Raw genomic sequence first — 131,563 nt, 5'->3', positions numbered from 1 at the left:
GAAAATATTTCTGTGACCACATATAGAGACGAGAACCTGTACTCAACTAAGTGATCGCTCAGTTCACATATGTATACCAATGGTGGAAACAGGCGAATACATGGCGTAACTGGGAGGCTCACCGAGTACACCTGCACTAAATGCGGGAAACTGGCAGTTCCACTATCACTGCGTTTTCGGAGGGCGGTATTGATTCCACCAATAGAGAAGGTATACTCTGGCCGTTGAATAACATAGACGCAGAGTAAAGACACAGACAATGGCAAGACAAGCGGCTATTTCGCGGCTAAAGTATCTCATCAAGCAAATATCAAGTAGGCCAACAAACAGTCTTGATACAATAGAGAAGACATTTTTAATCATGGTCGACTGGTTGGAGTGCGACTGCCTACCAGATGGCAGGTAAAGATGTGAAATGTTATTTGTTACATGGCGCCTCAATCACCACTCATCCGCCAGGAGGTCCATAGTCCATAATTGATTCTGCGGCTAAAGCAGGTTTCTTGCTTGACCCACGTTGGTTCACACACACACACACACACAAAAAGAAGACACACATTAACCAGCAGCACACGGGTGGCTCAGAGCACGCGGTGTCGAAAGCCTTCCTCGATGTCGACGCGAAGCCTTACTCGGGCGCATTCCAAAGGAAAGATGAGGGCGGAGCGGCGGCACTCAGCCTTAAATTGCTGTACGGCCTTGTGCAGGTGCGTCGGCATCGACTGTTGTTGCCAATAAAAACACCGACCGTGTGTATCGGGAGGAGATAACTTTCCTGCTTTGGGTGAGCGGAGCGGCACGTGCGGGTGTTCATAAACGACATTACGCGCACAATCGGTTACTGACAGGCTTACTTCCACATTCCATGGTTAAAGTTTCAAAGTCTGATTCGTAGCGTTCGGTAGCATTAGTGTTGCCATTATGGAGAAGCCCGTTTGAAGAGATGCGCTAATACAAACTGGCCAGCATGCGGACAACGCTAGGTGTTCGTTGCAGCTTCGTTAAGAAGCGGAAGCTCACACAAAGCGTTATGAGTTGAATATTCGTTAGTTGTTGACTGTACCATAGTTCTTGTGTTCTAAAACAAACTTGTTGATTAGATCTTGAAAACAAAAGCATGTTTAATCCCTCCATCATTGGAATCGCTACAACACAAAAATATAAATTCTCGTTACAGAAGTAGTTTACTGTTTAGTGTAGATTGGTATAAGAGAACTTTACATTGTCTGCTCGTGTTTTATAGCTGCAGCACCACTGAACGTAAGTGCATTCACGTTGATGCTAAGTGATGCATCTCCATCCCAATGGCCAACGTCCATTAGTTAATTATTGATTAATCATTAAACATGCCCTTGTGGTCATCGATGCCTTGAGTTATTAACGGTGAGAGCAGAACCAAAGAAAAGCGGTGTGACAGGCATAAGAGCATGACTGTGGGTAGAAAAAACTTCGGCTAAAGTCGCCTACTCGCTGCATGTCGGAATTATTGAAGGCCACTGCCCGGAAACGCGACGCACGTTGTGTCTTCCTTGTTGGCCGTGTATGATGTTTGCCTCATTGGAAATGATGGGTACTACACGATTTTGCCTCGTTTTTGTTCTTGCAGGCTTCAAACGCACTTGTGCCTTTGTTTATTGCTGCGTTTCGGCAGCGTATATAAATAAAAAAACAAACTGTTTAAAAATTTCTGGCTCGACTTGAAATGGTCAGCCTGAATGTTTAAGGCGCTGAAGTGCAATGCCGCACATTGGCTGATGGTCGTGTCGTGACAAAGCCCCTCTCTGCCACGCGAAGCCAAATGGAGCCAAAAGAACGAAGATTAGACAAATGTGTGTACTACCAATCTTTACCATGCTCGCTGAAGCGTCGTGTGCTGCAGATTCCGTAGACACTAGGGCCAAAGCTTTCTCTCAGGTACTTATAGGAAAATCTAAGTGTTGCAGAGCTAAATTTGGCATATTTTGATTCTATGAGCTAAGGCTAGCCTTTATCTAAGGTTGCCATAAGGCGGTGTGTTAAAGTGTTTGCTAAATCCCCTTCAGCTATTCGAAACGCGCAAAATAAGACGGGCGCGTAGAACGGCAAAATAATATAATCGTAGACACCACGGTGATGATGCACTAAAACACTTAATCAGGAGCACTGTGGCAGTGGCTAATATAAAAGGCGAGTTTTAGTTGGCTGTAAGCTGCGTTAAAGTGGTGCAGGAGATAGCGTGGCCAGAATCTGTTGTCGCCTACCAAGAGGTTGAGAGGGTCAACTGCTGTTGACGGAGTTTTCGTCTTTTTAATGTGTGTACTTTTCTTAGATCATTTCCGTGACGTAAATACGTCAATGAAGTCTTGGCTAACCCCGGCACAAAACACTTTCATGCTAAAGAAACAATAAATCATCTCCTCCTTAAGCGAACCCTGAGTAGCATGCGAATTAGCGCATGTATTCCGTTCATGACGGGCACCTTGTCCGATGTTGACGCGTCCTTGCAAGTGGAGCACAAAATGATTCCACTGTAGTTTTTTTTTTTTTTTTTTGCTGTTCCGCATCCCGAACTTTCGTAGGAGCACACCTCGCGAGGTAATTGCCACACTACGCGGTAGCACGTGGCCCCAGGTGGTCAAAATTTCAGGTGGTCTTCACTACGGCGTCACTCATAACCATATGCTGGTTTCGGGGCGTTAAACCCCAAATATCAATCAATCCATCAAGTGGTAGCACGTGGGATCATCGCACTTGCGTGGAATCTGGTTCCCCGACGCCATCGTGTGATTGCTGAGAGAGTGTAAGGGTGTGAGACCACAGCGTCTTACCGAGCCTTTTACATATGCCGAAACGCGCTAGCTCGTGAGCGTGTTCTGGCAGTGCTTAGGCCAGCTGTGGCCAGCTGTGGCACATGCGCACTGTGGGTGATTACGGGCATCTCATTGAACTCTGCTATCAACTGCTTCGCATCTAAAAAGGGGGTGAGAAGGTGCGCGTTATTTCAGCTCATATCTGCGCGAGCAGTTCACCCGTGTACACTATGCAATCGGATTGCAGCCACACTGTTGTAGCCAGGAGGAATATGGCGGAGGGTTAAACTAATTCCAGCCCCTCGTCTAACCAGAACGTTTTTTTTTGTTTTCATGTGCGTATAGGCACTGGCATATAAAGTTTACTCATTAAAATATTATATAAGGTATTGCAGAGCTCCCCCCCCCCCCCCCGAGTAAGATATCTGGCTATTACCACGTACAGCCATGTGTCCTTAGGACCTATAATTTGAAGCACTCTTCTCGTGGGCGCCTAGTAATCGAAATTTAGTACCAGCATATGCGGTTCCTGCAAGACAGCATATTTATTTCGAGAAACCGAGTACGCATCATAGTTGCGCTACGGACTGTGTTTCAAAGAAGTGGATAACCCGTGGGCAAATATGCTGCTATGACGCACGACGATAAACCAATAGAACATCTGTAGTACGTTGCTTATTCCACATCAGCGTCAAATGAGGCAAACTCGAGTTCACTCGTAGTGCCAGCGTCACCAGCTGGGCCTTGGTTTCACTAAGAGAAAAAGACTGATTGATATGTGGGGTTTAACACCCCAAAACCACCATGGCTTATGACAGACGTTGTATTGATTGATTGATTGATTGATGATTTGTGGGGTTTAACGTCCCAAAACAACCATATGATTATGAGAGACGCCGTAGTGGAGGGCTCCGGAAATTTCGACCACCTGGGGTTCTTTAACGTGCACCCAAATCTGAGCACACGGGCCTACAACATTTCCGCCTCCATAGACGTTGTATTGAAGGGCTCCATAAGTTTCGATCACCTGGGTTTTTTTAGCCTGAAACCAAACACGACCACATGGGCCTACAGCGTTTTCGCCTTCATGAAAAATGCAACCACCGCAGGAGGGATTAAATCCGGCGACGTGCGGGTCAGCAGTCGAGTACCCTATAGCCGCTCGACCACCACGGCGGGGCCAGAGGAAAAGACCACGCTGCTGAATTTCAAAGTAGAACTGTGCAATAAATATGTATGTTTATACAGCTATTTATCGATACGAATCTATTTCAAAGCTCACTTACGCTACCGCATCATTGAGAAATCAGAAAGCTACTCGCTACGCGAAAACATCGCTGTCTGCAAACAAATATATTGCGTTGCAAAAGAAGTACGAGGCTTTACGGCGACCTCTGCTCGAAAATTCCAGTCAGTAACTGAAATCTCGTATCATGCGCCCCTCAACGCCATCCTCTTGGGAACGGCTTACGGCTTTGGAACTCAACATGTTTCCTGGACGGCTCTGTACTTTCACATAGTTGACTACGAAGTACTCCAAATTGTTTCATACTTATTCTAAACACAAGCTTTCTAGCGGTTCATTTCCCAAACAGTGCTTTGACAACTGAATACTATAATTGCTCGTCTGAAATTGAGTGGTAATAAACCATAATGCGGGACGTATTAAGCAACCACTACTTACGAGCCCCGGCTGGTGGAGCCTTGGCACCGTTCTCCGCTGAAGTGCGTCATAACCACGCTGTGTATATGACTGGTAATCCCAAAACTTTGTGGAGTAATGCCGTTAGTCCATGTCAACCTATTTTGTCTTGTGACGCACGTACTGGTTTAATGCTACCCAGACATGAAAATTGGGCTATCTGTTGAATCCGTAAGCTGAACGAGGTACAATGCTATTTGACTATCATTCGTAGCTTCAAGATGGCACGTGCAATGAAAGCAATCGTCAGCTATCACATCGCTTCAATAACGGAGTGTGCAGCAGCGCATTTGCATCTCATCATTTTAATCAGTATGGCGAACATGTCTCGCACTTCCTCCTGCTCTGACGAAACTATCTCTTGAGGTAGTTTGACGTTCGCGCATGTTCAATACGTTGCATTCAGACATGCCTCAGATAAGAAATTCGTCGGTGAAACAAACCTAAAGACATTCAACTAAGCTTTCTTTTTTAGGCTCGGCTTATTCAGCGTTCATCAGAATCATTCACTGGCATACCCATGCCAGGAGTGACTACTTTCTTGCATATGTATCTTACGGAGAGTTTCACCGCAGGAACTGTCGTATGAGGAGAGGCTATGCAATTGAGGGCAAAAAACTTGAATTTGGAGCTGTACACACTAAGGTAGATTGAAAAACCAAAATGGGCAATATCCAGGCACTGACGCTTAAGCTCTATAGAAAAAAAAACCTGCAAGGTCTGCCTAAAAATATATGCGAGAAGGCACTAGCCTTTTCCCAACAAAGCATTGCATAAATCGCGGGAAAATTTTAAACAGTAAAGCAAATAACACACATTCAGCAGTGAAGCACTCCACAAGTGGCTTCACATTGATGATTGTGCATCAAGGCACTTGATTTGGCGTCCATTGTCACTCCTATATATTTTTTAGAATTAAAGGCCTTTTTCATTCTTGCAGGCATTTCAAGACTAACATTTCTCTGGAACTTTGTGACACTCGAGAGACCTTTTCTACGTGTCCTAGTGAGTGCACCAGCACCATGGGACAGATATGAAAAGCCTAAACTTATTCAATCCCTATTTGTGTTCAAATTATAGCGTAGGTAGACTACTGAGATCATTCGAATGATAAAGCAAGCATTGAAAGCAACGCATTGATTGAAGTTCACCTGCAGGATTGAGAGTGCGAATGCGAATGATTGTGTGGATGTCACCATTCACAAAGCATTTTTCTTTAGTAGTCTGAGTAAAAATCTTTCACTTTGAACCATTCCTCGCATCAGCTCTTTGAGTAAAGCATTCGTTTGAGCACGGAAAAAATATGTCATCAGCATTGAAGCATTCTCGCTCTTGGGGTCAGACGACTGGATAGATGTTGAGGACCTTCGGCTTGCATTATTAGCTGTGTGAACGGTTTCTATTTCTGTCCATCGTCACTTTTTTCTGTTATGTTTTCCCTCTTCTCTCCTCTTTTCTTTCCTTTTTACCAACTCATTTACCCATCTCACGCTCATTTTGCTTTCAAGCCACCGCGATATCCACATCAGGCAAGAGTTAAGGTGTGTCGGCAAACGCGTCAACTTCGCACAGCGTAATTTCAACACGTTGTCTGACACTCCCTCGATTAAAAAGCCCGTATGTAGCCCATAAAATCGATGGAAGATGACCCCTGCTGTATCTCAGTTGGTAATCAGGCGCGTTATTTGAAGGTCACTGGTTCGGCCCCTGTGGGCGGCAAATTATATTTCCTTTCACTTATCTTTCTTTCAAATTTACCCTACAATAATAGCATCCCGTGTACTTTCATCGGCATCATTGTATGTTAGTTCTCAATAATATTGTAGATTTAGTATTTTGTCAAGATGAACTCAACAAAATTTCTTTACAGTTGATAGACTTATTCGGTGGTCTCTTAAGCAGACAATATTCGTCATTTTCACCAGTTAGACGTCACGTGAAAGCTATAGCAGATGTCATGAAAATTTAATTCATCACCCACCTTTTCTTCTTGTGTGTCTTTCGTGCTTACCAAGTTTCCCCACTGAAGTAAGGTACTCAGCTTCCGACACGCAGGTCGCGGTATCGAATCCCGGCTGCGGCGGATGCATTTTCAATGGTGTCGAAAATGCCTAAACCTATGCGCTCTGATTTGGGTGCACGTCAAAAACCCCAGGAGGTCGAACTTTCTGGAGCCCTTCCCTACGGCGTCTCTCATAATCATATGGTAGTTTTGGAACGTTAAACACCACATATCAATGAATCAATATATCAAACAAAAAATCAATTATACAATCAATTGATCAATCAATCAATCGATCAATCAGTCTCATTCAGCAAGCGTCTTCTGTTGGTATGAGCAGTGTTTCCGCGTTGAGAAATTGTAATTTTCTACAACTCGAAAAATAGTTTTTATTTTTGGCGTAACTTTAATATATGTGGGATAGAAGACGTTTTAGATGATGGTTTTCAATGTGTCTTGTTCGGCCAAGTGCCACCAGGAATCCTGTCTGTCACATCTATATTTCCACATCACTCGGTGCCCCATTCTGCACTCTTTGTTTTTTGGTTTATTTTATTGTTGACAAACTCTCTTGCAAAACACATGGCTACAACTTGCACGGAAGGATTAACAGAAATTTATGTCAACTAGAATCATTTCATTCCATAAACTTTCTCCCAAACTAGTGCGACACACAAAGTATAAAGTACCACAACCCCCCCCCCCCCCTTCCCCCGAAAAGATTCCGCATACACAAATGAAAGAAGCTACTGATTTCGATTACAGCGTTAGATGCCCGAGGCTTTAAACGTTAGCAATCAACAAAAAAAAATGGCAGCATATCCACGGAGTGAGGGATGGAGAGTGGGGCGAAGCATCCGTCCGTCCATTCATTCTTGCTTCCGTCCGTCCATGCGTCCGTATGTGTGACCGTCCGCGCGGGCGTCTGTCCGTGCGTCCGCACGTCCATCTGTGCGTCCGTCCATGCATCCGCCCCTGCGTCCGTCCATGCGTCCATCCGTCGGTGCAGCCATCCGGGAGTCCGCCCATGCATCTGTCTGTGTGCCCGTCCGTCCATCTATTCAACACTCCAAGTACCACAATCTCGCATGTTTTCATCATATATTCCGCATATGCACCGGCATCCACCGGATATTCCAAGGACTAAACGAGAGGTGGCACACGCACACTTTCTTAACGCTTGCGCTTCGTGTCTACCTCCCACCTTTAACCACCTCGAGCTCATGGTATATACTAGTTCACTGTATTCATGGCATTGCGGCTCAACACTCGCTAGGAGGAGGAAGCAACAAAAGGTAAACCTTTCTAAAACCAAGGAGGTTATGCCCAGCGAGTATAACGTAGCAACCCTTTCTCGTAAGATAGTGCGCAGTGTACATGCCAATGGGTGCTAAGGGGCAATGAGAGACAGAAGAATTCGGCTTTTAGTTAACGTGCACGCTGCAAATTTTTGATTGTTCAACAAAGCACCGAAGAAATCTCTCACCGGCACCACCTTGGAGGTCAAAACGTAGGACTGGTTAGACACTACTACTACTACTACGACTACGAGGGACGAACGGGTGCCGCTTTAAGGAGCTTCGCCCCTAAATATAGCGATACGCCTATCGCTGAACTAGGGGCAAACGAAGCTTGGCCGTGGCCGGCGCACAGCTTTTCTTTCCATCTTGTTCTTCGTTCTTTCTTTTTCGCATTCCTTCTTTATTTTTTACTTTGTCTCTTTTTTCTTATAATAATTCTGTTTTCGTAATTTTTTCGTTAGTGTTCTGAGATACTCGCTCCAAACGTTACCGTTCCGTTTTATTCTATAGCTACCGGCCTTCGCTGGAATGCTGCTTTCGGGCTAAATCTGCACATTGTCTTTCATTTTCTTTCCACCTTTCGTCAGCCTCTAGAGCAGCCCTGAGAGGCACCATCACAAGATCGTGGAAATAAATGCGGGTTCGAAATTCACCTCTCTCAAAGGTAGAACTGTCTGAAATGCGAAATTTGTGATATCCATCTCACGCATACGTGTTGTCTTGCTGACCACTTTTAGTCCGCCAACGTAAAATCTTGCAGTGGGGCGCCTGTAGCAAGTGTACTTCTTACAAGTTGACTTCATTTTGTCTTCTTCTTATTGTCCACAGGGCGCATTTATGTGCACCATTTCGGTTCAAAATATGCAAGCAAGGGTGCTTTCTTATAGTGCTCTAAGTACTCGCTTTCATACCGAAAAGATCTGGGTCTGAGAAAAAGTGTTTCTTTCGTTTTGTTTATATTTTCTTTCGGATCACGTCAGCTAGGGCTGAAAAAAAGGTTTTATGAAACACAACCATCACCAGTTTCACAGCTCGCTCAACACAAACATCCCTTAAATGTATCTATGTTACGCTGCTGCTTGAAACGTCTGATGGAGTGCACAGATTTGTGATATTTGAGTTATGCTCTGCAAAGTGTTTGATTTTCGCCGATGTTTCCGGATGGCCTTTCAATTCGCCAAGCTTTTAGATTGAAAACTAAAGAGATGTAACAGGCAAACTCTATTCAAATACGTGTCCGGCAAATATATTGAAGGTCGGCCCTATTGAGCCCCCCCTCCCCCCCCCCCCCCCCCCCCCAATGACCCACGTACTCTGGGATTGCACCCAAAGCCAGCAAGCTGCTAACTCCGGAACCTCTCCGCGGCGGTGGGCTACTGTCTAATGCAGCCGCAGCCGCAGCTTTAAGCTTTGATCCATCCAGCAGACCCGCAAGGCGGTGGTGAGACAAGGCCTCAAAGTCCCTGCGTGGAAGACCTGAGGCTCAGTCGGTAAACACTCAGTCGCACTACCAAAAAAATTGTTCCCAACCAACCATTAAACGACAAAGCCAACCAATGCATAGAAGGTGTTATTTGTAGTAGTTGCGATGTCAGTAAAAAAATAAATAATGTTGTGTAAAGAATAGAAAAATCAAGCCTTTAAAATACCTCAGTAATGCACTAACGCTCCAAGCCGCAGGTGCAATAGCAAGCAAGTGTTCACTACAATGTGTCTTCGTATTTGCTTTTACTTGCTTGTGTTCCACTCTATTTCAAAGGTAACTCCTGTAGTCAGTTACTGTGGGCGAACTGATCTTAAAAACGCATGTTAAATATATAACTTCTAACTTATGATCGGTATAGGTGTGTTGTTCGAGGAATTTCAGATCAGTGTTTACTCCTAAATACCATAAACGCGCTTATTTTGTATATCTTTGTGATGACGGTCAGTTCATTAGAGTAATATTATTATACAAAGCGGAATCACTCAGGTGGAGGCGAATTCAAACCAGCCCGTTTACAAATTTGCACACCCTGAGTAAAATACATCCTTCGGCAGACACTTGTGACTGCCCATGGTGCTCGGCTAATGTTATTCTAGACCATGTCACGGGGAAATGTCAGGTCCTTACAGCCTAAGCGCCAATACAAAATCCATTAGCGGAGCAAAGGGAAAACCTGCTGGGCAGCAAGAACTTGGAAGATCAGTTGAGTCTGATCGACCGGGCTCACACAGCGGCTACTGCAAACGAGACCCTAAACTCAGCTCCCCTCTTCTCTTCATCGCGAGCCAAGAACATCCAACAACACGAAGCTTCCCAATAGAAAATGTACAGGGACTATATAAGTATTCGCCATCATCACCCATGCATACCTACTGTAAATCATGGAGCATCAAATGCAAATGTGAAAAATTCGATTGACCACCACCTCAGGAGTTAAGCCTCCTGAGGTGGTGGTCAAACACTATATCACTAGAAGATTCATCTGGAAATAATATCGCCGATAACATGTGCGCATCAGCTATTAATGATTCATTTTCAAGCCAGTACTCCGAATCCGCCAACATCATACTTCCTTATGCGCACCGCTATAATTACATGCCCATGGATCCAGTAATTATTGAGGTACCTGGAATATTGAAACTAATAGATAAGTTACCGTTCCACTCCGCTCCTGGCTATGATGGCATTAATAGCAAATTTCTTAAAAGCACTAACGTAGTTAGTTCAATGATACTAAGTCAAATATTTCAACAATCATCGAGTACTTGTCAACTTCCAAAGGAATGGAAAATAGGGAAGGTGGTTCCAATCTATAAATCTGGCCCCAGAAACTCGCCTCTTAATTACCGACCCATATCACTAACAAGTAATTGCTGCAAATTATTAGAACATGTAATCTTCTCGAACCTTGCTAACTTTCTAGAGTCTAACTCATACTTTGCTAAAGCGCAACATGGTTTTAGAAAACAGTATTCCTGCGAGACACAGCTTGCTTCGTTTACTCATAATCTGCATCAAATTCTGGATCGATCATCTTGCGCTGACAGTATTTTTTTGAATTTTAGCAAAGCATTTGACAAGGTTTGCCATAAATTACTGCTCTTAAAACTAAGCTTGCTAAATATTGACACTAACCTTCTTAAATGGATAGAACATTTTCTCTCTAATCGTTTCCGATTCGTAACTGCTAACGACCATCATTCACCACTCACTGAAGTACAATCCGGTGTGCCTCAAGGTTCAGTGTTGGGACCTTTATTATTTCTTGTATATATTAATGATCTAACTTCTTCAATAACTTCTAACATACATCTGTTCACAGATGACTCTGTTATTTACCGCAAAATCAGCAATGTTGATGATACTAAAACACTTCAAACTGACCTAAATAATATAGCTAATTGGTGTAATATCTGGTTAATGGAACTTAATATTAAGAAATGTAAGATAATGCACGTATCAAGAACTAACTCGAATCATAACACCTACCACCTAAATAACGTTCCTTTAGATTCCGTCCTGTCTTATAAATATCTTGGCGTGCACATCACAAATAACTTAAGTTGGACAACTCATGTAGAGTACGTGATTAACAATGCTAATCGCATGCTCGGCTACTTACGACGTAACTTCTCCAAAGCACCCTCTTCCTTGAAACTAGTACTCTATAAGTCTCTCATACGCCCCAAACTCGAATATGCATCCGCCATATGGGATCCCAGTCATGCTAATCTCATCACATCTCTTGAACTAGTACAAAATAACTCTGCTAGGTTCATCCTCTCTAACTACAACCACACTGCAAGTATGACTTCAATGAAAAATAATTTATCACTTATTCCATTGGCTCACCGACGAAAAATCGCCCGTCTTTCACTGTTTCATAAAATTTTCTATCACCCTACACTTCATAATGACCTGATACTCCAGCCTCTGTACATCTCAAACCGTGTTGATCATCGCAATAAGGTAGGAATCGCATCATGTCACACTAGGTCTTTCTTTCAGTCATTTATTCCCCGCACATCTCATGATTGGAACCGCCTTCCCCCGAATGTCGCAACCATTACTGACTTCAAACTTTTCCACGAAACATTAGCTAACATTGTGTAACCAAGAAAATCTGTTACCTATGCTTATTGCTTCTGTTCTTGTATATTTAGTAATAACTATTTTTTATACATTCTGCAGAAATGTTAATAATATCTGTCTTTTATTGTTTATTGTCTTTTATTGTATTGTTTTATTTGTAATTATTGTATTGTTTATTTGTATTTATTGCACTGTTTTATTTGTATTTTTCATGTATTTACCCACTCCCCTCTTTAATGCCTTGTTGGCCCTGAGGGTATTATAAATAATAATAAATAATAATAATAAGCACAAGTCGCTACAAACTTGCAGTTTACCCGATAACATCTAAGCCTTCTGTGTGCGTGCGAAAAGCCGGTTGCTACAGTGGCATATGTAGCAACCGGCGCTACCAGCATGCTCTTTATAAGCAACTCAACCAAACATTAAGAATATGGGCTTGAAGGGGTTGCTCAGGTAATGCTTTACTTTTTTACTTTTAACAAGATATAGGCGAATCGGGGCAAAGATCACACTGTGTTTATACTTCGTAAAAGTGAATTAACCTGAATGTTATCACGGAAACGACAATCAAGTGGTGTTTCTAACACAAACGACTCTCTTGAAGATAAAAAAAAACATCCAGAATAGGTGTGGGAAGACTTGAAGCGTGCTTACAACAGGCTTTATAACACCGACGCTCTTGCAAGTAACACAGTTCTAGTAAGGAAAGGCTGCATGGCCCACGCACAATGCTCGTACGTCAGTTAATTATGCCAGACGGCCGCAGCAAAAGGGCATAAAACCGACCCCTACACACCAGCAAGTACGCTGTAGATAGCAGCAATCAGCGACATGTCGCCAGCGGTCTGTGATAGGCCGGCTTCAATCCGTCCTACTATGGCAACGTCGTTTCTCATGCGCAGCGGAAGCATCAAGCACAGAGCACGCACACTTATTTGCAAAAAGTTTATTCCAGAAGATGTAATGCCCTAGTGGATAAAAATTCACTTTGCGCAGCAAACACAGACACATAAAAGCATACGCCTTAATATACAGCCAGAAATATACAAAGATGACACAGTTTCTATAACACGTAAATATGCTGTACACTTTGGCGTTATTTCCTAGCTTTCCAACACCACGACTTTCAACGTTAGTAGCGGTGTTTTCTAATACGTGCGACCCAGAAAAAGATAGACACTTCAATACCTAGTTACCATCGACACAGAATTCCTGTGAACTTGCTCAATATCTTTCGTCGGCCCATTCCCATTTGTCGCAGTAGAAAACACGTACACAATTTCACATTTTGTTTTCTTCCAGCACCTTAATGAGATTCTATCGTCCACAATCATTGCGGCTGTTCGAGCGGCATATCGGTAACACAATAATGCTTTCAGGCGTACTTCTATGCCAGTCCTTCTGCTAAGGGCATCCCTTGTTTGTAGAGCTATCGCCACAACAGAACGGTTGTAGTGAAGATGGGAACAAAATGTGCCATAACGAATGTCGAGGAGGGAAGCGAGAGGTCAGTTCTTTCGCCCGTAGGTAGCGGCTACTTCCATGACAAGCTCAATGTACGTGCCCAACCGCTGGTCACCTTTCCCTAGTTGCGGCAAAGGTGGCAGTTCCTTGCAGGCATCCGTGGTCTTGATGTACCTGCCACACACGAGGTGGACTACCTCACCAAAGATGTCGTCCAGGATCCCTAGCGCGAACTCTTTGCCTTGAACTCTTTCGCAGGGAGCAAGGGTCGTTGACCAGCAGCCAACTAAATCATTATAGATGCTAAAAAAAAAGAATAAAGTACACATAGTTACCACGGCGAACGCTAGAACCGCATAAACTGGCGCATATAGCTGCTTCCATGCTGATATTTATTAGCATGCAACAAAAAATATTCCGATAAACAAAATACCAGGTGATTGCAAAATAAATAAATAAAAAAATAAAACAGACAAGTACAGACCCATAGCACTTGAACTGGCTAGCACACAAGTAATATTATCGGTGTAAAAAGCATTCATAGCGCGTTGTCCGCGCAGGGAAGCGCCCTATATCGGGCAATTCATTAATGCTAGCGAATTCCTTTTTATCGGTTACCGAGTGCGTTTATTGACTCCGAAACTTTGATGCAGATGCCTAATTGACGAAACTGCTGGAATGGTTGTGTAAACGGAGGGAAGATCTTTAGGGCAGTTCATCATAGTTACTCGTCATGAGAACACGTATAAAGACAATATTTCCTTCCAGTGACACATTTCCCTTTCTTGGCGTTCAGAATATTCCACTCAGAGTTGTTTCACGACTAGTGTGAAGCTATTGGGGGCGTCTCATGAAGGCCCGCAGTGGTGGTACAGTGACTACGGCACTTGGCTGCGGACTCGACAAACGCGAATGCAATCCGAGCTGCGGTGGTCTGATTTTATGGAAGCAGAATATCAGATCTGTGTACTGTGCCTTGTTATTGCACGGTGAATAACCACGGGAGGTCGAAGTTGCCATGACCTTCCAATACAAGGTGCCTCGTACGCATACAGTGGTTTCGTAAAGTAAAAGCCTAGCACATATTATTGGAGGGTTTTCATTACCAAATAGGTGTAGGTTGAACTGTTGGCGATGGGCCTTGCACCAAATAGGTGAACTGTTGGCGATGGGCCTCGCAAGTCACACGACCCTATTCCTTTAATCCACAAAGCATCAGACCGTTCACTCCCATACTTCCTGGACGAATCTAGTTTTTTCGTATGCTTTTGACACTCTTCTCTAAGGTGCTTAAGTGCAAGCTCTCGAAATAAATGCAAGGTCTCCTAGCCACTATATATATGCATGATTGCATGTAGGAGAGCGCGCTGATAAGCCTACTGCAAAACCCGAGCAATACTTCTACGTGTCTTCTGATTTCGAGTACGAAACTATCACACAACTTACACAAGAATCTTCATAGCTTCGTGTTTCTAATTATAATAACAAGAAAGTTACGTTGACACGATGAGAATGTATACGGGGCATGCATCTGAGACTTAGGCAGCAATCTCAGTTGCGCTATGTATCAGACAGAGAACTTGCCAGCAGCCATGGGGAATGACGTCTCTCACGGGAGCCTTCATCACAGCTCGTTCTATGAGGTCGTGGAAGCGCTGCATGCACCTATGCATTCTTTGGCCTACTAATTCCATACACTTGACGCTTTTCTGGAACTCTGCATAGATCAGGAAATATTGAACAGAAGCATTAGCACCAAAATCTGGCAGTCAGTTCGCAATATTCGGTATGACCTAATGACGTTTCTCACTTAAATCATCATCATCATAATAATATTATTCATCATCATCATCAACATCATCATTATTATTATTATCATCATCAGCAGTCTGATTATGCCCTCTGCAGGGCAAATGCCTCTTCCGTGATCCGCCAATAGACCCAGCTTTGTGCTTCCCGATACCACGTTACACCAACGAACTTTTTAATCTCATCAGCCCACCAACTTTCTGTTTCCTCTTCGTACGTTTGCTTTCTCTGGGAACCTAATCGGTTACCTTTAAAGAGCAGCGGTTACCCTGCCTACGTGGTACGTGCTCGGCCATGTCCATTTCTTTTTTTTTTATTTCGACCTTGATATTCTTAACCCTGGTTTATTCTCTGACCCACTCAGCTCTCTTCTTGTCTGTTAAGGTCACATCTATCATTTCTTGTTTTCATGGCTCGCTGTGTCGCCCTCAAGTTAATCTGAACCCACTTTGTAAGCCTCCAGGTGTCTGCTCCGTATAGCTAGGTACCGGCAAGTTGCAGCAGTTATATACCTCCCTCTAGAAAGTTATTGGACGATTCCCATTCATTATTTCAGAATGCTCGCCGAATGTGATTCACCCCATTCCTATTCTACTAGTTCTTTTCCTCTCCCAGTTCGGCTCCACGCATAATAAATGTCTTAAGTGCGCATAACCTTTTACAACTTTCAGTGTCTTTCCAACTATCGCAAAGTGCTGTTGTCTACCGAGATAGTTGCAGATTACTCTAGTTTTGTGCATTATATTATTCAGGCCTACTCTTCTGTTTTCCATGTCCTGTTGTAGTAATCATGAGCAGTACTTCGTCCCTTGAGTTACTCATCAGGCACTGCCATCGTCAAATCGCAGGTTACTAGATACACTCCATCAAATCTTATTCCTAGCTCTTCCAAATCTAGCGCCCTGAAAACCTCCTGTAAACACGCGGTGAATAGCATTGGAGATATTGTGTGTCTCTGCCTTACACCCTTCTTTACTTGTAATCTGTAGCTTTTTTTATAGAGAACTGTGGTCGCTGTGGATCCAGTGCACACATTTCTTCCAGTATGGTTATGTAGGGTTCGTCGATGTCCTGATTCCATAGTGCCTGCAATATTGCTGATGTTTCGACTGAGTAAAGTGCCTTTTCGCAATCTATGAAAGCTATCTATGGTGGTTGTTTGTATTCCGCGCATTTCTCTATTACCAGATTTATGGTATAGTTATGGTCTATTGGGGAGTAGCCTGTAGAAAATCCTCCTTGGTCCTTTCGTCGATTAAACTCTGTCTCCCTAATTCTATTAGCTTTTGAGACGTTAAACCCGACATATCAATCCATTCATTCTATTAGCTATTAACTTTGTAAATATTTTGTGGAGAACATACAGTAACCTCATCGGCCTGCAATTTCGACTTCCCCTTTGTTGTGTATTGAGGTGCTGTTCGCATTCATTTAATATTCCGGTACCCTCCCCGTCAAGAGATACTTCGAATACAGGGTGGCTAGTTTTTTCTGACACAATCTTTCCAACGTCTTTTGGCAGATCCACTGTTAGATCGTCCTCACCAGTGGTTTTGCATCTTTGCATTTCCGCTATATAGGGCTTTCCTTACTTCCCCTGTCGTATCTCGTGGGATGTCGAATTTCGCTGGGCTATTAATGCTTCTTACGATATCATCCTGGTTGTTCCGGCATCTGTAAAGCTCTTTGTAGAACTTCTCCGCTACCTCAACTATCCTATCCTTATTGGTTATGATATTGCCGTCTTTTTCGCCGCACTCTAGAATTAGAAATAATTCACTCCTTATCGTTTCGTGCACTATTCCATGTTATTAGGCTAGCCGTAAATGTAGTTACTAATACGTATATCTGACTACCAACTGAGGACCATCACTATATTTACTAACCAGTGTTTTAATTACTACTTCGAAACGCCAACAAAATAGCATACAGCCTTCAAGTCAGCACCAGTCTATTCTTTGGCAGCTACAAACTTTTCGCGTTTACTTTTCATGCACTCCAATCAGCCGCGACGTGCACGCTCAACGTAAGAATCACATAGAAGTCGCCGATTAGTTCGCATAACAGGAGTGCGCAACTCGCAAGGTCACACCAAGCGCCTAAGTAGCAGTGCGACCTCTCGAAATCAGCAAATCTACGGCATTACGGACACTTTGAACCTAACAATGACAAAATTGAGCGAGGCAGAAAAAATTACGAGAGAATAAACGCGTGAGAAGAAGGGTCACCCAGGGCACTAAGCCGGCCTATGCTCGCAAGGTCGGAAGTTCGAAACCGTGCCGTTTTTTGTTTGTATATAATAGAAATATGAACCTTCGTACAGTTAAGAAAATGCTAGGATAGATACGAGTAATGTGAAATTGACAGCTGCTAGGCTGTCAGGTGGTATTTTACATGTCAATATGGTTGATTGGGTAAGTTGGGGATACATCATTGTTCGAAATGAAAGTGCACTATGGTATACGTAGACGTGGACAGAATAAACAGGGTGCTTCTACTTGCCTATTCTGTCCACGTCTACGTAGTGCGCTCTCATTTCAAACAATCAGGTATTTTACAGTGCTATAGGAAAATGCAACAGAACCCTCTACTTGGAGATAACGCCGCAGCATAGCATACAATGACAAAATTCACTTATAATGCAGATGCCGGACCATTGCCAATAGTATATTTACTTTGAACGCGTTATAAAAGAATCGTTAAAAGAACGTGGCTAATTCGCCTATATAGGAATTGGTACAACATGGAAGTGAAACTTGTTTTGACAGAAATAGTTAAGCGATTATTGTGCATTCTTTCAGCAACAGCAACAAATCGCACAATGATGTTATAATGGCACAGACTCACACAGAAAAGCGTCCCGCATTGCCTTGTTCCATAAAAGGTATCATCACACTGCTGCACTACGCGATCACCTCATCCCTGAGCCATCTTATGCATCCATCGCACAGATCATTGTCATGAAGGAGGAGTCGCTTCGTGTAAAACTGCGCATTTTTATCATGAATTTCTACCATGGACCTCTCGTGATTGGAATGGCTTCCCCACGAACGTTCTTAACATTATTCATCATGAAGAGTTCCGTAATTCAGTAGCTAACATTGTGTACTGAGGCTTTTTACTAAACTCACTGTAAGTTCACAATTTATTCCTTTGTTTTGTATACATTTTGTTTATTTTTTGTTTCGTTGTGTTTTTGTTTTTTTTTATGTTTTTCCTTGTGTCAAAGTGTTGTTATCACTCGCGCTCTCTACAGCCTCTAGGGCTGATGGGAATAATAAAACAAAATGAACATAATAGGAAATAATCCTGGGTAATCACAAAATTCTGAGATCACAATTCAATGTTGAAGATATGAACAGATAGCCTTGTACTTTTATTGAAATTTAAAGAACGCCAGAGTGTATACCAGTAGCCGTTATGTGGTATTCCCCAGCAAACATTCAACATCAATAATAAATAAATAAATATTTCTAAAAAGTGTTTGTGCGAGCACTTCCATTTATCTGAAATATTGGTTTTGGTAATCTTCGCAGGCTGCTCAACCAAACCATGAATATACATAGAGGATTTTACTTCGGTAGTTGTTAGGTACGCACTTTTGTACGCCTTAGAACCCACGGCGCAGACGTCCTCGATGTTTTCTTTCAGCGCCTGCAGCACGACCAACGCGGCCGCTTGAGGTGCTTGTTGCGTGCAGCTCTTCATGAAGTCTAAGCTGCAATTGATCTGCTCCACGATCAACCTGAAAGTGAGTAGCATTGCTGTCAATGAGAATTTAATTAGATAACCTGCAAATGCCGAATAGCGAAATTTCAATGAGTGAAAAGCCAAAAGAAAAGAGACACTCATATTATTGTTAAACTAATTACATGAACTATGGTTGTTGAATAAATAACAGTCATGCATAAACTCTCCAGCTGTTGTTTCGCCGTCATGTCCCGTATAAAGTTCAGATAAAAAACAGTGTCTATGCTGCGTTTTGTAGCGCGTTTGTGGTGTTGTCGCACATCCACTCCTGAAGCTTTTCACTGCTAGACTTACTTGGTAAACTTTCGTACGTCCCAATGACTACGCCGCTTTCGCAGCGAGACTTACTTTGTGAGCTTTCGTACATCGCAATCACTGCACCGATTTCGCGGAGAGTCAAAGTAGGCCCCAAAAAGTGGCAATTTCGGTTTCAAAAAACGTGCCCGATCCGGAGCGGCCGGGCATGCTAAGACCTCATTGAACGAAGTGGGGTTGATGTATATGCTCGTCTTTATTCTCCTTCGCGAGTTTTTACAAATAAAGAAGTTAGATTCAGCAGTAAAGAACACTTATTTAGCTTGTTCGACTTTCTTTTTTTATTTTGTTAAATATAGGTCGGGCGAATCACGTTAAATGCTCTAGCTTGCCACTCGCTCAGCGTTACCATATGCTGGATAGCGCTCGGTTACCTCATTTCATTTCATTTTATTATAGTGTCAGCCCTATTTGGGCTATAACAGGGGTGGAAAAAAACCAATATACATACAGAAAAATAGGTACTCCCTATACAACTTCTATTATACATGACTATGAATGACAAGAAATAGCCAAAGCACTCTGCTTTTGAGGACATAGAATAAGCAAAATATAAACTGTACGTCTTTATACACGACATCCTTTAGACCCTTCAAGAAAGAAGGTACACATTCTGATAAGACAGTGGAATTCGGCAGCCTGTTACACTCACTGATCGCCCGCGGAAAGAAACTGAACTTAAAACAATCGTCGTGTGATCTGGGAACAATCGTTATCTTGCATGGTTGGCGCGGCTAATGCGGATTTGTGAAAGATAAGACATTAGATGTGACTAGTACCGCCACATAAAATGTTTTACAACGGAAGGCGGAGAATTACATACAAGTTGTAATCGCTGAGGCAGCTTGAAATTCTGTTTTTAAAGCCGAGGCTGTAGGAAAACACGAGTTTCAGGAACAAGCTCTGTTAGAGGCAGTGCACAGAAACGTAGGCCTCTGTAAAGGTTTCTTTAGTGATGAGTTTAATGCACTCCAATAAGAATTGAACAATTATTTTCAAAATGAACTGCATTTCAAACGTTTCACTTGATAGCTGCTAATCGTAATGCAGTTCCATATTCCAGTGAATATTTAATTTAGTGAACTTTCCAATAGGTATTTCCCTGGGTCCCTTGAAGGAAGGAAGGAAGGAAAATAGAGGGAAAAGAAAGGCAAGGAGGTTAACCAGCCTATAGGCAGCCGGTTTGCTACCCTGCGCATGGGAGAGGGATGGGGTAGATTAAAGACCCTTGAAATTTGCTCAAGTGCGAGTGGGCCGTTTTTGACAACACGCCGTCATCTTCTACAAACGCGCGCTCAGTACTTTCCTTAAAAGTAACTGATTTATTATGATTAACACTTCACTAGCATTTTCTAAGAAGTAAAAGCAAATTAAATGCCGCAATGCAACCGGAACCTGGCATCGAATGGCAGCATTTAGCAGCGGCCAGTTCAATAGAACTATCCGCGAAAACTCAGGTGGTATTCTAGTTCACTAATTTCAAAAGAAAAAAAAAACAGATAAAGTTATTATGATCTATTTTGACTGTTTCCAACTTTTTGTTATTTTAGGTTTTTGTGTTTCATTCTGGCACGTCTTTTGTCATGGTGTCTACAAACATTATGCTGTGGCAAGCGATCATTTGTTATGTCGAATATATTGGACAAAAGCGCTCGTTTCGCGTTCAAGGGACAGGAGCAGTACCTAGCATGACCAGAAAACGCTGCCAATCGGTAGTAGTGGCTCCCGAATTACGCGAGCCAACTATTATTGCGCCACACACAGCCTGTAATTCACAACAAACTATAAAGTTCTGCTGAAAATTGCTTTCTCCTTTCTAGGTAAAGTTATTCATTATTAATTTTTCAATACTGCAACCTTCATAAAGGGTTTTAGCAGAGTGGGTATACATTTGTTAAATACCCAAATTGGTAACAGAATGAAAATAAGACAATGCATGTACAAGCTTTCAGAAGATGAAAAAAACCCAACAATCTGCAATAAACAGGCATGAGGGCACCCAATAAAATTAAATAGGCCCTGTATTCAGGACGACCAACAGCGTAAAATAAACACCACAGTGATTGAAATACACAGGACTGCCTCACGTAATAGAGCACATACAGTTATCGCTGAAGCTGCGTAGTAAATACTGCAAGGTGAATGCGAAACAATATCGTTATTATTTTCCATTCGGTAAATGTCCTGGGAAAAAACGAATATTTGAATGTGATATTACGGGTGGCGAACGGAGTCAATAGGAACGCGCGCCTCCGCCTCGTGGCACATCCAGTCGAAAAATGAAGTACGCGTCATAAGTCTAACCTATTGTAACCTTGACCTAACTAAAACAAAAATTTCAATCTCAACACAGTATTTCTCTGTGTTGGAGTGCGGAGGTTGACGTTTGCTAATAAACGTGTTATTGAAGTACGGCCGAAACTGTTATAAATCAATCTAACAGTTATCTTACGAATTTTCTCTATCTCGTTGATATCAGTTTTGTTGTGAGGGTACGAAATTAAATGACGGAAGATGCTAAAAAAGTGTAGAAGGCCATTTATCAGCCATTGGCTGATTTGAACATGGCGCACTCAGTCGTGACATGGATTGCCGCGGCAAAGTGCTGGTTGTGCACGCGCGCGCGCGCGATGATCACACGGAAAAAGCCGCGTATTCAAAGAAAAAAATATAAAGAGAACTCAAGGTCATGAGGAGCACCTGACGTATCTTCTTTGGCCCTGACATCCCTCCCTCTTTAGCCTGCAGCGCTTTCGCCGGGACGAGAAAAACAAGAACGCGATTGCAGCGTGCGACGATTCTTTGTAACTCCGCTCGTGCTGAATGGTTTCTAAAAATTATTGCGGCGTTGAATTCATGAGCCAATAAGCTCTTTTAGTTAATTCATTCCATGGGTACTTGAAAAAGATTTCAGAGACCCTTTCAATGCTTGTGTGCCATGCATACAATAAATTGATAAGTTTCTTGTTTCTCAATGATTTAAAACTTAGTTCATATTTTATCTTTCAATATCCTGATTTCCTATCTGTCTTTTTTCTATACACCAGAAAGGTTTGATCATGAATGCTATATAGTAGTGGTACCCACAGCCTAGAAAGTAGGCTATCACAATTTCCTGTTGCAGTGAACAAATCAGAAACCGTATCTGCGATGACTCCTTCAAGAAGAGTTCGTGTATCAATAATAATGCACAAAGAGTTATATTTCATTTGAAAGACCATCTTCCCATTGCAACAAACGCACAAGAAACATTTTGAAAAGGAAGAGGAGACGGCTGTATGCACATAGCGAAATGAGCAACGCGAGTCTCATTTATATCATACATGACATACCAGCATCAAGTGTCTAATATGTGGAGAATGCCCCACTTCATATATGGGAACTTGTTTGCTGATACCAGGGATACCATATATGTATATTTATAATCAGACCTTTATTATGGGGTTTATACCATCTGACTATGCAAATGTACGTACTTGCACCCTTCTGCAAACTGCAGGTTGGGCATACGCAGAAGCCCGCCCTTGGAGTATGGAATGTAGTCGTCGCCACACTTTTTGAGGTCATCCATCGTGCATCCATCCTTGAGTTCGGTCCGGTGAGCACCTGCAAGTCATACGCAACATCACAAACAAGGATACTTTTTAAGCAGTGCCACCTTTTTCACTTAACGCTCTTTTCCGCTTAACGCCATGACATTCGGTCTTGATTTATGAAATTGCCACACAAGTATACGCGTTGTTTTTACAGACAGATAAACTTTGTTTGCCAGTGTTTTCGGACCCCGCGGTGGTCTAGAGACGACCACGTGGTCCCACACCACGGCTACACGGTCATCCCTCTCATCGGGATGACCTCGGTATCCCGAGTCACCACGGCCAGCTGCAACGCCGGGTCGGCAAGCGAGAGCAGGACCTTCCAGTCGCCCCCGCTTCAGATGGCAGGCGGTTCATGCCGGGGAGAACAGCAGGGCAGTCGAATGGCATATCGCAATGGGTATAGCACAACTGCTTTAAATAGCCTAAAGTGCTGGCTACATATATACAATGTTGATTGATTGATATGTGGGGTTTAACGTCCCAAAACCGCTATATGATTATGAGAGACGCCGTAGTGGAGGGCTCCGGAAATTTAGACCACCTGGGGTTCTTTAACGTGCACTCAAATCTGAGCACACGGGCCTACAACATTTCCGCCTCCATCAGAAATGCAGCCGCCGCAGCCGGGATTTGAGCCCGCTCCCTGCGGGTCAGCAGCCGAGTACCTTAGCCACTAGACCACCGCGGCGGGGCCATATATACAATGTTTCAAATACCATATATATAAAAGAGTTTTTTTGATTGATATGTAGGTTTTACGTCCCAAAACCACCATATGATTATGAGAGATGCTAAAAGGGAGAGTGATGGATTTCTGGAACTGTCCTGGCGCAGATTTGTCTACTCGACACAAAGAAAACACCGAAACTCTTTCAGTTTACTTGACTTGTAAGTATTGTAGGAACGCCCTGATTCCGCAAACTTCCTTGTCCCAATGAACGCCCTCACAATGAGTCAGACACCGAACACGTGTTTCAATTGGGAAGAAATAACCAAATCGTGCAGCAATTAAATTTCACATATCGCGGCTGATATTTACCACAAAAAAATAAAGAGCCAAATAAGTAACATTTTTTACTTTAACAAAACCAGCCTCTCGTGGTGTGTTGATGATCTGCTCTGTATAGCGTTCGCAGGAGTCTGTCACCTTATTTTCTCTATTTGTTGCTGCCTCCTCAATCGTGGTTGAAAGAAATCGCTCAACGGAAACGTATTGCCTTTTAGCTTAGTCCTTGTCAATAAAATTGTTGGACAAAAATTGGTCCCGTATCTGCACGTAATCTGCAAATGTTGAAAGACGTTAGTCTTGCGTGTGGAGAAAGTGGACAAAACATTTATTTGATGTTCTGCGCAAGAAAATCGGTGAATGGTATTCTACAGGCGCTGCGTTAGAGTGCCTCGAGCGTACAGAGGAGGCGAACGAGCGCATCAACTCACGTCACACGTGAGACATAAGCGCCATCTGGCAGTTGTCTTAGAAAACAAAGCGTAGGGCTCTAAGATGGGTGTGCGCGCCCAGCTCAAAGGATCAACATCGCAATTTGCGATGTTTGTCATGTTTGTCATTCCTTCCTTTTTTCTCTTCTCGAACATGCCAATATTGGCAAAGTTATTCTTAAAGGCGTTAAACCATGCTATAATGAATCTTCAACTCGTGTGATAGTTAATGTTTAACTCTCCAAGCCTGTTTCTATTCGCTCTTCTGTAAAACAGGGATGCCCGATGTCACCTCTTCTATTTGCTATTTATCTAGAACCAGTGTGCTTAAGCATAATGCAGTCGTGTTGATTTCGTGGCATCAGTATATTAGTCAGTGAATTTAAAGTATTGACTTATGCAGACAACGTCGCATTCTTTTGCACAGATAAGCCAAGTGTCCAAATTGTGGTGTCTACAATTGAAAAGTTTGGCGTAGTATCAGGAGCTCGTTAAAATGGCTCTAAGAGTTTAGGACTGTGGTTTGGCCTGTGGGTTAGCACAGTGGGGATTAATTGGACAAGAACTCCTCCAACATGCCTCGGTGCACCATTTCATGCATATAGATTCAGTGTGCATTTCTGGAAGTAGTGCGTCCCTAAGCTTGAACGCTAGGCCCGAACATTTGTTCCCTATCAATTTTCAATGTTTGGGAGAGCTGAAGCTTGCAATATTTTCTTAGCAACAAAGCTGTACTATGTATCACAACTTTTTCATTGCGCAAGATTTTATACAAAACGCTTCCATCGGATTTTCGCTACTTTCATATGGTCTTCGACTTTTGAGCCCATGCGTCGTGATAATATATTCAAGCCAGTTAGTGAGAGTGGGTTAGGACTAAACACCTTTATCTATGGCAAATAGTGTCCCGATTCTTCTTTTTTCGAGACAATTCTCATCCTGTAATCCGTTCCTTCTAGCAGGTTACACTTGTTCATTGTTCACCAGACTTAATCGTTTCATCAAAGTTCTCCGAACGCCCACGCTTGTGGGGATTTATGCAGGAAGTTTACCTCGCAGTTCAGTTCTTGAAAGCTCGCTATTCTTTGAAATACCTATACACAGTATCGCGCAAGGCGCTGTATAAGGATCTACTGAATACACTCTTCCCACCTCCGTTGTGCCACTCACTGTACTCCAATCTTCCAGGCCACGATGTGTTGAAACAAGTGCGAAAAAGGTACATTCCACCGAATTCAAGAAACGTTCTTCTATAAACTCCTCTCCTAAACATTGGCGGTAAACACATGGTTGAGAGGAAAGGGTATTTTTATTGCGCCTGTTCATTGCCGTCTATGTTATGTGCCAGAAACGATTTAACATCGCTTTGGTAGCTGCAAAGATGCCATACTGGGATGTGATGTCCCTGAGCGAGCACTAAAAAAAGGTTTCATTATGAATTCTAACACAATACGTTGTCTTCTACTAGCAGCGCTTGATGAAGTACCATATGATATGTTTTTCTCTATGGGTATGCACTGCTCGTGCAAGACACAATGCACATGCATGACCACAATGCAGAGCCCACCACCTCTTCAAGCACACATTTCATTGAAATGGCTATACACCTCAAAAACATTTACGACGAGCTAGACTTTAGTCAGGGCTGGTACTCCATCTTGGAGAGCTGTTTGACCTCGCCCCTTCCTAGTTTGCATAACACGATGTGAAGAACTCTCGATGTGAAGAGCTCGCGCTGTGTTGGCCATTGAGTGTTTATGAGTAATGCTTGAGCGCTTATAGTCACCATTTGATCGTACTTTTGTTTACTTGAGTTTGTCTTCATTACGCAAATACTTTAATATCATGAAAAACTTCGGTGTAGCTTAGTGGTAGAATACTGGGCTGGCACCGAGTGGACCTGGGCTCGAGCCCCACCATGTCAATGGTGCTAGGTCAAGTCTGCCTAAGGCATGTTTGACAACAAGTTAAAAGCGCCGTTGTAATTCAGTGGTAGAATACTTGGCTGGCACCCAACAAACCTGAGTTCGAGCCCCACTGTGTCATTTCTGCTAGGTGTTTTTCTAATTTCGCGCCTTGTGGTTACGGACACCGGTAGAGAAGTGTGCGTGGCCAGAGTTATGATTTCATAACAGCTTTCACTGTAATTGGAAACTGAAAAAAGCAGCGAATAATGTTCTTAGTTATCATAGGAAAAAAGAGGACTTCAAAGTCCTGGTAGGGTTCGTACCTAAGTGACCCATAACTTATTTCCCTAAGAAAACAAGTTTACTGGTTCGGCAGTGTTTATGTTACATTTTGCCACAAAATGACGGGCGCGTGCAAGCACCGCCTTCAACTTCTGAACGCGCCGAGTGGCAAATGAAAGTGCCTCAAATCTGAGATTGACATACCTTTCTCCGGGTCCATACGATGTTGAGTAGGATAGTCTGAGTAAACGGTGAATAGAGGGAGGAGTGAAGTTAAGACTTAAAGCAACAGCGAATAGTAAGATGATCCTTGACCTTCACCTTCAAGAATTGGTCGCGTTAGCGTAATCGGGCTTCACACGCATCGCCTTTTGAACTGCTAACCTACTACGATTCTCGGTGCATGCCTCAACTATGCCGTAAGTAAACGAATGACTGCGTGCTTGTCATTGGCTGTTTAAACTACCATTCAATGTTTACTGCAAGTGAAGTTACTAGGTACCCACTACTCCACAGCTATTCATTTTGCAAATCATCGAAGGGGAATCATTGCCGCCCAGCCAGCGAACGGTTGAGAGTGTGATGCGAGCGGATGGGAAAGTCATGTGCAAGGGTGAGAGAGAGCGAACGGTGAGAGACATCGCGGGATACACCGCACTTTCCCATAGCAACAGCTGTGGGCGCGCGCTCCCCTAGCCACCGAAGCTCCTACCATGCCCCTCGCCGTTTGCGCTCTCTCCTCCCTGCGCCCCACTTACTCGTCCGCTCGCGCCCCACTCTTGGCCGTTTGCTGGTTGAGTGCCTCTCAAGAACATCTGGAAATTTGGGCTCGAGACCCCCGCTGTAAACGCCAACGCCTAGCCAAGAACGCTGTTTGTTTTGTTCACTTCGTAGTATTTTAACCGTGCGCGCTAGCCACTAGAGATGGAACGGAAAAACGCTACATTCGACAAACGATGCTATTGGCTGCGCGGTGTAAGAAAAAAAGCATAGCATAATCATGGAGTGCATGATGATGAGTGGGGTGAAGCGTCCGTCAGTCTGCCCACGATTCCGTCCGCCCGTTCGTTCTTGCTTCTCTCCGTCCATCCTTCCACGCGTCCGTCCATGCGTCCATCCATGCGTTCGCCTGTGCGTCCGTTCATCTGTCCGTTCATCCGTGCACATGCCTGTTTGTTCGCCCGTCCATGCGTCTGTCCATCCGTCCGTCCATCAAGTGAACACTCCAAGGATCACCATCTCGCATCTTTTCATCGTATAGAAGTACCGACATCCAGCGGATATTTCAAGGAATAAACGAGAGGGGGCACAGCTTGACTAGAGGAGCGGCGCGCGCGCACTCTCTTACAGAGTGTGCATCGTGTCTGCTTCCCACCTTTCACCCCCGCTATTTCATGGCACTGCGGCCCAGCCTTCGCTAAACCTTGCTAAAACCAAGGAGGTTGCACCCAGCTAGTTTAACGTGGCAGCATTTTCTGGTCAGATATTGCTCAAAGTGCGTCTTTCTGTTACTATATTTTAAGCATAAATTTCAATGCAAGTTTTATTAGAGATTAAGTCACTGATACTCAACCCTTTAGTTAATTTCATCAGAAACAACTATCTGTATTTGAGATCAACGTGCGCGGGTTTAATCCTGAATTTAAGAGTGCGCACGTGCTGCTCCTCAAGCCCTGCCGTGGAGCTGGCTACCTATTACACGACGTCGAAAAATACTACTACTACTACTAATACTACTGCTATTATTACTACTACTACTACTATACATATCGCAGATGCACAACCCACGGAATAAGGAGCTGCGCCCCTAAAACAGAAAACATTTTTGTTATAACGCTAGGTTCTCACATGCGAAACACCGTTATGGACGCTGCACAATGCATTCGCATTTCCTCAAGATTCCCTTACGGTGAGGTGGGGGCTTTTTTTATATTTGATTACGTTGAGGCCATTGGCAGTGTTCGCGTTGGAACAGTGTCGCATACCTCTCGCCTTTTTAAAATGGTTGTTATAACTAAGAAAACGAGATCACCACAAGATGACCCTAAGATAAGTGATTCTTTATTGCGACAGGTTTAAATCAAGCGTCATGCAAGACTACCACACCTAGTCTGACTGCTAACGTGCCGCGGATGCGAGCACAACTAAGCAGGCCTTCTTTACCATAACATCATTAAGGAAAGACTCTTGACCCATTTCTGTAACAGATCGCGTTAACACTGAAGAGCAGGAAGGCTGTAAAGTACCCTGCACTAAGTGACTCCTGTGTTCTCTATATATCTGCAGGAATGACTGTTGTCAAAGTGGCCTGTTTGTCTACAGTCGTACGCACTGCCCGGGACTGACGAAGGGACAATTGAAAAAAAAAAACCACAGCAAAAGCACGGAGTGCATGATGATGAGTGGGGCGAAGCATGCGTCACTCCGTCTGCGCTGCCGTCCGTCCGTTCATTCTAGCTTCTGTCCGTCCGTGCGTCCAACTGTGCGACCATCCATCCGTACATGCCTCTCTCCATTCGTCCATCCATATATTGAACACCCCAAGCACCACCATCTCGCATTTTTTCATCATACATTCATCATATAGAATTACCACCATCCAGTGGACATTCCAAGGAATAAGCGAAAGATGGCCGGACTAGACGAGCGGCACGTGCGCACTTTTTTACGGCCTGCACTTCGTACCTAGTTCCCAACGTTCGCCGCGCCAAACTGCAGCCCAACACTCGCTAAAGCCTTGCTAAAACCAAGTAGGTTACGCCCAGCTAGTTTGTCTAACAAGAAGGGGTAACGATTTAGAGTACTCGGTTCTCTACTACGGGAGAGCACAAAGCCATCCCAGTGCTTGGCGTGCCCAGCAAGGTTCAACGTGGCAACCAGATTGGGACAACTTTTCAGCTAGCAAAAGTGCACTTCATTGGCTGCGAGATAGTGCTCAAAGTACGCCCTTCTGATTCTAGTATTTTTTAGCAAGCATAAAATTGATGCCACATTTTATTGGATATTAAGTCACCAATACTCCTCTCTGTTTGTTATTTCATCAGAAACAACTATCTTTTTGTTTATGATTAACGTGCGCGGGCTTCCTCCTCGATTCAAATGAGTTTACGCGTGCCGCTCCTCTAGTCCGGCCGTGAAGGTAGCTACCTACTACAACATTGCGTACTACTACTACTACTACTACTACTACTACTACTACTACATCACGGATGCACGACCCACGGCATAGGGAGCCTCACCCCCAAAACGACAACACACACAGTGACTTGCGTATCACCCTGCGGGTGCGTTTGATCGCGTGTACTTTCGTCAATTTCTGAGAGCCCGAGCAGTCACGAAGTTGTACCAACTATTCTCCATGGTAGATTTTCCTAGAATGTTTCACCTTTGTTTTGAATAAATATCGTCAAATATCAACAAACCAGGGCAATATCTCATAATATAACACTGCTAGACCACCGGAATTTTCATCAGATGCTATACCAGATGTCATACGCCGAGTACAAAGAGGGCTTACCTGTCGGTGATGCTACCAGCAAAACAAGGGCGAAGACGCAGCTGGCCAACACCATCATCATGGTGTGTGCGTTCCAGAGCAGCGAGCACCTACAACTGATACCAGAGAGCCTACGGTGGGACGGTTTATTATCTCGCTCTTTCCAGCAAAAGAAAGTTCAACAAGAAGGCACGGCATTAACAAAATCAAGATTCAAAAGTGGAGTCGCGGGGGCCCGTCCGACCAGTTTTGCTGCTATGGTTCGCACGCTCTTCGAACACCAGTGCACTTTCGGCACTGTTGACCTCAGCTACACCTAGCTGAGATCCAGAAACATTGAAAACGAAGAAAAATTAACACCGGTGTTCCTGAGGAGACAATGAGAAGAATTCAACATATTCATGTCTTGTAGCCTGTGACGCAATCAGATGCGACGTGCCACTGTGACAGCGCATTTTAAAGTCATATAACAGCACGCGCCCATAGGAAGGAAGTCCCTGAAATGCGTGAAGGTCGGGGAATGTGGGCAGTGGCTGTAGGGCAGTGCGTTATCTAGAATCTACGCAGAGATTCAACGGAATGTGCGGCACACAGTTCGTGTGACTTTCGTCGGATACGTCTTTCTTTCAATTCTCGCCCCGGCGACCGTGTGCAGGCATGTCACGCATTATCCTGTTGCCAGTATTCGCTGCTGGACGCATGGGAACCACTTTGCCGCCTTCACTCCCAGTTGTGTTCTGAGCATCATTCGTGTCCCGTATATTAGCGGTGCTGAATAGCATGAAAATTAACCCTTTTTCTTGAATTTCTCAGTGGCTACGGCTGCTCGCGTGCGTCATCGCGAGCAACTTATTGTAAGCTCTTCTTCATTTCGAAGCTAACCGCCCCTGTTACGCGCTCATCATAAACAATTGAAACAGAACATTGTAAAAAGTCATAAAAGAGGACTTTCTTCATTCCGAATGTCACCTGGCTCCGCTAGGTGACATTCGGTAGAGCACTCTTGCAAAATCAGTAGTGTACTTGCACTAAAAATGAAAGAAAAAAGAAGAAAACAAACCTTCATCTACTCGCGGAAGCGATTTTCTCAAGGTGACGGTCCACATACGTCAGAAGAAATAGAACAAAATCTGCTATCGATTCTGAGCTTCCTATTACATTAGGCAAGAGTCTGAAGGAACGAAATATCCGACGGCTTGTTTATTAATTCGACACAACCCTAATTAACAAAAACATGGAGATATAAAAGACAAGAAAGGCGTAGAGGAAGTTAATTCTACTGTTTTGAGTGCGTCGAGGTAATTATCATTTAGATATGGAGTGAAGTGATTGAAAAGGCAACATGACACTGCTAGGCACTGCACCATCGAAGCGTACCTAAATAGTCAGCAGGGGCATTGCCCCTCTGATTTGGGGTGTTTCTTCTGACAAGCGCACAAAGTGTGAGAAGTGTGGTACGAAAAAAAATGGCAGATCCCACGTGCAGCGGGAATCAATGATATGCGAAGCACGAATGATAAATGTTGATATGTCACTTTAACATCAGACCAATGTTACGAGGCAGACATAGATTTTGCCCTACATCACTTCCATGTCATTATTATCATGTTTGCGCAGGCATTTGTGTTCGTCGTTCATTAACGTCAAATATACCAAATTTGGTATATCTGAAGCTCGCTAAACAGCCGCGAGCATGCTATGAGCGTAGCACGTACTCATGTTTTACATGACAAGCATGTCCTCATTACCATGCTTGGACACGTCATTTACCTTAGTCGTTCGTTGGTGTCCCGTAATAGCAACTTTGGTACATGTGAAGCCAGCGAAACGGCCGCGAGCGCATCATGAGCGTGGCATGTTCTCATCTTCTTACGGTTGTGAATGTTGGTAAGATGTAGATGCTGGTATGTTGTTGTAAATGTTGGTATGGTTAAATATGCTGGTGTGTTGTAAATGACACGTAGAAACATAATAATCATGACATGCGTGTCACGTGAAACATGACTACGAGCTACTCTCTCTCATAGCGCGCTCATAGCCGTTTCGCTAGCTCCACATATACCAAATTCGGTGTTATGTGACGTGGGTGGATTCCGAAAATATATGACTGCTGCAAACATGATAATCATGACATGCTGTCATGTAAAACATGACTTCATTTACGCTCACAGCGTGCACGTGGCCGTTTAGCTAGCTGCATCATAATGTAGCGCAGAGCAAAAAACAGGCACCAGACGAGTGATAGAACAAGAGCACGCGCTGTGTCCTCGTTATCTTTCTCGCTCGTTTGACGCTAGTTTGGTGTCTGTTTTTTTTTTTTTGCGCTGCACTACAGTATTATTGACTTCTTCCAACGTCTCCAACAAGCAACGTCGCTAGCTCCACATATCACTTCACGTGATACTATATTTCGTATCGCGGGACGTGAATAGATGACGAAGGTAACTGACACGTCCAAACATGATAATCATGGCATAGAAGTCGTGTACGGCATAATTTAAAGTCTGGCTCTTGACGTTGTGTTCACTTTAAAATGACATATCGACTTTCCTAATTCGTGCTTCGCATATCATTGATTCCCACTGTACGTGGGATTTGCCAATTTGTGGGTATTTCGTCAACATTGCAAATGGTGTATTTTGTTAAAAAAAGGATTAGAATTGCTGGTGGGATTGAAGTATTTTACTTAATATGGTTATTCCAGTATGAATATTAACACTTTCTTTCTCCGACATATGACTCTGTACACTTTTTCGACGCCATTAGCGCCATGGAAATACGTCACTGAGGTCATTGTGGACCCCGGCATTAAACACCTCGGTGTTAAAGAGAGAAGCGAAAAAACTAAGAATGTTTGCGTCTATCGAATAATTTAGTGTTCAACTCTTCGTTGTTCAGTGAACTGAAAGGGCTATTGATGTTCATGTGAATATCTCATCCACATCAACTTTTCAGTCATTTTCAAATCAAAATCGCTATAGTTGATTCCACCATCCACACTTTACGAACGTCTGGTAGGAGCACCATATCTAAATGAATGTGGCCATGGAGCTACTTGAAGTGTCGTGGAGCGATGGCCTGCTGAGGGCATTAACTGCCTTGAACATACGTTCTTCGATCCTACAAAAAAGCAGCTTTCAAATGAGAGCGTCGAAAGTAAATCACTATCAAAGCGTAGGACTCAACTCATTGCAGGTGCCAGACGCACACCCCACCTATAGCTTTTCGTTGAAAGCTTTCCTGTCATTTTGTTGCACGGCTGGCCTCAAAAATATGAGAAAAAGAAGAAAAAGGAGAGAAAAGTTGTAGAACACAAGCGTTCATTAGCTACTTTCTTGTACAAAACGTACAAGTGCAGCTGTACCCTGTATTATCAGTGGAATTTCACCCCACTCTCTCAAGACCGACATGAGCTCTGTCATACATTTCAAACATCATCAAGTTTCTTTCTCAGTGTGCGTGCGTGCGTGTGTGTGTGTGTGTGTCAGAGAGAGAGAGAGAGAGAGAGAGTTTCTTTGTGGTGTTGCTACATTTCCAGATATCACCACTGTAATAAGAACGCTTCGCTGGATAAGGCCACAGAACACGTTCTTGACCTCAGTATTTTTTTTTCCGCTTTCACTTTCTCTGCATTTTCATCAGCAATTTCTTACGCCATGTCGACAAGGCATTCGAGAAAGAAGTCAGAGAGTGAAGGTACTCTGAGAAAACTAGTGACATCCGGGGTGTAGCATTATACCACGGCACTGAGAGCATGCCATGTGTCAACTTCATGGGGTGTTTCGAGCTGATGTAAAACCGCCTCACTGGCCCCCCATGTTGCACGCCTCTATCGCAGCAACGAAGTGACGTCACGTCATTCATACTGTGTTGGCCATGTAGTCGCTACTTGCACACTGCGTGGTTAAGAGATCTCCCGCTAGGCCTGCGGTAGGAAGTCTTAAACACCTGCTTCAATTAGCACGTCTTTTCCTGTAAAAGTGAACAGGAGAAAGAAAACAGGTATTTAACGGGGAAGTTCAAACACATTGGTGAAAAAATGATGCACGCAAAGCTATCGTGGCTTCTTTTCATAAATCGGCCACATTTCGACGCGTCGAGCCTTCTTAGGTTGAACCTTGCTTGCTGGCATCGATAATATAAATAGTGCACGGCGACAACTGAAATCTGTGATGGTTATTTCTGTGTTTGTTTGCCCTAAGAAAATTGCTAGGCAGCTCTGGGATGTTTTTAATCACTGCTGTTACACACAAGCTTTGCTGGGTTGTTGGTTCGAGTTATGAATTTTTATATGTCGCCATTGAAGTGTAATATCGAATTATAGTAAGCTGCATTAGCTTGCTATGTCATGATCGCGTCCAATGTCACGTGTCATATGTGGCCCTCTTGCGCTACCAATACGGGGGTTTACGGTTAATTGAAAAAAAAAAGCACACAGATATTACGAGTTTGCCTTAATAGGAGTGACATGACGTGAAAAGAACTTTCTTTATTTGTCCGCAGAAAACAACTTAGAGAGCCCTAGGGCTCCCCATCAAGTCTGTGCATCCAATCAAGACGGAACAGGGAGGCGCTGACTCTGGGCATCTTCCCACGCCCTTTGTACAGTTCGCAGTTGAAGAGTGATGTCCGAACTGCGAACAGTTTTTTTTTTCACTTGATCTGATTGTGATGACTGAAGTCCGCAGTGAATAGGCACACCCAGAACATAAATCCAGAAAGCCAGACGCATTCCCGCATTCAGAGCAGGACTGCGGAAAATCAAGATCAAGACAAGTAAATGTGTCTTGAGCTGGAATACGTTCTCGTCTGCAATAATTTCAACTTGACCGACTGCCCCCTATTCAGCTTGTCACTAGGGAGGGGGGAGGTCAAGGTATTGTACTGTTTAATTTGTAATGCGAGGTAATCTCGTGCAATGTGAATGGCGGATCTTGGGGGGGGGGGGGGGGGTACAGTTGAGGAGAATAATTGAGGCGTATCAACAAGCGTTTTGAGAAATCTCGCGCTAGACAGTGAGCTCGCCTATTGATATTACACCCTGCTTGATTAGCATTCTCCATCAACCTAAGCTGGAAGCCAAAAAAAAATTATGATCTCCCTGCTCATTGGCCGAGGTGTTGTGAAAGGATTCATGAACAATTCTCACTGCTTGTTGCTACATTAGTCGGGCAGGGAAAGGACTGACCGTCATACGTGAGTCAGCGTTCTAGTCGTGGGAACATCGGTAACGCATGTGGCCAAGGCTACAGCTGTTCCACCGCCTGAGCGTTGTTCGTGCAAGAGAGAGAGAGTAAGAAAGGAAAGGCCGGGAGGTTAACCAGATATTGGCATCTGGTTTGCTACCCAGCGCTGGGGGCAGGGAAGTAGGGGCAAGAAAGAGGGGGTAGAAAGAGAAAAAAAAACGCACGCACACTCATAAAAAAAACGAAAACACACACAGGAAGGGCGTTCTAGCTACAACCGTTCAGTAAGGCTGGTCGATGCAAATTGATGCTCCAACCAGTAGCTTCCCACGAGCGTCGACAACAGTTATTGCAAACTTGTTCTCCTCGTCATATTTTGCAGTGTCGAAAAAGAGAACACCGGCTTGTAGGAAGGTTCATCTTTGAAATGCGAATGCATTTCTTAGTTAGGGCATGTCAAGCGTCTGTAGGTGTCCACGCGCCAGTAGATGTTATCTCTTTGCTCTCACTCTCCCTGTCATAAAAACAGCTGCGGGCGCGCGCTTATCTTCCCCTCCAGCAGTCGTGCCATACCATACCAATTTCGCAATATGTCATGTAAAAGAAATTATGGCAAAAGCAGCGAGACCATGAAATGTAAACCATGACATTCATGCCTTGATTTTCATAGCATTACCAGTCACTTATGCTCATTTTACCGTCATGTTATTTTATACCAATTCCGGTTTCGATACCACGAACGAAATGGCCAGGAGAGCTAAAATTCGTAGATAGATAGATAGATAGATAGATAGATAGATAGATAGTTAGATATATAGATAGATAGATAGATAGATAGATAGATAGATAGATAGATAGATAGATAGATAGATAGATAGATAGATAGGTAGATAGATAGATAGATAGATAGATAGATAGATAGATAGATAGATAGATAGATAGATAGATAGATAGATAGATAGATAGATAGATAGATAGATAGATAGATAGATAGATAGATAGGGTCAAAGTCGCTGAAGTTTGCTAAGAAATGTTTCCCATTTAAAAAGTTCCGTAGTCTTTGTGATATTCACACTGTCGTAAGCTTTCTGAGAACGTGAAGCACGGGCGGAGGATGAAAGGCTTGCTTAGTAAAATAGTTACCGCAATCTTCAAAGCCCAAATATTTTAGAACAGACGTAGTTCAACCGAGATGGTCATATTGGTATTAACGATAATGAACTTTCATTGCATGACTGGTGCTCCTACCTGAAGGAACATCCACCGAGGTGATGTAGGGGCTATGGTGCGCGGCTGCTTACCCGAACCTAGGTCGTGAGTTCGATTCCTGTCATTTTGATGCAGGTGGAATGGGAAAAGCTTGGGTACTGTGGGATGGCTGTGCACGTTAAAGAACAGCACGTGGTCGTAATTTCCGGTTCCCTCCACTAAGGCGTCTGTCATAATCATATCTTGATTTTGGTACGTTAAAACCAAGATATTGTTAAAACCGAGTACCCGAAAGGCATAAAATTTATCTGCCTATCGACAGTGCTGACTGGGTGGTCGGTGCCAATGCTCATGCAATCACCTCGCAGCCAAGTAACTACGCGGTAGCAATGATTGTCTGCTACTCCACGTCCGGTGTATCGTGTCTTGCGCCTAAGCGTACACTCGTGAGGCCACACAACAGTAGGCCCTATGGCGTGGAGCAAGACATTACGTGGTACCCCAGCTGTGTCCACAGTGTAAACAAACTGTGCGTGCTTACGAAAGATAGGCTTAGAGGTTTGGAGTCTTTTTTTTTTCATTTCAGTTTTACCGATTCAATTAAAAGTACTAATTACTGGAGACTGCTGAGCTATCAATTATACCACGTTTGTCTGCATAAACTGAGGATGCATATCTAAGTCACAAGCTCGTATATGTGATCAAGTGAGTTTTCAGGTCATGTTACGAACAAGCGAGTCTAAATGAGTTGTACACATTTTTATTTGGTGACAATTTTCTAAGATTGAAATTATATACTTGCAGTAACACCATTCACACTGCATGATGCTTTAGAAACGTTTTCTGTTGATCCAACGCCCAGGAGACATCTTGCTCAAATTCATTGATCTCCCTCCCAACCGTCTGCGTGCACGTTAACATGAACGATTCGATAGCCATAAGTTCAAGTTCCTGTGATGCACCCAGAACGTTAACACAGCCCTTCTGTACATCTGCTCTTTGAACTCAGTAAACTAATTCTATGAATGTCGGGTGAACGCGTTAAATGCAGGCCATTGGAGGATTCTGTCAGGAGACTAGCAAACAGTAAGCGTTCAAAAGAAATCCAAAACCAGTTTGCGTTCATGCCACGTAGCCTATCAATGAGCGCGATTGAAAACGGGAACTGCGTGAAGTGGACCCCATAGACCCACCCGTGTTGTTTCCTTTCTTAATTGCTGGGAGAGGTGATTGTCGAATAGCTCAAGTATAAAAAGATACTCTTTTTTATTGCGCATTACAACGGCGTGACTTGCACTCACGTGAACCTTGTGTAAAAACATGGCCATACTTATACGGTAGCTCAGCTTGAACTTTTTTTTTTCAAATACGAAATCTGATTATGTAGTCGAGTCGAGGCTGTTTCTAAACATGAAATTTTCGGACGTATTTTGGTTTTTACCTCCCCGCAGGTAAGCAGCTCAGCTTTGGCTATAAGCACGCTAAACGAGTGCTCCTCCAGCTGCCATAAAATAGTCTGTCTTACCACTCTACCTATTCCATAGCTAAATATCGAGCTACCGATTTCTACACGTCGGCTGATTTATCAACCTATCATTGAAGAGTTCTCGCCCACTCTCACACACACATGAAACATTAGTTACGGGATCTAATTTCCCGCTCCACAACTTGTAATCTTATAGGTGACAGGAGTGTGGTGTACGTCACCACAAGCTACCAGCGTTCGTCTAAAGAACTTCACATCCGCTTATGGCATGGGGACATGAGCTTTCGAAAAATGGCATGACCCCTTGAAGCCCTTCGGCACTAACAGGAGAGAGTTTTGGGCAGTAGAGCTTCAGGACGTTCCACAGACAGGACCGAGTTATGAGAGAGATGATGTAAGTTGAAAGTGTGGCATGGACCCCAGTGAGGCGTGGGTGTCGAAAGTCCAGGCGCCTAGTTCTTGCCCAGTGAACTAGCCACTCTCACGGCCAACTCGATGACGTTGGTGATCTTTGTCTCGTCGGCAGCGAGTTCGGGCAGCACCGGCAGCTTCTTGCACGCAGCAGAGCCGCGGGAGTACTGGCCGCACACCAGGCTGAGTGTCTCGCCGAAGATGCTTTCCATGCTTCCCGTCATGAACTCCTTGCCGTGTTCTGTTTCGCAGCTGGAAACAGAATCTTCCACGCACTGCAATGCGTCGTGGTACCCACTGCGAACAATCAATGTTCAGGCATTAGTTGAAGAGTTCATTTCTGCAATACGTGATTAAAATAAAGAAAACAAAATTACTCGAACAGAAAATAAAATGAATTTTATACGGTGAAATACCGACTATTGTCTAATACAACTTGAAAAGTCCAGAGAGATCCCGCCCAGATGATCTAAGCGCAATAGCCGTCTATTCAGTACCACCGATGCCCCACTTGCAGTACCCACTCGTCCATGTTCTCCGAGGGTGGAGTTACCTACCGACCTGCTCATGACGTCAGTGTTCAGTGGGCTCCCATCGTTTCATGATTGTGCTCATCCGTCTTTTGAGAACGAAATACCGCAGTCTTCGAATGTTCAATGAGACTATAATAATAATAATAATAATAATAATAATAATAATAATACTTTTTATTTCTTCAAATAAAACAGAACATGTGACTAGGCCTGCCAAAGCCATTTGGTGGCTTGAGTGGCAGAGCCTGGCAGACAGCAAAAAAACCGGACGCGTTAAAAGATTATATCTTATGGCCTAAGAGGTATGACAGGACAAAAAACAACGTGCATATAAGATTAGAAACAACAAAGCATATAAGCAATAGTTACAAGCAATATACAATATTTACAATAATAGCATTATACAATAATATCATCGAATGCGATTGTCATCTCGCGAAAGTTGTGCAGTTGCTTACAGATCTCGGTGAACAAGGATGCGTAATCTACTCTTTCGAGCATCCCACGTTATAAAAATTGGCCGGAATCACCGCATCACCTGTATATATACTGCGTGCCTGGATGACAGTGCTTTGTGTAAGCTTCAGTGTTACGTGAGTGAGCATCGTGCTCACGTTAATTTGTTTTGGCTTAGCTGTTAGATTAATCTGCAATAATGTAAACTTAGAATGTTTCACCTTATTTGCTACGTTTGTGAGGGTCAATATTTTGTATTCTTGCAATTATGAATAGTTGGCAGCGTGCGCCACGTCACCCTGTCTTATATAGGACATACTCGATGTATTTTTTATTCAATCATGCATGCTTGCTCAACAGTAACTTGGCAATCATAAAGTTAAATTTTTATCATAACTCAAGGAAGGTTAGCACTATTTTATATGAAATCACCACTGTCTTTGTAAGAATGAGAAGTAGTGAGCTCAGTATTCAGAAAAGAATTTGGCACGTGTCTGCTTCAACAAAAGTTTCGAAACTACTCAGAACATAATCATGTATTGCAAGGATATCCCAGCAGCAACAATCAGCAAGGCATGTTTAACCATTGGGCGAAAACAACGCAGCCGGAATGTTGTAGAAATAAATTTTAGGGGCGAAGTTCCTTGAAGTCAAGCCTTGTCCGTTGTTGCGTCGTACCCAGCCGCTAGAACTCGAGCGCCTACTTGATGGCTCTGTGGCGCTCACTTCACTCCCACGCGCAGTGACGGGAAAGCTCACTTGCCATCGCTCGAAAACACGCAGTCTACGTCCGATAAAGACGCTTGACGAGAAGTGCATGTACGGACCGAAGGTATAAGTAGCGCGTCATGCGTGTGCTAAGAGCGCTCTACCTATGCTCTTCGGATGCACTCTCGTGTCTCATGAAAAAGTGCATCTACTCGCAAAATGTTGTAAATATGAGACTTTTGTGAGCAAGAAGGCTCGCTTCTTGCTCACAAGTCAACTCATTTATTTCACGTAACCCTGCAAAACACTGGTGTGAGAGAACACGGCCGCTTTAGGCAGACTTTCGCACTACATTTCGTGCTGAGAGCGCAGCCCGTAGAAGCTCCCAGCTGCTGTGGGGGCAGGAGACATGCACTGCTCATTACCGCGATGGCGCGGCAACCATTAGCGCCCCCCCCCCCACCCTTGTTCGCTGCCCAGATAAGCGCGCTCGCAAACGAGCCCGGCCGGAAAGGTGGTGGACAGGAGGCTACATGCTAATCATTCAAAAGTTCAGGCCATTGTGAATGCACCAGTTCCTACCAGTGCCAAATTATTGCAGTTATTTCTTGGTCTTGTTGGTTACCATGCAAAGTTTGTGTCACATTATGCAGATGTGGTTGAGTCTTTGGCAGGGACAGCCTTTTATCTTTTATCAATCAGTCCCCTCAAGCAAGTCTTGACTGAATGCTTCGCTTCGTACAGATTTTCACCGCAAGGTACCACAGAAGTGTTCCCTGTTCCACCAGTAGGTACACTTGCTGAAAGGTCCTTCCCCCTTGTGAACACAGTGTCTGAACCCGGAGGGCACATCCAATTATCTAAAGAGTACTGCGAAATGGTGGAAGGACATACTTATACATATACGTGAATTACAGTGGCGGAAAAAACCAGCCGAGACTGTCCATATTATTGCTATCACATTGATAAATGTTATTTCAGCTTACCAGCAGGCGTAGTGGATGACCTCCTTCGGTGGTGCACTTTTTGTGCCACGTTGAAGCAAGTCGCTGAGCGACCCCATGCATTTGTACAGCTGTGGTCCAGCGGAGTTCAGGCACTTCACGGCATTATAGTACACTGCAATAGAGACATAGCAAACAAGGTGAGACACAGCCGTCAATAGTGTGGAACAGCACGGCGTTGCAGGCAGTATTATCAGTATCATGTCAGTACCTCAAGTCGGAACGCAACACCTTTGCATCTAATACATCTCACTTTCAAGCTATCCCGATTGCAGCACATTTGTGTGATGTAGGTCTTCTCATTCTACGATGTGGTAAACCTAATGAATGACACGACGAAGTAGTATTAAAGGATTACCTGAATTAAGAAGCCCAAAGATATTCCAATTTAATGCGCACAATAGTGGTGTTTATCTCATGGTCAGTTGTTTCTTTCCCACATTCCCTGCTGATCCTCTCTCACTGGGACAACCTGCCATCTCAAGCTGGGAGTACTGGGAGATCCTGTTCTCGTCTGGGGACCCGGCGGTGTGCAGGTTGCTGCGGTGACTAGGGCAGCCGATGTAACCGCGGCGAGAGGCATGACAGTGTCATTCGGTCTTTGTCTATGCGCATGCTCCATGTTCTCGCCAGTTCTTTGGCTAACATTTGGAAACTTCCTTAGCACTAACCGCCACAATCAGCATGTAATGGCACGTACTACGTCAGAACTGATATGCCTCCATATTGAAGAAATGACACCACCTAAGCTCATTACATGAATTGCATCTTTAGGCGCAATGCCACCAAAGCAGGCGCTGAAGGGACCGCAGCGAATTTAGCATGTTTCTAAATGCGAAGCATTTCTTAACGAACTTCTGCGACTTTGAGCGTATCTATCCATCTATCTTTCTAGCCGCTAAGTTTGGGTGCTTTCGTAGTTAACCTCTTAACTTGGCGGGAGCCAAAGTTAGCATGGGAGGGTAAGATAGATTGACGAATATGACGCGCTAGTGAACAATTAAATATTGTCACAATTTTGTCGCGTGCCTTCACAAACACTTCCCGCCAGACAGTGGCACTTGCCCATGGGCGGGTATGTGCCACTGGTATGCGGGCATGGGCCATAGGGGATTGACACTTAGTATCTACCCAGGAACGACAAGAGCACCCATGGGCAAGTTAAAATTGCCCATGGCTGTTCTCGTCATTACTCGAAATTACCCGACATCGGTAGCGTTGGCCTGACGAATGCAAAGAATAAATGTCAGCGTCCCAGCTGCAATTGAACCTAAGTATTCTGCGTGGAAATGAAGCATTTTACGACAAAGCAACGCCAGGTCTCGAAACTACTTTTCAAATAGAAGCTAATTTTCGTGAAACGTCAATAGTGGTTGCAGTGCTGCCTACCCAATTTTATAAACACTACATATGTACTTCTCTGATACAGCCGTCACGTCCGGTTAACGTCAATTGTGGCTAGTTGCCATGCGCAGTATTTGATTTATGTAGCAGGGTCCAGGGCCAGCATTCTCGCGAGCATCAGCGCTTTATATCAACTTCTAGTGTTGCAAGTACGCATGTTCCAGTTGACATCGTTGCGCAAGTGCCAACAACTGCTTATATAAACATCTGCAAATCTTCAACATATGTCTGGGCGTGCAACAATTGTACATATATTTAGCGTCATTTCATGACGTGTCGCTCAATTAAAAAAAATGCAACATGGTCATTTTCGCTCCGCGCCCCGCCGTGGTGGTCTAGTGGCTAAGGTACTCGGCTGCTGACCCGCAGGTCGCGGGTTCCAATCCTGGTTGCGGCGGCTGCATTTCTGATGGAGGCGGAAATGTTGTAGGCCCGTGTGCTCAAATTTGGGTGCACGTTAAAGAACCCCAGGTGGTCGAAATTTCCGGAGCCCTCCACTACGGCGTCTCTCATAATCAAATGGTGGTTTTGGGGCGTTGAACCCCACATATCAATCATCTTCGCTCCGCATGCTTCGCATAACGTTGATTCCCAGGTTCGTGGGATCAGCCGAATTTTAAACAGTACGCTATGTCAGGCTAGTTGGCACACCGTTACTTGAAATATGTGGTGCAGTGTGAAAAACGAGAAGAACGAAGACGATTCAGAAATAAGCCCCCAAGTTTATTTTCCCGAAGCAAAATTATTGCGAATGTTTCAGGTTTGGTTGGGAGCTGGCGTTTTTTTTTCTTTCTCATCTTCGTTCTTCTCGCTTTTGCCTTAGCGCAGCTTCATTCAAAATAAAACGTTTTCAAACTTAGCGCATTGTGGTGTCCACTCTCTCCTGTCCCTGTCTCTTAGCGCTCAATATGTCGTCAAGTTTTCAAACTGTACGGAATCTTATGACCAAATGTACCACACGTATGTTGCGGACGATTTGGTAAGCCTGTGGAACAACGTACACTCGCAATCTTCTTCAGAGTGAACGTGGAAGCTCATGACTTTCGGATGTCACAGCGCTATCACAGGCATATGATATGATATCGCTGCCTGTGATATCACAGGCCTGCCATATAACAGGCAGTGAAATGCATCGCTCATGCGCAGTGCGGCCTGGATGCGAGAATTCGGCCATTGTGCGCATTGTGTCAGGTGAGCTGGCGCGTGTCCTCTGCTGCACGAGCATGGCCGTAGGGAGGCTGTGTGCCTAAATATGGCAACAGTATATAATTTTCAATTACGTTCCACGGAATTCCGAAATGAATTTGAAAATATGTTATGTTTAGCTGGCTTTCTCTGGATTTTCATGGATCTGTAACTGTACACTTTTCTGTTGCACTTGCTGTGTTCCAGCATGTCCTGGCGCTGGTGGACATTGTGAAAGTTGTTAACGAGCACATAGAAAATCGCCAGATTGCGGTGTTCCTCTGAAAGGCATTAGTATTTATGAAAATAAGGAGAATATACACTAAATCAGCTATGGTAGGGCACCCTGTTCACGTGGCGACTGCAAGCGGTCAAACTGAAGGTTCGCCAAGAGTGGCAGAATCTTCGAGCGCATCAATACTTTGTGCCAGTGCAGTAGTCATCAGTGCCCTCCAGATTGGCAGCAGTGCTTTCGTTTTTCAAAGCGGAGCTATAGAAAATACTAGTGTAACATTGCGTGAAATTACTCCAGATTACTGATACAGCTTCATCAAACGTATCAGTCTTTGGCAAAATGTGAACCAAATGACACTTTCGCTGTTTGCGTTTCTTTGTGTGTTCGTTGTACGACTACAAAAACGCCAGAAAAAGAAAATAAGTCGAAAACCACGTCACGTGGGATGCATGGAAATGAAGCCGTTTTAACTGAAAGCAGCCAAATTTCAGTTTCTATCATATAATACGGTCCCCAGTGAGGCCGAAAATCAGCTAGCAGACGACACACGAGTGCTGCGGTGGCGTGATGCGCGCGAATAGAAGCGATCGTCCTCGCGCATGCGCGCAGATACTCTGACGTGTTGCCTTACGCCGCTAGTAGTAGCGAAAGCCACGCGCTCCCATGTTCCCTCTAAAAATAATTGCGACTGTACAGCCGTCAGCGCGTTTAACACGAATGCTCCACCACGTGTCCTGCAGCAGTTCGATTGACGCTGGCACCACGTACGTTTGGATTCTCTTGCCAAGATGCTAACCATACGTGCCGGCATACTATACAGGCCTACCGAGGTATTATCCTAGAAAAATCGCCCAGCACTTTGCCGCTGGCATCAATCGAACTAGCCCTAGCCACGCTTCGAAGCGTTCGTGTTAAGCTTGCTGACAACTGTACATCAGAAAAGCACGTTCATACATCTGTGTTCGGCTACCCGAGCAACAGTCTGAAGTACCACTGATGGTGCGCACTTGTCTCGCCACTGCCATGAATTTGAAAAGAATCGACAGCTTAGTAACTTCTACTGTATTGGGAAAAAAACAGTAAAGGCAATCCCGTAGTGTTAAAAAGTTTCTGCAAGAGGCCATATGAAGATAATTCGTTCATTTTTCTGTAAGAACAACTATCTCAACCGACAATAAAACTACACAGGATTAAGGTTGATGTATGGGCTTGTTGGAAATGTACTTACAGAACACAACGACAAGGAAGAAGAAGTAACACTGTGTCGTCGTCTTTCTTGTTCTTGTGTGCTCGCGCTTCAGGTCTGCGGTCACACAGGACAGCTACAAAGATTGTTTTATCTGCTTCGCGGTGAAAAGAGCTATTAGAATGAGTATGCGTTCTGGACGGTTTACTCACGTACCATTTCGTGGAGAAGCACATTATGTTTTCTACTTTTCATCGCTACTTTTAGAGAACTGTTCTAAATAGATGGCTGGCTGCGACCATGGAGGTTTATAAAAATTGCTCGAGTGGAAATTCTCGCCCCCGTGTGAAGCCCTGCCAACCGTAAGATCGCAGCTGCGACAGTCAAATGACTAGGGGCATGATGAGATGTTGGCATGATTGAAAAGGAGCGTTTTTCTCGCACGTCCAACAAGTTTAACGGCGCCGTCTTTTAGATTCAGATAGTACTCAAAGTGCGTCCTCGGGATACTAATTTTCTTTAGTAAGCCTTGAATTGACGCGAAATTTCAGTGGAGATTAAGTCACCGACACTAGTCTTGGTGGATTATTTCTTTGGAAACAAATATATTTTAATTTATAATTACCGCAGTCTTCAGACTAATAAATCAAAGCCACTGTATGTTCAAGTAGGCACCACGAGAAAATAGCATGTTGCTGAGATCTTTGAAGGGCAAAACCTGACTTCACTACTGCTAGCAAACCATTGCGGGAGCTTCCACGCTTGCAATGTTTTTTATGTCTCCTCGGCTGCGACGAAGGACGAAGACCCCACATCATGCACTCATACAGGTGCGAGAAACGTTCAGACATGACCCGGTCTGGAACGTTTGAAATGGCGCTTCGGTGTCCCACTGAACCGGAACCCTTATTCAGAGCCCAACATAAAGCCAAATGATGCAAGTGAACATTATTCGACAACTCGGGAACCATTTATGCGGATTTCATGGCGCAAACATAAGTACGTTGTCGTCCACAAGTTTATCGGTGAAGTACTGGAGGCCTATGTACTGTGTGAGTTCAACGCATGTTCAAAAACATGAAGCGGCTAAAAACTCTGCAGCCCTCCACAGAGGCGTCCCTCGTAATCACGTCATTGGTTTGGGGTCGTCCCAGATAATATTTCTTAAAGAGGTCCTGCAACACTCTTCCAAGTAGCCATGGAATGTATTCAGTAAAGGAGCATATTGACTCATCAATTGAGATCGCAAGCTTTTCAGAATCCACGCAGTGCAAGAATTACAAAGATTTGTCACACGCTGCGGTTGCTTTCTCTCTTCTCTTGTCTCGTACCCCGCCGCGGCGGTCTAGTGGCTAAGCTACTCGGCTGCTGACCCGCAGGTCACGGGATCAAATCCCGCTTGCGGAGGCTGCATTTTCGGTGGAGGCGAGAATGCTGTAAGCCCATGTGCTCAGATTCGGGCGCACGTTAAGGAACGTCAGGTGGTCTAAATTTCCGGAGCCCTCCACTACGGCGTCTCTCGTAATGATGTGGTGGTTAAGAGACGTTAAAGCTGACATACCTATCAATCATCAATCTCTTGTCGCGAGGGAAGTGCTGGACGGTAAGCAAGTAGCAATGGCACGCCTCACAGGGGAAGAAGGTATACGTCAGGCGCACTTCGTGTATTTTAGCAATTTTTCTCTTTCTATTCCTTCGAACGCGCGGCTTTGCGTTCGTGCACGCATCAGCGGACCCGTCGCGGCCTCCCGCGGCGTACCCAATAACTCCTGAGCACGCAAACCTCAACGGATGGCGTGTTACTTGGAATTGTGACACATTGATTTTTCAGTACATAACGTAATTTATCAAGAAAAGTGAACGGGGTTTTCAGCTGAATTTGAGGACTAGTTGTGAATTCTTGGCGGCGTGATGTGTTGTATTATTCAGCTCGCTTGTTCTCGGGAGCCTCAACTACCACTCGGCCGCGTTTTCTGACCATGCTGAAAGTGTGCTGCTTCGTGCGAAAATCTTCCTAAAGTAAAGCCTATCTTTGCACACTTGCACATCTGTGGTTGGGGAAAAAGCAGCTGCCTTGTCACTGCTCATCTCCTGTCACGCAGCAGTCGCAGGGGCTTTGGGTTTGGTTATGTCACAGTCGATAACCTGTTTTTTTTTTCAATGAGAAAGCATCTAAAAACGCAATAAGGTCAGTCACTGTTTAACAACTGTTTATTTCATGGTATACATAAAGAGTGAAATGCTTATGCATAAAGGAAAGTATTTAAATATCGAACCCGACCTTTTGAGGAAAACAAATTCTCAGAGAAACCTAAACATTTTTACCTGCTAAGAAAGCTAACAACCACGCATATTTCGGGAAAAACGCGAGGGGGCTGTCTTGCTCCACCGTTGTAAGTAGCGGACCTCCTCAGTGTAAGATGAGACGGCCTCCCCAAGCGACGAATCTACTGGCTTAAGTTATTCAGCGCTGTTGGAATCTCTTCGTTATTGTTCCGTGAGCTCGTCGCGTTAGAAATCATGTTCAACTTTACTTTTTGCGTTCAACTTGTTTCTACCATTTTCTTGTCGCCAGCCAAGGCTATAATTCGGCGTTCGTAGCTCGATGTGGAATTAACATGTCGTTAAACGCGTGGTTCGGGCTCCGTGTGTTTCGCAACGCATCGCTGACCAGGAGCCCTCACCTTGTTTTCAACGTGCGTGCCAACTGGGCAACGCCCTGTCGAGCGGTAAAAATGAGGAAACTCCGGGAGAGTCCATGATTAGAACTGTTCACGAACGCTCAGTGGCACTGATATTTATCTAATGTAGAAAGCACCCAAAGACCGACGGGTCACGGTGTTATTACGTGGTGTTTCGCCTAACACTTTGACCATCTCCTCATCATTCATCCTATGTTTTTCCGCGATCGTGACCCTTTTTGAGAATATCGCTAATCATAGGAGACGGGAAGCCAAGATATTAGAAGCAGTGACATATATATATATATATATATATATATATATATATATATATATATATATATATATATATATATATATATATATATATATATATATATATATATATATTGTGAGGAACCGGTTTATTCGGCCAGGCTCGAGCTCAATCACGCCGGTGATGATATCCTTAGATGAAGAAGAAGTACAGGTGATGATGATTACAAAGAGAATAAAGAGTCATTCGATTGTCGCGCTCACACTAATTCCCCCGCGCAGTGAAAGCGGCCGCCTGGTCGCTTGACAGTATTATGAAATGCGTCGTGCATAAGGCTTTAAACGAGATACGTGCACTATCTCTGTTCCTCGGCAACGATGATCAGGACTAGCGCTAAGAGGAGAAACGCGGTAATTGACAGGAGATGTCTTTTCGACCACCGTGTATGGCCCAATGAAGCGACTGATGAATTTGTCGCATAGGCCGGGGACGCGTAGTGGAGTCCATAGAAGAACTTCGTCACCAGGGGAAAAACTCACAACACGGCGAGACGAGTCGTAGCTAGATTTTCGAGTGTCTTGAGAGAGGCCGGTGTTAACACGGGCCTGGTGACGGCAGTGTGCGAGACGAGATAGGAATTCCTCAGAGAAAGGAGCCGTCGAGGGTGCAGGGGCCGAAAGGAAAGAGACATCCAGAGCGAAACTCGGCGAGCGACCATGGACAAGAAAAAATGGAGAAAAGCCGGTAGTGCGTTGAGCAGCCGGCTCAACGCACTACCGTCTTATAGGCGAATGTCAACGTATTATAGGCGAATGTCACGAAGGGTAGAATTGCATCCCAGTTCGTGTGGTTGGGGTGAATGTACATGGCGATCATGTCCGATAGGGTCCGATGAAACCGTTCAGTCAATCCGTTGGTCTGCGGGTGGTAGCTAGAAGTGGTCTTGTGAACAGTGTTCGAGGCACGCAAAACTTGCTCGACAATGGAAGATAGTAAGAATTTGCCACGATCACTGAGGAGAATGCGTGGAGCTTCATGACGCAAAAAGATGTGGCGAAGAAAGAAATCGGTGATCTCAGTGGCAGTCCCAGATGGTATAGAAGCTGTTTCTGCGTAGCGGGTAAGGTGGTCGACCGCCGTGACAATCCAGCGATTCCCATTGGATGATATAGGAAGAGGGCCATACAAGTCGATTCCAACGACTTCAAAAGGTGAGGCGGGACAAGGAAGAGGTTGCATTAAGCCAGCCGGAGCAGTTGTCGGTCGTTTTCGCCGTTGGCAATGGACACAGGAGGCGACGTACTTAGCGACGGCTGAAGAGAGGCCAAGCCAAAAACAACAACTTCGTATTTTGTCGTATGTCTTGTGGTAGCCTAGATGAGCAGCGGTTGGATCATCATGAAAGGCTTCCAGAACTTCACGTTGCAGAGAACGTGGGATGACGGGTACCCACTTGTTGCCATCGATGTGGTAAACGTAGCGACATAAAGCATCACCGACAAGCTTAAATTGTTTAAGATGTCGACGAAGTCTGGCGTTTGGAGGAGTAGTAGAGCCGGTCAAGCGGTCAACAATGGTGCGGCAGTATGGGTCGACACGTTGTTGTGAAACAAGGACGGATAGGGTGGCAGGTGATGAACTTAGCGCTGCGATTGGAGAGGTGCTGTTGTTTTGGAGTATCGATGGTGAATTGCTTCCGCTGGGCAAAGGACAGCGCGATAGAGCATCAGCATCTTGATGCTTCTTCCCAGATCTATAGGTGACATCGAAATCATACTCCTGTAAGCGAAGCGCCCAGCGACCAAGGCGACCCGATAAGTTTTTCAGCGATGAAAGCCAGCATAGGGCATTATGGTCGGTCACGACGGTAAAATGACGGCCGTGAAGATATGGTCGGAATCTTTGCACTGCCCAAACAACAGAAACGCACTCCTGCTCTGTGATAGCGTAGTTCTTTTCTGGAGCGGTAAGAGCACGACTTGCGTAAGCAACGACGTGTTCGCGTGAGTTTTTGTCACGCTGCAAGAGTACCGCACCGAGACCATGACTACTTGCGTCGGTGTGAAGGATGGTGGGTGCGGTGGAATCGAAGTGGCACAGTACCGGATCCGACGTGAGGGCTTGCTTCAATGCCGTGAAAGCGCTTTCGCAGTCTTCGGACCAAATGAAGGGGACGTTCTTTGCGAGGAGTTGATGGAGCGGAGACGCAAGTTCCGCGAAACCACGTATGAAGCGCCGGAAGTAAGAAGATAACCCAAGAAAGCTGCGCAGGTCCTTCTGACGTAGTGGACGAGGAAAATCGAGGACAGCGGCAAACTTCTCGGGGTCGGGCCGTATTCCTTCTTTGCTGAGAAGGTGGCCGAGAACCTTGATTGTCTTGCTAGCAAAGGTACATTTCTTGGTGTTAAGCTGTAGACCGGCTTTTACAAGGCATGTGAGGACTTCGTCAAGACGTTGTAGATGCTGCGAGAACGTGGATGAAAACACTACTATGTCATCGAGATAGCACAGACATGTTTTCCATTTCAAACCACGCAATACGCCGTCTATCATGAGTTCGAAGGTGGCGGGCGCATTACAGAGTCCAAAAGGCATCACATTGAACTCGTACAACCCATCTGGCGTTGAAAAGGCGGTCTTCTCTTTATCAGACTCCGACATTGGTATCTGCCAGTAGCCTGACCTAAGGTCGAGGCTGGAAAAATACTCTCCGCCCTGTAATGAATCCAGTGCATCGTCGATCCGAGGGAGGAGATAAACATCCTTGTGCGTTATTTTGTTTAGCGCACGGTAATCGACGCAGAAACGCACTGTCCCATCTTTCTTTTGAACGAGAACAACTGGGGATGACTAGGGACTCGAGGAAGGACGTATGATGTTGCGTCGTAGCATGTCTGAGACGTTTTCCTCGAAGATCTTGCGTTCTGCCTGAGACACGCGATATGGACGCCGATGTACAATACGAGAGCCGTCAGTCTGGATGCTGTGAGTAGCGGTGGTAGTCATGCTGAGGGCGGGCGAGTTCACGTCAAATAGAGAACGGTGTCTATTTAACAGGGCGAGCAAATCTTCAATTTGATCAGGTGTTAAGTCATTGCTTATTGTCGCCGACACAGGTGTGGCAGAGGCATTGAATGGCAATGATTGCAACTTCGGAACATTGTTGTGGTTGTTGTTCGGAAGAGTAACAATCGCAACAGGCTCACTGTCGACCGCGCAAGATACTGTTGAGCCACAGGGGAGCAGTACACACTCGGGCGTTTGATTTGTGGCGGTTAGGTACGTACACCCATCGAAGAAGCGAATAAGCCCCGGTGTGATCACAATGCCCCTACGTAGGGTATGACCGTAAGGGAGAATTAGTACGTCGCCATCCACAATGTCGGTGCAATTAACACTTATAATTTCTTCGATGTATGGCCGAAGTACATAATCTGACTTGGTGACAAGGCGGATGCGTCCATCTTGTTCAAGCGGAGAAGAGTCAGTGGCGTTTAGATGCAGGAGGCGCTGATCACATGATATGAAAGCGGACGCAGAAGACAAGAAATCCCACCCAAGAATAAGAGCGTGGGTGCACTCACGAAATACCGCGAAAACAATGTGATGACGAATGCCTTCTATGCAGACACGAACGGTACACTGTGCAAGTGGACGAATGAGAGCGTTGGTCACCGCACGTAGAGGTGGGCCGCCATAAGGTGTGGTGACTTTTTGAAGGCGGGAACAAAAATCAGCACGAATAATCGAAACGGCAGCGCCAGTGTCTACAAGAGCCTCAACACGTACACCTTCTACAAACACTACTATCAAATTCGATGGCCGCTCTGGAGGAATTGTTAGCTGTCCAAGGGATGCAGTTTCCCCTCCTAAAACTGCATCGGGGAGTTTTCCGCGTGGGCGTTCGTGGAATGGGAGGCGGGCCGTAGAGGCGACACTGAACGGCGACCTGGCGAAGGCGACCTGCGGCGAGACGTACGGGCATTCCCAGGCATATCCGTATGGTAAGTAGGTGACAGTGAACGGTAATAGGACGATCGGGGGGGGGGGGGGGGGTGGCCGTAAGTAGTTCATGGTCGGACGGAAGCTTCGATGTTCTTCGGGAGCGTAGCCGCGTTGCTCGTCTTGTTGGTGCCTTCGACAAAACCGAGCGATATGTCCTCGATAGCCGCAGTAGTAACAGGTTGGCCGAGGTGGGCGCTGAGGTGCGTAGTAAGGTGGTGCACACACTGGCGGTGATAACGAAGCCACAGGCGTATGGTCTGCTGTTGTAGGCACAGAAACGGTGGGTGCGGCAGAGAGCGCGGCAACTTCGGCGTACGTGCGCGTCTGGCGCACGCAGGGACTGTTGGAACACGTCGCACGCGATGCGGATGCGATCTCTTGCTTAATCAGGTCTCGCAAGCTATCTTTTTCAGGAGGTGAAGTAACTTCCGCAGCACAGGAAGAGCAGCGCCCGTGCAGCTCTTCACGAACGATGTCGCGAATAAGCGCACGCAAGGCGAGGGGTGCAGGCAAAGGAACGTCGGTGGCATCGTAGCAATGGCGAAGAGACTGAAGCTCGTCAAGTCGCTGACAGATGGTTATCACGTCCTGGGTGGTGGCAGGATTTTGCGTGGCGAGGGCGTTAAAGGCGACGGTGTTAATGCCTTTAATAATGTGGCGTATTTGGTCGTTTTGAGACATGCCGGTGTTAACGCGCTTGCACAGTGCAAGGACATCCTCAATATAAGAGGTCTAAGATTCACCCGGAAGCTGCGTGCGTTGAGCGAGTTTCTTCTTTGCTGCCTCAGTGCGAACTGCAGGGGCACCAAATACCTGACGAATTTGCTGCTCGAAAGTGTCCCAGTCGGCAAGATCCGGGTGGTGGTTCCAGAACCAAGCTTTAGCAACATCGGACAAGTAAAATGGGACGCTGCGCAACTTGTGTGGATTGTCCCACCTGTTCAAATCGCTGACAAGGTCGTAGTTCTTGATTCAGTCTTCGACATCATCGCCTCGGAGACCGGAAAACACAGGTGGATCACGCAGGCGAGTGTTATTGGGCGGAGCGGGGGGCGGTGGCTGCAGTAGGACGGCGACGTTGGATGGGCCAGGGTTTTCTTGGGCCGCCATGGCAGGGGGTTGTACGTGACGACCCGAGCGGAGCTCCAGCGAGAACGGGCGAGAGGACTTGAGGGAACGAAAAGCACAGTCCACCACTTGTGAAGAACCGGTTTATTCGGCCAGGCTCGAGCTCAATCACGCCGGTGATGATATTCTTAGATGAAGAAGATGTACAGGTGATGATGATTACAAAGAGAATAAAGAGTCATTCGCTTGTCGCGCTCACAATATATATATATATATATATATATATATATATATATATATATATATATATATATATATATATATATATATATATATATATATATATATATGTATATATATATATATATATATGTATATATATATATATATAAAATATATATATACATATATATATATATATATATATATATATATATATATATATATATATATATATATATATATATATATATATATATATATATATATATATATATATATATATATATATATATATTCAGCTTAGAAGACGCCCTTTCATGTAATTGCATATAGGCTTCAGCGCCATTTAGACTAAGACAAATGGAGACACACAGAACACAGGCGAGCACTGACGTAATATGCTCTTCTGTGTATAAGCAATACTGGCAGGTTTTGACGCATAAAAAGGCTTGTTCAAGTCCAAATAAACTCAGTTGTAAGTCAGCGCTCGTTTGTGCCCTGTGCGTCTCCATTTGTCTTTGTCTAAATTGTGCTGATGCCTATCCGATTATGTACGAACTCACCCCAGTCAAAGTGCTCTCATGTAACTTCTATTGTCGTACTTACACACGCAAGGCCCCGCGAATGTAAACGTAGTACAGTGTTTCCTCAGCGTTGCATTTGCTGTGCCAAAATGTTTGCTACACTTCGCGAAAAGACACTCACGTTTGTTCTGGTCGGTTCCTTCGGTGCAGGTGGCCTCGTAGCTCTCCTCCATAGCCTTAATGGCCAGCTGGGCAGAGACCCGGGGCAGTCCCTCGAGGCACTCTTCGATGAACTTGAGCGTGCAAGCAATCTGCTTGGCATCGAGCCTGAGCGACACAGTACGGTAGCGATAACTGAATAATTCAATTCCTCGGTCAGTCATCTTTACGATGTCGTAGTTTGTGCGTTGTAGACTACGGCAAAATATTAGGCAAATCGCCTCAGCTCGTCGATGTGACGCGTACTTTGCTGGTGGTATGCATGCATCCTTAACGTAATAACACATGAATATCAGTGCTGTTGCCTTTAGGGGCGAAGCACCGTATAGGTCGCACAATTTCCGGCCGTTGTCGTTGAGGATCACCTCGCTGAATTATCTAGTCGAAGCGAAGGTGTGAGATATCTGTGCTCAGTGTCGCCCACAGAGCATACGTAGTCCACATATAGGTTTAAAAAATAAAACGCGACAACGCCGTAAAGACACTCATCTTTAACCATCCACAATGAAAGCATATGGCAGAGCAAAAAGCTACCTATAACAAAACAAAATGCTCTCAATGAGAACAAAATAGAAGGCCACAACCTCTTAAAAGAGGCAAAGCAAGAATGCCAATGACACGAGAAGAAACCGAAACATTTGTGAACTACAACAAAGTTGGCTGTAAACTAGAACAAACAAAATAAAAGGCCACGACGACGTAAGAACATCGACATTTAACCACCCGTAAATAAAAGTACAAGACAGCAAAAATGGTCAGCAATAACAAAACAAAATTTGTTAACCAGCACAGAGTACAAGGCCACTATTGGTGATGGAATCCACACTGCTTGGCTCCATCGGCAGCATTATTTCGGGTATCTGCGGCATTATCTTCGGCTAGGCTCATGATTCCAACATGTCAATTGATGTCTTCCTATCACCGCCTTCCGATGACGAAATCAAAGGTGCATTAGACCCAATGAAAAAGGGATCGGCCCCAGGGCCTGACGGACTCCCTGCAGAGTTTTATGTACAGTTCTGGCCTATCATTGGTCACACTATGTCACGCGTCATTCGCAAGTGTTTCCAAGATATTGCACTTCCAACGTATTTCCACAAAGGCCGTATAACACTAGTTCCCAAGAAAGACCCAATGTCCACGCGACCAGAAGATTGGCGCCCCATTACCTTGCTCAATGTAGATTACAAGCTCTTGGCCAGCATTTTGGTGCGCCGAATCAGTCCATTTCTTCCAACATTAATTGCTCCCCACCAGGTCTGTTCTGTTCCGGGCCGAGAAATACACACCCATACGTGGTTAACGCGTTACATCATTCAATACACCACTAGCCGATGTGCGCAAGGACTGTTGCTTTCATTAGATCAAGAGAAAGCTTTTGATTTCATAGAACATGGCTACATACTAAATGTTTTACATGCATACGGATTCCCGGATAAGTTCATTGACCTCATCCACGCGATGTACACTAATTCAGAAAGTACCCTTTACTTAGATTCCCGTGAGAGTCACGCATTTAGAGTCACGCGTGGAGTCCGTCAAAGGTCCCTCTCCCCAGTGTTAATTATCCTTGCATTAGAACCCTTTTTAAGGGCCGTTGAACATCATTCGCAGATTCGTGGCTTACCTCTACCCGGTAACACTCAAGTAAAGGTCACTGCATATGCAGATGATATTACTCTATATGTACATAATGAACAGTCGCTGCAGCATGCTCTTGATACATTCCATGATTTCGGTATTATCTCCGGTGCAAGGTTAAACTTTTCTAAAAGCCAGTATTTTTTCATTGGCAACCACAGCTTTCGTATGAACATCACGTCGCCATACAGTGGTCTCCTGAGATGTCAATACTCGGCGTTACTTTCACTGCATTTGGTATACAGGATAGCATCTGGTCATCCGTTGTACAAACTCTTCTAAATGATATCAAAGCAGCCAGGCACTTCGAATTCCCCCTCTTGGAACGCCGATACTTAACTCAAATGGTGTACCTAGGAAAATTTTGGTACCTTTGCCATTCTATAAAACCACGGCTCCACGTCTGCAGCAAAGTGGAAAGCTGCATCAGTTCATTTTTTTTTTGTCTGGTGGCACAGAATAGTTATCGCGTCCACCGTTAGCTCAACCGCGAGATCAAGGCGGTTTTGTATTCCCCGACGTTTCCGTCACGGCTTCTACATTGTGCCTCCGCACTCTATTGCGAATACTAAGCAATGATGGCATGCCCGCTCAGACACTGGCTCGCTACCATCTGGGGCCATCACTACGTGTCTTCTTGCCGGATAGCCAAATAAACAAAGGTCCCCAATCAACTGAATTACCATCTTTGTATCGAGCCCTTCTGGCATTTCACCGACGTTTGGAAGCTACGTGCCCAGAGATAGAGGTGGCTGATTCTAAAGTGGTGGACACAATGGCCACCCTTCTACGGCCCTTGGTGCCCCAGCATCGTCAATCTGTAATGAACCGCGCTTGGAAACCAATAACTGCCACAGTGTTACCAGGGCATCTCAGAGACTTTGTCTGCCGGTTGGGCTGGGGCTTGCTTCCCACGCGAGATTGGTTGCAGCGATGGCAGGTGGTTCGCACTCCCACTTGCCCTAACTGCGTCATGGTAGAGACCAATCGACATGCGACGTTTGAATGTGTGGTTTCCCGCCTTTTGTGGCGTGCGGGTAATGCTGGTTTTCGGGGACAGGGTGTGCGAACGTTTGTGTCCAACGGCCGATTTCCGCATAGCCACTTCTACGCTCTGTTAATAGTTGCGGGGCTGTTCAGCCTTTGGAGAAACCGATGTGAGGCCGTAGCTGCCAATTGCCGCTGGCGTGCTTTGTGGCCGATACTGGAGAGAATGAGACAAGAGATCCTCGCGTTTCTTTCCGAGGAGCTTTTCTTCCTCGGGGAGCAAGAGTTTTTGCGGCATTGGTCGTGCACTTTCGTCAAGGTGGAACACGAAAGGATACAACTCATTTTTCGACCGACTTGGTGCTAAGCAGTGCCCGTTGAGCTGTTTTATATGATTTCATTTTTTACATATCGTGTTTCATTGCATCTATTGTATCGTTATACCATTGTATCATGATATCGCATTGAGTTCTTGTGCTCATATATGCCAACATTGTCATGTACATTAGAGCAAATGTCTTCACTGTAACGTAGTGATGTTAGTCGTGAAATATAGATGCGCCGAGGTGTATATGCCCTGTTACTGGAATGGAATGAAGCCTTTGTGTTCTGTACATGCTGTACATAAATTTTTTCTAAACTAGGTGTTCTACGCTCGGTTAAGACGAAGACGAAAGCTATCCTTATCTTTTTCGTTGTATCCTTTCCTTTCTGCCAATTGTCGAAAACTTCATCAACTTAACGCAGTTCACATGCAGGATTTGGGGAAATGCAGGTAATGCACCTCATTTTCCTGTGCACTACACCTGTGATAAGCCTTCTTTTGGGCAAGCGACGACGTTACTTGATTGCGTCATCATGAAATGCCATATTTTGTGACGTCGTAACAACGTCGTAACGATTCCAACATGATAACGCAAAACTTGACACTCTGTGACGTCATATTACCACGCTGCCACGTGATTACTTTTTTGGATGACATGTGTGGCGTCCGCCCGCTTCCGCAGGACGCCGTCCCCACCGATGGTCAACTTCGGCGAATAATAATGTATCTAAGGCTTTCGCCTTGATGAAGCAACGGTTGTTTAACAAGAAGGCGACATAGCATTGCCGTAAAGTTGGACCCTACCTTTGGATATGGCAATACTGAACTTTCCCAAGCCTTTTTATACCCAGCAAGCAGACTTGTGGATTTACAAACCCAGAAAAAAAGAGACGTAGAGGTTTTCTTGGTTGTAGTGGTTGCGATCTCTTCTAAGGTGCATTTGCATCACTGAATACGTATACACGCATTCATTTTTTCTTAAAGCTGTTGTGCAGAAAGCTGACTCGGCAATTAAAATATCTATAGAGGTTCTGTGGTTGTGCACGGAGTATCAGAATGGTATAATCTAGTCCTTTCAATGGTACAGTATGATCAAGCCAATGGCCCTTGTGTACAATTGCTGTAATTCTCTGCTCCCAAATATAGGAGTACCAAGCATTCTTAATCGGTAATCACTTTTTCTAAACACACTTGGACAAGCCTATATCTGAGATGGGTTGCTTGTCACCCATAGTGGAGTACCAAGCACTCTAAATCATTTTTACCTGTATTTGTAAGAAAATTGACAAGCCCTTGTCTTAGGCAACCTGGAATTCTGTTGAAATATTCGAGATCAGATCATGAAAAATCACTTGGAAGCATTGGTTTGGGTAGACAGAATTTTTTTTCGTGGAGAGCGTCTTCCTTGAAATGGTCATTTTTAACTCAGTATGCCGAGAAAAAAAAACAAAAAAACTTTGGCTTTGGCAGGGGGGGGGGGGGGGGGCACGTGCTGGTGTACCGCCACCTGGCTGCGGCACTGGCGAAGAATGATCCCTCATTCTGTAATCTATATATCATTCGATAAAGCAGGGGACGGTTGAATGCACCATGGCCGCACGAAACCGCTTTGAAGCGCCGTCGTCAATAAGCATATCTTCACGTCGGATCCACATGGCTAAGCGTGCATAATAAAGAAAGAAAGAAAGAAAGAAAGAACGAAAGAAAGGAAGAAGGAAAGAAAGTTTATTTCACTTCCGAGACGTTTCAAGTGAATTCATAAGGTATATCCTGTCATTTCTTTTTTCTACGGAAGCCATTCGTGAGAATGTAGCCATGCACAGCTACGCGGGACAAGGAGTTCCATAACAAGAAGTTAATAACAAAGACCACAATCCAGAGCCTCCTAGATTAATAAAGGCAGCGGGCTGTTGAGAACAGGTGAGGCATATGGTGAATAGAACACAGTCTATCACTCTTACTTGCAAGCATCATCGAATTTATCCTTCGCCTCATGCAGGTAGCTTCGTGTCACAAAAGGTACGTAGTCCGAGCCGCATTCCCGAAGTTGTTCAATCTTGCACTCAGGTTTCAGCTGGGCATGGCAGGTTCCTGCAGCAATGCAAGAGGTTGATTACTTTCAATTTGCTACGTCAGTTAACACTGCTACTGATTCGAAAGGCAATAACGGAGTTGTTGGCACTTGTAGAGCCACTTTACACATCTACCTGTCGAAATTCCTTGCTAAGCGCTCAACACTATTCTTTTGAGGCTCCTTGGTTACATTGGGCTATTGTACATTGCAATACATTGATTGATTTGTGGGGTTTAACGTCCCAAAACCACCATATGATTATGAGAGACGCCGTAGTGGAGGGCTCCGGAAATTTCGACCACCTGGGGTTCTTTAACGTGCACCCAAATCTGAGTACACGGGCCTACAACATTTCCGCCTCCATCGGAAATGCAGCCGCCGCAGCCGGGAATCGAACCCGCGACCTGCGGGTCAGCAGCCGAGTACCTTAGCCACTAGACCACCACGGCGGGGCTACATTGCAATACAAATTGACGTCACTTTTGTATTTGTTTTATGCGCCTGGAAGGTGATACTTAAAGAATAAAGTTTTTCACCACTTTCGAATGCCCAATTCATAACTGTGAAATAGTACTGCGTAGAATGACAGTGAATGAGTAGATTATTACCATTACTTGCATCATACCGCACGCTATGGAGGAGGCTTTACAACTATATAGTATACCACAATCTTAAAAAAGGTTGTAATGCGCGTTTCTACCCTGCTTCTGAGTGCAGGTGAGAACTGCGAGGGTAGTAACTGTTCAAACCGTCGCGGTTATTAACAGCAGTTAGCAAATGTCACTACCCTAGGCATCACAACCTACGTGTATAGTAAGATAAGTTTAAGGTAAACGTCGCTAGCATCCGCATTAATAAAAACGTTAGTCTTTCTTGGGGACCTTCGACGCAAAAATTTTTGTCTGTCTTTCTGGCTGTCTGTCTGCACATTCGTATGTTTGTCCACTCTTAACGGCATCGGATACTTGAAATGACCGACCCCATCCGCAGCGCCCACCTATGTTGCTCAAGGTTGAGTGTTCATGCTTGTGCAATTGTCAATTAAAAAGCGATATTTGTGTGTTTCTGGGGCACCATAATAACACGTATATATTCTACATGTGCGTCTCTAACTAGAAAAGGCATACATAAGTAATTTTAAGGACCGTAGCGCTTATCACGCTGCGCTGACCATGCAACACTTGCACGGAAAGACGAGTGTTTCCAACGCTTTGCTAAAACGAAACGGGGATGGCACCTACCCGTCGCCTTGCGTTCCACACGTTGTCACCCCTTAGATGAGCGCGCACACCCGTATCAGAGCCACGTGCTTTGTTTTCTAAGACAACTGCCAGATGGCGCTTACGTCCGATGTGTGAAGTGACTTCATGCGCTCGTTCGCCTCCACTGCACGCTCGAGGCACTCTAACGCAACGCCTCCAGAATACCATTCACCGATTTTCTTGCGCAGAACATCAAATTAATGTCTTGTTCAATCTCTCCCCATGCAAGACTATCGTCTTTCGATGACATTCGCAGATTACATGCAGATACGGGGCCAATTTTTTGCCTTGGTGACAGTGGTTAAATTCATAAAGTCACATCACGATACGACTTTTTTTAAATCTTGCATGGAGAATAAAAGGACACATTCGAACAACTTTATTTATTGTTTCTTCTAGTACAAACTATAAACATCCTCCAGGGCCCATGTCCAGGGCTAAAAGCTGCTGTCGGCAGCTTGACTGCGCCCGGGAGGCGTTGTACAGTGTCAATTAAAAAAAAAAAGCACGGGAACGCGTGGCCTTCGCGCTCCGGCGGCCGCTAGCAGCGCGTTGAAGTGGGAACGAGATCAACCACACTCTCATGTCGCGTCATCTCGTGACCAGCGAAACAACTATTCGCTGAGCATATAGAATGGCAAGATTGCAACCCCTCCCACTTTAGGGCGATTACGCGAAAACCGGTAATCGCCTCGAAGGGGAGGGGGTCGCAATATTGCTGCTGCATGGTTTCATATCAGTAACGAATTGTTTTGCTCGCCGTGAAATGACGTGAAAAGAGACTGCGGTTGCTCTCGTTTCCGCTTGAACGCGCTGCCAGCTGCCACCAGAGTGCGCAAGCCACGCGTTCCCGTGTTCCTTTTCACAAAAATTGACACTGTACATGACAGCGCGAGAGCAAACATTTTATTACAAAAGAAATAACACTCAAATGCATGATTAGAGAATGGTGAACATTTGATGGCATACATATTCGCAATAAAAAACATAGCACTCAAACAAAATATGATCAGTTGATATATTGTTATACATGAATATGCCGTATACATTCTTACATGTTAATAAAATACATCTTCAATTCCTTACGAGATAATTTAGCAACGTGAACATAAGTATTTAGAATATTCGGTAAAGTGTGTTCGAGAGATTGTAGCTTAAATTCAGTGCTAAAACGGGTACAAAGCAAGGTTTAGTGTTTCTTAAGTGCACAGGCACATCGTGGTGTTTCAAGGTCTCTAAGAATATAAGAAAATCACTGTATTCCTTCTTTGCAAAACAAAATATCTGTAAAACATGGTATTCGTAGTACCGGTCCACGCGAACAATTTCGTGTTTTTGTGATAACTTTTATGTGGTGGCCCAGGGTTCAATATTTGCAATGTGCTGCAAAATTGCCTTTTGTAATGTAATTATTTCATCAATGTTATTTCGCACTACGGTCGCCCATACGAAACTGCAGTATTTAAACTACGAGGTGAATAATGGATGATAAATTCGTAGTTTGGCTTCTGTCGGTGTGAAATCTCTACATCGAGATAGTACACCGGTTACTGCAGAAAACTTGTTTCCAAGATTATTAAAATGAGCACCCCCGCTCAGTGGCATGAAAACATGACCTCAAGTATTTTATGTATATAACCAATTCTATATTTTTACCTAAGTAACTGACTGAATGCACCAACTGAAAAGGTTTTTTTCTGGCTCTAAAAAGAATCGCTTTTGTTTTTTTGGGGTTAATCTTGATCACATTTGAAAGAGACCAATCTTATAGTTTGTTTATCAATGCCTTATATCTGATAATTAGATAATTCACATCTTTCCTATTGAATAGTACAGTACTATCATCCGCATATATAAAAAATCAACTGCGGGGTCGATATTCACTAAGTCATTAATATATAAGTTAAATAAAAGAGGGCCAAAAACACTTCCTTGTGATACTCCCTCTTTAAGGTTAAAAAAGAAGATACGACGTTATCATTACATACACGATGAGTTTTTTCCGCAAGATATGATTTAATCAAAACAAATCGTTGTCCGTGTTCTCCGAACATTGATAACTTATGTGTAAGAATGTCATGGTTGAGGCAATGTAATGCCTTGCTAAAATCACTAATAAGTCTGAGGGCGAATTTCCCATTGTCTATACTTAAAACAATACTCCATTTCAGAGATAAAAGGGCTGCCGCAGTTGATCTACCTTTCCTGAAGCCGAACTGAGAGTTTGTTACTACGTTATGTTTGTCTATAAACTTGGTCAGGCGTGCGGCAATACCTTTTTGTAGCACTTTAGAAAAAAAGAGGTAAGATACGTATTGGTCTGTGATTGGAAGCGTTATATATAACGTCATGTTGGAATAACACAGATGCTCTTGCTCGTTTCATGCCATCTGAAAAAATCGCTAATGCCATTTCTAAATTAAATATGTGGACCAAAGCTCGAATAAATGGCAAGCGATCTAAAATGTATTTGATTGGCCTAATTTGTGAGTTATCTATATATAATGCCCTGCTATTATTCAAATTTTTCTTTATTGAGGATACCTCGTGTTCGTCTGTTGGCTCCTTAAATATAGTTTCCGAAACAGTTATATTTTAAGTACGTAACTTGCAGGTCACCAGTGTGCGTAATGCCTGCATTTACCAAATGAGCATTAAAGTGGTCTGTCAGTGCTTTGCCGCTGAATCCACAATTTCTATAAGTTATCCATTTGGGTACAATACTTTTATTTTGATTGTCTAACACTCCATTTATTACTTTCCAAACTGCATCCGGCCGCTTCCGGTTAATTGCATAAAGCACGCGATGGTAGTATTGTATCTTCGCTTGTCTTAGTACTTTACTCAGTCTATTTCTTTCAGCTATGAATTCCTTGAGTTTAATTTTCGATCTGGAATGTAGGTACGCATGATGAAGACGGTTATTATTTTTTATCATTTTAATCTGCTGACTCATATTCCATGTTTTTTTATCTTTTTTTTGACTGCCTAACTTGTTTGAAAGGAAAATGTGCATTGTTGATGTACACAACAGCTTCTAGGAACTGGTTATATGGTTTATTTTTGTTTGTTTTTTCAAGTACAGAATCTTATTTGTGCGCACTCCCTGTGAGAAAAAAATAAATCCAGTGCTTCACTAGGAATATGTTGGTAAGAAACTAATTCAGTGTTTGGTTGGATGCTATTCTCCAGTGGGTACATTATAAATACTGGACAGTGGTCACTAATATCATTAGAAATTCTGCCCACGAAATGCACAGACGTTTTTATATTCATAACAAATAGGTCGAGGGCTGACGAAGTTGACTAAGTAACGCTTGTTGCTGTATTGATCAGATTGGCAAACCCAGATGAAAGTAACGGAGTGTTCAAGTCATGCACACGTTTATTATCGTCTAAAATATTTATCTTGAAGTGGCCTCCCCAAACAAGTTGAACATTATCAAAATGAGCAGAATTCTAAAAGTTTACCAAGACAAATAATACAAGCTTCAGTACTTCCTCTTGCAGTGCGATATAATACTGAGAAGACATTTTTCTCGTCCTGGATAGCTACTATCTCACAGTCAAAGTTTATTATTGTAAATTCTGGCATCAATTTGTAATGGCAAATATTGTTGGTATAGAGATTGACGCCACCCCCTCGCCTATGTTGATGGTTTATGTAAAATGAAGTGTAACAATCAAGTCTAACGACGTCATAGCTACTTTGCAACCAAGTTTCAGACATCATGATTACGTCGAACTCGAAAGAAAATTGGTTGAGAAGACACGTGATACTACCACTTTTGGGAACAGCGGAACGAGAGTTAAAATGCAGAACAGAGGTAAGCTTGGCATCTCATAGGTGAACGTTTCACGGTAAAGCAAAATCAAAATACTTCATTAGTAACAGATTGCGAAATCAAACAACCTAGCATATCTTTGAAATGTCTTCTTCATGCTCTATTCTTCCAATATGTGCGTCGTCAGACTTCATCGCAAAAATTTTGACATTGTAGCACCCGACAGACTTCCATTCATGGTCATGCTTTCTACATATAGCAATTCCAAGAAGCCGCTTTAGGGTAGAGCATATAGGTGTTCGTTTACATAAATTTTCTAAGTATTATCTTTCCCAAGTCCTCGTTAGAAAGACGTGCCTTGTTTCCTTTGTTAAGCACAGCATCACTCTTGGTCCGCAAAGGAAACACAAACGTAAGGAATGTGTTACGTGACACTATATCATAATCGTCTGCAGAAGTATATATAGGCATTATATTAATGTGCTTAGGTGTGCAAATGTGCTTCAGGATAAGTAACAGAATAATGTGCCTTTAAGCCACATGCCCTTCGAACTTTTTAGATTTGCTTCGTGACGTTGTGAAAGACATTTACTTATTGTCATAGCAAATAATATCATGTCTATTTTTATTAGGATCGTGACAAGAAAGTCTCATACAGAATAGCAAAACAAAAAAGGTGCTAAACCTACCAGCATTCAGTCAATGCGCATCATGAATATTTGTGCTGGTACAGAGGCCGTAAAAAGTCCATAATTATCATTGCGGGCTTCTACGTGTCAAAGCCCTGATGTGTCTATGAGACAGTCAAGTGACTATAAGAGAGACATGTGACTATAAGTGAGGAACACCGAATTAAGCTTGGCTACGTTGGGTTCTTTGACATCCACTTGTCGTGTTTTTTTTTCTGAAAGAATATGTGTAATGAAACACGTATAACACTTGCTCAAAGCTTTTTAACATCCGCTTCACCGATTTTACAATATCGTATTCATAAGCAGATAATTAAACGGCGTACTTTTAAATTAAAAGTAAAAATATATTTTCTTGATAAACGGACTTTTTTGGTAGTTTTCTAATAAATGTAATATGTCAAGTCAATTACTCTTATATATTATAACAGGGTAAAGTAACCTTTTACGTTAGGTAGGTAACGGCCAGGTAACAAAAAAGATAGTAACGGTCGAGGAAAGATAGTAACCTTTGCATTTATTACACATTCGCTTGCAGTAATCACCTTTGTGCTAACGTACTAATGTAGTAAACATGGGGCGAAAAGTTAGTAACAGTTCACAGTTCGCTGCCGTGGGTAGTAAGCGGCTGCAAAAAGTTCATATAAAGTAATACACCGCTGCAGTGACCACCTACTGACTGGCTCCTTTTATTTTCTCAAGATTTTACTGCCTTGAAAATTCCGAGATTGCAGTATTTGTGCCTTCATTGCAAGCTATAATGAGATGTCGTATAACCACTGCACCTAACCTGGGCCAAGTCAATCGAGTGATTATATTGGTTTGAAGGAAATTTGTAATTATTATTATTATTATTATTATTATTATTATTATTATTATTATTATTATTATTATTATTGTTGTTGTTTTTGTTGTTGTTGTTGTTGTTGTTGTTGTTGTTGTTGTTGTTGTTGTCGTTGTTGTTGTTGTTGTTGTTGTTGTCGACGCACGTGAAGTAGAAGGGCGATGCAGGCGCAAGCATACAAAACACTTTACTTGGAGGGCACTTGTGCTTCCTCGACGAAGAGCAACAAATATAGTTCAAGGCTTTTGCCGCAAGCATGCTGTGGCGGCGAGTGACCGTCTACCAAAAAAAAAAAAGAATGAACTCCAGTCACTGCCCGCACTTCATTCTTGAAACGAGTGGCGTGAGACTGGTCACCGCCCACCTACCGCCTATAGCGAAATCCGATAAGACGTGCACGTCGTGATTTATGGCAAATACCCCGAGCTAACATGAAAAAGGCAAACGAAAGTTATACTCCTTATCACTTGGCAAACCGCTGAATGATACGCATGTGGTACTGCCCCCCTCTGAAAAAAACAGCATGACCTTGGTGCAAACGGTCAAAAAACACACTCATAAACAAAAAATAGAAACGAACAGTGCAAAAAGAAATGCAATAAATAAATAAAAACACACAAGTGCTTGCGAACACGCACATGAAGGTCATCCCATAAATTTTGTACACAATTAAATCAGTCGTCTACCGTTCGTAGAAAGGCTTTAGTGGCTCACTACGCCGCTGCCGCTGAATCGCGCGTTCGGGAGCGATCTCGTCCACCTCACTGAAACGACGTAGGACATTGTATGGGCTGAAGCTACGTAATAAGAACTTTTCGCTCAGTCTGCGACGGCGAACAGGTGACCGCAGCCACACAAGCTCACCGAGAGTGTACTCTTGTAACCTTCGCCCAAGCATGTAGTCATGGGCATTTATTTTTTGCTGCCTCCTTAGCCACAGTCAGGCGAGTTGGAGAGCTTCTTTGCCACGACATGAATATTGAGCTACGTCAGGATTCGCGTCACTGTCGTTTACACGAGGCAGCATGGCATCAATTAATGTTGTTGTTGTAGGTGTTTGTTAATACACAAGCGTAAACGGGCTCAATCTGGTGGTCTCTTTCAACGCTGTGTCGTAGGCAAACGTTACGAAGGGCAGCACTTGGTACCACGTTCTGTCATCAACGCTACGTATATTGACATCATGTCTGCCATTTTCTTGTGGAGCCACTCACTCTGTGAGGCCGTTATATATAGTTTGTGGATGGTATGCGTTAGTTCTGCGATGACTAGTCTGGCTATACTGCAATATCGCTTGCGTAGGATCCCTACAGTAGGTTTTTCCTCTGTCAGTAATTATCACCTTTGATGAAAAACGATGTTACTGACGAATAATATGGCAGATTCTTGAGCGGTGGCTTTTAAAAGTGCTCGTGTTTATGCAAATAGCTCAAGTAATCTGTTGTCACTAGAGTACACTTATTTCCGGTCGACGGCGTTGTGAATGGTCGAAGAAAAATTTGTATCGAACTGTTTAAATGGTCTTCTAGCAGGTGCAATTAGTTTTAGGAGCCCGCTGGTTTAGCGAGGGGTGTTCTTCGAAGTTGGCGTGCTGAGAAACGTCACGTAGTGAAAAACGCGTAGTGAGAAACGTCTGTTGTAAGGCCAGGCCAGTAGTATTTTTCATGAATATGTGACAGCGTCCTCGTGATGCCGAGGTGTCCGGATACAGGCTGTTCATGACAGGCCCGCAGAATTTTAGACCACAAAGAGGATGAGACGGCAAGAAGGCAGGCTGCTCTGGTGGTTTCAAAGCTCTTCTTCACCAGAAGACTATTGTACAAACAGGACGTTGAAGGGCTGTGCTTGAACAGCCGTGAAATGTCTCCTCTGTCTTTTTTTCAAGATACTCACTGATGCCCCGTTGTTTCTGGTCATTACATTGTTCTGTGGTGAAACTTATGGCGAATTCCACTCGTTGAGTGGTAGCAAGTTTTCTTGCTCCGCGGCTGAAAATCCGTGTTCCGCTGGTAGATTCGGAGCAAATTCGCGTTTTCCACTGGTAGATTCGGAGCAACCCACTCCACGACGAAATGTTCCCCGTGCTCCGTCTTGCCGAGACGGATTTCGCCGGAACTCCGAGAATGCGTTGCCGTCATTTCCGGTACAGTCGGGAGGTTGTCTTCAACGCTTTTTGAGGCGGTCTAGTAACCCTGCGCACTTGTTTACATTCCTCAAATCTGAAAGCGGTACCCCTGTGAGTGCGTGGTCGAAATGCGTGTTTTGTGGTGTCGATACAGTTATCATTGAAACGTTGAAAGCGGAAAAGAAAACTGTTTTCCACACCTGTTTAGTGACACATGCGTGAACAACTTCCGGAGTGGCCTCACGCAGGGCACTCACGTGTTCCATTCGCAGATCTGGTTTGCGCAATCTGAGTGCTCGCTCAAGGATTTCTGCGGCCACTCCGGAAGTGGAATTCGCCACTAATCTTCTTACTGCCCCTAGAAAATTCTTAGTCGTCGTCGTTGGATGAAGGCTACTCTGTGGGTGTTCATTACAAACAGTCCGCGTCGGAATGTTTTGTACCATTCTTGTATACAACGGTCACGTCAAACTCTTGTAGGCCTAAGCTCCATCTAGTGAGACGTCCTGCGGGGTCTTTAATGCTTGCTAACCAACAGAGTGAGTGGTGATCCGTGCGACGCTGAATGGTCTGTCGTATATGCACTGTCGAAATCTGAATATGGCGCACACTATTACCAGGAATTTTCTCTTTATTGTGGAATAATTTACTTCGGCGATAGCGCGGTAACGGACATCTCGGTTACCGCGCTATCGGCGAAGTGTGCAAGAACATGTGGTTCTCGCGGTCGACTTTGCAGCTCGTGAAAAAGCTCTCTGCCATGATTCTTGCCACTCGAATGGGACATCATCTTTTTTGAGGTGTATGAGCAGCTCGGCGATTTCAGAGAAGCAATTAACAAAACGCCTACAGTATGCACACAGCCCCAAGAATCTCCCGACACGTTTTGTCGTGGGGCTGCTGAAATGGGCGAATAGCAGCAGTCTTGTCCGCATCTGGCAGAGCTTCTGCATATCTCATAACATGGCTGAAGAACGGGAGCTGTCGGTATGCGAATAAGCACTTTTCGGTCTTTAGTATCAGTCCAGAAGCCCTGATAGCACTGAGTACTGCCTCCAGCCACCGAAGATGTTCCTCAATGTTGGGCGCAAGAACTACGAAATCGTCAACGTACCCCAAACAAGTCTGCCATTTTAGCCAAGCTAGCACTGCATTCATGACAGGCTGCAAAGTGGCGGGTGCGTAACAAAGGCCCAATGGCATAACCTTGAATTGGTACAGACCGTCTGGTGTGATGATTGCAGTCCTCTCCCTGTCTTTTTGTCCATCTCAATCTACCAGTTGCAAGTTATTGAATCTATGTATGAGAAGTCATGGCACTGCCCCGCCGCGGTGGTCTAGTGGCTAAGGTACTCGGCTGCTGACCCGCAGGGCGCGGGTTCGAATCCCGGCTGCGGCGGCTGCATTTTCGATGGAGGCGGAAATGTTGTAGGCCCGTGTGCTCAGATTTGGGTGCACGTTAAAGAACCCCAGGTGGTCTAAATTTCCGGAGCCCTCCACTACGGCGTCTCTCATAATCATATAGTGGTTTTGGGACGTTAAACCCTACATATCAATCAGAAGTCATGGCACATTCGATCCAGTGCGTGGTCTATTCGCAAAAGAGAAAAAACGTACTTCTTTGTTATTTTGTTGAGCCGGCCATAGTTCGCGTAGAATCTTAGCCTACCGTCTTTTTCTTCAACACGAGCACGACGGGAGTCACTTAGATGGCTCGATTATGCCATCTGTGAACATTTCTTTTACGTTTTTGCTGATAGCTTCAAGTTCTTTTAGCAACACGCAATATGGGGCTGCCGCATGGGTCGTGCTGTTTTGTCTGTAATTATGCGGTGTTTAGAAAGTGCTGTTTGACGCACCTTTGAAGATAAAGCAAAAGAATCCTGGCATATGAAGAGTAGTGATCTAAGACGCTCTTATTTACTTTGGGGTAGCGAAGGATTTACGTCGAAGCAGACATTTGCTGTTCGAGGTTCCTGCACTTCGAGCGTGACGACATCAGCGATCCCTGAAATTGTCTGTGATTTCGCTACGATGGGCCTTGATTGAGATGTCGACATTCAAGTGCGAAGTTCGTGATCAGGACGTTGCGTTTCCCGCCGGATAAGTGAGTGGCACCTCTTGCCACAGACATTTTCTGGTTGAGGAGTAAGCCAGGCTGAGTCTCAGCTAGGCCGTCAAAGTTCATAGCATCGGTGCTGCCCATGAGAGCTATAGGACACCTGTAATGGTGGTGGTGTGACTTGGTCGTCGAGGTTTGCAAGTGAGATGCACGGTGGAGCATTCGGATCTTCGTTAATGGCGTTGTCGGCTGTGAGGCTAGCCGTCCCTGCATGTAGGTTGATGACAGCTTTGTTTGCTTGCAGGTAATCTAGCCCGAGAATAAATTCACGAGAGAACCGACCTAATACGACGAAGCCAAGGGGTATACGCCATCTCACACTGTCACTCAAGCCGTGCACCTTCCTTTTGGTACCCCGAGTTGACCACCAGCACTTCTGATTTGCGGACCATCCCTTGTTATGAGATTTCTCGTCAGTCTAGCTGAAAGCTCTGCGCTCAAAACGAAATAATCGGCGCCAGTGTCAACGAGCGCAAATACGTTCTTGTTGCCTAAGAGCACTTGCATATCTGACTACTGTGGCATCACATTGCACGTGCTACGTTGTCTGGAGTCATGGCCTCATCGTAAGCCGGTATTCATGTTCCTCGTCGACGCATTGCCCTCCAAACCGGCGGATACATCTTGTACGGCTGTTGCAGGTGTGCTCAGCAGATTTTCTTGTACTAGAAGAGGCTGTTCAGAAGTCTGACGGGCAGCAACTGAACCTCCATGAGTTGCTGTCTTCAGTCTCCCATACGTATGCTTGGAGATCTAGCCCGTGCCGCTCCTACATAGCCAGGTTGAGATGGGCGCCGAAACAAAGGTGATGGTGATCTGTAGTGAAAATTGGGCCGATATTCACCTCAAGAAATATATTCAACTTCATCCGGCCTCTCACATTGCCGGAGCCGAGGGTCGTCAACGGGAAAACCGCGGAAGCCTAGGTCATGGTAGAAGCTGCGGCGGTACACGTGGCGGGCTTCACCACAGTGAAAACAGAAAGAATGGTTGTTAGATGTATTCCAGTCTTCATATTTTTTCGGGAGATGGCGTTTGTAGATGGCTGTGTGGGCGATTGATTGATTGATTGATTGATTGATTGATTGATTGAAATGTGGGGTATAATGTCCCAAAACCACCATTTGATTATGAGAATCGCCGTAGTGAAGGGTTCCGGAAAGTTTGGCCACCTGGGGTTCTTTAACGTGCACCTAAATCTGGGCACATGGCCCTACAACATTTCCGCCTCCATCGGGAAAGCAGCCACCGCAGCCGGTATTCGATCCCGTGACCTGCGGGTCGGCAGCCGAGTACCTTAGCCAGTAGACCACCACGACGGGGTGGCTGTGTATGGTGGGCGGCTTTCAAAGCATAGTGGCGCTGAAAAGTGCGGCTGATGAGATTGTGTCTCGTTACGCACTACAGTGGCGTCGGATAACTGCAGTGCCATCGAGCTGCGAAGAAGCTCAGTGTTAGAGAATGACGGGGGTGCTTCACGGATGATTTGCTAGACTTGTTGCCTAATCACATTAGCAAAGGCTGCGACCTGGGGCTGCGATGCCAGCAACAATTTTCGAAGCTGCTCTTCTACAACCGCACGGATGGCGTCCCGAAAACAATCCGCATCTGGTGCACCGAATTGAGCGGCAGAAACTGAAGATACCTGTTCAAGAGGTCCACACTCCTTCTTCCAGGTCAAGCGTCTTTTCAACGTTTGCAGCATCGGCGACAAAGCCCTCAATGTTTCTTGGTGGGTCTCGCATCAGGCCAGAAAAAAATTTCTTCCTTTACACGTCGGAGAAGGTATGACAGCTTTTTCTCCTTTGGCTTCACGGGATCCGCTCTGTAAAAAAGGCACTTGATCTGTTGGACAAACATTGCCCCACCTTCAATCGAATGCAGGAGCCTCCACAGAAATAGCTCTTCCGCTCTCTTTTACTGTACAATGCTAGCGAACGTACGCAGGAGGCTGCTCTTGAGTAAGCCTCACGACGTGATTGAGGACTCTTGGTTTTCGAACCAAGCACGCACAGACCCTTCTAGAGAAAAGCATACGAGACGCACCTTGTCCTCTTCAACCCACTGCTTGTTTGTTCCAACACGCTCGAACTTCTTAAGCCAGTCCCAACGCATTGTAAATTAGGAGCGTAACTTCCATAGAAGTTCATAGATCCAGAAGTCGGCTACTCGTTGCCATCGTCGCCATCGACGTTAAGAGGGGACAACTGACAGGTAAGAAAAAACAAATAATAAAATATGACTTCACTACCGGAACTGGTAGAGACGTTGCACATTTGTTATACATGGCGCGAAATTGAATTATTTAATTTCTGACCCTCTGGCGCTGTTCTTGGAACGCGATTCTATTGCGCCTTGTGGCTTGCTAATTGGATGTGAGAAAAAAACAAACAACAAAAGATTGAAGAAGCAAAGTCATTTTCCGAAGCCAACGACGTACTTGCAATATGCCCAAAAACTTCGCCGATGCCGTACTGAGACTACTTTTCATGAGCACAATAGCATAATAGTTCGAAAACTCAAGTTGCCTAATCGTCGAAAACCACTGCAGCGAGACACCAGCTTCGAAAACATACCTTTGTCAGTTGTAGAGTACAGCGTCTCGTTGCTTAGCGTGTCGCCTTTACCGTCACCAAATGTGAGGGCAAACCGGCTGTGCCTCAGCGAAAGCAGTTGGAAGTCACGAGAACGGCTATCTACACACTCTGTGAGCTAGTTCAGCTCTGAAATGCCACATGAGCAACACACGCAAAGAAATAAGTAAACTACTGATGGTACGCACGAAACTACCTCAGAAAAGTGAGCGATGCTTCGTTGACCTGGCAATAACCCCAACCAAAAACAAGCCGAAATAAATGCAAGCTCTGATAGCCAATTGCCTGGATATGCCTTCCCTCTTCACCATTTATGACACTATATGAAAAATTGAGGCAATAAATCATTTAGCCAGGTGTGAGATACACCGTAAAGTAAGTTTATGGTTTGATATATATATATATATATATATAAATATATATATATATATATATATATATATATATATATATATATATATATATATATATATATATATATATATATATATATATATATTTACTACTTTTTGTAGAAAAACCTAAATAGAGTTTTCAGTTTTGATTCTTTGTCCCCTCCTTGCCTAGTCACGCTTCAATTGTCGGTGGGCGTTGATGCCTGTGACAATAGGTTTCCGACACTTTTCGTTCCACGTTTTGCGACCCACGTACTTTGACCATACCAGTCCTTCGGGTCGTCGCATGCCTCTCCATAGGAATTAAGAGGTTCTCGTGGGCTACCACAGTAAAAATGCATCTGAAGGTGAAGGCTCACTCATTTGAGCTGTAACGGTGTTCGTTTTTGCTTGAATTTTCTCTGGCAGCAATCCGTACTCTGGCAGCAGACCCCTGTTTCGGCAACTTCTCTTCATCTCTTCTTCATCGCTCTTTGAATTAAGCTTATGGCTTGAAAAACCAGGCTCTAACATACCCCTGCACCTCTACCAGATGTGTCACGTACGGCACGCACGTGAAGACGACGGGCGATGCAGGCACAAAAATGCAAGACCCTTTATCTGGACTGAACTTGTGCTCCCTCAACGAAAAGCAGCGAGTACAGTTCAACGATTTCGCCGCGAGCGTGCCTGTGGTGGCGACCGACCGTCTACGAGAAAAAGGATTAAGCCCAGTCTCTCTCTGCATCTCATTTTAAAACGAGTTGCGTGAGGCCGGTAACCGCCCATCTACCCTCTATCGCAAAATCCGTTAAGACGTGCATGTCATGGCTTATATGGCAGATACCCCGAGCGAGTGCGAAGGAGGCAAGGGAAAGTGATAGGCGCTATTGATTTATTGCAAAATTCCTTACAGGCCCGAAGACTTTATGTAAGGGGGGTTACAGTGAATGCGGAAATAAACTGGTAAGAAACAACTATACAATACAGGGTAATAATAACAGCATGATGTGGTGTAACAAAAACTCAGCAGCACTTGAAACAAGAATACAACTATTACAACTTGCTGATGAAAATAAAAGCCAACCCTTCACAACATAGAATAGCTCAAACATTAAGCAAGTAAAACACCGCAGGTCGCGGGATCAATCTCGGCTGCGGCGGCTGCATTTCCGATGGAGGCGGAAAAGTCGTAGGCCCGTGTACTCAGATTTGGGAGCATGCGACAGAATCCCACGTGGTCGAAATTTCCGGAGCCCTCCACTACGGCGTCTCTTACAATCATATAATGGATTTGGGACGTTAAACCCCACATATCTGTCAATCAAACTAGTAAAACAACCTCTCGACGGTGCTAAAGAAATGCATCTAAAGTTTTTGCCGAAACGTGTTAGAATGACTATCAGAGGCGTATTGTCGGAAAGATCATTCCACATTCGGATGGCTTGCGGTAGTGCTGATGTGTTGAAGGTGTTTGTGTTACCAAACATGCGCGCGAAGCTGAGATGATTATGCAACCTGCGTGACGTGTAGAGGGAGCGTTTAAGGTGCAATGACGATGTTTTGTTACTGTACACGTACTTATGAAATAGCCATAACAAGGACACGTTACGGCGAACATGCAATGCTTGGAAAGAATGGTCAAGTTTAAGCTGAGTTACACCAGACTGAATGTCGTAGTTTTAGAAATGTAACGGTTGGCTCTGTTCTGAATTGCTTCCAGCATGTTAATTTGATACTGAGCAGAAGGGGACCATACAGGTGAGGCATATTCAAACTGTGGTTGTACGAAAGTAAGGTAAGACAGTTTGTGAACGTTCGATGGACAATGACGGAGGTTTCGGCGCAAATACCTTAAGGTATTGGAGGCATTAGCGCAAACAGAAGTGACGTGTTCTAGCCAGGAAATTCCTGGTGTAAGGCGGACGCCCAGATATTTCTAGAACGATGCCCGCGAAAGTATGTCATCTTGTACGTGGAATGAAAAGTCGGAGATGGAATGTTTTCATCCAAAATAAACAACTTTGAATTCATTAGTATTTATTGTCATAAGCCAAGTGTTACACCAGTTAGAGATAGTGTTCATACCATTTGGAAGGATGCGGTGGTCATTTGGACAGTTTTTGGGTCTGTAGAGCATGCAGTCATCCGCGAAGATTGTGATAATTGACGATATATTAGATAGGAGATCATTGATGTAGATAAGGAAAAGTGATGGGCCTAGGACGCTCCCTTGTGGGACACCAGAAGAAACTTATGAAGAGGGCGAGGTAGAATTATTAACGGTTGTGAACTGATTGCGGAGGGAAAGGAAAGTTTGTAGCCAGGATAAAGTGAGAGAGTCTAATCGGAGGGCAGATAATTTTGAAATAAGGCGGCAATGCCCGACACGATCAAATGCTTTGGCAAAATCAAGAAATACGCAATGTGTCTGTAGGCCACTGCTTATGTTGTGATGAATGTCTGTGGTAAATTCTAATAACTGTGTTTTGCATGCCATGCCTTTTCTGAATCCGTGCTGGTTTGAGAAGAGGAATTTGTTAGTCTCGAGGTGACTGTAGACGTGGGAAGCGATTATGTGTTCGAGTAGTTTGAAACAGATGCAAGTGAGTGATATTGGGCGATAATTTTCACGTAAATTCTTATCTCCAGATTTAAAGATAGGCACTACTTTGGCAATTTCGCAGTCATCTGGCAGTTTTCCAGACGACAGCGACTGTCGAAAGATGTGGTGTAATGCAATGCTAGATGTAGAAACAGTGTTTTTAGTACCTTAGAGTTGACATCATGAATACCAGCTTATGAGGATGCCTTAATCTGTTTCATTCGACACGCGATAAGATCCACCGTGATTTAGATAGGCTTGATAAACCGCTGAATGATACGCACTTGGCCATATTTTCAAATTTTGAACACTTTCAGTGCATACTTAAAGTGTTTGGTTATCCCACAGCTAGCAGCCTCACGTGCAATGGGTAAGATTCACAGAACGCAAGAACAAATGCAAATACTTTGTTTACCACAGTTCATCAGAAGTAAAAGTGATGATGTTATTACGCAGAAAGGAGACTAAATAGAATTTCGAAAGCTCTCGCTTTGCAAGCTTCTTACACAGATCATGTGCCATAGTGCATGTAGAGTCTTTAAATTTTCGTTTAGAAACAAGGACTCGGTTTTCAGTTTTCACTGGATTGCGGGTGACGCTGAGATATGTAGTGCAAAGACCAAGATTAGCCCCATCTCGTTTTACCCCGAACTACCTTGGACCGTTTCACCCGAATAGTCTCTACGGGAATCTATTTTTAGGCAACATTTTTAAGAAATCAGCTTGCCACTTGAGGTGCGGAATACAATTAGTATTTACAATAAGGCATGAGATGACAACAACAGCCGCTTTTTACACTGTATAATTATACGCCACTGACTTCGGTGCCCGTAACCACTGTCACGTGGAAGGCGAAAGAAGTGAAATATAGAATATCCAGGAGTGAGTGGAATTTGAACCCGCCCCCTCTGCGTGATAAGAGAGTATTCTACCACAAAGCGATTACCAGGTTGAAGCTGCTTTGCAAGCAAACACTATCCAGGCTTCGTGTCAGAGAAGGAGCCACGTGAACCTGTTCAATATACTGTAACATAAGGCTACAGTAACAACCAGGTAACGCACAACTGTGATTACGTAACGAGCGGGTCGTTTGAAGCATGCAATCCATTACAAAAAGGCTCAGCCTAAATTGTTCGCCGTCATCAGCCAGCGCATAAGAAATTCGGATGTGACGCCGTACAGATGCATAGCGGCTGCTTCGCGTCTCCATAGAACGAATAGCGTCGTGAGTGCACCACCACTTCACAAAAATTATGGTGGTTTGTGGCGCAGTTGGTGCCACACATGCTAATTTACTTGTGCTTATTTTTTTTAAAAAGAGTTCACAAATGGCTATAGAGAGACCCTTCTTTCAGCATTCACTGTGAAAAAGGTGCGCGTTCCGCGCAGTCCTGGTGTCTTTCTTTTTAGGGGCGAAGCTTTTTATAGCGGCACTTGTTTGTCTCTCGTAGTCGTAGTAGTAGTCGTAGTGTGTAACCAGTCTTACATTTTGACCTCCAAGGTGGTGCCGGTGAGAGATTTCTTCTGTGCGTTGTTGAACAATAAGAAATTCGCAGCGTGCGCGTTAACTAAAAGTCGAATTCTCCTGTCTCTCATTCCCTCTTAGCAGCCATGGGCATGTACATTGAGCACTATCTGACAAGAAAGGGTTGCTACGTTATACTCGCTGGGTGTAACCTCCTTAGCTTTAGAAAGGTTTACGGAGCGTTGGGCCGCAGTGCCGTGAATACAGTGAACTAGTATATACCATGAACTCGAGGTGGTTAAAGGTGGGAAGTAGACACGATGCGCAAGCCCTAAGAAAGTGGGCGTGTGCCACCTCTCGTTCAGTACTTGGAATTTCCGCTGGATGGCGGTGCATATGCGGAATATATGATGAAAAGATGCGAGATGGTGTTACTTGGAGTGTTGAATAGATGGACGAACGCACACACAGACAGATGCATGAACGGACTCACGCATGGCTGCACCGACGGATAGACGCATGGACGGACGCAGGGGTGGATGCATAGATGAACGCAGGGACGAATGCACAGATGGACGTGCGGACGCACGAACAGAAGACACATATGTGGACGCACGAACATAAGACGCACGCACGGACGGGTGAATGGACGCACGGATGGTCACACAGACGGACGGAAGCAAGAACGAATGGACGGACGGATGCTTCGCCCCACTCTCCATAATTCACTCCGTGGATATGCTGCCATTTTTTTCTATTACCACGCTTTATCTCCACTTTTTGTATAAGATTACGGGATGTTTTTTTCACTTTCCTCATATCTTCCACGTGGTAGCTCTTCAGCATGCAAAAATAAGTGCATGACACATGTTCATTTTGAATACACAACTCTTCTAAATATGAGCCACAATGGACATACCAGGAAATGCCACATGCGTCACCGGTACCCACATCTATGCACTACCTTTCGAATTAAATTCACGGCAAGCAGCGCACTGACTCATTAGTTTGCCTGGCAGAAGCGTCTTTATTTCTTTTAGCAGTGGCAAAGTATTCACTAGTATAAACCATTTTACGAATCAGTTCAGGTAAAGCCATTTCAAGTGGTTAACCTTTCCATTCGCTCAATATTCTAAACAACAAAACGAACAGTGATACAGCATGCGCATTAGCATCAAAGCGATTAACTTCTAGCGCTCGACCTTTCCTGACTTTACCAGCAGAGATATACAAAAGTAACAAAATATTCGTTCGAAAGCCGAAAATACCGCAAGTCTTACGCAAGATGGCACGTGCATAGAAAGCAATTTGTGATTCAGCTTCAGCTCGCTACTCACCGACAAAGCAGGCCGCTAAGAGTGCAAGCGCCACCACGCCGTTCGTAGTTGCCGACATTGTTACCTCACGTTTCTGTCACGTCGTCCCCGCTCGTATCCTACTTTTTTCTGAGCGCCGATCCGGAACAGCGATTCATTTTAATGCCTCGCCCCCACACATGAGGAAAAAAGAAAGTGGTGCTCTTTCTTCCTACCGTAATACCACGTAACGAATAAAACTAACAAGCATAAATGGGTATATAGCGTGTGGAAGGGGTCCATAACGTCAGCAGTTGGGCCGAAAGGTGTGACCAGGCTGCGATGTTTGAGAGAAAATAGGAGAGGGTAGGTGTTTGTTCGTATGTTGGGATAACAGCTATAGGTGCTCTGCAGCGACCACCAAACGGAACGACGTGAGAAAGAGTATTAAGATCTGAGAGATGGAGGGTGAGGAGATTTGAGGGGGGGGAGAGAAATTCGGCGTCTCTCGCACGTGTTGCGGGACATTGCAGTTCACCTTGACCATTCGCGTTCACTTATTGCGAGTCGTCGCACACTGGAAGCCTGGTTTCCTCGTCTGTTTCCTTCTCTCGACTTTGCTTCGCCGCCACGAACGACTCGACGAGATAAGAAATATATTAGAATAAAAAATACCTAAGCGAACGGTAATAAAGACGTCAACAAGCCTTTGGCTAATTTGCAGCAAATACAGACTCACGAATGCACCGAGAAAGAAAGAGAGAGCGAGGAGAAGATTGCAGTTGACCCACCGAGCCTTTGCGTGTTGCACGAACGCCATTGATGAGACGTCAAGCTTTTTCGCCGTGCGTTTCGGCCGTAGAGATTCACGAGCCGGGAAGTCACAGCCCCCGTTATCTTCGTAGGATTTTGCGTAACGCACAATTTAATAGACTCGAGAGTGATTGCGGATTCGCCATAGGGGGAGCTCCTGCTGTAAGTCAGAGAGGGACACTGGGAGAATAAAGAGGTCACTTGTGAGTGTCCATATCGCGATCATAGTGGTGAGGGCGAACGCAGTTCGCCCGTATTATTGAAAGTCGCAGTTCTTTTCCAGGGCGAGAAGTGCTCTCTCTCCAGAAGGCGAGAGGCGCGGACTCAAGCGGATTGTTTTCTTACGGTTTTCAAGCAGGTGATTACTCTGGTTCTTATCGCATTGCATTACCCGACGGCTCGGACGAAGGCTAACGCCTTGCGGTCTTGTTTCCGTTGGCGCGTATGTCTGAACATAATACTTCCCTGCCTCATATATCAGCTAGTGCGTGGTCACGTAGAACTTTGTAACCACCGCAACCATAAGCATTTAAGTCTGCTTAGCAATTGGCGTGGGCGCGTTCTCGAAACCGAAGATTGTAGTTGCCACTCCGGAAAAGAGCAGTTTTAAAGAGCGGAAACTGGCGACCAAAGTGGGTCATAATTTGGCCCTGTTTCCGTTTTTGTTTTTAGAGCTTTTTTTTCAGTTTTTGCTTTCTCCACGGAAAAAAAGTTGTCAGGCTCTAAAAGAATACGTAATGCATTGAGCTTTTTTTTCAATCTTTTTTAACTCGACCTTCTTGAATGCAGGATATCGGAGTTTCCTCGAGCAGTATATTTGAATTGTGATTTTAAAAGCTGCCTTAGAATCTAGCTGTCATTAATATATAGCGAGCGGCCGCCGCGATTCTTACGTTAGTATACCGTCTTCTGGTAGTTCTGTGTCGCGTCTATTTCGCTCTAAGCTTTCATTCTATGGTGTATGAGGTCGTGTTCTTTTCTAAGTTATGGTTTTATGCAAGTTTCATTGTGAACGTACCGCTGTGAACAATCGCAATAAAAGGAAACAAATATCTTAGTATACAGCTGACGCAAACGTTTTGTGTTTCTCTATGTGTCGTAAACAACAAATGAGCTCACTGCCATATTAGGTGCATGGACTCGATAAAGTTTCAGCATTCCCATCCGCCCACCCAGATATGACAGTGGGCTTAGTGCTCAAGTTCGTAGAGATTTGAGCAAGAACACAGTTTATCCACGCCCTTTTCTTTCTAAGTGGTGTAGTGTTTACTGAGAAGCCGGCTGCTGTCTCTGTTGTGACAGCACTGTTATAACTGTGTTACTGGGGAGACTGGACTGGCACTCTCTATATAAGTAAACCTGGTGATCTTTCGTCAAAGCTTTCAATTGATTGGTCTGCAGTACATGCTCCGAGCTTTTATTCCTTCTTTTGTTGGCATCTAATTTTCACTCCGCTTCTCTTCCCGTATTTCTTTTCCCGGTTCCTTCTCCACGATGGCACCTGAAAAGCGAGTGTTATCGAAGGCATTTCAAAAACCAGCGTGGCTCGGTGAATACTCGGCGGCCCCGCAGAGGTCCCAAGTGAAAATCCCATACATTACTCGCAATTTTTCCAATTACATCATTTTTTTATTTCTCGGCATAGCGTAGCGAATACACACGGTTTTGTTTGCGGCGGTATATAGCCAATTCGTCTAAATCAGCTCTTGTGACATCAACCAATACAGTTTCTACTGTATTGTAATATGTTGGCAGTTCACCAATCACGTTTCTTGCTGGGAAAAGTTGGGGAATGTCTGTCGAGTCTATGTTACAGCTGTACAAGTTATTATTTACTGGATTCCTCCGGTATAGCCTACCTGTTATATCTAACACGTGCAAAACGAACCTGCGCACAATCCAAAATATTCAAGCCCAAGCGCTTAGGATATGCCTTGGTTTACCCCGCTGCGCATCGACAGCTGAAACAATTGCCATTGCACAGGACTACTCGATCATGACGCACATCATCATTGAAACGATGCGTACGTACCTCAGGCAACATGCAAGGAATCCTTCCCACCACTTGGCAACCCTCGCTACTGAGAGGCCCCGCACGAAATTTAGTGCAATTGTCTGCGCTCATCGTGCGTCGTTTACGTCAAGTTTTACGCCTGCTGAGAAACTGGTGTATCCTCCGTGGTGCCTGACACTTCCACAAGTACGTGTTTCAATTCCAGGAATACAGAAAAAATCAAATTTGCCTTCATCAGCCCTAAAACAATTGAGCTTGAGCCATCTGCACGAAATGTACAACAACCACGTGCACATCTACACCGATGATTAAACCACAGCGTCTGGTTCTGGTGGTGTGGTGGTGATTCCAGCTAGAGGAATCATTCTGAGAATCAAACTGTCCCATGTCACTACGTCCACAGCGGCAGAACTTGCGGCTTTGCGTGGCGCCCTAGAGTACATCAAATCCCAAAGACCGAGTAAAATGACTGTGTTTTCCGACTCAAAACCAGTCCTACCGAGCATGCAGTCAGTCCTTCGACGAGGTTGCCATGAACAATTAACTTACGAAGTTGTCAAGCTTGTTCACCACGTCACAGAAACAGGCCACGAGGTCAAGTTTCAGTGGCTTCCTGGCCATTGTGGGATCAGTGGCAATGATTCCACAAACAACGCGGCTCGCACATCGCACCAAGAAGAACACACCCTTCCGATTCCTTTGTCAAGGACTGACGCTGCAAAGCAACTTCGTCACCTGGCACGTAGTCTGAGTCTGCAGGAGTGGAACACACCAAGCATAAAACATACGAGACTATACCAAATAAACCCTCGACTGGAACTTCGACCTCCATCCGCACTTCGTCGACGTGAAGCTTCACTTCTTTGTCGCCTTTGGTTGGGGGTTGCATCACAAAAGCATATAGAACCCTCATCGGATTGACCGTCAATGCGGAATGCGACGTCTGCTGCACCAAAGAAGAAAGCGACCATCTGATATGCCATTGCCCTCGATTTGCCTCTGAAAGACAGAAGCTTTCGGATGCATTGCGACAATTGGACGATCGGCCACTCTCTGTGCAGATGCTACTGGAACACCGTCATCGCCTTTCGTTGGCTCAAAAAGCAGTCAAAGCTGTCTTGTGCTTTTTGAGGACTACAGGCCTATGTGACCACCTTTAACTTTTGTGTAGTGCCACCGCTGCATACGCGCCAGCCGATTGACTGATAATCCTCTTTTTTTTCTCTCTCTCTTTCTCTTCTCTTTCCTCTCTCTCTCTCATCTTTATGCCCCCTTCCTATTCCCCCAGCGTAGGGTAGCAAAACCGGGCATGTGCCTTGTTAACATCCCTGCCTTCCCTCTTGTTGTTTATCCCCCCTATCCCCCCACCAATGGAGCGGTGGCTCACCAATGGACAAGGGCTCGGTGCTAGCAAAAATTAACAGGCACCACTTTTAGGGACGAGGCTTTTTAAGGCGTGGGTCTGTCCATTTACGTACTACTACGTACTACTACGTATGTATGTACGTAGTAGTACGTAGCCACCGGTGGCACATACCCGCTCTAGAATGGGTATGCGCCACAGTGGAGGCGAGATGGAAGATGGCGGCACTTGACGTGTTCTTTAGAAAGACGCATGGACAGACGTAGAGACAGACTAGCATACGGACAGACGGATGGACAGACGCGCGGACGTACGGACGGATGGACGCACGAACAGACAGACAGGCAGATGATTGAACGGACTCACGGATGGACGCACGGACAGACGGATGGACGCATGGATGGACGTACAGATGGTCGCGTGGACAGACGGAAGCATGGACGGACTGATGGACACTTCGCCCCTCTCATCATCATTTACTCCGTGGATATGCTGTGATTTTTTGCATCTGTCGGCCATTTTGACTCTATTGGTCGATATTGAAAAGCGGGGTTGAGGGTGCAGTACATCATCCACTGTTAGAGGTGCTAATGCTTCATTGACGATGATAGTCAGTAAGTAGTAAACGTTAGAATATTTATTGCGAAGCATTTCTCACCGAACTTCGGCGAGCTTGGCCGTATCTGTATATCTATCTTTCTAGCCGCCTATGACTTTTAGCTCACCAGTTTGGCATGCGACATTTGCCCCTGCGAGAAGACGCTTGGACACATTCTATGCTTCTGTCCAGCATACCAATCTCAACGAACGGTTATGGAAGGCAAGCTCCGTCAGCGTGATTCAAGACCGCTTTCAGAAAAAAAAAAGGTCCTGGGACCTTCGCCGATGGTTTCGAATACGCGCAAAGCCACAAAAGCTCCTTTGTGCTTTGCAAGGACTGCCAGACTGCAAGAACGCTTGTGAAAAAACAGCGTGAAAGCACGCTGAGTAGTATCGAGTTGTCTATTTATCTATTTCTTTATTATTCTCCTTCTTTTTTCTCTCTTTCCTTTCTATTATTTTCTATTTATCCCACCCCAAGTGTAGGGTAGCCAACCGAGCCAAGCTTTGTTGACCTCCCTGCCTTTCCTCTCTTTCGCTCTATCCTGGCCGCTTGGATAATGGGATCTATACCAAACTTTGTATGGCATGGCATGACTTTACGATGAGCATAAGTGACTAAACGTAACATGAAAATCATGATATGAATGTCATGAATGTTATGATATACATGTCAGGGTCTTGTTATTCCTGCGGAGGTTTTGTTCACATGACATCTCAAAACTGCATGGCGAACACAAGTGACAGGCCCTCACGTGGAAATCATGACATGCGTGTCATGTAAAAACATGACTACATGCCACGCTCATGATGCGCTCATGGCCATTTCGCTAGCTTCACATACATCAAATGTGGTATTACGTGACGTGAATGAAGGATGAAGGTATATGACTGGCGCAAACATGATAATCTTGACATGCCTGTCATGTAATAACATGGCTACATGACACGCTCATGATGCGCTCCCAATCGTTTCACTTGCTCCATAAGCACCAAATTTGGTATTACGTGACGGGAATGGACGATGAAGTTATATGACTGGTGCAAACATGATAATCATCCCATGCCTGTCATGTAAGAGCATGACCAAATACCACGCTCATGATGCTTTTGCAATTGTCTCGCTAGCTTCACATAGAGCAAATTTAGTATTACGTGACATGACCAGATGATGAAGGCATATGACTGGTGCAAACATGATAATCATGACATGCGTGTCATGCAAGAACACGAGTACATGCCATGCTCATGATGTGATTGCGGCCGTTTCGCCAGCTGCACATATACCAAATTTGGTATTAAATGACGCGAATGAATTGCGAAGGTAATTGACACGTCCAAACATGATAATCATTACATGCGTGCCATGTGAATCATGAATACATGCTACGTTCATAGTGCGCTCATGGCCATTTCGCTAGCTTCACATATACCAAATTCGGTGTTTTGTGACGTGGGTAGATTGTGAAGGTATATGACTGATGCAAACATGATACTCATGATATGCGTGTCATCTCAGCACACGAGTACATACCACGTTCATAATGCGCTCGCGGCTGTTTTGCTAACTTCACTTATAAAGCTTTGCGTTACGTGGCGTGAATAGACGACGAAGATAAATGGCACGTGCAAACATGATAATTATGAAATGCTTTGTCACGTAAAACATGACTACATGCTACGCTCATAGCGCGCTCGCGGCCGTTTCGCTAGCTTCACCTATACAAAATTTGGAATCACGGAACGTGAATGGATGACTCAGCACAAATTCCAGGTGCAAACATAATCATGGCATGTAAGTCATGTACGCCATAATTTACGTCCGCTTCGCATTGTTGCGTTGATTTTAAAGTGACAATTGAACCGTCCTCATTTGTGCTTCGCATATCATCGATCCTCACTGCACGTGGGATCTATACCAATCGGTTTTTTTTTTCTGGTATCATTTTTTTATACTTTTGTGCCCTAGCGGTTGTGAACATCGGCGGCAGTGGAGGCGGACACCTACTGTCCTTTCCGTTGTGATCTGATAACAGCTTTCGCTGTAAAAATTATTGGCGCAGTATCAATTCTCCATCTGGAAGAGCCATCATAAGCCAGGGCGTTATGCCAATATCAATTTCTAGAAAGTTCTGGCAGCCTTATAAATTTCATCAGTGTTCCTAATAGAAGCACAATGATAAAAATCATTCGTACAGGACACTTACGCTGGTCTCTAAACACTGCCCAGCATTTTCTTTAGCAAAATCGCTGCACTACTCACTCGTTCGATATTCATTCTTTGTGTTCTCTGTCCGTTGTATTATTAGAGCGAAAAAAGTAGTTTTTTTTTTGCAAGCTTGGTATTGCGCTTGAGCTATCTGGCTGTGAAATAGGCGGGAATCATATAGGTATCAATATGAGCTGTTAGTCGACTCCCCATGGGTACATAAGGGGAATGGGCTCCCCCTTGTCACTAAAGGGGGGCATTATGACCTGCCCCGTACTAGCTCAGTCGAACTTGTACCGCCTTGGCCTAAAGTACGCAGTTTAGTCACGCAGGTTTTCGACGATAATAGCAGCCGAGGACCACTAACATTACATTGTAAAAACTACATATAATTCCGATGTTTACCACGAGAAAACCTAATGCTAAAGACAAGCTCTTGTCATAAGCGAGTCGTCATATTCTATTTTTATTTACACATAGTAGAAAAAATCAGTCTTGCTACTCTATTCTTTGCAAAACATGTTTTCTTTCAGACTCGACTAGAAACGTGTGGGAGAAGTGTAGCAAAATCCATTTCACTTCCTCTCCTCCAGCGGACAGTCCTGCTGTAAGTGTGTGAGGTCGCACCTACACCCTACAGCTGGCTGCTGACATTCGTGCATGGTGCGACACGTGCTCGCCGGCCGCTAATAAGGAAAATGCACCTCTCCGTGACGGAAAACGCTAAGTGCGCCGGTGATCAGCGGCGGTGGCAGATTGTCCGTAGCCAAATCAAAGTGCCTCTTGAGAATGAGCGGATGTCAGGTGGTGTATTTAGGTCTCGGAAGAGGACGAGGAAAGATCTGTGAAGAAATAGTTTTTTTTCTTTGATGTCGCTACTATGACTCATGCTGACTCTAATTAAGCTGCAGCCTCTCCTAATTGCGTCATCTTGCACCGTCTAAATGCGTTTGAACGTTGGCCTTGAAGGGACGATTCCGCTTCTGCTATTTGTTACACCACATTCTTGCGTTAGCTGGTGATTGTGTATTAGAAGAACGTGTGTGCTAAGAACACTCTCGCTAAAGTTTTATTCTATCACGTTTCATTCGGATTAGGCCTCTTTTTTTTTCCTTGCCATGCCACTCCTGGATCGGGTGAATACAACTTACCATGTGGCGTGTATGCCTACTAATGACTTTCAAGACTGATACCATGATTATGGTATCAGTTTTGTGAAAAGTTTCCATAGAAGTAGGTGTTATTTCTGCATTCGTTTTAGGAAATGGTTTTTAGGAAAAGTTTCCATGGCAATAGGTGTTATTTTCCGCATTTGTATTTTAATATAATTGATTCAGAACAAAAACACCTAACAGCTACTTCGTTGGCTTAGCTTTTCTTTGCAGACCATCCCACTGCTTTTTGATCAACCTCCGATCAATGCGTCAAGTCGAAATCTATGAATATGACCTCACAATTAGCTTCTGGCTTTCCGCTGCATATATGGGAAGCGTGACATGTAAGTGATGAAAGTACTTTATTTCAAGTCGTAAAGCGCGAAATATGCACGCAATAAGTAGTCATACGAAGCGAACATATTGAAAATTGAAGGACTGTGTTTGTAGCGTGGACCACTATGCCGGGAGATATGTGATGAGCTTAATGCACAGGTAAGGTAGGGAGCTAAACCACGCGTACGCTGCAACACGAACTGAGTCTGAGGCTTCCTGGTCAAGCACTGTGTCTCGAATGTGCAACTCTTCCCAGAACTGAAGTCCTGATGCGCTAGATTGGACTTCCTGGAAGCAGGTGGCGTGCTAACAAAATAATTTCTTCCTTTTAATGCGGAAGGTGCAACTTGTCTTCAAATAAGCACTTTGCGGCACATTGAATGATGATGTTTGGGTGACTCATCGCTATTTTCTTTCTATTTCTTAAGGCGACCGAAGGGTCTTTCGCATGTCCAGACATGCCAGAGACTCTTATTTTTTGTGTAAAAATACAAGCGTGCCTTTCAATGAGATGGGGAGAATGTGACGCGTAACTTTAAAGTGAAATTACTGTAGTTATACGTCTTATCTTATCCTCTCGTGTGGCAGATAAACAACACTGGGGGTAACAGCATCTCTAGGGCAAATCAAACGGCTCGTATCTTCAAAAAATGCGCATGCACAGATGCATAATGTTTTCGTCACAGAGCATGGATAATTTCTGGTCATATAATGGAAAAACGTGCATGCTCCGGAACAAATACTTATTTTTTGAAGGGTGTAAAATAGAGGTCTCCTACGTCGAGAAAGGTTCAGACGCAGCTTAGCGAAAGGTGCTTTATGAGGCAGGTATGGCTACCGGTGTGTGGCATGCGCGAGCTACAACTTTTAGAGAGTTAACTGTATATGCTACCTTTAGGTAGCAGAGTTGCGCCACTGTTTTTCTGACGCCGCTCGCTCCGCCTACAGGGCTTACGCTGGATGGATGGATAGATGGATATGGCTGTACCCTTTAGATCGGGCGGTGGCTAGCGCCACCAAGCCCTAATATATAATGAACCAAAAACTATATTTATTTTTTTTCCTTAAAAAAGAGTTTGAGGATTCGTACTTTGCAGTGAAGAGTTTAATTTTCACTCGCGCCTTGACTTTAGCCACCAATAAGACAACCTCCTTCTAGTGGAGTCTACCCGCTTAAAGTTTATTTTGCCCTCCCAGTCCCTAAACCCCAGTGCTTTGAAAAAATCTGCGCCATCATCCTGAACTATAGGGTGAAGCCCTTTACAGAACATTATCAAGTGTTCGGCAGTTTCTTCTTCCTCTCCACACGCACTGCATACTGTGTCTACCCCTTCGTATTTGGCCCGATATGTCTTGGTTCGCAGTACTCCCGTTCTGACCTCAAACAGTAGAGAACTGCCCCGAGTATTATCATAGATCCTTTCCTTGGCAATTTCCTGCTTAAACGTTTGATAGACCTCTAGTGCGGACTTCTTAATCATGCCCATTCTCCACATGTCGGTCTCCGTTTCCTTCACTTTCTTCTTAACCGATAGTTCTTTTTGGTTTGGCCACCTGCTGTTTTCTAAGTATTTACCAGTCAACTTCCTGGTTCGCTTCCTCCATTTCGTATCGACATTCTTCATGTACAAGTAGCTGAAAACCTTCCTAGCCCAACGCTCTTCCCCCATTTCTCTCAATCGCTTCTCAAATTTTATCTTGTTGCTAGCTTCCCTGCCCTCAAATGATGTCCATCCCATATCATCTTGTACTCCCTGATTTGGTGTATTCCCGTGAGCTCCTAAAGCAAGCCTTCCTATTCCACGTTGCTTAATTTATAATCTTGCTTGAACTTCTGATCTCATGCACAAGACCGCATTGCCGAACGTCAGCCCAGGAACCATGACCCCTTTCCATATTACTCTCACAATATCATACCTATTGTAATTCCACAGTGCCCTATTTTTTATGACTGCTGCATTCCTGTTACCTTTAGTCGTCACGTATATTTCGTGTTCCCTCAGATACTCGGTCCCATTGCTTATCCATACGCCCAGATATTTGTATTTATCTGTTATCTCTAGCGTGACCTCCTGTATTCTAAGCTCACTACCTTCGTTGTCATTGAAAATCATGACTGCTGATTTTTCCTTACTGAAGCTGAAATCTAACCTATCTCCCTCATTACCGCAGATGTCCATCAATCTCTGCAAATCTTCCTTGTTGTTGGCCATTAGCACTATATCATCTGCGTACATTAATGCTGGTAGTGCCTGATCAATAAGTTTTCCTTGTTTGACTAAAGAGAGGTTGAAGCCCAGTCCACTTCCCTCTAATTTTGCCTCTAATCCTTGTAGGTACATCATGAATAATAAGGGTGACAGGGGGCAACCTTGCCTAAGCCCCCGTTTTACCTCTGCAGGCTTCGATACCTGTTTTTCCCACTTTATAACTACCTTGTTACCTTTCTAGATACCCTTTAAAATATTAGTGACTACATGTTCCACGCCTAGTGTGTCCAGTATTCCCCACAATTCCTCTTGAACCACGCTATCGTACGCTCCCTTGATATCCAAAAATGCTAGCCACAGGGGCCTGTGTTCCTTTTCTGCTATTTCGATGCACTGCGTCAGTGAGAACAGATTGTCTTCCAACCTCCTGTGTTTCCGAAATCCACTCTGCAGTTCCCCCAGCACCCCCTCATCCTCTATCCACGCCTGCAGTCTTTCCTTTATAATCTACATCGCAAGCCTGTAGACCACTGATGTCACTGTTATAGGACGGTAGTTGTTTATGTCAGCTTTGTCCCCCTTTCCTTTATAGATCATGCTCATCCTGCTAAGTTTCCATCCATCGGGAACTTCACCATCGAATATTATTGTGCTCACTGCCTCTCTCAAAGCCTGCTTAGACTTCGGACCTAATGTCTTTATCAGCCTAATTGGAATGCCATCTGGGCCTGTTGATGTACTACTAGGAACCCTTTTCTCAGCCCTTACCCACTCTTGTTGTGAAAATGGAGCCATTGCACCACTTGATTCGTCCTTGTCTATTGTGGTGCATAAAGTACTTCTTTGTCGAAATTTTTCTGTCACTTTTGTTCTTATATATTCAATAGCTTCGTCCCCTTCTAGCCTAGCACCTTGGGCTGTAGTTATAAATCTCTGCTCTTGGCTCGTCTCATTTCTTAGGAAGTTTAGATGGTTCCAAAATTTCGCAGCTGCCTTTCTATCTTTTTTATGTACTTCTGCCAGCCACTGAGCTCCCTTCCTTCCAATCTTTTCATTGATCAGAAGGGATGCATCTCTTCTACAGCTGAGAAAAGTTGCCCATTTTCTTTCAACATCATCTGTCGGTTCACCCCGCTGCTTAGCATGTCTGTGTTCCCTAGAGGCTTCCTGACGTTTTGCTATGGCTCTCTTAACTTCCTCATCCCACCAACTTTTGGGTTTGTGTCTTCTTTTCCGGGGTGACTTGTCACGCGTCTTAGCAAGCTCTAGCTCAAAGAGTCTAATTAGATTCGTGTATGTCCATAATGTCTTATTATCCTCCGTGATTACTTTCTCAATTTGTTTAGTGGCTATTTCAATTTGCCTTTCCGGATAAAACTTTTCCTGTAGTTGTTCAACTTGTCTCCTTCCCACTTTCACTGCTCTTCCAAAACTTAGCTCGATACGTTTGTGATCGCTACCCAGACTTCTGGAACCACCTTCATCTATGTGCCTTCCCCTGAGCTTATCATACATCCTATGTGACATCAGTGCATAATCTATCGTCGACTGAAGCCTTCCTACCCCCATGTTATTTGCCCTTCACACTTCTCGGTACTGTTGCAAATGATCAAATCGAGCCTTTCACACATATCCATGATCATTTTGTCTGTCGGGTCGGTATACCCATCTATATCTACTATGTGCGCATTCATGTCTCCTAGTATAATTATCTCGCACTCTCTTCCCAACTCTTGAATGTCCTTTGATATACACTCTACCATTGTCTGGTTTTCCTCTCTGGCCTTTGCTCCCGTCCACAAGTACACGAAACCAAGGAGTGTCATTTGACCTGCCACTTTCCCTTTTAGCCATAAATGTTCCTTGCACTCCTGCTTGACCCTTTGCCAGTCTGTACTTTTATGAATGAATGCCCCAATACCACCCCCCTTTCTGCTGCCTTCTGTTCTATTACAATATTCCCACGCGTAGTCCGGATGGTTCGGAGGTTGTTCCATGTCCCTGAGATGTGTTTCTACAAAACCGTATACCATCGGTCTCTCTTCCCTTAGCTGTTCTTCTATCTCTTCCCACTTCAGCCTGTTCCAACCACCCTGCATGTTAATATACCCTATGTCTGAATTGGCTCGGCGCTCGTGGCTACGTCTATTTATGCCCCGGACTCTACCTATCTTAGATATTGGTGCCACTTTGGAATCGTCTCTGTCCATACCACCTGTCGAAGAGTCTCCCTGGTTGTTTTCCTCGTTACTAGCTATCCTGCACCCCGAAGGGCTCGCTTGCCCCCCAAAAAAGCTACTGCGCGTCCTGCAAGTCGCCAACCCACCTCATGACCTAGCCGCCCATCGAAGTGAATTCCGTTTCGTTGAAAACCCCCCCACCTATGCACCTCTCTGTTTATTTCCACCACCTCAAAGCCTTTCTCTCGACTCATCCGCCATATCTCTTGGTTTGCGTTGACCACCGCTCTTTGCAGGTTGCTATCACGCACCGGTACTTCCGGTATCGCGCATATGACTACCTGTACCTTAGGAGAAGTGGCGCGCATGTCATCGACGCTTTTCGCCAGTGTGGCTGCTAGTCCTGCTGCATCTTTATTTAGGACATCGTTTAAACCGCCTGAAATTATCACTAAGTTTCGTCTATCAGCTGTCGTTTTGAGCTTTGCGCTCGCTTGCCTCATGACTGCTTCCAGCTTGCGTCCGGGGAACGCCCCTACTGCAACCCTCTTGTCACCTCTTACCCTCTCTTTGATGGCTTCTGTGCATCGATTTAAATTCGAGTCCCCGGCGATTATCACATGCTGCGACTTTTCAGCTGGAGCGTTCTGCACCTGGGGGCTGCTTGCACCTGTGACGCCGGCTGCTTTGTTCCCTCCCTGCCCCACCCCTACCTCGCTGAAGCTGGGCCTTGCGACAGTTGAACCGGCTAAACCTGTTTTTTCCAAACTTGCCTGCTTTTCCTTCTCCGCCGTTCTGGTTGCCGGTTCCCTACTGTTCTCTCGGTAGGTCGCTTCTTTGTTCAGCTTCGCTAGCGCTTCCTCGGCGGACTTCAGTCTTTCTCCCATTGCCCTCGTTTTCTCTTGCTCTGTCGCCAACTCAGTCTCGAGCTTGGCGATTCTCACCAGCAGTTCACTCTGGGCAACCATCATTTTCTCCATTTTTTCCTCGACCTCACATTGCCTACACTACGCGTCAGCCTCTTCTCCATCCGCTTCTACGCTTGGGTCCACTTTCAAACTCACTCCACATCCTGAACATTTTACAGTCTTTTTTAGCCATGCCTTTCTGACTCCAATTGTCCCTATACTCGATAATTACTAAACTTGAACCCTGCACTACGAGAAAAAAAAAGCCTAAGCTCTACTACAAAAATGTGTGTGTTCGATGTACGCGCACCTCCCCCACGGGGTGGCAAAAGAAAAAAAAACAACAAAGAAATTCAAACACACACACGCGCACTAACTAATAAATACCTGGTGACTGGCCCCCGAAAAAGCCGTACCATAAAATAAGTGCTACGAAGATTTCAACCGCTGCCTTATAATTACAAAGACAAGCTCAAAACATGCAAGAAGACTTATCTGCGCAGTCGATCCGGAGCGCTCAAAAAACACGTCCATCCACCTTGACAGCCCGAACAAAAGGGCTGTCAAGGTAGACGCGCCCCTATCACCGAGCGCCATCATGTGGTCATAACTGGTTCAAATGCACTACGGAGAAGCCAACGCTACGATTATTCCGGGCAGGTCAAGAGTGGTTGACATCGGCTGTTGTTTTACGTCAGCAGTCGTGAGCCGAAATTGTAATACGAGCGCAATAGAGAGCCGTGCGTAATACGGGCGTCGCACGGGCACTCTCGATCGCTGTTCAGCTCGATTCAGTTGAAGGCGATACAAAAGCACCTGGCTCCCTCACACAGTTAACGAATGAGTCCAACATGACAAAAAATTTCATCCCTAACTATTTAGATTGCCTTCAAAACTACAAAAATAATTTCATATTTGTAAATGGGAATAACAGCGTGAAAGGCGAAGCTAGTGTGACCAACCATAAATATGTACCTCACTGGTTCAACGAGCTACGCACTTCGTTTTATTATTACATACCGAGAACGTAAGCATCATCAAGGCTTCTAGGTGTGACCGGAGCAACCTAGTTTCCCTCATACTTAAAAAAATTTAAGAAAGCGGAAAAATAAATAAAGCAACGCTAGTACCATAATCCCTCAATATCGAGAGACTATGCAGCACTCAGAAACGCGAGCGTTGCTTCTACGCGGGTGGTTAGTGGCTTTTCCGCAAGACATTTGAACCCAAGATGGCGTACCTTGGCGCAACTCTGCTACCAAAAGGTAGCATATATAGTAACTCTAACTACTGCAGCCACCGATCATCATCGTCTTCTTCAGTCACAGCAGGGCGTCCGTTATTCAGATTCATTACAATTACTCCCGGCAAAATAAGGATCCATCCTTGCGACTTATGGACAAGCAAACACGGGAGGGTCGTAGCAGGGCCTAAGTCTGGACACGTAGGTAGTGTGAAGTGAAGTAGTGTGAACCTTGGTAGTGTGAAGTATTGTTAATTGATGCGTCATTGCGGTTCTTTTGGCGTCCTTGGTCTTGGGTTGTGAATGATCTTGCCAGTTGGCAAGATCATTTGGCCAGTTAGCAAGATCAGTTGGTGTTGGGGCGAACGGGAGAAGGCGTCTGCGTCCGAGTGCTTCCGGCCGGAGCGATACACCACGCGAATATCATATTCTTGAAGGCGTAACACCTATCGGACGAGACGAGCACTTAGATCCTTCTGTTACGACAACCAGCAGAGGGCGTGGTGGTCAGTCACGACGTCGAAAGGGCGCCCGTACACGTAAGGTCAAAATTTCTCTATCGCCCAAATAATGGCGAGGCATTCCTTTTCAGTGAAGGAACAGTTGATTTCGGCTTTGCTAAGAGGTCGGCTTGCGTAGGCGACCACGTACTCTTGGAAGCCGTCTTTCTGCTGCGCAAGAATAGCGCCTAGCCCGACACTACCAGCGTTGGTGTGAATCTCTGTGAGTGCCGATGGGTCGTAGTTTCGCAGAATAGGCAGCAACGTTAGGAGGCGGCGCAGTTTATTGAAAGTAACGTCACAGGTGGCATACCAGGCCGAAAGGTCTCTAGAGCCGGCAAGGAGCTTGGTCAAAGGAGCGATGATTGTCGCGAAATTGCGGACGAAGCGTCGGAAGTAGGAGCGAAGGCCTATGAAGCTTCGAAGCTGTTTCATGGTGGTCGGTTTGGGAAACGCTGAAACGGCTGTAAGTTTGGCAGAGTCAGGAAGAATGCCATCTTTCGAAACCACGTGGCCAAGGATCGTTAGCTTTCGAGCGGCGAAACGGCCCTTCTTCAGATTCAGTTGCAGCCCCGCGGCGGAGATACAAGCGAGGACTTTCTCGAGGTGGCTTAAATGGGTTGCGAAATCGGTTGAAAAGACGACAATGTCATCTAAATAACAAAGGCAAACGTTCCATTTGAGACCTCGAGGGATGGAGTCCATCATTCGATGGAATGTAGCTGGCACGCTGCAGATGCCGAAGAGCATGACTGTGAATTCATGAAGCCCGTAGGGCGTGATGAGAGCTGTTTTTTTTGCGATCGGCCTCCGCCATGGGTACCTGCCAGTATCCAGAGCGCAGATCTAAAGAATAGAAAAATTCCGCTCTCTGTACGCAGTCCAAGACATCGTCAATGCGTGGCAGCGGATAGATATCCTTGCGCGTGATTCGGTTGAGACGTCGGTAGTCCACGCAGAATCTGATGGACCCGTCCTTCTTCTTCACCAGCACAACTGAAGAAGCCCAGGGACTGCTTGACGGTTCGATTATGCCATGTTTCAGCATGTCGTCGCCCTGTTTATTGGTGACACGGCGTTTGGCAGTTGACACACGATATGAACGTTGTCGTAATGGTGTCTCTTGACCGGTGAACAACAGATGACGCTAGATCTATGGAAGGCTGATTGTGGTCAAACGAAGCTCGAATACGCTGGAGGAGCTTGATCAGCTGTTCCTGCTGCCCAGGCGTGGGGTGGCAACCAATGGACTTGTGGAATATATCTATAGAGTCATTGGCGTCAGTTGCGGGTGTAGTGGCACAAGTCGGTAGAAGTGGCTTGTCTGGATACATCGGGTCTTCGAAAATACAATATAAGGTCTCGAGGCTCCCCAGACATTCGCCGCGTAGCAGTATATATGAACAAGCAGAGACGTTGCAAGCATAAAGTACCGCCAAATCATTGGAAAAGTTGATGACGGCAAACGGGAGGACGATGGATCGGTGGTGCGCACTAGCTATAGTTGGTTGGAAGAGGAGCATCAAGTTAGTGGCAGCAGGGAAAAACACTGGCACTAGGACGGCAAAAAAAAAGGCGCGTTGGGGACATCAGCTGCGGCCAACACTTTAGAGGGACTGTGGTGCTCGATATCAAGGCACGGAGTCAACGTGAGTTTAGCACGAGCGCAGTCGACGAGGGCCTGATGGGTAGAAAGAAAATCTCATCCTAGTATGACGCCGTAAGAGGAACGTGGAAGAACAACAAAGTTTATGGCGTACCAGACATCTTGAATAAGAACACGTGCTGTGCACTGAGCCATCGGCGCGATCAAATGGGAGGTGGCTGTACGCAGAGCAAGATTCGCAAGTGGCGTTGTAACTTTTCTCAAATCACGACACAGTTTTTCACTAATTACAGAAATGACGGCGCCGGTGTCGACAAGTGCCCATACTGCAACACCTTCTTCTAGCACATCGATTTCGTTGGGCGGACAAAGAGGAGGTCTTGGAGAGTTCGACGACGACGCAGTTCTTGCCTCCGAAACTGCGGCTGTCAGTTTTCCTCTCGAGCGGTGCTCGTGCGCCGAAGCATCGCGGAGACAGATCGGTGACGGGGCGGTAATGACCGGCAAGAGTCGAAAGGGCGTCGCGGAGACAACGAGTCGGCAATAGGGGAAAATGGTCACTGGAGATTCTGGGCAGCCTGGTATTTTGCAGAATTCCCATGGTCCAAAGGTTGGAAGTTGCGATGGCGACAGTAGCGTGCTATATGTCCCACAAAACCGCATGCAAAACCGATGGGTCGATTATCGAAGGTGCGCCGTAGGTTAACGACAGATCGTGCGGGGGGCGTATAGTTGGATGGGGTGCCGTGTATGTAGGCAGCGTTGTAGGGTGGGAGGACCCGGTGCCACGATATGCGCCAGAGACAGGTGGGGCTGGGGGTCTAGCAAGGACGGCAGCGTAGGTCAGCGGCGTAGAAACAGATTGCGATGAAGGCAATGCCTGCGTGACCTGTGTCTCAATTAACTGGCGTAGACGAGGGTCTAACGAGGTCACTGGCTTGGATGCTTCGGCCACAAGAGAATGTTGACAAGCAACTTCTTTTCGAATGAATTGTTTGATGTGGGACAGTAAGACGGTGTGATCAGCAGTGACGTAGTGCACGAAGGCGGAAAGTTCAGCTGTATCTTCAGCGGCCCTGCGCGTCGAGACATGCTGCTTACGCAGCTCGTCGTACTCCTGACAGAGCTGGACAACAGTCTGTGAGTTCCTAGCGACGAGCATCTAAAAGGTATCGTCGTCAGCTCCTTTGGCTATGTGCTTGATTTTCTCGTGTTCGGTTAGAGATGCATCAACCCGCTTGCAAAGAGACAAGACATCTTCCATGTAACTTGTAAAGTTCTTATCCCTGCGCTGGACTCGACTGCGTGGACGCTGTTCCGCGCGAAGACGACAGACGGCGGGACAACAAAAGACCGCGGCGATGGTGGTCTTGAAGGCGAACCAATCGGTGATTCGCGTTCGTGGTTCTTGAACAGCAGGCTGGCCACATCAGCAAGGTAAAAGCGCACATTCGTGAGCTGGTCGCAGGCGTTCCATTTGTTGGAAGCATTTATGATTTTGTACTTGACGAGCCAGTCCTCGACGTCTTGTTCGTCATTGCCGTGAAAAATTGGTGGGTCTCGTTGCCGAGGAACACCAGTACAGTAGACGATAGGTGGTGGGGAAGCTTGAGAAGGGCCAGGAGCAGTCATGGTAAACGATGAGGGAGTGTCTGATTGCAAAGTTTCAGGTTGATGGGAACCCCGGCTCCTTTACCACGTAAAATAGAGGTGTTGTGCGTAGAGAAAGGTTCAGACGCAGCTTGGCGAAAGGTGCTTTATGAGGCAGGTATGGCTACCGGTGAGTGGCGTGCGCGAGCTACTACTGCAGCCACCGATCATCATCGTCTTCTTCAGTCACAGCAGAGCGTCCGTTATTCAGATTCATTACAGGTATTGTATTTGCCTTCACCCTAGCGGTGCTGTTAGTCCCAGAGACGGTCTTTCGGAATACGCAGACCAGTCACAGTGAAAGCTGGAAACGCACTTTTTTAAAGCCTATGGCGAAATTTTTGAAAGCAACTACAAGTGCATTTGCATGCCGCTCACTACACCATAATTCATATTTTTTAAGAAACTGCCACAGTCACTGGACAGGCTGCCAGATTTTATATTTGCCAAAGGGCTTCTCCAAATCTTTCGTCATTATGCTCACCTGCTGACGTACTGTATGCTTGAATAAGGTCATGGGCTGCCACAAAATTTGGTTTGCGGTTAATCCTTTGGCAGTAAAATTATGAAACTTTCCCGAGGGTAAGCTAACTGAGTGGAGGTTATGACTTTGTAAATGTTAGTGGCAAACGTGACAAGAGCTCGAAGCACATGTTATACGCATCTCTGAATTCTCAATATGAATGGATCTACTTAAACCACATGTATGAATAATCACTAGAGTAAATATGTTTTTTTTTTTGCGAAGCGCTTTTTGGTGAAACCTACGCGTTTTCTGTTTCTGCTTATTTATCTGACTACCTCCAGGAGAACTAGAAAAGGCCTCCTTAATTTTGTATGTACCAATGTTTTCATTGAAAGGTATGATTATATGATGAACATGAAAAAGAACATAGAACGCGTGGTATGAGGTGGCTGTCAGCGGCGTGGTGTTTAAAAAAAGTGTTTAACGATTTAGAGTACTTGGTACTCGACTATTACGATGAGCCTAAACGAAATATTTCCGTCCCGTCACCCATACTCCAACGCCACCGCTCTTGGTATGCGTGTAGGCTATGCACCACATCTGACTCCCAATATATACTACATTTTGCGTGGGTTCAACAATAAAAATACCATGCGTTTTTTTTTTCAATAGTTGTCCATATTACTGTAGCAGACAAACGCTGACAAATCATCTGCAACTACCTTTAGTCAGAAAAGGTGGCGCAGATCGTAAATGACTCTAATATGTCAGGGGTTGTCTCACATGAGCTGCGGGGCTTTTGCATGCCTGCCGTCAATTGTGGTAATGCGAATCACAGTGCAATGTTACATGAGCCATTGTAATAAACAAAACATATTGCTTCGCATGACTGAAAAAGTAATCTTGCATTGCTCGTCCTCTGAGAATATGCCAACGAATGATTTCTTTGTCTCTACAGCATATTTACCAGACATTTCATAAAAAATAAAAAAGCATGATAACAAGGAAAATGTGAAGGAATATACGACATTGCTTAAATTCCGACTCAAAGAAAAGTTGCCCACAAGAAGCTCAACACCGCTTTCAAGATTTTTTTTGTGCTGAGGATGGTTTCTGCCAGTGTCAAAAGACTCTCCCCCCACCCCCTTGCAAACAAAAAACTGTCATTGTGACGTCCATTTAATGGATTCCAGTATTTCTGGGTGCACTCTAACGACAGCAGGCTCCGATGTGATGGGTGGCTGATTCCTCCCAGCTTCATTTCTCAGATGTAGAGTTGTTTTCATTTTGATTCTAAATGAGCAGGAATTCCAATTCACCGAATTTAATGTTGGTATGGATGGCCAATAACAAGCTTTCATCGCTTCTGTCTTCACTTCCTATTCATGTAGTTAATGCTTTTGGAGGAATCGCCAATTTTTCTGAAAGGCCTATCAGGCCTGATGGCTCCCGGTTTAAAGAAGAATAACTGTTGATAGGCGCAGAAACTGCTTCAGGTAGCTTTAACTGTGAAAATTGCAGTTGCAGGAGTAAAATAATTAGCAATAAATAGTGCACTGAAAGGAAAACGCCATGCTGCAAAAAACAGCAAGAAAAATTTCCAAGTTTGCATGAATTCCTATTTAGCAAACACAATTTAAGAAAGACCATACGGTAAGCGCAATTACTGCTGTAAGTCCCATTCTTTAAGGGCGAACCGAGAAAAATAGGTTGACTCACATTCAAACGGGCAAAACAGTACGTCTATATCTGTTTGCGATATCAATGTTAGCAAACATTTTTATTTCAAACATTGCATTATTGCCTCCTTTCCTCATCATGCATGCATAGCAAGTTACGTGGCTGCACCCACACACATGGCAAAGATTAGCCATGAGACAAAATGCTTTTATCAAAACAGCAAGAGGATTGCCCTTCTGCACAACTGATAAAGGCATGACGACAATGATATCCTCACGATCGTAAAATCAATATTCGACTAACTTATATGTTCAATGGCTTCCTGTTAGTTCCAGAAATTTGCAAGGGGCTTATCTCACGCCACCTCTACATCACCATCATCAGTAGCACCAGCGGAAGCAGCCTGAATGCTCTCACTGTAGGGTACAGGCTTCTCTAATGTTCCGCCAATCAACCTGCTTGCTACGGTTGTATTGTCATGGCAGACTTCTTAATCTTATCGGCCCACCTAATTTTCTGCCTTACACCTCACGGGTTTGCGTTCTATTGAAATATATCCAAGTGCTCTTCATGACGCGTGGTTGTCTTGCCTTCGCGCCCTTTTCACGCCCGTTTGCTTTTCTTTATTACGATTCAGACATACATAACAGCCATTTGTGGCCTGACCCAATATGCTCTCTTCATTTCTTTTGTAAAAGTACATCTATCATTTTGCCCTCCTCAACTTGCTGAATTGTTCTCAATTTGTGCTGAAGTATTAATGGAGCTTCAGTTGTCTGTACAATGAATACCAATTTCCACGAAGCCTGACACGTGGATGCGCTATCAACGCCAAATGGATGCTGCCCGCAATGAGTTTATCATCGTAATGAATACTGATTCAAGAACTATTTTTTGGATAGGTAACTTGCATAGACAGTCAATCCTATTCAATGTTCTTTATAAGAGGCTGTCCGCTAGGTTGTTCACCTATATGACAGTACTGGACACGTTCACGTTTAGCGATATGTTTATACAGCCGCAGCGGCTAGGGCAACCCTTCCTGTGTGGAAACCGTTAGGAACGGCCTGCGCGCTAATGCAATGACGTGAGCTGGCAAAAGAACAACTCGGTCGCGATCTGTAGATATGTCAGCCCTGTCCGCAACCGTCTTGGCCCTTTACACGGAGAAGTTGCATGAGTGCTCCACTCACTGGCATTTACTCTCCCCGCATGACGCCAGGCCTTTCTACGGTGTTTCAGACAGTTGGCTCTGTGACAGTTACGCACGTTTGCGTCAATTGTTTCAGTTTGGAAGCTGGGACGTCAGAGTAAATTTTGTGAAGCATTCGGACATCACTGCCTAGTGAGGCGTAAGCTTTCATTGAACTATACATGCGTTTATCATTTACATAAGCCTAGTAAAAGTACATAGGGCTCGTGAGGAAGCCAGCTAGTTCGGTAGTATTTCCCACCTGAATGACAGTTCTGCTAAGGTTTGATGTGCTGTTTATATATTTTTTTTCTTTGGTAGTAACCGACCATATTTACAACGATGCTCATCTCTGACAGAACAAGGACATAGGAGAACTTGAATGATGCACAAGAAGCGCTTCGTGTAATGTGTACCAATGTCGTATTCGTCCCCGTCGACTTGCTGCATCACAGTCTGATGTTATCCTGTACCCAAGTCAAGTAACTTGTCAAAGTGATTTAGACACGAAGCACGTTCTGTGGGTGCGGCACTTCAATCGGAGAGCTGTGGTATTGTAGAGCTGTGGCACAGATTGTCACATGTCTTCGTAGAATCTTTTTCGTCACATGCTTCTTCCATCACCTTATTTGTTACCGTATCAAACGCTGTCCCTAAGAGCCTCCCAATGCTGGCAGCATGCCCTCGTTCCTATAAATTTTCTGGGAATTGCAGCCATAGCCTTTTGAGCACTGGTAGAGCTGCACCTACCAGAAATCGGAGATCTTAAATTACCAAAACATCTTTCTATTGTATGCGTGATAGAAACTGGTGGTATTCTTTGAAAAAAAAAACCATATCGTTAAACACAATCAGGTTAAGAATGATACAATGTGCCGTTGAAACTGTTTCTGACTTGTACTGAGAGCTGAACTCTTCATATAGGTCGTTAGTCCGTAAATCGTTTCTAGAAACTTGGCCTGGCGTTCGTGGATGTGCTAGTGAAAGTGGATATGTGTAAAGCATTTCTTCGCACAGATTATCATATCAGTATATTAACTTTACGGTTCAAAAAATGGAATGATAAAAATGGTTGCACACTACTACAACAAAGACATAGCAGACGCAGACAAGTGTTAACGCTTAGCGGGCCCATCGATGCCCCGTGATAGCCAAGCAATGAACTACCAATAAGTAATCAATAATCAGCCAATAACGAAGGCCTTTGAGAAAATAGTTTGACGTGCTTAGCATCTCCAAAATACCTGGCCGAAACATTGTGGCAGTCAATCGATATCCAATCTACAGCTGCTCAATACTTGGCCAATAAGGTATCAATTCCATAAGATGCTTCGTTGACCTTATCTTGCACCAAATCTACTATTTATACCTGCTGTTAAATATTTGACGGCCAAAAAATATTTAATCGGCAATATGACAACAATCAATTGATTAGAAAAAAGTATTGTATAAAGATAGCTTCACCGAAAAAAATCAGCATTACTTTGTAATAGGCTGCCAGTAAAGCCAATGAATTAGTTAATAATTCCAGATAAATTCTAGTAAATGCGATGTCGATGTCGATAAATGCGATGTTAAGTAATGTAAAAAATTCTCCTTAAAACTTGTAATACTGCTTGGCCGAGAGAGAGAAAATAAATTGGGAAAAAGGCGGGGAGGTCTACCAAAATTGCAGCAGCTGGTTCGTTAACCTGCACTGAAGGGAGGGTCAAACATAGGAGAAGAAAAGGGAAGAGTAGACGCGCGAAAAAGAGCGGAGTTGCTAGAGCATGTTTAATAGGTCATGACCAAGCAAAAAAAATCAATAAGGCCTTGACTGACTTTCTTTGCGAAGACAGCTTGTGTCGGCATTCGAGCACTGACTGTTCTCACAAGGCTCTGTTATCAAGGCGGGCTAACGCAGCCAGAGTTCCCAGAATTGGCCACTTTACACCACATTGGCTACTTTTAAGAGGCCATGCGGACAGAAAAAAAAGATTGTGTTGGCTACTTCGCTACTTTTTTGGCTATTGTTCTGACACTGGCATCAACAGTTAATATACGCTAAAACCAATTGCAACTATAAAAAAATGTATTAGGTGTCTATTCGCATGCACTGTCGGCTGCGGCTTCCTCCGTGTAAACGCATTTTTTCTATTCAGTATACCGGAAGCAATTGCGTGCGCCCAAAACGAGTCCCGAGTCTCGGCCGCCACTGTTTTAACATTATTATGGAGCTCATAGGTTAGGCGTGAATTCTAGAAGTGCGTTTCATTGGGCTAGGTGGTCAAACATGATAAAAAGTAAAATCAGTGCAAACAAGAAGAGACAGAAGAAAAAATAACAGGCGGGATGAGCGCAGACTTTTACCGCTAGTCATGTCTGTTATTTTAAATGCGATTCATTTCTTAGCGAACTTTGGCGAGTTTGGTCGTATCTATCTATCTATCTATCTATCTATCTATCTATCTATCTATCTATCTATCTATCTATCTATCTATCTATCTATCTATCTATCTATCTATCTATCTATCTATCTGTCTGTGTGTGTGTCTGTCTGTCTGTCTGTCTGTTTGTCTGTCTGTCTGTCTGTCTGTCTATCTATCTATCTATCTATCTATCTATCTATCTATCTATCTATCTATCTATCTATCTATCTATCTATCTATCTATCTATCTATCTATCTATCTATCTATCTATCTATCTATCTATCTATCTATCTATCTATCTATATCTATCTAGCCGCCTGCGTATTTTAGCTCTCCTGGCCGTTTCGATATTGGTATCAATACCAAACATGGTATGAAATACATTACGGTATGAAGGACATGTTTGACTTGTCATAACATAAAAATCATGATATGTCTGTCATGAATGTTGCGATGTACATGCCACGGTCTTGCTGGCCCTGCGGTGGTTTCGTTCACACGACATATCACAAAACGGGTATGGTATGACATGACTGCAGTGACGGGTCCTCACGTGAAAATCATGACATGCGTGTCATGTAAGAACATGACTACATGCCACGCTTATGATGAGCTCGTGGTCACTTCTCTAGCTTCATATATACCGAGCTTGGTATTACGTGACGTGAATGGAAGATGAAGGTATATAACTGGTGCAAACATGATAATCATCGCATGTGTGTCATATAAAAACATGACTACAGCCTCACTCTTATGCACTCGCGGGCTTTTTGTTAGCTTCACATATACTACATTTCGTATTACGTGGCGCGAATGGACGACGAAGATAAATGACACGTCCAAACGGGATAATCATGACATGCGTGTCATATCAAAGAAGACTACATGCTATGCTCATAGTGAGATCACGGTCATCTCTCTAGCTTCACATATACCGAGTGTGGCGTTACGTGGTTTGAGTGTATGACGAAGGTATGACTGGCGCAAACATAATTATGATATGCATGTACTGTATGAGTATCATTATATACCACGTTCATGATGGGCTCGAAGCCGTTTCGCTAGGTTCACTAAGTCGTTTCGCTAGGTTCGAACTTGGTTTTATATACGAAATTCAATATTACATAACGTGACTAGACGACGAATATAAATGACACGTTCAAACATGATAATCATGACATGCATTTCACGTAGAGCGTGAATAAATGCTACGTTTATAGCGTGCTCACGGCTGTTTCGCTAGCTTCACATATAACAAAACTGGTACCACGTGACATGAATGGACGACGAGCACAAATTCTAATCGCAAACATGATATTCATCGCATGAAAGTCGTTTACAGCATAATTTACGTCTACTTCGTAAAATTGTACTGATTGTAATGTGACAGTTCAGCCTTCCTCATTCGTGCTTCGAATATCATCGATTCCCACAGTATGTGGGATCCACCAATTTTTTTCATTAGTCTCTTGTGGTAGGTGCTGTTTTTACCTTTTATCATACAGGTTAAGCAGCCCTGTAATGTAGCTGGCGGAGGACACGTTCAGGCTTTGCAGTCGCTATCCGCCTCACGCGCTACTGCTTTGAGTTTTATAAGTGGCGCCACCCAAGCTGAACGTTGGCTCATAGAATCCTTCCCCAAAGCGCACGCATCCTGCTGTTCTTGCAGTCGTTTTTCATTATGACCTAATCATTTCAATATGAACACTGCTTCATTCATGAGCAATGACGTTTGCTATGTCAAATGTTGTATTTTATTTGTTGAAAGACAGGCGCGAATGGTATTACTAACACAGATAAAATGAAACATTTACATGCAAAGAACTCTACCGGTGTTGCGTTTTCTGTTATCCCAGCTGCAGACGGCCCATCACATCATGCGCTATGCTGCTGAATACGAGTAACGCTTTGAAAACCTGTCTAAGAGACGTATTTGTTCGCCCCGAGCCCACATTGAGGAGCAACTATACGGCACCTTCATCAAGTTGCGGATGTGGGAGCCGAGTCTACCGACATGTCAGCAATGAAATTCCGGATCAAAATGTAAACATATCGGGGTGCATGAGGTGCTAATCCTATCCAAGAGATAACAGACAGGGGAATAAAGCTCTTCGCTCTCTCGAAGTCTAACGTAGAAGTGGAGCGAGTGTTTTCTGTGGCGCCACTCACAAAAAGCGACTCAAGGAATCGAATGTCACACGTATATCTATCTCGCTATCATCAGGATCAAACCTGGACTATACAGCTGATGGGTGTTACAAGCTCTGTATCAACGTGAATAAAAAACTGCGTTCCATTTACTGCGAAATAAGAAGTAGTCTACTCATTCTGCAATAACAGTGCGGCGGGGCATGCTGGCAAAAGTGGACTCAATTACGATACAATTGACTGTCGGCGCAGTAGTGCTCCCTCGTTTTCAAGTCCTAATGCTTTCTCCAGAATCCACCCGATCTTTTTTTACTCTATTTAGATGTGATAAACATGGCTGTCTTGTATATTTTTGTACCTTTAAGCGTCAGATTATGGTCATAATTAAACGAAACATAATTCATCTTTGGCTAAGTTTCTGTCTCCAAAATAAAACAACGGCTGCCGGTTGGCTACTGTTCGGGCTAGATTGGTTAACAGTGTGGCTTTGTTTTTTCCTCGAAGATCTGGCAACCCTGAACGACACATTTAGTAGCAGTCTGTGCGCGGTGTAGTGAGGGCACTGAAAAAGAATGTGTTATATTGTTTCATTGTTGCTGCAAGGATGGTAAGCAGTGCTGTCTTACACTTTCACCTGGTGTGAGAACTTGTTATTTGAACATGGAGTGAGTCAAGTTCCGTTTTCGTCCTTCTACGGCCCTCGCTTGTTGCGCGACATTTGCTAATGCTGCCAAAGAAGCCGAAGGCAAGATTTTTCATCTGCTGGCACCTTGAAGAAAGGACTGCTCGGGCATCATTTCGATAGAGACGTTTATTTGTTTCTCCTACTTACCATGTCCCTACATCCTTAGTTTTATACCCCAACTCCCCATTCACACAATGTCACAATACAACACAGGAACTTCTCTCTCCTCGACTCCCGGTTGGCTGCCGTTGAAAGTGGCAGGCATGGAGTCCTCCCTCCTTGGATCTTCCTCGAATAACTACCACCTCTCGTCGCCGCTCAACTTCGCTCCCTCCGGTTCCCAGAACGCTCGACGTCCGGCGTCGCTGAGCCGTGGGAACACACCAAGTTCGAATCCAACAATGTATCAAGCAGACCAACACATAACAAATTGTTCAGACATGTTTATTCATCATCAGCTACATAAGCACTAACAAAGGAGCAGTTGCGTGCACTATTCGTGCGTTGCCTTACGGACGCGTACTAGGTCATTTACTCACTCACAATATGAATAATTATGGCTACGTGGGCACTTGACTATACTTGCAGTACTGCATTCTAGAACAGTTTGAAGTGGCCACCGTTACGCATAAAGACGTTTCCTTGCGGTATGGTTGAGGTATGCAGCATAAACCTCAGCTACGATAGGAATTGATAAGCCAAATCGCACAAGGCCCCATTACGTGGTCACGTTCTGCCCTTGAAGGCAAAGCTCAAGCATACTCCAAATATTCTGCGCCGTTCCGTTCCCCCATTAGTGTAGAACAACTTGTCCAAGCATTCTTTTTAACAAAGTGTACCTTGCCTTGTGTAACAGAGTCACGATGTTCAGTACCACCATAGCAGGCTATCGGTCGTGAACCACGCGTATGAAATGAGGACGAAGAGACTGTTGTCTCTTGTACATAGACACTCGTGAGACACATTTCACACATGTTCAAAACACTTGAATTACACACAATACACATTGCGACACTCGTGCTATGTGCAATAAGCTGGCAGGCATTATCAATTTACTTCCCAGTTCAGGCGAAAGAAGGAAACGTCAAACTCTGCTTATTACAGATGCAACAGGCTGCGAAAACCAGGAGCGTCCAAAAAGCGACGCTTCGAAGTCGTTTTCTCGGGGCACATAGTTCCATGTGGAGACTGGTAGCGAGGTAGTGTTTCGCGAACCGTTTTCGCCTGTGCACGGCAGGATGGCTGATGTTCAGGTGTACTGTTGGGCAGTGCGAGAACTTGTGGTAACCACTGAGAGGCACAGGCTCAAGGTTCTCAGGCATCATCAGGAGCCAAGATTGATTGATTGATTGATTGATTGATTGATTGATTGATTGATTGATTGGCTGGCTGGCTGGCTGGCTGGTTTTGGTTGGTTGGTCGGTCGCTCTGTCTGCCGGTCGGTTCCTCGGAATCGCCATGATTCTAACGGTGCCTTGTTTGTTTAGGAAACGAACGTTCTTACTGAAAGCTCGGGTTAACAAGTGAATTCTTCATCCATGACAAATTAAAATATAACTACATGATACTAAAATAAAACTAGAGCGAGTTGACAAAATAGATAGAGAGCTGTGGCTACGATAACTGAATTAGGTTACACCTAACTTTCAGAGATGACAAAGACTTGAAGAATTACAGGCCGATCAGCTTGCTCTCTGTAGTATACAAGCTATTTACAAAGGTAATTGCTAACAGAGTAAAGAAAACATTAGAATTCAATCCACCAAAGGAACAAGCAGGATTTCGAACAGGCTACTCTACAATCGACCACAGTCACACTATCAATCAGGTAATAGACAAAGGCTCAGAATATAACCAACCATTATACATAGCTTTCATAGATTACAAGAAGGCGTTTGATTCAGTAGAAATATCAGCCGTCGTGCAGACAATGCGGAATCAGGGCCTCGATAAAGTATATACAAACATCCTGGAAGAAATCTACAGGGGATCAACTGCTACAGTAGTGCTTCATAAAGAAAGCAACAGAATACCAATCAATAGGGGTGTAAGGCCGGTGGACGCAATCTCCCCAATGCTATTTACCACGTGATCACAGGAGGTTTTCAGAAGCCTAGAATGGGAACAGTTAGGAATAAGAGTTAATGGAGATTCCCTTAGTAACCTGCGCTTCGCCGATGACATTGCATTGCTGAGTAACTCAGGGGACGAATTGCAACTCATGATTACGGAGTTAGACAAGGAGAAGAGAAAGGTGGGTATTAAAATTAATCTGCTGGAAACGAAAGTAATGTACAACAACCTCGGAAGAGAGCAGCGCTTCGAGATAGGTAATAGTGCACTTCAAGTTGTAAGAAACTATGTGTACTTAGGACAAGTGATAACCGTGGAGCCAAACCACAAGATTCAAGTAACTAGAAGAATAAGGATGGGGTGGAGCACATTTGGCAAGCACTCTCAAATTATGACAGGTAGATTGCCGCTATCCCTCAAGAGGAAGGTATACAACAGCTGTATCTTGCCGGTACTTAGCTACGGAGCAGAAACCTGGAGACTCACAAAGAGGGTTCAGCTTAAATTGAGGACGACGCAGCGAGCAATGGAAAGAAAAATGGTAGGTGTAACCTTAAGAGACAAGAAGAGAGCAGAGTGAATTAGTGAACAAACGGGGGTTAAGGATATCATAGTTGAAATCAAGAAGAGAAAATGGACATGGGCCGGGCATGTAGCGCGTAGACAGGATACACCACTGGTCATTAAGGGTAACTGAATGGATTCCGAGAGAAGGCAAGCGAGTTAAGGGGAGACAGAAGGTTAGGTGGGGTTTGCGGGTATAAATTGGCAGCAGCAAGCACAGGACCGGGTAACCTGCCGGAACATGGAAGAGGCCTTTGTCCTGCAGTGGACGTAGTCACCCTGATGATGATGATGATGATGATGGTGATGATGATAATGAACTTTTAAGTATTTTAGTTTCTCGAAAGAAGTTTGATACAGCAATGAAAATGCTCCAGTGGCTCAAACCAAATTTGATAGCACCAAGTGAAAGAATTACTGGAAGTGACAAATTCAGCCAGTATTTCGAATGACTTGCTGATGTCAATCATGTCCTCTAGGTGGTGGCGCTCACCAACAAAGAGAGATGGGCGAAGAACAGGGTGGCAGAATCTTGGAGCTCAAAGACCCATGAAGTTCAAAAACAAACACCATAACTTTAGTCTAAAAAAGTATAGCTGAAAATGAAAATTTTATTGAACAAACAGTGCAGTCCACCAGGTGAAATATTTCAAAGATTGAACAGCGGTTTGTGATTTATCACATAAAGGATCTTTTTGTTTATTGTATGTAATTAAACACCACAGAGTAGACATCCCTGTGTCTATAAACTAATGAAGTTCCCCCAAATGATAAAATTAACGCACCAGTCACTTGTAATCCCGACGTTTCAAGTAAAACGACGAGGTATCTTTGTCTCTGATTAGAGACACGGTTGCATAATAAAAAAACACTTTATTGTCTAAATTTCACTGAAAAACTGGCATAAAGGTGACACACCAAGTATGCCTTCGTGTAAGTAATAATTCACTTCAGAATTGCGCAGCGTAGCGTGGTGAAGTAACTGATACTTGCCCTGGTACCCACCAATGTTTACGTTAGCAAACCACTAGGTGCGCGAGATCGCAGAATGTATCTGATGATTGTTCTTTATCTGCATGGTCGCAGCTTCCGCTGATTTTTCAGGCCTCAATAACCTTGTGCTACAAGGCGTTCTGGTGTCACTTGTCTTTTTTTTTTCTTGCGTGCTTTGTCTTCCGGTGTCTCTAGGGCGTTCTTCTCACTTCGTCATTCTTTGTTTTATAATGTTCAGTAGGTATGGCTCTTAATGGCCCTGCGGTCCCTTTCTCTAGCACTTCGATACCCCATTCGTAACTCCACTGATCGAGACCATATTCATGCAAAGCACTGTTAAACAAACATACAATTTGGGAGAGTCGACACAGAGTTGCTCATCGCTGTGCGCGATTGGGATGTATACTTTTTTATTTTTGTGAGTCCTTCAAAAGCGAGAAGCTTATACACAATGATATGCTGAATATTCACATCACAAGCAGGGTCATTCCATACATAACGTTCTTGTCATTGTGTTGATCATCTCAAATGTATTGGGAAAATATTTTGCTGATTCATTCAACCGAAAACAATGAATTACATTTAAAAGAGAATATTTTGAATGGGTAAATTAAAAAACATAATTATATGAGGAGGAGGAATAAACTTTATTTTAAGAAAGCAGCAGGTTTAGGTGGCCGGGCCTAAGCCTCCCATGAGGGGACGTCAAGGGCTTGCCTCGGCGCTGCCTCACGGGCGTGCTTGGTCGCCCACGTTTGGTCCTAAGAGCGGGGCTCCGCAGAGCCTCATGGAGCTTCGACGAAAGGGTCATGGCATTAGTGTGCCTGTACTGTGCCGGCAATCCCACAGCATGTGCGGAAGCGTAGCCGGTTGAGTGCCACAGCACCGGCAGTGGGCGGTTGTTTGAACGAGATAATTTTATTGGCTATGCCTTCCGAGTTTCCGAAATGTCCTCGAAGTGTTGTTCACCCGGAAGTTAATTCTGATATGGTCGTTCCTCGCTTCAACACCAGCCCACAATCACGCATTAAGCAACCTTTCATACCATTAACTACAATTTTCCACCATACGTTCCTTCATAAATTTCGCCGAAATCAGTTTTCCATGTGCGCATATTTTTTTAAAATTGCTAAGTGTCGTAGTACGTCTTGTCACTTAGTATTAATTTATTCAAAGTGTAGATTATTTTGTCTTTATTGGATCGCAATGTGCTCCAAGTGCTCTTCAAATTACAAATTACCTCTATGCAAGAACGAAACGTAATAGATAGTTTGATATTTTGCAAATTTTTTCATTGTATTTTTATAATTTAAGGCAGAGATTTATTTCTGAATTTTTTATTGACATCTATATTCCAATTTGTTTATACGTCCACTACTTCAGTGAAGTTCCCTATTTTAGAAATGAAACAAAAATACTTTCATCCTCAAATAAAAAATGTAAGGAAAAAACTTCCTCTAAATACTATGTGTTTGCTTTTGTTTGGGATCCAAGTCTGACTTAATTGTAGCATTACGTGATGTCATTTGCGTTTCAAAGGAGAACAGGCTGCCGATTTTCTTTTTTTTTCGAATAAGTGAGTTTGTTTTTCTAAGATTTGGAAACGCCAGTAGTCCAGAAATACATTTAAAGCAGAACATGCATTCCGTGGATTAAGTACTGTGCATTCAGGTAACAATACATAGCGCAGTAGTGCAAAACGAAGAATTCACAATTTGAAAAGATTTTGGAAACTTACACTGAAAGCAGAAACGACACTGTCGGAATGCGTTTTTACCTTACGACGATATTATTCAAGTTTCTTAAGGCTCCCGTTTGGCTAAAACGTTTTTGAATTCACAGTATTAAGTGGATTCCCTATTTTGCGCTGCAATAAGTGAGAACGTTTTTTCTTTTCAAACATGTTTGAGCTCGTAACTAAAAACACCTAGCGCTCTAACTTATGGTGCTTCCAAAAACCACCGAGAAAGCTTAGTACACAAAGATTTTAATACATATGCGCCTCTAAAATCATTGTTCCGCGAATCTGTTTGTTAAGACCCAAACTTACACAGCATTATGGTCGTGATGATTTGTCATACATTTTGCCGTCAGCAAGTCCATTTTTTCACCCAAGAAGAGCATAGGAAACTGCCTTATGTGTGTGTTGCGTTCATGTCTGCAAGACGCTGGGCCGGGTGCTGTCATGGCCACGTGTGATACATCAGAGCATCAAGCCGCTTCGAAGCGTGAGAACTTCACAGGAGCCTAGAAATCACTCTTACCAGACCCGACAGTACGATATTGGCATAAACATCTCGCAATAATGGTCAAACTGAACGCTTCGTAGTGTCCTTTCAAGGGCATTATAACTAACGTCATGGTATATGCCAGAAATTCCACTAAATATAAAAATACCAATCATTATATACTATAGAGTTACGTTTGCGCACATGGATGCGACCTGTTTTTATGCACTCATTACTACTCTTTATTGCCATATGTGGAGTTATTTGGCAACAACTACAGCGGCAACGCGATGGGGACGCCGATATTGCGTAAATGATAAATGCGTTTATTCGCAGGTACCTCAGGCATTGGAGCGCTATACGGATACTAATTACAGCCTTAGAAGGTATTAAATACGATCCCTTGATTAATACCGCCAATCAAACGGATCTGTAAACGGTCATGAAATACAAATAATGATCTTGTTTTCTCCTAATAATATATGGCATGTTTAAATGCTTCATTTGAACCAACAATGATAGCTCCTATTTGATGTCTGGAAATGCGAAAGAAATAAAAATATAATCAATGCACTAGCTCCCAGAGCCGTGTTCTGCATGACCAACGTGAAATCCAAAGATAGTTACTCCAAGGCCATGCGCCTCCTGTTTGAGAGGTTTTACCTTTTGAACATGAATACTTTGAAAGCACCACATCAATATGCCAGCCTCATGAAAACATACAATCACCTTCGCAAACGTGGTTACCAGAGTCAATAACGCTTAAGTCCGCAAGCTCAGCCCCAGCGAACCATTGAGGCTGCCTTTGTGGCTTGAGAAGACGGTACAGCGAGCTTTAGTGTGACAAAATATTGTCGCCGCAAGTCTGCTCCAACAGTGAACAACGATTTAAACAACAGCAGTGTACAATGGCATTCTTCAAACAATGCTATTTACTGATTTGCTTATCATCTCTATCATCGCACGTGAAGGCAATGCTATGACTGCCTCCATTTACAATATTGGTAAGATTCCCGATCATAGCAACCTGTGAACACCACTCACATGAATCATTCTTGTCACAGGCGCAAAGTGTTTCATATGACAAAAACGTACTCATAGCTTCTCTGAAGAATTTATCTTACCAGCCCCTGTGATATCGAGTTGTGTACACTTTTATCTACTCCCATACAAACCTAAATGATTGCAGCGTGGAACGCCATACGCGACTGCTCGTAGCAAAGGCAGGGCGGTCTCCCTACAGTGATACAAAAAATTGGTCGAGACATGATATTCTCCTCCATATAGGTACGTGGACGGCAACCACAATAATGAAGTCAACGAGCCTTCAGAAGTAAACAGCCCATACGTCACTGCTCAGAAACGATGACATTCCGGCGATACCTCCCAGATCATCCGAATCAACGGTGAGGACATTAACATTCGAGAAACGTAGCGGCACACTCCTTTGACCACCATTATTTTATCTACAGAGTGCTTGCTACGTGGAATCGGTATTCCGAGGTACAAATTGCTTCTCTTTCCGGAATATGCGCTCATGTGGGGGTCTTCCTATCAACTAAATTTGAGACGTCTCTTAATAGATTTGTGGATGGTGGTCTTTCTAGCTTGCACGGCGTCGGACATCTTAGACATCCCTTGAGATGTAGAGCACGTATCTTGCAAACTACTCAGTCAAGGCCCTCCCGGATACACATGTCGAATCTTCCAAGTCTGCAGTACCCTTGACTGTCACTTTGCCGCCTGATTATTCGCTAATAATCATAACAGTCTATTTCATCACCCGCACAGTACAACAACAACAAAAAAGATATTAAACGTAGCTTTCTCTGAATGCACAATGCTAAGGAGACAGCGGATCTCGTGGCAACCTAGGCAGATCTGTCTGTTGCTGTTTTGCCGATTGTGCTATTTTTTTCTCTTCTACCTACGTTTAGTGTGTTTATTTCTTTGTGCCTCTGCCTCCAATTAGTCTCTGAATTTTTTTCTCTATCGCGGCGTTCATCTTTCTTGCTTTTTTTTATCACGGAAGTGTGTTATGCCGGAGTTCATCAAGACCTCACTGACATAGTTCCATTAAATATGCGATGGCAGTAAGATTCATGGTAGAAGAAGAGAAATAAAACTGTAAAAAAAAACTCCGCCTTTGAGAAACTCACCCTCAATCTCTCTGTCCACGACCATAAGTAATGGATGCTGTACCCATGACTGTGCAAACGCGCTCTATATGTCTCATGTATTATCTCTCGCACCATGCCCTTGGTTTCGATAAAGGTGTCGCTGACTCAAAAAGGCGAAAAAAAGCACTGCGCCGTGACACTAACGAGCGCCGATATTGAGCGATTTTGTGATGACGCACTGAAGGCGTCTCAATGCCGATATTGCATTTAATAAATCTCTAGTTGAGAGTCAGCACTCGTGTTTTCCTATACATAGTCTGCTTCCTTCTTGCTCTGTGAGTTATCGAAAATGAACTATCACCAACTAGCCCAGATTTCCCTTTTTTCCAGCCAGGAACTACGGCCGCGCTAACATGGAGGAGTCACCCTCAACCACGGTGTAAGATAAATTCTGACGCAGTTACCGTCTCTGTCTTTCAATTCATGCTCGAGTGTGACTCCTCATCGTCAGAGTAGTGCAGCTTCTATATGCACTTATCGGTGTTTCTCCGCCGCCTACTGCTTTGAATGCGAAATCATTGGGTAATAAAACTGCTGCAGTAAGAGCCCGGTGTTTCTCCGCCACTGGCTGCTTTGAATGCGATAGCATTAGCTAATAAAACTACTGCAGTGAAAGCCCGGTGTTTCTCCGCCGCCTGCTACTTTGAATGCGATAAATTGGCCAATAAAACTGCTGCAGTAAGAGCCGCAGTAATGCAATCATGTCGACGGGCGAATGTTGTGCTTTGGAGTGAAATGCACAATAGCGGGATGTGCAATGCCTTAACGCGTTTGCGGCTCAAGCTAAAAACTTCAAAGCAGACTTCCGGGGGATATATTGTACAAAACTTCAAGATATAAAAAAACATTGCACACACAGGACGAAGGAAGAGGACATTACCGACATTAACAAAATCTACAAAGTGCAAACCGCTTTCTTCCTTGTTGCCGAAGCACAGTGCGATACGGTATGCATGAGCACAGGTTCAAGTTACCACATTACTCGGAAGCGCACTTCATGACGTTTTTCCCTCGAGTTGACGACTCAATCAACAAATCCATATCGAGTGCCAACGTTTATAAATTGCTTGTTCATGCCGTTTATGGGTCGCATTCACATTCATTCTGACCATTCCCATCGTTTGTCACAGTAGCTTTAAGAGCTTCGAATAGCACTATTCCTGAAACAATAGTATTAGTCGAGCTAACACTTTTTTGTAGTTACCTTTAAAATTTTAATGCTTCCTTGCCTTCCGCACGTTGTTGCCTCTCGAGCCTAACTATCTTCCCGTTTTTTCAGTGGTATGATGTCCCCTTCATGTTGGGTCAAAACATGCTCTTAACAGCCCGCCACGGTTTTCTATTTCTCATAGTGCTCGAATGCTGACCCGAAGGCCAAGAGATCCACTCCTTGCCGCGTTGGCCGCATCTTCAGTGGTGGCAAAAAGGCTGTAAGCTCGCTTACTTCAGTCTGCGTGTACCTTACTGAACAACAGGGGATGGAAATTTCCGGTAGCCTTTCACCAAAGTGTCCCACATTCTCGTATCGTGAGATTAGCGTGAAGTTCCCTGTCAATCATTATCAAACGCTTTTTACAACAGGCCATATCGGCCTAAGCAATACTTGGTTTATTTATTAAGCTTGCAATCGCTCCAAGCGAATTCGAGCGTAAATGCAAAACAAAGTGACACATAAAGGGAATATGTTTTTTTATAAAGAGAGAAACAAAAAAAAATAACGCAAGTACTGAGTTGTCTTGTATCTTAGCATTATCTCAGTATTCATGTCCCAAACCACTATATGATTATGAGACATGCTGTAGTGAAGGGCTCCGCGAATTCGACACCTGGGGTTGTCTAATGTGCACTAAAATCTGCGTACATGGGCCTCAACTCATTTACACCTCCATCGCAAATGCTGCCGCCGCAGCCGGAGTTCGATCCCGCGACCTTTGAGTAAGCACTCGAGTGCCATAACCACCGCGGCGGGGAGTTGCTTAACTTCAAAATAAGTACTGGTTTAGGCAAACGTTGTGCTGTAGATCTTGTGCACGCAAAAAATTATTCTAACGTGGTGCGATGTCGTACTTGTCAAGAAATTTCCAACACGCCTTCACATGCAAAAGTGTTTGTAATTATCTTTTATCAGGACTTTCCTATTATAATGAAGCCTTCAACCTGTGGGAGGCAACTTCAACGTTTCTCACAGAGCGCATATGTTAACGTCTCGGTGCGATGTGAGATGACTTTGTTCTTCCTATGCAAAAATGCCTTCGAGCGTGGTCACGACAAGGTTGTTACTAAAATAAAAACAATTACCGATAGCTAATACTTGCACCACAGGTAAGTGATTTTGTATACACATGGTTTGTAGTTACGCAACTTCATTTGCCGTAAATGCATATTTCTTTCCCTTCCGTCGTAATGCCCAATTATTTTTTATAAGCAGTCAGCTACTGGATACTCAAGGTTAGAGGAAAGTACAGCCGTTTCTTCATTTACGATTTGTCAAACGTGCCTCCTACGTCGGGCTATAAGCTAGCAGGTAGTAAGTCGCACATGATTCAACGAGTCACTATGAAGAGGCACATCCCCTGCTTAATTTGCCTGCTTGTACAATCTCGAATGACATGACCTTATGAAGCTTGAACAATAATGAACGGTGGCACCCCAGCATCCAAGCGTCGTGCTCACAAGCCAGTGCGTCTTCGCTTCGCTACATCAGTGCCTCCAAGCTGTGTCAGCCACAAAAGTTATGTCGATTTTTTCAAGGCAGATGAGTCTCGAATGTTCCGCCATTGGCTATAACAACGCGCAGTCGTGGATGCAGCTCCGATAACTATTGCCGGTTCACGTTTATGAGCTTTATGTGCAATCCAGCTGGATTCGAATGAGACCGGTCCAATGGTTGCTAATAGTACGCGGTTCCGGGTTCGAAACAGGAGGCGATTACATTGCGTCGTGAGTTGCAGTTGCTATGCCACGAAACCGTCGCCGCACCACAATTATTTCAAAACCTACTTCGATCCAGCCATAATTTCCTGAAGTTGTCGTCACTGTCATGTTTAGTTGTTGCGCTTTGGTCAATGTTGTTGTTTTGCCACCTAATGTCCTATTTTTTATTTTGTTTTAAAGGCTAGGCAGTTCTCAGCAAGCCAGAGACACTTTAAGAGTATCTATTAGACGTAACCAGCTACGAATTTGTACTTTCGTGGCTTTTCATAAACTTCATACCAACCAGCATTTCTATGAAATAACATCGACATAGGACGAACATAAAATACACATCCTAACACGAAAACAGTCGTATGCAAATCATGTACTTCTCGACTTAAACGATATGGCCTTGGCGCTGTCGCGGCCGTTTCCTTAACTTCATTTACGTCAGAACTTTCATGCCATCACATGAGGGCATAAGGAGCACTCACAACAGATTATAAAAGGAAAATTGGAACAGCCACGTCTCATACGTCACGACGTGATAATATCTTAATGCTCCTGCGGCAATTGATTAACCTCTGATATACAAAAGTTGGCATGACATCAGCATGGCAAATAGTAATGACTGGTGCTAAATTGTATACAAGGTGTTTTTTTCTAGGCAATGAACATTTTTTTCACAAAACCTTCATGACAGTATCGCTTCAGTCATTTTGGAGCACGTACTCTATGTCGAGGGAGAAACACTTCACCGCAACTAAACTACATTGGCGAGGTTGATCAACGAAAATTTATTGTCTATTGACTTGAGTGCGCTTTCGTATATTATAAAATTGTGTTGGTCGCCTTATGCAATCCCCAATTTTTATAGATGATTAAAGTGCGCCTATAAATTGAGATACTCGGTATCATGTTTTAATGGCGAAATCGTAACTTATCGCGCCCGTTGTGCAGAAAACGTGGCTTCTCGGCTGCCTAAAACTCGAATCGAAGTGCGTCTGAAAAGATCAGCACATCACGGTGTACCGAAGAGAAAAAGCTACATGCTTGGTTATCTTGAAGTTCTTGCCGAATTTCGACACTGCAGTTGGTTCTGGTGCGCCTTGTCTGGAATTTTGTCCCTTCCTTGTCAAGTGTAGTATTGCTCCGCCGTAACCGAGATCGCGCTTTCTCCGCGCTGGGCACAAATAGTTTCAATCATGCCTTCCAGTTCGATTATGAACATTTCGAATTAAGTACAACTTCTGTGGAATCTAAAAAAAATGCTATTCTGTAAATTGGCACGCACTACAGTGTTACAATACAAACTGCCCGCTAGTTATGAACATAATTAGCACATTTTTTTGCAAATGAATCTTCACAATGTATTATTTTTTCATATAGTGTATTTCCGTATGACCTAGAGCAGCGATGTGAATTTACTAGAGCATGACTATGATTTATTTTTTTCCTTTAAAGGAAATCTATACCGCATAAAAGACACGCTGTGTACCAAGATGAGCATCCATGTATGCTTTACAAATATGTTAAAGTGAACGCCTTGTCCTACCTAACCTGTCTCAAAGTCAAACAATTTCATTTATGCAACTTCGGTTGACGGCTTCACTTTCCATCAATTCCGACTGTGTGGGATCTGTTACAATTGGTCCCCGAATGCGTCATTTAAAAGAAGTTCTGTCAAAAGTATTTTTGATGTTCTCAAAAAACTAAGGGACACCAACGATTACGCCAGTGCCTTGTGCAAATTCTAAACGAAGCTGTTTCTGTATTTTGATTTTGCGACAAGTTCGCGGACGTGCCCCTCTGGATTCTGGCCTGGACAGTGCTGAGCCTATTTTCGGGTAGCGCTTTTAGCAGCAACGGCAGACGACACCCGCTCAAAACATGAGAATACCTCCGATAGCAACAGCTTTTGGAGCTTTACGTTTTCCCGAAAAGCACGAGAGCTGGTCTCAGCCGTAACATACGTTGCAGCAGCCTACGGCGTGATACTTCGTATTACAAAAGAGCTAGCTCATCTGAATTATTCACTTGTAGAAGGGCTTCACGAAGAAAAATGAGTGGATGCGGCTGCAGGAATACGTGCTCACAAGCGGTGGTTAGCTGCGATTGACGTCCTTTCCGTTTATGTCCGACTGGCCTGAGCACACCGCTAAAGCTCTGCATCGTCTGCTAGCTGACAAAGAGCCAATTACAAATTAAATAAACTATTTCAAGCTTTTCCACTGCCATTATTATTGCTTACTCCACATATCCTCCGCAGTCCAAGCCAATTCTGTCGAAGTCAAATGTCGTTGCAGTTGGCCTTTAAAATTCCAAGCTTTCATGAAAGGATTGAAGGTCATTGATGACCGAATAATTATATTTAGTGAAACGTTATATTGCCCTTCATTTTTGAAACTCACACAAAATAACGAATTTCTTAATTTGGGGGGGGGGGAGGGTATTGAACACCGAGTACCTTGGAACCAAGCCATGACAATTTGACAAATTTGCGGCCAGTGCATTAAAATTTGAGCACGCCATGTGTGCTTAATTTTGTCTGACCATAGGTATGTGACATTTGCATCTAAGTTAGTTTGAAAAAAGACACCTTGCATACGAACTTGCTTGGTTCCTTCCGGAACGCTAGTTTTTCCTTGATCTGCAAGCGAGAGGCGAACGAGAGACCCAAGCTCAGAAAACGAAGTGAGAGCATGAAATGTTCAAAACATCGACACACTTGTACTGAAGAATGGTCGCGTTGAGTATGAGGCAAATCAAAATAACCCCCTGAAAGAGGCATACCTCGAAAAATGAGAGGCTACGAGTCAGTATTTAGTTTTAAGGCACAATCGTTCGGATAAATTAGGATCCCAATCGTCATTAAGGCATGCAACGAAAAAAAAGTGTGCCAGAAAAAAGAGAAATTTTTTTAGAGGGTAGTATTTCTGTCGTCTCGTTGCACCCTGGTTTTAGGAGAAAAGCTCCTTAGGGTGTGGGTCATTCCCTCATCCGTCAATAGTACAAAGTATGTAGCCAGCTCTAGTATATGCATTGCTCACTAAACAGCGTTGTGTGTCTAAAGTAAAATTGTACATAAGGAGGAAGCAACAAAAAGGGAGAAAAAATTGTACATAAGATTACTATAAAAGTGGTAGTGTGCTCTGATAGTTGGTAATTAAAGTGGGGGTTGGACGGACAGACAGACAGACAGACAGACAGACAGACAGACAGACAGACAGACAGACAGACAGACAGACAGACAGACAGACAGACAGACAGACAGACAGACAGACAGACAGATAGATAGACAGATAGATAGATAGACAGATAGATAGACAGATAGATAGATAGATAGATAGATAGATAGATAGATAGATAGATAGATAGATAGATAGATAGATAGATAGATAGATAGATAGATAGATAGATAGACAGACAGACAGACAGACAGACAGACAGACAGACAGACAGACAGACAGACAGACAGACAGACAGACAGACAGACAGACAGACAGACAGACAGACAGACAGACAGACAGACAGACAGACAGACAGATAGATAGATAGATAGATAGATAGATAGATAGATAGATAGATAGATAGATAGATAGATAGATAGATAGATAGATAGATAGATAGATAGATAGATAGATAGATAGATAGATAGATAGATGAACGGCAGGATGGACGAATGTAGGCTTCGCCCCACTCATCGTCATTCACTCGTAGATATGCTGTAATTTTTTTCTCTTTCAATATAACCTCTCGTTAAGCTCCACAAGAAGCAACCACTGTTATTAAGAGAATACGCATTTCACAAGCGGAACGCACACTGCAGCATGCGTTTATTTAGCGTGTGCTCCATGAGCCCCTCCACTTCTCAGCGCAACCGAATGCCAAGCGAGTTGGTAGTGAGCGCGTGTACAATACGGGAATTTCCTTCGAAACCCACACTGTGCATTACATTTGTTATCGCGACTTCGGTGGTACGGAAGCGTCTATTCATAAACGTCCACGATATCGCACTCCCTCATGCTGCGTACTGACCTTGTAAAAGGATGCATAAGGTGGCTTAGTGGTATAGTAGTTTGTACACAAACGACATAACTCCCTTTACAATTCTGTTTCCGTTCCTCCCGTTGCCGAACATTCTCAGAAAAGACGATTAACTTTGTCTGTTCGGGCTTCATTTCAAAACCGCGAGAGTAACTTAGGTAACGTATTACACATTTGAATGGGCATGTATGCGTAAGCTGCCCACCCTTGTCGTTACAATATTGGGAAATTAACTATTTGGTATTTTTTAGACAAGTGGTTTGGTTACGCATTTTGTATTGTCTTGTAGAAATGTTGACATTTTTGTCACTCCTATTTTGCGCATACATATGTACTTCAAGCTCGTGAAGCAGGAGATCACAAAATAAGTAATTTGTGCAAAAAACGGCATAATTGAATTTAGAATTCCATTACCGTTCCTCCCGTTGCCAGACATTCTGAGGAAAGACTACTTTGTCTGTTTGGGCATCATATTCAAAACCACGAGATCAGTTTTGGTAACGTATGATACATTTGAATGGATAGATATGCGCAAGCTACCAGTCTCTGTCACTCTGTCAAACGGAAAGTTAGATATTTTGTAATTGTTAGACAAGCGGTTTGGTTAATGATATTGTATTGTCTTATAGAAATGTTGACATTTTGTTGCTCGTATTTCGAGCATACATATGTACTTCGCCGTTCTGATGAAGCTGTGTATAAGTAAATATTAACAATTTTAGGGATTAACGTCCCAAAACCACCATACGAGTATAAGAGACGCCGTAGTAGAGGGCTCCGGAAATTTCGACCACCTGGGGTTCTTTAACGTGCACTTAAGTGTAATCAGACAGGCCTCAAGCAATTTTGTCTCAATCGAAACTGCGGCCGCCGTAGCCGGGATTCGAACCCGTGACCTTCGGTTCGGGTTAGCAGACAAGTGCCTTAGCCACTAAGACTGTGGCGGGTTCGTTCATGTAAGGAGAAGAAGAAAAAACACAGAATGACTGAACGAGCAGCATACATCTTATGTGGACCCGTACAAAAGACACCCATTCTTGTCACTACATGACTGAGTTTAGCCGCATTGATAAGATTGATATGTGTTCCCCTTCCTATCTTCATTTTTTTTATTTGCCATCAATACTCCAGGCAGGAAGTACGAACCAGGCTAAACGCAATGTCTCCTCTATTTGTTTTTGAGTGCTTCTGCTTTGTGCTTCTACCTCGTCGGTCATCTTCTTTGCCACACTCATTTCTTTGGACGTAAACGCGCACCAACCTGACACCTTCACCCCAGTGATGAGCGAGTGCTTTCATATGAATGTATCTCTAATGCGAAGCAACGCGACTTAACCGCTAAGCTTGCTGGATATGATTACCAATGGCTCGATGAATCCTTTCTTGTGAGCCTTGGCATCATCTTTGGTGGACAAGGGGGGCAGGGCCTCGCATGCTCCCGTGCCCTTGCTGTACTTGCTGCAGGGAAAGCTGAGCACTTCACCGAAGGCATGGTCGAGAATGTCATTTAGGAACTTCTTCGCCGAGGGAAGCTTGCAGCCCCTATTCAGAGCACCTTCGGCACACTCGATGAAGTCTTGGTAATAGCTGTTTCGAAATTAAAAAATAAATAAAACAAAGAACATTTGATTGTTACAGAATTGCGAAGACTTTTGTAATTGTACAACAGAGACTTAAACAGATTAATTATGCGCTTCACACTAGCGGTATCACTAACCGCTTTCTCTTGCTCCCGCGAAGGAAAAGGGGGACGCAAAAAAATAAGAGGAAAAGAACGGCAGGGAGGTTAACTAGTCTATAGGTGGCCGGTTCGCTACCCTGCACATGGGAGGGGGGTGCGGGAGATAAGAGAGTATACCAAGGAGTGTTTAACCTTCGAGAAAGGAAAATATTTTACCGTGAGCAGTTCAACAAATGTTTTCTCATTTTCGCCTCCGAAAGCTAATGCGTACAGTCAGGACACGTTCAACGGTGTTCTTCCGTATGCGTGCCCCATAACTCCTTTTTCTTTACTACACAAAACGGCAAGACTAACAGCCCAATATGACAGCACTCAAAGACATCCGTGAAATAGCCTATCGTGAATGATTCCATATCAACTTGTAGTATCGTAAATTAAACTATTAGTCATGTTGACAGCACCTATGGCTTGTGGCCACCCACCGCGGCCGCTCCTCTAAAATAGAAACTTACCACGCGCCTTGGTTTCTCTACCTCTGTTTCCGCGAATAATTCGTGATCCCAGCGCCTAATATCATCAGACAGCTTTTAAATTACACTCACCAGCAGGAGTATGGAATCTTCTGATTGTCGGCAGCCTTGGAAGCGCGGAACATGGCCACGAACATGTTGTTCGTGCATTTATGCAATTCGGAGCCAGCCTTGTTGATGCACTTTATGCTGTCGAAGTACTCTGCGCGGGGTGCAATTAAACAAAGCAAAGTTGCCAAAACGCAAAATGAAGAAACAGGCCTTGCTCATTTAGCTAAGGGAGCCCCCTTGTTCACCCCGATAATGCAAGCACGGCTGCTCACTTTTCCTCTACATATCTTCCATCCACACGTAAGGGAAGAGCATATTTCAAGTGGCGTATACTTATGAGCAGGTAAAATGCGAGATCATTAGTTCACTGAGGCTGTAAGGCGTAAAGCAGACGAATAAATTGTGCTCTACTATCTTCTATCTGAAGACGAAGGTATGAAATGAGCCTACATTTTAACACGGTCTAACACATTTAGGGGACACTCTAACACGCACTCTAGCGGACAACAAACTTTAATAGCAAACTATGCTTGCGGAATTCCGACTTGCCTCCTATACAGCTCCCTTCAAAGAGACAGGTTAACCATGGGTCGCACATCTCTCCGAATAGAGTCCATCAATTTCTAGAGGAACATTGACAGCAGGCAAAGTAAACCAGGCACCAAGAGTGGGGACATGTTCAACGCTATGAATGAGTCCCCTCGCTTCGTCTTTCATTTATTTATTGCGCTGTAAATATCTTGTGCAATAGAATGCCAACTAACCTGAGACTTCACGTTGCTATATTAAACTCAGAAGGAAGTGGAGGCCTTTTGGAGTCCCTTGTAACGTCTGGTTATTAGTATTACGTCATGCTTCCTGTAATGCAGGCGCAACGATCCGGAGCTCTCGAACGATTACAACGTACCCCAGACAAGACTCACAGGTTTCATGAACGATTTTTAAAACATTGACCTCACGAGAACTTCAACTGATTTTCGAGAACTTGATGAACGACCCGCGGGCTCTGAGATCGGATGCTATCGGCTGTTTATCAACGCTATGCCGATCAGGCCGATCACATATCACTGAGGCCATGCATGGTCGTTCATCGAGCTTAACAAGTTGATATGTGTAAACTTCTACTCTGTAGGATTTCTTAGTTACCTAGTGATTCGTACTAAATATTCCCGGCGTGCAAGTTAAGACATTATGTATTTATATCAGGTTGAAAAGCCCCGTAAAAGCGATTCTGGTGAACACTCAACTTCAGACGGCATGTTACCAGGAAGCGCTTGTTCGCATCGCTATTACGAAGACTACACTAAAAAAATCGCCGCTAATCTAAATTGATTCGAAAGCTCACTAAGAAACTAGAAAAGTTGTTGCCGTTTACCCAAATAAATGAGTTTGTTGTAAAGTTTTATCTGTACACTAACCTGAACAAATTACTGAGTGGCTAGCTGCCACCACACTGGAGACACAAATATGGGATGAGTAACAGGGTGGGGGGGGGGGAGGTCAGGGGGTAGCCGTATCCATACATCATTGCAAAGGAGGCACCCGATGCATGGCACATACTTTACTAAGCCGGCCTTTTCACGTCATTAATTATTGCTCAACATTATGGCTCTGGATATTTTCTTTTTTTTACAATAATGGTGACCAAGGAACTCTGTTGAGGCGTTCAAAGGGTTCTTCACTTACAAACTTTTACCTCAAAAAGCCTCTAACCAACGGCGCGCCTTCACAAAGGGCACGCCATTGCTTCATTTTCATTTTTACATTGATTGTGGCACTTGTTTTCTTTCGAACTTGCTTAACAAAGAAGGGGGAGTTACTCCTGCTTACCTCCCTACCACTAACGAAAAGCACTAAACACGCCTCTGATATAACCGCAGTCGCTTATTTGATGTGATCAGCATTTTACGCTTTGATTTCTATAATAAAAGGCGTCATTTAAGTGACAATCTACAAAAGGAGAAACAATAAATCTGTGAAAGTTCGTCACTGAACTGAAACGGTGTTGCGAGGAAAATTTGTGTAAACGATGCACATTCCGCGCTCATACTCACTCACCTTTGTGCTTCGGGCTAGTGGTGTTGCAAAACATGTCATGCTCGTCCTTGACGGCCTTGAGCATCAGCGTGATGATACCTCTAGGCAGACCTTCCAAGCACTTGGCGCCAAAATCTTCGGCACATTTTAGTTGTCTCTTATCCGATCTGCAACGACAGATCATTGGTTCTAAGAGTACACCCGACGGGGCTGTAACGGGCACCTTGGCGTGATTCATAACGCACAACGTACAGTGCTAGAGGCTTCGAAACAAGGCCAAAGTGCACATGTCCCAGTTGCACAATGCTAGAACTGGCACCGGCGCCTCGCAAATATAAAGCAAACAAGGTGCACGTGAGTTGAATTGTTGAATTGCATTAGGCGCACTGCAGAGTCCAGTCGCAATCATTGTTACCTTTAGTTCTAAGTGCAAAAATGCGAGTGTGCACAGGGCTGCGGTGGCTGCATTTTCAATGGGGGCGAAAACGCTGTAAGCCCATTTGCCCAGACTTCGGTGCATGTTAAAGAAGCCCGGGTTGCTGAAATTTCCGGTGTCCTCCACTATGGCGTCTCTTGCAATCATAAGGTAGTTTGGGGACGTTAAGCCCCACATATCAATCAAGTGTGCACTGCGAATGAATAGTGATTTGGCGCAAAGCATCACCTTCATATTGACAATTTACCAAAAAAAAACAAGTAAAGCATACTAAAAAATTCACGCTGTCCTTGAGGCAGCGCAAAGAGGTACTAAAAAGGAATGTTCACGGTATTATAATTAAGCATATACTGTGTCATGGAATGTAAGGTTGTGAAGTTGGAATTCTGCAAAATATTTTCAGTTCAATACATGTGCTCGCAGACACTGCAGCTGGATTCCCTCAGGGCCAACTTTGATCCTCTATGTAGAGCAGGAATAAAAAAATTCAACATTAGAGATTAATCAAAAAAACTCAGACGAACGAATGTTGCCGCTCAGTTAGTGGACCTGCAACACCCGAAATGAATCAAGCTTGTTTTTTAAGTTAGAGCTTACACGGCAGACCACATCCACACGATTTCATCATGTTCCAGCTGCTGGGTGGAAAGCACACTGGACAATGTGTAATTTTGGACACACGAGAATGCCGTTCGCTGAGGACTTCTACTCTCCACCATGAAGGTGACGTTATGCATACTTCAATCTACTTAATTTGTCGCGCATGTCACTATGCATTCTAGTATAAGGCTCACGCCACACCTTGCTTCTGCGACATTCCTGTGAAACATTTCCAAGATCTTGCTCTATTTCGGAACCTTTTTCTACTTCTGTTATGTATTTATTGAGGGCCTGATCAGATTATTGTTCTGACGCATCGATTGCGCAAGCTACAAACAGTACGGAGCTGAAAAACAGAACTTTAAAGCCGATGAACGCCTCAGAACATCTGTGCAACGCTTTTTGATGACGGTCAGAGACAGTTGCCAATCGGCTGATGAGGCTTCCCAGATCTCATGCGGCAAAGTAATAGCCAAACATACCACATACCGTCCAGTGTGTGTGTGTGTGTGTGTGTGTGTGTGTGTGTGTGTGTGTGTGTGTGTGTGTGTGAAATCTTTCACTTTGTCACGACTTGGATGCGCTACACCAGTGACTGATTGGTTCATAAGTGGAGTTTAACGTCCTTAAACCACCATGTTATTATGAGGGATGCCATAATGGAGGACTTCAAAAATTTTGATACCCCCGGGTTCTTTCAATTGCAGCCAAATGGGAGGACACGGGCCTACATCATTTTCGCCTCCGTCGAAAATTCAGCCGCCGCCGTCGGGATTTGATCCCGTGACCTGCGGGTTTGCAGCCGAGTACCTTAGCCACTAGACCACCAAGGCGTGGCGCTCTATACTTGATAAGTGATGCATAACAAACGACCCCGCTGTCGAGCCATGAACCCTAATGAGAGCCAACATATACCCAACGTCCACGCTCTCCGCTGATTTGAGCATTGTTAGCAGCGCAGTTACCATCTCCGCCGCGAGATGGTGCCATGTGCCTATGCACGTGATTGCTATCACAGTGAAAGTAAGCCGCTGATTAAAAAAAAAGCTAGGCCTGCACAGAATACGCAACATAGTCATAGTGAAAAGTGTGACGGCGTCCTTTTCAGAGCCCGTTGTAGACTATGTTGTGGCACACACGCAAGGTACCAACTGTGCCATACACCACCGTAAATTTTAGTAAGTGGGAAGGTTCCGATATGCCACTGTTCGTTTTCGGCGGATAAGCGAGGTACTCGCTACACATATGTAAGACATTATGCGCACATTGTACTGCGGCTGACGACGTCCTAAAATTGTGGCGAAGTCTTGTAAGGGGATGGAAGCGTTGAATGACTCTCACTGCCGTGGTTCTTGTGATCTGATCACAGCTTTCGCTGCAAAAAAAGAAAGAAAAGAAAGTGCCCAAGGTCATGACGGGAGCTGACAAAAGGACAGGCATATTCATGCCCCCTTCTCACCCCCTCCCACACGTAACTTAGCTTGCTCGCCGGTACGAAAAGGTAGAGACCGCATTGAAGTGCGCGGAACATACGTGTAACTCCACTCCTATTTGATAGATTCCAAACAGGTTCAGGACATGTTATTCGTGAAGTGTCATGCGCTGGTAGTATGGCTATTGAACTATTGAAAGTAGCCGGGGCTCGACAAGCAACGTGACCGTAGTCTTGGTTCAAAGGGCCGCTGGTGATCACAAATGGTCTACATTGAAGCACAACCTAATGAAACAAAATTAAGCGCAGCTGGCTTGTAGCGCGATGTTCCAAGAAAATACACACGGATTTCTACTAAATATGGAAGTTTGTTGATTCCCCTTTCTAAATCCTTCGCCACCACCACCTCGTGAGTTTCCGGAAGACCGATTAGTAATGAATACCCTGCCTTATGCTTGTTAATTATATTGTCATGCATACGGAACTATCACTCCACCACAGGCTCTGAAGTGACATCCAATTAAGGAAGGTGAAAACGTTGTCGTAGTGGGTTAAACAGTCGAGCAGCCTTCTTTGTCTGCATTAGTGCGCGCTCTGTACGGTGTTAGCTAGATCTGCTCTGACCTAATAAAGCTTCCCCGTAACAATATACTGACAATGTAAAGCGCTATAAAGAACGATGGCAATAGCAAACAGACCAATATATCGCATTCTATTCTTTTTTGTATTCCATTGAAGGACTTCACACTATAACTATGCCCGAGCAACAAGGCCGAACATAAGCATTTTACCTTACGAGTGGGATCACAGACAGAGAGTGACTGTGAGGCTTACGTGCACATCTCTGCGAGGCCCTTCGCATTATCAGGTAGGGTCGGCTCATTGAAGTAAGGGACGAAGTCATATCCGCACTTTTCGGCCTCTGCAAACGTGCACCCTGGAAGGTCCTTGAGCACACTGGAACTCGACACGCCTGCATGGACATTTCCGAGTGGATGGTTTAGCGTGATAGTCCTGAAAAGCACGTTTCTCGGTAATTTAAGTATGATATTTGCAGCGTCACCAATGAGAGGAAATTTCGATCGATGCGTACATAAAAACTGAAGGCTTGAGGCACAATTTAGCATATTCTGCGTGGCAGTTGGGCCTTTAACCAGAGATTGATGCCACTGCTTGAAACTTTTTTAAGAAAAGACATGCAAAGGCGCCATGTTGGCAAGGAGGCTCGATGACCGATGTGCATTGAATGGCAGATGCTTAAGATCGAACCACTCGATGGTGGTGCAGTGGTCATGGTACTCGACTACTCACCTGAAGGTCGAGGGATTGAATCCGAGCTGCGGCGGCCGCATTTTCGGGGGAGGCGAAAATGCGTTGTCCTGTTCATTGTGCTCGTAAAGTTTTGGCTTATCGACTGACGCTCTCTCGAAGTGTGATAGCTGTTCACTGCTGTCTGTTTCCTTTATGTTCTCGCGTTCTCTTATGTAACTTATCAGTTCAATAAAGATTGTTTTCACTGTTCTGACTGTGACTTTTCATAATATTACCCTTCATGTCGTTGCTGTCGCGCATAGCTTTAACTTGGAAGCAAGCGTGCTTCACAGTAAGCCGTAATTGAGCAACACAGGAAGTTAAAACGGTGGCATAACTTCTCACTCAGAGAAAAGCAGAGGGCTCAAGTATAAAAGTGCCTTGCTGGCAACGTGTCACGCAGAAAACGAACAGGGGGGGGGGGGGGGGAGAACAGAAACGTTTCTGAGAGAATAGAAACCTAACGTTCAATTTGTGCATGCGTACGTGACTGAACAAATTCTTCAATGATGTTCGCAACGGCCAGTCAATGCAAGAAGCGCAAAAGAGTTTTCAGTGCCTGGCGCCTTGGCGATCGACAATGACGGTGTTTTAGCAACAACTGAAGGCCACCAATCAATAAGGTGCCATAAGGTATTAAACTTTTATTTTATTTACAGAAATACTGCAGGCCTAAAGGCCCCTACTAGAATGGGAATAAAAACGCATCAAAATATTGAAAAAAAGGAAGAAACGTGGAGATCTGATTGATATGTTGGGTCTAACGTCCCAAAACCACCATATGAATATGAGAGACATCGTAGTGAAGGAGTCCGGAAATTTGACCACCTGGGGTTATTTAACGTGCACCCAAATTTGAGCACTTGGGCCTGCAGCATTTTCGCCTCTATCGAAAATGTAGCCCCCGAGGCCGGTATTCGATCCCGCGACCGGCGGGTCAGCATGCGAGCACCTTAGCCACTATGGAGCACCGTGGTGGGGAAGAACGATAACAAATAATAATGCCGACAGAATAAAAAAATGAAGGTAGTTCATGTTGTGAAAAGTCAATACAAATAAACGCGTGTGAATGTAGTAACAGTCCCAAAAATGACGAGAAAGATGAAATAGAACCGATTCTTATTATCTTTGAGAAAATAGACTGTTCGCAAAGCCACCTAGGAGGAAGCTCTTAACAGTGTTAAAGAACAGACTTGTTCAGGAGACAGATGAATTCAATCAGAAATCGTTTGCGGAAATTTTCAATAGACTTGTTTCGGCTAAATAGGGAGTGAAAGAAAGTGCATAAGTATGACGAGTGCATCGTGATGTTAGTGGAATAAATATGGTGCTAGGTCGAGCCCGAGCTTCCAATCAGGCAAGGATATAAAACTTTTAAGCGTTGATTCTTTCGCCTAGTCGGCAATGAAAAAACCAGTTGGGATTTCATAATTACGTAACGAAAAACTGGGCACAATATAAAGCAAAAATAATTCACACAGCTTCTCGCTGGATTTTTTTCAAGCCCGTTTAAAAGAAGTTGGTGTAAGAATCCCATATATATATATAGAAGTGTATTCCTGCTTAGGTCGGATCACGTGTTGATAAGGCAAGCGTTGAACTTGTGGTGGTGAATTTTTAAGCTTGTGCCGTATCAAGCAAAATTTGTGAAGAGAAGCAGAACATGGGTTAGCAATATGGGTGTTCCAACATAGATTATTTGTTAGAGTGACATCTAGATACTTATATTCGCAGACCTCAGTTAAGAGTTTAGGACCAATGGAATAGGAAAACTTAAGTGGGTGAAGTCTTTTTGTGACGCGAAGAAGTACAGCTTATCAGTATTAAGCACCTTGCCCAATTCCCGACACCATTTAAGGATTATACTGAAGACAACGCTAAGCTTGTGTTGGTCGTCTGTAAAATGAATATTGTTGTATAAAACACAATCGTCTGAAAATAGGCCTATTTTTATTGGTTCATTGATAACTGATACTATGTCGTTTATGTAAATGAGGAACGAAATTGGCCCCAATACACGGCGCTGGGGCACTTCTGAAGATACCGGAAGAGTGCCGGGTGTTTTCTCAGGTATTTTTACATATTGTGCGCGGTTGCTCAACTGGGCAGAAACATATAAAACAAGAGAATTAAAAGGCCAATCATGTACAGTTATTGAATAAATTTATCATGAGGAACGTGCACAAAGGCTCTGCTGTAGTATAAAAAGGTGATCTCGACCTGACCACCCCTGTGAAGAACGGATGCTGAAATGTAAACAACAGAAGTAAGTTGAGTGATGGTAGAAAATGTTTTGACAAAAACATTTTGGTGTGGTGACAGTATGTTATTGTCATTTAAAAATTTAGTTATGCAGGTAGCCACAATATGTTCCTGGAGTCTACAACACGAAAAAATATAGACATTTGGCGGTAATATAAAAATGACAATGGATCACCATTTTTTAGTATTGAAACCACGCGTGCTGTTTTCTAGCGATGAGGAATGTAAGAAGTTTTTGAAGAAGATTGAAATGTTCTTACAACAAACCCAGCTAAGAGCTCAGCACATCGGCGAAGGATTGCGTTAGATATTCTATCGGGTCCAGGTGATGATTTTACCTTCAGTTTCAGTAGCATAATAAAAACTGCCTCAAAAAACACAACGCATACATAAAAAAATTTAATGGGGAGCCAGTGGCACGATTCTCAGCAATATAGCAAGTTATTCCAATTCACGCCATTGCGATTCATACGGTAGGCAATTCTAAACCAAGCGCGACCGATAAGCGATTCTCCACGCATAGATAAAGTCAGGAGAGAATAGAGAAGAGTCTGGGTGAAGATGAGGATAGTGGTCGCTCATGTTCTGATAAGGTCATTAGCGAGCCACGATATTTGGCGACCCAATGCACAAAACACCGACACATTTGCGCATACACAAATCGACGCAAAAACAACCGCAGTGTGGCTGCGTCACTTTAAGCGTGTGTCACTATGGTTTATGCGCTGCTTCATCTAATGTCTTCGCTAACGTTTTCTAT

The 131,563-nt window shown here is 44.3% G+C and overlaps 3 protein-coding genes across 3 annotated transcripts in view; all 3 read right to left on the bottom strand.

The window, feature by feature from the left end:
• Positions 1-12,805: 12,805 nt before the first annotated feature.
• LOC142764945 (uncharacterized) lies at positions 12,806-30,795 on the bottom strand. Its single transcript, XM_075865481.1, has 5 exons — positions 29,956-30,795; positions 22,690-22,819; positions 18,748-18,893; positions 14,924-15,056; positions 12,806-13,642 (listed from the first exon to the last, which is right to left on the bottom strand). The coding sequence occupies exons 1-5, from the start codon at positions 30,014-30,016 to the stop codon at positions 13,384-13,386; spliced, it is 729 nt and encodes a 242-aa protein (XP_075721596.1). The 5' UTR covers positions 30,017-30,795; the 3' UTR covers positions 12,806-13,383.
• Positions 30,796-37,576: 6,781 nt separating this feature from the next.
• Positions 37,577-78,298, bottom strand: LOC119167367 (uncharacterized). The gene is made up of 5 exons (XM_037418840.2): positions 78,142-78,298; positions 58,827-58,956; positions 53,875-54,020; positions 40,910-41,042; positions 37,577-38,523 (listed from the first exon to the last, which is right to left on the bottom strand). The coding sequence occupies exons 1-5, from the start codon at positions 78,197-78,199 to the stop codon at positions 38,268-38,270; spliced, it is 723 nt and encodes a 240-aa protein (XP_037274737.2). The 5' UTR covers positions 78,200-78,298; the 3' UTR covers positions 37,577-38,267.
• A 43,246-nt stretch (positions 78,299-121,544) lies between these two features.
• Positions 121,545-131,563, bottom strand: part of LOC119168460 (uncharacterized) — an 11,735-nt gene continuing 1,716 nt past the window's right edge. Inside the window, exons 2-5 of the mRNA XM_075865480.1 lie at positions 128,065-128,203; positions 124,784-124,929; positions 122,747-122,876; positions 121,545-122,050 (exon numbers count right to left, since the gene is read on the bottom strand). Coding sequence (XP_075721595.1) covers positions 121,795-122,050; positions 122,747-122,876; positions 124,784-124,929; positions 128,065-128,203 — 671 coding nt within the window. The 3' untranslated portion in view covers positions 121,545-121,794. The remainder of the gene's footprint in view (positions 122,051-122,746; positions 122,877-124,783; positions 124,930-128,064; positions 128,204-131,563) is intronic.

The sequence above is a fragment of the Rhipicephalus microplus genome, chromosome 6 (assembly GCF_043290135.1).
Source record: "Rhipicephalus microplus isolate Deutch F79 chromosome 6, USDA_Rmic, whole genome shotgun sequence".
Taxonomy (NCBI): Eukaryota; Metazoa; Arthropoda; class Arachnida; order Ixodida; family Ixodidae; genus Rhipicephalus; species Rhipicephalus microplus.
Note: the sequence above shows the minus strand (reverse complement) of the source record. Positions and strands in the feature narration are given on the sequence as shown.

Bases quoted from the DNA above. Each gene is read 5' to 3' on its own strand.
- LOC119167367 (XM_037418840.2), bottom strand. From the start codon at position 78,199: ATGTCGGCAACTACGAACGGCGTGGTGGCGCTTGCACTCTTAGCGGCC. The intron at 58,957-78,141 runs GTGAGTAGCGAG...GCATTGCTGCAG, and splicing joins CTTAGCGGCCTGCTTTGTCG to GAACCTGCCATGCCCAGCTG. The intron at 38,524-40,909 runs GTAAGCTGAAAT...GATTGTTCGCAG, and splicing joins GTCATCCACTACGCCTGCTG to TGGGTACCACGACGCATTGC.
- LOC142764945 (XM_075865481.1), bottom strand. From the start codon at position 30,016: ATGATGATGGTGTTGGCCAGCTGCGTCTTCGCCCTTGTTTTGCTGGTA. The intron at 18,894-22,689 runs GTACGTACATTT...ACTCACTTTCAG, and splicing joins CAGTTTGCAGAAGGGTGCAA to GTTGATCGTGGAGCAGATCA. The intron at 13,643-14,923 runs GCAAGTTCTCTG...CTTTTTTTTTAG, and splicing joins GTCATTCCCCATGGCTGCTG to CATCTATAATGATTTAGTTG.